The sequence below is a fragment of the Engystomops pustulosus genome, chromosome 9, assembly GCF_040894005.1.
Source record: "Engystomops pustulosus chromosome 9, aEngPut4.maternal, whole genome shotgun sequence".
NCBI lineage: Eukaryota > Metazoa > Chordata > Amphibia > Anura > Leptodactylidae > Engystomops > Engystomops pustulosus.
The window spans coordinates 76,762,808-76,906,986 of record NC_092419.1 but is presented as its reverse complement, the minus strand read 5'-3'; the positions used below and the strand labels follow the sequence as shown (position 1 = coordinate 76,906,986).

Sequence of the window (144,179 nt, the reverse complement as noted above, 5' to 3'; positions counted from 1 at the left end):
TTTGCACGCTGCCAGGCTGCGCCGCTACTACTTACAATAGTACTTGCATCATTCAGATGCAAGTACCATTGCTGACAGCACCGCGCAGGACTTCCTGTGCGGTGCTGCTGTGACATAGGAAGCGCTTACTAGCGCTTCCTGTGTCACTAGCACAGAGGCAGCCTGGAGGAGCGAGGGGGAGGAAGAGCGAGGAGGAGGAGGGGGAGTGGGAGCGCCACATTCAAACCTGTGGCTGGTCTCCCTGGAGGTGCAGCCCCGGCAGAGCTGACAGGAGAAGCCCCGCCCACCAGCCCGGGCCTCCTGCACAGAGGAGACTGCTCCATAGGCCTCCCTGATGTATCCACTGCCTGACCTGGACCTGCTGCTGGATACCAGGTAAGTGTCATTTATATGTGTGTGTTCTCTGTTTATATGTGTTTTGTCATGTGTATATGTGTGTAAAACATTTCATGTGTGTGTATATAGAGGTATAACATGTAAACATGTAACAGGTATGACATGTAATAGCTGTATATATAGGTGTAATCCGTATGTATGTAGAGGTATGACATGTAATAGCTGTATATATAGGTGTAATCCGTATGTATGTAGAGGTATGACATGTAATAGCTGTGTGTGTATATATATATATATATATATATATATATATATATATATATATATATATGCAATGCTTGTGTATATAGAGGTTTAACATGTAATAGCTGTATATATAGGTGTAATGTGTATGACATGTAATAGCTGTATATATAGGTGTAATGCGTGTGTATATAGAAGTATGACTTGTAATAGCTGTATATATAGGTGTAATGTATTATATATGTGTGTATATAGGGGTATAACATGTAATAGGTGTGTGTATATAGGTGCCATGTATGTGTATATGCAGGTATACCATGTAAAGGGTGTAGATATAGGTGTAATGCGTGTATACTGTATATACAGGTATAACATGAAATAGGTTTATGTATATGTGTGTGTAATTTGTGATGTGTGTGTGATATATATATGTATACAGTAATTGCTTTCTTTTGGGGGGAGCTGTATACAGTCATTGCTGGCGTGGGGGGTATATTACTCTTCCCTGTCTGGACTACATTCAATGGGGGCGCTGGCTGTATATGTTTTCTACTACATGACGGTACTCTATGAATTTTATACTACATGGCTGTACACTGTATCTATCTTGTACTACATGGCGGTACTCTGTATGTATTTTCACACCAAACCAATATGATGGATCTGGTCCTGACATTCCCTTATAAATGGTGGGGGGGGGGGCGTCTCTCTATGGCTCGCCTCAGGCAGCAGACAGGCTTGGTACACCCCTGCATGCGCATCATGCGCTTCTTGCGCATCTGTTTACATTCCCCTCACCCGCCATATCCCAAACTTATAAGAACGCTACTACACTTAACTTGGTGCAGGCTGGGACCGAGTCTGACCCGGGGGCTAGTCATATACTGCCGACGCAGAGAATTGCGGGGCCTACCTCGGTCCAGGTCTCAAAGGCCTAGTATACCTCCTCCTCCTCCGAATTACCATCCGTGGCCATGGCGCCATCAGTCGGTAGCTCTAGGCACAGCAGCAGTGCCGTCGCTAAGCGACAGCAGGCGGTGCTCAAACTGCTGAGCCTAGGCGATAAAAGGCACACTGCCCAAGAGCTATTACAGGGCATTCCACATCAAACTTGTTAACTTTGTCGCCACCCTGCTGTGTAATCCACAAAATATACTGGCAAACTTTTATCATTTACCAATATTATTTCAGCGCTTCTTGCGCATCTGTTTACATTCCCCTCACCCGCCATATCCCAAACTTATAAGAACGCTACTACACTTGATCTTATACAAAAGGTTCTTAGAAGTGCTGTTTGGGGAGTAGCCTAGAGACAGGGGCTTGGATTGACGAAAGCTCACCTGGCAGCGGAGCGCCAGCTCCATGCGCATCATGCGCTTCTTGCGCATCTGTTTACATTCCGCTCACCCGCCATATCCCAAACTTATAAGAACGCTACTACACTTGATCTTATACAAAAGGTTCTTAGAAGTGCTGTTTGGGGAGTAGCCTAGAGACAGGGGCTTGGATTGGCGAAAGCTCACCTGGCAGCGGAGCGCCAGCTCCATGCGCATCATGCGCTTCTTGCGCATCTGTTTACATTCCCCTCACCCGCCATATCCCAAACTTATAAGAACGCTACTACACTTGATCTTATACAAAAGGTTCTTAGAAGTGCTGTTTGGGGAGTAGCCTAGAGACAGGGGCTTGGAATGGCGAAAGCTCGCCTGGCAGCGGAGCGCCAGCTCCATGCCAAGATCCAACTAACATAGTTTTAACTGCAGCACCTTTAATCTACTACTAGTTCACTGCCTCCATACATGGTCCCCTTATCAAACGAGCTGTGTCAGGCAGAATTTTGGGTTGTTTTCATGGCTTCCATGTTAACTTTGTCGCCACCCTGCTGTGTAATCCACAAAATATACTGGCAAACTTTTATCATGTACCGATATTATTTGAGCGCTTCTTGCTCACCTCCTGTGGTTCCTCTCTGCCACCCATTGGTTTGAAGCCTGAGTCCATTTATGGTATGTCGCTGCCTCTACATGCCGTCCCCTATAGTGTCAGGGTCAATTATTGGATGTTTTAGATGCTATCTAGCTTCATTCTGTCACTCTGTCATGGCCATGCTGTTGCCCATAATTTTGGCATAATGGTGCGATTAAGCAGCCTCAGAGGCATCCATGCATGCTGCCCCTGCTGTTTCCTGTCCATTTCCGTGGTGTTTCCATCCTTTTCTGAGGTTGCCAGGTGTTTGGCCAAGCTTCCCTGTGCAGAGCCTTGGTCCCCTTGAAAAATGCTCGAGTCTCCCATTGACTTCAATGGGGCTCGTTATTCGAGACGAGCACTCGAGCATCGGGAAAAGTTCGTCTCGAATAACGAGTACCCGAGCATTTTAGTGCTCGCTCATCTCTAATATACAAGCCTTTACACATATACAGATAGGGTTTTTAAGGTATTTTCTTAAGTTCAATTTCTATGCAAGTCAGATTTTATAATATATTTTTATTTGGCTCTGTTACAATTTGATTCTCAACATTTTGTGCTGTTTTGGGAACTAGGTGTTAAGAAATATAGGAATATAAATAGGGGTCACATGCTAGATTGTGTTTTGTTCATCAGTGCATCAATATCCATTACTCCCACCTAGCCTTATATTGAATAACTAATGAACTCTATTAAAGGCCCCACTTCAAAGACTAAATAGGATCTCTGGCTCTGTAGAGGGTAGCTATCAACTAAAACCTTCATAGCCTCAGTGTCTCTAAGGATCTTCCTTTTACACAGGGACAAAGGAAATCTTAATATACCATTTCTGGAGCCCAAGGCTTAATACATTTTTGGAATGGGGTTAGCCAGGGTATTGTATACCTTTGCGTCAATTTGGTCTAGCAACCTCGGACATAGAGATCTAGATCTAGATAACTCTCAATGGGGGCATAGTTTTCCAGCCTCTCAGGGTTGTGGGCAAGCGTTGTGCCATTCCAACGTGTGGACAACTCAAACTTACTTACTTCACCTCCCAGAATTTGTGCGATCAGGGACTGTCTATAAAAACAATAATTAATTGACCTTGCGTACCTTTCTGGGGTCCGGAAACGTCACACAGTTATTAATAAAGGTTCATTACAGACACCTTACAGCTGATCATTGCAGCCTAGGAATAATGCAGAGCATCCAGAGAGCTTCACCACAGGTCATAGTGGCAGAGAGGTCTGTCTGTAATTAGGGTCGTTTTTAAGTTGGATGTCCTTAAGTCATAGACAGCCTATTATACACATGACAAGATCAAACAGGGCTGAGCAAGAGGGTAGTATAATAATATACGTATACAGACCAAAGAAGCCGATCCACGAGATGTTTTGCGTGAGATGCTTTGTCAATGGGTCGTGTTTAAGTTGGGTGCCCTTAAGTCTAGGCTACCTGTATAGACATGGAAATACATGTAGACTTTGAGGCTCGACTGGGTCTGCAAGTAGACAATAACCGGTTCGCGACCGCCGTGTATTCACGGCGGTGGTCGGGTCGCGCTGCATGGAGAGGGCTCACGGGCCTATTGCAGCAAAAGCTCACGGGCATATTGCAGCAAAGGCTTACCGGTAACACCCGCGATCGGTGCTAGCACCGATTGCGGGTGTTTTCCCAGCGATGGCTGCCGGCAAAGCTGCCGCGCGATCCGTCTCCATGGTAGCCTCGGGTATTCCGAAGACCCGAGGCTATTTCGTTTTAACCCCTTCATTACAATGTGCTGATAGCACATAGTAATGAATGAGGAGGAAAATCCCCATATACTGCCATACTGTAGTATGGCAGTATATGATAGGATCGATCAGACAACCTAGGGTTAAAGTACCCTAGGGAGTCTGAAAAATAGTATAAATAAAAATTAAAAAAAGTTTAAAAAAAAAATTATAATAAAAAAGCCTAAAATTTCAAATCACTCTCCTTTCCCTAGAACTGACATAAATATAAATAAACAGTAAAAATCATAAACACATCAGGTATCGACGCGTCTGAAAATGCCCGATCTATCAAAATATGATAACGGTTTTTCAATGCATTTAACCCCGTAACGGAAAATAGCACCCAAAGTCGAAAATGGCACTTTTTTGCCATTTTGAAAAATATAAAAAAAATCTATAAAAAGTGATCAAAAGGTCGTACAGTCCTAAAAATTATATCAACTTTATTAAAATTATATCAAAATTATTAAACTTGAGGTTTTAATTTTTGTAAATGTATGAAAACATTATAAAACCTATACAAATTTGGTATCCCCTTAATCGTACCGACCCAAAGAATAAAGTAGACATGTCATTTGGGGCGCTCAGTGAAAGACGTAATATCCAAGCCCATAAGAAAATGGCGCAAATGCATTTTTTCACCATCTTCATTGCATTTGGAATTTTTTTCCCGCTTCCAAGTACATGGAATGGAATATTTAATACCATCACTGTGAAGTGTAATTTGTTACGCAGAAAACAAGCCATCACACAGCTCTTTACGTGTAAAAATAAAAAAGTTATAGATTTTTGAAGGTGGGGAGTGAAAAATGGACATGAAAAAACAGGAAAGGGCCTGGTCCTTAACTGGTTAATATAGAAAGAAAGATGGCATTGAAGTACTTTTATTGGCTGCCTGTGGCATACAAAGAACGGATCTGAGATGCAAGCACAGGGTCTAAGTCCATCAGGTGAGTATCGATGGTACCACAGCCTGGGGCCCATACACATGAGCCCAAGAAAAACCACACTCACCTGTCAACGCTAGCCTACTCAACTTTATATCAACTGTTCAGATATCTGGGAGAGTGTTGGACCTCTGCCACAGGTGTCTGATTCTTGTCAGATACTTTCACCACAGAAGTCAACCGAAAGATTGCCACTGAAGTCTGTGGGCGTTACAGAGACAGCTAGGTGCTGAGACCACTGCTAAGTTATAAATGCCATGGCTTATAAGTGATATCCTTATAAACCATAACCTAGTATTTTATTACACACTCTTTATCATTGATAACACTGTACATTTGTATTCACGAAGGCCCATGCACCTCTATGTGTTTGCTATAATAGTTTCCACAAGCCTAATAATATCCTTTTGGGAGCATCAATGTATTGGATCCATAATATTGTTCATTTTATTAAACAATGACTGCTTTCTCCTACAGAACAAACGCTGGCAGACAGAAAATGAGCGCCTTTATCCTACCCAGAGAATTACTATCATTACCACTTACAGAACATCCTGCCCTGTGCACACATTCATTACAGGATGGAATAAGTTTTATAGGATTTACCTTTTAAATAAATGACCTGCATACAGTATATATGTAAATTCCTAGAAAATAACTGGCTTTGCAGGAAAAAAACATCTAGCTTCTAATATTGCAGAGATACCTCCTTATATATGAGTTACATAGGACTGGGAAGTTGGTAAGCCCAACTTCCGACTCCAATCCCTACTGTGACTCCATCTCTACCACAATGACCCAGGAGGAGCCGATTTCCAGGAGAAAAATCCTGTCAGAAACTGTGTGTGTTACTGCATTTGGTGATCAATACTCGGTGAGACTGTTAGGGGAGGATTTAATATATCCTCTTTCTAGTGTGTCAATTGTTGTTTTTTAAATCAGTTTTAAATGCATTTGTGCACGGTCGCAAGAAAATGAATCAGCACTGTGCAAGCTTTATTTGGTTTCACAAGTCTGTATAGAAAAATAGGAATAAAGTAGCAAAAGGAGGAGCAAATAAATCATAACAAATCAGTTTTCCCAGGTCATAAAGTCTCTTGATTGGAGAACTTCCCTGCTGTTGCACGTTGACGGCATCATAGTAAATTTCTGAAATTCTTCAGCATTGATGTTGTGGGTGCATTTTAAGATCTCGGCGCCATCTTGAGTTCATTGTTTCTATTACAGTACTTTTCAGGAAAATAAGACAAGTAGAAATGCCAGGATTTGATCTATCAGCTGGGTTTTCCTTAACAAGACCAAGGTGGGGTGACCGGAACTGCAATAGCTGGATAAATATTAGTTTAAATGGCACTTTATTGATGACACATTTAAGATATGAACCATCTCCTTCTTCATGTAGTTGGAGAGATTTGATGTTAAGAAGTTAATTCCTGCAATCATGGGTCTTCCTGGAGGATCTGTCAGGTTCTTATGAATTTTGGGTAGGTGGTAAAAAAAAGGCTGTCTGCGGGTTCTCAGCAATGATGAAATCTTTCTCTCCCTTGTAAGGGCTTTTTGTTTAACCCCTTAACGCCCTGTGTCACTGTAAGTGATTATAACTTTGGAACGGTTTAACATATCCAAGTGATTTTGAAATTGTTTTCTCGTGCTTCATGTTAGTTGAAAAATTTTGTTGGTATGTGTTACGTTTATTTATGAAAAAACAGATATTTTGTGAAAATTTGGAAAATTTCAATTTTTGAAATTGAAAATGTTCCACTTTTTCCATACGTAGTCATAACAGCAAAAAAACTTGATAACTAACATTAACCTAACATCTGCTTTATGTCTCCATGGTTTTTTATGCATTCTCTCGTTTTTGTAAGAAGTTATGGGGCTTTGTACTTTAGGTGCGATTTCACAAATTTTCATAAAAAACACAAAGGGGCTCATGTACTAAGGGTCCGAGGAGCGCATTTTCATGCGATTTCCGTTTTTTGCGCCGCATTTAACAGGGGATTTTGGTGCACACGATCGGATTTTGGTGCATCGTCGTCGGCTTGCCCACGACACAAATCGGGGGGCAGGCCGCCGAACAACCCGACGGAATCGGACTTTGCGCGGGATTTAACATTTCGAATTGTGTCGCAAGACATGCACTCAAATACACCAGGAAGAAGAAGGTGAACTCCGGCGGACCTCGGCGGGGAAGTGACCGATGCAGGAACTCGGGCACACAAGCTCCATAAATCGCACAGGACTTCATCTTTGTCGGACTGTCCTAATCTGACCCAGGTAAGTAAATTTGCCCCAAAATCACGCTTTTGCAGGACCTGCTCAGATTTCAAGTCACTTTAAGAGACCTAAAACCCCATAACATATACGTAGGAAAAAAATCATAAATTTTGGTTTCCTTTCTCTTTTTTTGGGGGGGGAGCGTACCGTACCATAAAAATAACATGTTAACTTTGTTCTATAGATCATTTTGATTATGGTGCTACCTCATTTATATAGTTTTTTATATATATTTTTACAATTTTACTGAAGAAAAGCTAATACAGAGAAAATCTCATTTATTTTCGTATCGCCATCTTTTCGGAGACATAACATTAATGTTTTTTGGTTGACAGAGCTGGTTTAGGGCTTATTTTTTGCGTGTTGAGTTGTCCTTTTTTGTGTGTGTCCTTTTCATGCTCAGTTTGTTACAGTCCCGGGACACTGGCAGACCATGGGGCTGCAAGCACAGGATCGGACCCCCTGGTAAACGCCGAGGGTTGGCTCACGGGACCCTTGCACCTCCGATCGCGGGTGTTAAGGACGGGTACCAGCTGTAACATACAGCTGGCACCCGATGCTTCTGGTACCGGCTCCGTTCAGCAACGGAAGGGGTCAAAGCTTCACAATCTTATTTTTTAGAATGTGTTTTTAAAATTTGATAGTATTTTTATATGTTTCTTTCAGATAGTATTTCTTATCCTGTAAAATGATTCCCCAACCTTTATCAGCTCCATGAATTACATGATCCAGATTCTTCTTAGTATTTTCAAAGCCTCTTTTTCTTTTCTTGTCAGGTTATTTTAAATTTTTATGTTTTGGCACAGTTTGTTTAAATTTGTGGTGACTACTTCCAGAAAGGTTTCCAGAAAGTTCCCACTACTCTGGGTATTGTAAAAATATATTTTTTCAATCCTGTAGTTTTGATATCTACTTCTGTTGGATCCTTATTTGGATTTTCTTTAGGTTCTCAAGAGTCTCATTTTTCTTGAAATGACATTATAGTGTCAATTTCCTTACAAAGGATTCCAAATCTAGAAATGACATAAAGTCATCAGGTTTTCTGGTAGGGCAGTAGGAAAGACCTTTGCCAAGTAGTGTTTTTTCTTCTTTTTCTTAGGGAGTGAGTTGATAAGTTAAGAAATTCTGTTATTGCATTTTGTTCTTTTTGTTGCTCCCTACAGTATTTCGGCTGGAAGATGTTTTACCCCGGGTTTTTTTTCTTTGTTTTCTCTTTTGGGAGACTGTACAGGCGGTCCTTGACTTAAGGAAACCCGGCTTATAGATAACCTTTCTTTGTCCTTTTACATAGGTGTGTACTCTTTACACCTTTTCAAGTGCATTTGTCAAATGTGTGTGCCTCATGACATTTTAATTAAATAATAAAGTTTTGTATTTTTGGAAGCTATATTGTGGACAATTTACTTACCCGTACTTGCCGCAATTCACTAACATCGTGCTCCAATTTCCTGCATGTGCCGCTTCCCCGCTAAGGTCCACCAGAGTTCACCATCTTCTTCCCGGTGCATTTGAGTGCTGATCTTGCCACACAATTTGATTTTTAAATTCCGCAGTTTGTCCGAATTAGTCGGGTTGTCCGACACCCCCCAATTTGTGTCGCAATTCAGCGGAAAAAAAAGAAAAAATTTGGAAAATGCGTTCAACGGACCCTTAGTAAATGTGCCCCAATGTTTCCCATTCGTGGTATAAACCATTTCCAGTCTTTATTACCTGCCTGTGCCACCACTTTTTTTTCTTGTGTAATCCAACTGGGATTAACATCTTTGGACTTCTTAAATAGCATCTTCTCCACCTGAGTTTTTTCTCTTGTGGTTTTGCATCACAAAATCTTTTAGATATATTCATAGTATCTGCATGGTACATGATCATTTGGCTTTATCAGGTAAATAGGGCCCCAAAGATTTTCTTATACATATAGATAACATAAATGTTAGGTTCTGTTCACATTTCCTGATGTACACCTCTAGTGTATCCCATTGTATACAGTATTCATACTATGCCATACTTTACCTCATTGAGGGTCCAATATTTTCCGAAACTTCTTTTTTTACTGCATGCCTTTGTATATGGAAGCACACAAGACTTACATCGTGAAGAGTGAAGACTAGAGATGAGCGAGCACTAAAATGCTCGGGTACTCGTTATTCGAGACAAACTTTTCCCGATGCTCGAGTGCTCGTCTCGAATAACGAGCCCCATTGAAGTCAATGGGAGACTCGAGCATTTTTCAAGGGGACCAAGGCTCTGCACAGGGAAGCTTGGCCAAACACCTGGGAACCTCAGAAAAGGATGGAAACACCACGGAAATGGACAGGAAACAGCAGGGGCAGCATGCATGGCTGCCTCTGAGGCTGCTTAATCGCACCATTATGCCAAAATTATGGTCAACAGCATGGCCATGACAGAGTGACCGAATGAAGCTAGATAGCATCTAAAACATGCAATAATTGACCCTGACACTATAGGGGACGGCATGCAGAGGCAGCGGCAGCAGGGGCAGGCTAGAGAGTGTCATGGCGACATACCCTAAATGGACTCAGGCTTCACCAAAGGAGGTGAGCAAGAAGCGCTGAAATGATTTCTTATGTGAACAAAAGGTTGACGGTATATTTAGTCGATAACACAGCATGGTGGCGACATAGTGACCAAGTTCCATAACGTATCTGGTGAAACACCCGAAAAATGAGCCTGACACAGCTCTTTTAATAAGGGGACGACATGTGGAGGCAGCCATGGAGACGACTTTCATGATTAAGAGCGACAGTATGGGGCATTCATATTGCGCTGCTATGATTGCAACTTCAGGTCTCCAGCATGGCGGCGACAGATGGGCCGAGTTCCACTATGTATCTGGTGAAACACCTGAAAATTCTGCCTGACACAGCTCGTTTGATAAGGGGATGATGTGCTGCATATCCTCTCGTGCTCCAGCATCTGGGGTATAGAGAGTTGAAATGAGACATTGGTGGACGCTGTGGAGGATCGTGGAGGCAAAATGGACAGGAAACAGCAGGGGCAGTATGCATGGATGCCTCTGAGGCTGCCTAATCTTGGGATGGAGCTGGCGGTCCACTGCCAGGCGAGATTTCGCCTGTCCAAGCCCCTGTCTCTCGGCTCCTCCCCACCCAAAATGGGCCTGGGGGCCAGAAGCGTTTACTTTGAAAAAATTATAATTTTCAAAGCAGGCCGGGTCGTTTGAATATTTCACCTAGGAATAATGGAATAGCATAGTGGTTCTATTTTTAATAGTTTTTTCGGAAATGGTTCCATGATTAAGAGTGACAGTATGGGACATCCATATTGCGCTGCTATGATTGCAACTTCAGGTCTCCAGCATGACGGCGACAGATGGGCCGAGTTCCACCATGTATCTGGTGAAACACCTGAAAATTCTGCCTGACACAGCTCGTTTGATAAGGGGACGATGTATAGAGGCAGTGAACTAGTAGTAGATTAAAGGTGCTGCAGCTAAAACTATGTTAGTTGGATCTTGGGATGGAGCTGGCGCTCCGCTGCCAGGCTTGCTTTCGCCTATCCAAGCCCCTGTCTCTCGGCTACTCCCCAAACAGCACTTCTAAGAATAATAATAATAAATAATAATTCTTTATTTATATAGCGCACACAGATTACGCAGCGCTGCACAAGCATATCAAATTGGTCCCTGTCCCCATGGGGCTCACAATCTAAACAACCTAACAGTATGTTTTGAAGTGTGGGAGGAAACCGGAGTACCCGGAGGAAACCCACGCAAACACGGAGAGAACATACAATGAACCTTTTGTATAAGATCAAGTGTAGTAGCGTTCTTATAAGTTTGGGTTATGGCGGGTGAGGGGAATGTAAACAGATGCGCAAGAAGCGCTGAAATAATATCGGTAAATGATAAAAGTTTGCCAGTATATTTTGTGGATTACACAGCAGGGTGGCGACAAAGTTAACCAGTTTGATGTGGAATCCATGAAAACAACCCAAATTTCTGCCTGACACAGCTTGTTTGATAAGGGGACCATGTATGGAGGCAGTGAACTAGTAGTAGATTAAAGGTACTGCAGTTAAAACTATGTTAGTTGGATCTTGAGATGGAGCTGGCGCTCCGCTGCCAGGCGAGCTTTCGCCTATCCAAGCCCCTGTCTCTAGGCTACTCCCCAAACAGCACTTCTAAGAACCTTTTGTATAAGATCAAGTGTAGTAGCGTTCTTATAAGTTTGGGTTATGGCGGGTAAGGGGAATGTAAACAGATGCGCAAGAAGCGCTGAAATAATATCGGTAAATAATAAAAGTTTGCCAGTATATTTTGTGGATTTCACAGCAGGGTGGCGACAAAGTTAACAAGTTTGATGTGGAATCCATGAAAACAACCCAAAATTCTGCCTGACACAGTTCGTTTGATAAGGAGACCATGTATGGAGGCAGCTATATGGACGACTTTTGGAGGCAGTTATGGCGATGACGTGTGGAGGTAGCAATAGAGACAACGTGTGGAGCCAGCTAAAAAGACGACATGTGGAGGCTGCTATGGAGACAATTTAATTTGGATAGTGCCTGTATGTGGCAGTCCAAAAAAGTTTTCAAACCAGAAGAGCAGGTAGGTGGTCCTCCAGAAAAATTAAATAAATTGAGTGCCTGTATGTGGCACTCCCAAAAATTGCTTAAAACAGAGGGCCAGGTAGGTGGCCCTCCAGAAAAATTAAATACATAGAGTACTATAGCTAGAGCCAGTTGGCCCTGGCAAAAAATAACCAGTTTCCTCTGCTTTAGTGTACAAAGAGGAGGAGAAGGAGGACAATGAGGAGGAGGAGTGCATACATTATTCAGGTTGAGCTTCTTTCACCTGGTGGAGAATGAAAATCCGGAGAAATCCAGGCTTTATTCATCTTGATAAGTGTCAGCCTGTCAGCGCTGTCAGTCGACAGGCGTGTACGCTTATCGGTGATGATGCCACCAGCTGCACTGAAAACCCGCTTGGACAACACGCTAGCGGCAGGGCAGGCAAGAACCTCCAGGGCGTACCACATGTCCAGCTTTGAAACCCAGTAGTTGTAGGGAGCTGTGTGAACATTTAGGACGATGGTATGGTCAGCTACGTACTCCCTCACCATCTTTCTGTAAAGATCAGCCCTACTCTGCCGAGACTGGGGACAGGTGACAGTGTCTTGCTGGGGTGACATAAAACTGGCAAAGGCCTTGTAAAGCGTACCCCTGCCAGTGCTGGAAAAGCTGCCTGCTCGCCTACTCTCCCTCGCTACTTGTCCCGCAGAAGTACGCCATCTGCCGCTATCGCTGTCAGAAGGGAAATACTGTTTCAGCTTGTGCACCAGGGCCTGCTGGTATTCATGCATTCTCACATTCCTTTCCTCTCCAGGGATGAGAGTGGAAAGATTTTGCTTGTACCGTGGGTCCAGGAGAGTGAATACCCAGTAATCGGTGCTGGAATAAATTCTTTGAACGCAAGTGTCACGGGATATGCAGCCTAGCATGAAATCTGCCATATGCGCCAGAGTCCCAACGCGCAAGAATTCACTCTCACTGGCCTGACTGCCCATTTCCAACTCCTCCAACTCCTCTTCTTCTGCCCATACACGCTGAACAGTGAAGGACTGAACAATGGTCCCCTCTTCTGTCTCGCCAACATTCTCTTCCTCTTCCTCCTCATCCTCCTCCACCTCCTCCGATATGCGCTGAGAAACAGACCTAAGGGTGCTTTGGCTATCAACAAGGGAATCTTCTTCCCCCGTCTCTTGTGACAAGCGCAAAGCTTCCGACTTCATGCTGACCAGAGAGTTTTTCAACAGGCCAAGCAGCGGGATGGTGAGGCTGATGATGGCGGCATCGCCACTGACCATCTGTGTTGACTCCTCAAAGTTACTCAGCACCTGACAGATATCAGACATCCATGTCCACTCCTCATTGTAGACTTGAGGAAGCTGACTGACCTGACTACCAGTTCTGGTGGAAGTTGACATCTGGCAGTCTACAATTGCTCTGCGCTGCTGGTAAACTCTGGATAACATGGTTAATGTTGAATTCCACCTCGTGGGCACGTCGCACAACAGTCGGTGAGCGGGCAGTTGGAGGCGGCGCTGCGCTGCCCTGAGAGTGGCAGCATCTGTGCTGGACTTCCTGAAATGCGCACAGATGCGGCGCACCTTCGTGAGCAAATCAGACAGATTGGGGTATGTCTTGAGGAAACGCTGAACTATGAGATTTAACACATGGGCCAAGCATGGCACATGTGTCAGTCTGCCGAGTTGCAGAGCCGCCACCAGGTTACGGCCGTTGTCACACACAACCATGCCTGGCTTCAGGTTCAGCGGTGCCAGCCACAGATCAGTCTGCGCCGTGATGCCCTGTAATAGCTCTTGGGCGGTGTGCCTTTTATCGCCTATGCTCAGCAGCTTGAGCACCGCCTGCTGTCGCTTAGCGACGGCACTGCTGCTGTGCCTAGAGCTACCGACTGATGGCGCCATGCCCACGGATGGTACTTCGGAGGAGGAGGTATAGTAGGCCTTTGAGACCTGGACCGAGGTAGGCCCCGCAATCCTCGGCTTCGGCAGTATATGACCAGCCGCAGGGTCACACTCGGTCCCAGCCTCCACCAAGTTAACCCAATGTGCCGTCAGCGATATATAGTGGCCCTGCCCGACAGCACTCGTCCACGTGTCCGTGGTCAGGTGGACCTTGTCAGAAACGGCGTTGGTCAGGGCACGGATGATGTTCTCTGACACGTGCTTGTGCCGGGCTGGGACAGCACATCGGGAAAAGTGGTGGCGGCTGGGGACCGAATACCGAGGGGCGGCCGCCGCCATGAGATTTCGAAAGGCCTCGGTCTCTACCAGCCTATAGGGCAGCATCTCCAGGCTAAGCAACTTGGAGATGTGGACGTTGAGGGCTTGGGCGTGTGGGTGGGTATACTTCCTTTTGCACTCTAGCGTCTGGGGTATGGAGAGCTGAACGCTGGTGGATGATGTGGAGGATCGTGGAGGCAAAGATGGGGTTTTCGCACGGGAGGTGTTTGGGCCGGGGTCCTGGGCAGGGGGCTGACTAGCAGATGACACAGGGGAAGGAGCAGTGGTGTGCCCGGCCGGAGGTGAACGGGCTTGGTGCCATTGAGTGGGGTGTTTAGCATTCATATGCCTGCGCATACTGGTGGTAGTTAAGCTAGTAGTGGTGGAACCCCTGCTGATCCTGGTTTGGCAAAGGTTGCACACCACAGCTATAGGACTCGCCTCCGTCTCAGAAGCACTGTGTTCACTCGGCCTATCAACCCAGCTTGGGTCTGTCACCTCATCATCCTCCGATCCCTCAGTCTGCTCCCCCCTCGGACTTCCTGCCCTGACAACAACTTCACCACTGTCTGACAACCGTGTCTCCTCATCGTCCGACACCTCTTTACACACTTCTTCCACTACGTCAATAATGTCATCATCACCCACAGACTGCGACCGGTGGAAAACCTGAGCATCGGAAAATAGCTCAGCAGCAACCGGACAAGTGGTTTGTGACTGTGGGAATGGTCCAGAAAACAGTTCCTCAGAGTATGCTGGTTCAAATGCCAAATTTTGCTGGGAGGGGGCAGACTGGGGGGAAGGAAGCTGAGGTGGAGGAGCTGGAGGAGTGCTGATTTCGGTGACATGGGTGGACTGCGTGGAAGACTGACTGGTGGACAAATGGCTAGAAGCATTGTCCGCAATCCATTACATCACCTGTTCGCACTGTTCTGGCCTCAACAGTGCTCTACCATGAGTCCCAGTAACTTGAGACATGATAAACCTAGGGAGTGTAGCTCTGCGGCGTTCCCCTGCTCCCTCATCAGCAGGTGGTGTCTCACCCCGCCCAGGACCACGGCCTCTGACCCCTGCAGTAGTTGGACGCCCACATCCACGCCCTCGTCCTCTACCCCTAGCCCTCGGGTTAAACATTTTCCAAATTAAAGTGTAAACTTTACATTTTTTTTTGGTGTTTATTTTTTTTTATTTATTTATTTTTTTAAACAAAACGATGCTATCCTATTGCTATGGCTAGTTTCTAACCTACACTGACAGCACACAACTGGATTTTGTGCTGTGCCTGATGACTTTGAGTTATAAAAAGAAATAAAGGTAAAAAAAAATAAATCAGCAGACTCTGCCTAATTCAAATCAAACCCCTAATAAATTGTCCCACTTCGGTGTTTGAGGTGGATATGCGTGTCACTAAGAGCTAAACACAACGGTTGCAAGTCTCCCAGCAAATTCCTCACAATATGGTACTAGCTGCACTACTAATGCCAGCAAGCCCAGCCACAAGCAAACAAAAAAAAGGAAAATATAACGCTATTGTAGGCCTAAGTAAGCCGTTGGGGTTCTCCTATGGCTATTTTCTAGCCTACACTGAAAGCACACTGCTTTGCAAGATTACTTTGAGCTATAAAAAGAAATAAAGGTAAAAAAAAAAAAAAATCAGCAGATTCTGCCTAATTCAAATCAAACCCCTAATAAATTGTCCCACTTCGGTGTTTGAGGTGGATATGCGTGTCACTAAGAGCTAAACACAACGGTCGCAGGTCTCCCTGCAAATAACTCACAATATGGTACTAGCTGCACTACTAATGCCAGCAAGCCCAGCCACAGGCAAACCAAAAAAAAGTAAAATAAAACGTTATTGTAGCCCTAAGAAGGGCTGTTGGGTTCTTGTAGAATCACTCCTGCCTAACACTATTCTAATAGAACACCCTAACGCTTTCCCTGACCAGCAGCAGCTCTCTCCCTAGCGGCATCCAGACACAGAATGATCCGAGCAGCGCGGGCAGGGGCTAGTCTATTCCAGGGTCACCTGATCAGGCCAGCCAACCACTGCTATCGACGTGTAAGGGTACCACGTCATGCTGGGTGGAGTGCAGAGTCTCCTGGCTTGTGATTGGCTCTGTTTCTGGCCGCCAAAAAGCAAAATGGCGGGAGATGCCATTTTCTCGAGCGGGCAAAGTATTCGTCCGAGCAACGAGCAGTTTCGAGTACGCTAATGCTCGAACGAGCATCAAGCTCGGACGAGTATGTTCGCTCATCTCTAGTGAAGACACTTTTTATCAGCTTTATCCTGTAATAATAATAACAATCTGTCCTTATACAGCACCATCATATTTTGTAGCACCTTACGGATTATGGGGGACATATACAAATGAAATAAGACATCACTGAGTAAAAGCATAGTCATATTAAACAGTAGGACTGAAAACCCTGGTTAGAAGAGCTTATATAATTTCCACAAAATTTGGATAGACATTTGCATGACAGGAAAAAATTTAATTACATCTTCTCCTGCCATTGTGGCATTATATTCCCATGAAAATTGGCGCTCCCACCTATGGCTATTATGGGGATTTCTTCTAAGATGCATCTAATTTAAAGTGTCTTATACATTTACAAATGCGGAATCTATTTTTAAGACGTTAAGCTTTCAAAATAACAAAGCCTATTCTGGCAACACTCCACAGCAGCTGTTAAGTCCGTGGCCCCATGACAGTGAAAGCATTACCTACAACAGAAAGGATGCGTCTGCTCATCACTGGTTTATATATCTTTAAAGGGAATGTCCACTTAAAAACATCATATCTGGTTTCCAGTTCCGATCATCTGTTATGTCCCTGTGTGACACAGGACATTCTGATACACTGTATCGAGTTGCTGTACAGTATCCAGTATACAGTGGCCATGCTCTATGGCTACATGAATCATGATTAACAAAAGTGAAAGCTTTATACATCACAAATCCATTTGATTGTGACTCAAAGAAAGTTACTAGAGCATTATGTATTATTGTTTCCATGTAGCATATGAAAATATGGAATTATTTTCTATCTAGTATAGTAAAACTTAACACCTAAAGGACATGAGCGGTTGACCTTCAGGGCACATTGCTTTCTCTTTTTCCCTTTATCCCCAATATAGATATAGTTATATGAAAGCTTTTTGTGCACATAAATTACACAAATGTTTGGGTTTTGTTTATTCAGAATTTGCCATAGTGAATTAATTTTTCTTTTGACAACTAAAACCTATTTTTTTCAATTATTTATTCTTTTGTATTCAAATTATGTCACTTAAATTATGTGAAGTCTTGATGATTTTCTATGATAGAACTATGTGACATAAATGTACTTAAAAAACAAGTACATTTTTATTTTAAGCTTTGTATGTTTACAAAGAACATATAAACATTACTTCCCTTACCTTATCCACCCACCGTTACCTTACCCATAGAGTCTCCTCCCACATGTCTGCAAAGATGTATATGTAGATGTATACTGATGTCAATCATACACTTCAAGTCACACTACTTCCCTAGCCAACCCCCTTCTGCCCCCCCCCCCTTCCCCCCATATTTTCTCAAATTTACCCATCGCTTTCCTCTTAAGGAAGACCCACTTCTCAAATTTAATTAGCCCAGACATCTTTCATTTATATTCCTTAAGAATACATCCATCTCCTTGTTCCGACTGCTGAGCAAGCCTCCATTATTAGGGTGGGTTAACATGTGGTAGTAACGCCTGCATTTTCATAAGCATCAGAACAGCTGAGAAGAGGAGATTTTCCTGATTACAGTCATTGGGAATTATATAAATGTTAAATTTTACAAAGTCTACTGCATCAGGTTTTATAATGGCAATTTGCATATACTCCAGAATGTTATAAAGAGTGATCAGCTAAACAGCAATTAATTGCAAAGTCAATATTTGCCTAGAAAATGAACTTTTTCCCCCCAAAACACACTTCAACTTCATTGCAGGCCTGCCTTAAAAGGAGCAGCTAACATCGTTTCAGTGATTGCTCCATTAGCACAGGTGTGGGTGTGAGTCTGAGGACATGGCTGGAGATCAATCTGTCATGATTAAGTAAGAATCACACCACTGGGCACTTTAACTCCTTAAGGACGCAGCCATTTTGTAGCTTAAGGCTAAGCCCGATTTTTTGGATTCTGACTTGCTTTGCTTTATATGGTTATAACTTTTGAACACTGTTACTTATCAAAACGATTCTGAGATTGTTTTTTCCCCACATGTTGTACTTCATTTTAGTGGTAAATTTTGGCAGATAAGTTTTGCGTTTATTTACAAAAAAACAGAAAATATGATAATTTTTTTGAAAAATTTGCCATTTTCGAAATTCAAAATCATTGCGTTTTCAGGCAGATAGATTTACCACCTAAATAAGTTGCTGAATAACATTTCCCATTTGTCTACTTTACATTTTCATAATTTCTGAAATTTTTGGATAATTTATTTTGACGTCACGCGGCTTACAAAGAGAATATCGCTTTTCCGGATTTTCAGAATTGACTATTTTGGGGATAAATACAGTTTTGAATGAAATTTTACATATTTAGCATCAAAAACCCCTATATAACCAACCCATTTTCAAATCTGCACCCCTCAAGCTATCAGAAATTGCTTTTACGAAGATTGTTAACCCCTTGAGATCTTCATAGTAATTGAATCAAAATGGAGGTGAAATTTAGAATGGTCAAATTGTTCCCTTATACGTTCATTTAGCACTAAAATTTACACATTTCCAAAATATAAAAAGAGAAAACCCACCATACAATTTGTTCTGCAATTTCTCCTGAGTACAAAGACCCCCCACATGTGGCTGTGACTTGTTTTATGGGCGCACAGCGAGGTGCAGAAGGGCCCTGCAGCTGCCAGGATTTTAGTTTCATCATTGGCCCCTTTTGAAGGCTATAAAATTTTCGCTTTTTCGTTATTGGGGCCATGTGATGCCATTTTTTTTGCGGGATGAGATGCTTTTTCCATTGTTACCATTTTGGGGTTGGTATCACCTATTGTTGAAAATTTAGGAACTTTTTTTGAGGGCAGGAGTAGAAAAGCATCAATTCTGTACTGGATTTTTTACTTTTTTTTTTTTTGGTGTTCACCGTATAGACTAACAATCATGTTATCTTTATTCTATGGGTTGATACGATTACGGGGATACCAGACATAAATATATATTTTCTTACGTTTTACTAAATTTGTCAAACAAAACCCTAATGTGGGGAAAAATCTATCATTTATGTATTGCCGTCTTCCAAGTGGCATAACATTGTTAATTTTTTGGCTACGGAGCTGGTTGATGGCTTGTTTTTTGCGGGACATGTTGTTCTTTGCACCAGTATCATGTCTGAGTACATATGGTTTTTTGATCACATTTTATAGCATTTTTTGTGGGATTGAAAAGGTAAAAATCATAATTTTTGGAGGGTTTATAACAGTTTTTTTTTACGGCGTTTATCGTGGGGGTTCAATAATGATTTACTTTTATTCTACGGGTTGTTACGGACGCGGTGATACTATATATGTGGGGTTTGTGTTATGATTTAGACTTTTTTTTGAGTTATATGTCTCTTTATATGTTTTGGGGGTTTGGGGCATTTTTAGTGATTTATGACTTTATTTTTTTATTGAATAACTTTTTTTTTTTACTTTTTCACTTTTATACCATGGGATATGAACAAGCAATCTTCTGATTGCTTCTTCATGATAATATTCTGCAATACTGATGTATTGCAGAGTATTATCAGTGTCAGCCTATACACTTGCATAGGCTGGCACTGTGCCAGTAAGATGACGTCACAGACGCCATCTTACCGGCAATTCTTGCAAGTAACTCTGGGGTCCAGATCGGACCCCAGAGTTGCTATAGCAATGATCGGCGCCCCCCGAAAACGGTTCGGGGGGGCCGATCGTGGGGGAAAGACCCCCCAGATGCATGTTAGATGCCGCGGTCGCGCTGACCGCGGCATTTAACGGGTTAAGCACCCGCTATCGGAGACAACTCCGATCGCGGGTGTTACACTGGGGTGCCGGCTATCAGTCACAGCCGGCACCCCGTCTTTCCTGATGCTGGTTCGGCTCAGATCTTGAGCCTAACCGGCATCAGCTCAGCGTCCGATATATCGGACGCTGAGCGCTAAGTCACTGAGCTCAGCGTCCGATATATCGGACGCTGAGCGTTAAGAGGTTAAAAGGAGGCTGGTGCTTGGCATCATTGTTTCTCTGCACAAAACTGGCCTAAGGCCCCTTTCACACTTGCGTTTTTCACGTGCGTTTTCTGCGCGTGCTTTTGACGCGCAGAACTTGCATTGCACTCTGACCCATTGTAACCAATGGGTCTTTTCAGACTTGCATTGTTTTTCACGCACACACGCGCGTTTTTTTTAATGCGCGTTTAAATCTCGACATGCTGTACTTTTGCAAGTCACGCGTGTGAAAAACGCACCATACAAGTCTATAGATACGCATCAAAAACGCATCGCACTTTGAGACACTTGCAAGTGCAATGCTTTTTCTCACGCATGAATTGCCATAGAAAAGATAGAGCTCAGCCCTAAGTCCATTTCACGCGCATTTTCTTCGCGTGAAAAACGCATTGAAATTGCATTGAAAATGCATTGAAAACGCGCGTGAAAAACTGAGACACTGAACAAACTCTGACTGAAAACTGATTGCATTCTGATGCAAAATGCGCGTTTTTCACTGACCAAACCCTGATCGCACCCTGATCAAACTCTGACGTGATCTGCAACGCAAGTGTGGAAGGGGCCTAACAGGGAAGAGTATCACAGCTAGAAAGATTGCACCTCAGGCAACAATCTATCGCATCATCAAGGAATTCTAGGAAGGAGGTTCCATTGTTGCCAAAAAGGCTCCAGGGCGCCCAAGAAGGATCAGCAGTGCCAGGACCGTCTCTTAAAAGAGTTTCAGCTTCGGTCTCGGGCTACCAGCAGTGCAGAGCTTGCTCAGGAATGGCAGCAGGCAGGAGTGAGTACATCTGCACGCACTGTGAGACTGCGGAGACTCTTGGAGCAAGGCCTGGTGTCAAGGAGGGCAACAAAGAAGCCACTTCTCTCCAGAAAAAACATCACAGACTGATATTCTGCAAAAGGTACAGGGAGTGGACTGCTGAGGACTGGGGTAAAGTCATTTTCTCTGATGAATCCCCTTTTTCATTGTTAGGAACATCTGGAAAACAGCTTGTTCGGAGAAGACAAGGTGAGCGATACCACCAGTCTTGTCTCATGCCACCTGTAAAGCATCCTGCAACCATTCATGTGTGGGGCGGCTTCTCAGCCAAAGGAATCGGCTCTCTCACAGTCTTGCCTAAAAACACATCCATGAATAAAGAATGGTGTCAGAATGTCCTCCAAGAGCAACTTCTCCCAACCGTCCAAGAGCAGTTTGGTGATCAACAATGCCTTTTCCAGCATGATGGAGCACCTTGCCATAAAGCAAAGGAGATAACTAAATGGCTCAGGGAACAAAACATAGAGATTTTGAGTCCATGGCCTGGAAACTCCCCAGATCTTAATCCCATTGAGAACTTGTGGTCAATCATCAAGAGACGGGTGGACAAACAAAAATCACCAAATTGTGATAAAATGCAAGGATTGATTGTGCAAGAATGAACTGCTATCAGTCAGGATTTGGTCCAGAAGTTGATCGAGAGCTGCCAGGGAGAATTGCAGAGGTCCTGAAGAAGGGTCAACACTGCAAATATTGACTTGCTGCATTAACTCATTCTAACTGTCAATAAAAGCTTTTGTTATTCATATTGGGGCAGATTTACTTACCTGGTCCATTCGCGATCCAGCGGCGCGTTCTCTGCGCTGGATTCCGGTCCGGCCGGGATTTATTAAGGCAGTTCCTCCGCTGTCCACCAGATGTCGCTGCTGCGCTGAAGAGCATCGGAACGCACTGGAATACACTGAGCCGCGCTGAGTGAAGGTAAGTGCAATTTTCGCGTCACTGTTTTTTTTTTCAAATGCGGCGGTTTTTCCGAATCCGTTGGGTTTTCGTTCGGCCACGCCCCCCCATTTCCATCGCGTGCATGCCAGCGCCGATGCGCCACAATCCGATCGCGTGCGCCAAAATCCCGGGGCAATTTAGGGAAAATCGGCGCAAATCGGAAATATTCGGGTAACACGTCGGGAAAACGCGAATCGGGCCCTTAGTAAATGACCCCCAATATGATTGCACTTGTATTTATTTATGTGATAAAAACATCTGACAAACACACATAAAAACCAGAGGGCAACAGATCATGTGAAAATATAATATTTGTGTCTGTCAACTTAGTGTTAACAAACACAATATTAACAGCTATGTAATCGGGCAAATCGCCTCTTCTCTGCTGTTCTGATTAATTTGAAAATGCATGAATTACTTCCCTGTGTGAACGCACCCTGAGGTTACTGTGTTCTGGCAGCCCCAGGAATTGTGGGTGTTAACCCATAATGGACTGCAGCACTGCTAGATTTAAATAACACAAGAACAGAGGGACAACTCTAAAAGCATTATATAAACATCCTGTAAACCTTGTAGTATATATTTCTTTATATATTTTTGTGCTCTGTCATCTCTTAGCAGAGTCCTTGGACTCTGCCCCAGCCCAGGCACAGCAGGGGCCATATACACTGACAGCACGAAACATGGCTTCCCTCACTGCTCACCTTGTAAAGAACCCCTATGATTTCTTCTGACCCAGCTTTAGCTGCTCCTGCTGGGCTTGGCTTATGTAGCTGCTTATGTGGCTGCTCCGCTCCATGTCAGACCTGTGAGGGGAGGGAGGAGCAGTGCAGGAGGCAGATCAGTGTGTGCTAGCGATGGGTCATTCGCGAACGAGCCGGCACAAAGAGTCGGCTCCCCTTAGTGAGCTGATGGCCCCCTTTAACCCGATATTGGTGTGGGGTGACTGACTATATCGAATAGTGAGCCATTCAGGAGCCAGAAGAGCTACTTGTTAATGTGCGGAGCCTAATGATCCAGCTCTTTAAGAAGAGCCGGACTTCCCATCAATAGTGTCTGCAGGGTCCCGACGTCTGCTGCTCCCAGGGACACAGGCACCATGAACCAGCAGCTTCCTACAACATGAAAGACCCTGTTGGGGCTGGAGCCTCTCATAGAGCGCAAAAAGAAGGAAGCAGCCTGGGAGCATGTGACAGAATGTGACCCGAAGTGTCACACTTCACTGCAGGAGAGTGACCAGGTATCCAGGTCTTCTCAGAGTTGGGTCTCCTGCCATTCTGTAGACCTGGTTCGGAAGCTGCAATGTGAAGGGTTAGGCGAAGAGTGTGCCATGCTCCTAAGGCTTTGAGTGTGAGTTCAGTCCATTCTTCTGATATGTCAGATATATATATATATATATATATATATATATATATATATATATATATATATACATACATATATGTTTTATGCCCATTATACCTGTACTTTCACTTCAATTTTAGTATCTTTATACTGAACTTGCTGCTGAAGGTGGTCATGGTGAAATGGAAAACCAAATCCAAGTTCTGCTGTGAGGACCATTGGATAGATTGCTACACCCATAATAGTATTTGTATCCCTACTAAAAAGTCTGCACCACTTCTATTGCATTGCTACCACAGGAGGGTGTGAGGGTACTACTTCCAGCTGAGCACTTGGTATCTGTCTTTCTGCAAAGAGATTAAAGATAACTCACAGCTAGAGATGAGCGAACACACTCGTCCGAGCTGGAATAGACTAGCCCCTGCCCGCGCTGCTCGGATCATTCTCGGATCAATTGATTGAATTAGGCACAGTCTGACGATTTTTTTTTTTTCAAAACTTAAAGTGACTTAAAATCCAGTTGTGTGCTGTCAGTGTAGGTTAGAAACTAGCCATACGAGAACCCAACCAGCTTTCTTAGGGCTACAATAGCGTTATATATATATTTTTTTTTTATTTGCTTGTGGCTGGGCTTACTAGTAGTGCAGCTAGTACCATATTGTGAGGAATTTGCAGGGGGACTTGCGAACGTTATATTTAGCTCTTAGTGACACACATATCTATCTCAAACACCTAAGTGGGACAATTTATTAGGGGTTTGATTGAATAAGGCACAGTCTGACAATTTTTTTTTTTTCAAAACTTAAAGTGACTTAAAATCCAGTTGTGTGCTGTCAGTGTAGGTTAGAAACTAGGCATACAAGAACCCAACCGGCTTTCTTAGGGCTAGAATAGGGTTATATATATATTTTGTTGATTTGCTTGTGGCTGGCCTTGCTGGCACTAGTAGTGCAGCTAGTACCATATTGTGACGAATTTGCAGGGAGACTTGCGAACGTTATATTTAGCTCTTAGTGACACACATATCCATCTCAAACACCTAAGTGGGACAATTTATTAGGGGTTTAATTGAATTAGGCACAGTCTGCTTTTTCTTTTTTTTTTACTTTAATTTTTTTTTAGAACTCAAAGTCATCAGGCACAGCACAAAATCCAGTTGTGTGCTGTCAGTGTAGGCTAGAAACTAGGCATACAAGAACCCAACCGGCTTTCTTAGGGCTAGAATAGGGTTATATATATATTTTGTTGATTTGCTTGTGGCTGGCCTTGCTGGCACTAGTAGTGCAGCTAGTACCATATTGTGACGAATTTGCAGGGAGACTTGCGAACGTTATATTTAGCTCTTAGTGACACACATATCCATCTCAAACACCTAAGTGGGACAATTTATTAGGGGTTTAATTGAATTAGGCACAGTCTGCTTTTTCTTTTTTTTTTACTTTAATTTTTTTTTAGAACTCAAAGTCATCAGGCACAGCACAAAATCCAGTTGTGTGCTGTCAGTGTAGGCTAGAAACTAGCTATACGAGAACCCAACAGGCCTTCTTAGGGCTACAATAGCGTTATATATTTTATTTTTGGTTGATTTGCTTGTGGCTGGCCTTGCTGACACTAGTAGTGCAGCTAGTACCATATTGTGTCGAATTTGCAGGGAAACTTGCGAACGTTCTGTTTAGCTCTTAGTGACACACATATCCATCTCAAACACCTAAGTGGGACAATTTATTAGGGGTTTGATTGAATTAGGCACAGTCTGCTTTTTCTTTTCTTTTTTTTTTTCAAAACTAAAAGTCATCAGGCACAGCACAAAATCCTGTTGTGTGCTGTCAGTGTAGGTTAGAAACTAGCCATAGCAATAGGATAGCATCATTTTGTTAAAAAAACAAAAACACAAAAAACACAAAAAAACCACAAAAACCACAAAAAACATTTACAGTTTACACTTTAATTTTGAAAATGTTGAACCCGAGGGCTAGGGGTAGAGGATGAGGGCGTGGGCGTCCAACTACTGTAGGGGTCAGAGGCCGTGGTCCTGGGCGGGGTGAGACACCACCTGCTGATGAGGGAGCAGGGGAACGCCGCAGAGCTACACTCCCTAGGTTCATGTCTCAAGTTACTGGGACTCGTGGTAGAGCACTGTTGAGGCCAGAACAGTGCGAACAGGTGATGTAATGGATTGCGGACAATGCTTCTAGCCATTTGTCCACCAGTCAGTCTTCCATGCAGTCCACCCATGTCACCGAAATCAGCACTCCTCCAGCTCCTCCACCTCAGCCTCCTTCCCCCCAGTCTGCCCCCTCCCAGGAAAATTTGGGAAAATTGAGGAACTGTTTTCTAGACCCTTCCCAGAGTCACAAACCACTTGTCCGGTTGCTGCTGAGGACTTTTCCGATGCCCAGGTTTTCCACCGGTTGCAGTCTGTGGGTGATGATGACATTGTTGATGTAGTGGAAGAAGTGTGTAAAGAGGTGTCGGACGATGAGGAGACACGGTTGTTAGACAGTGGTGAAGTTGTTCTGTGGCTGATCTGTGGCTGGCACCGCTGAACCTGAAGCCAGGCATGGTTGTGTGTGACAACGGCCGTAACCTGGTGGTGGCTCTGCAACTCGGCAGACTGACACATGTGCCATGCCTGGCCCATGTGTTAAATCTCATAGTTCAGCGGTTCCTCAAGACATACCCCAATCTGTCTGATTTGCTCACGAAGGTGCGCCGCATCTGTGCGCATTTCAGGAAGTCCAGCACAGATGCTGCCACTCTCAGGGCAGCGCAGCACCTCCTCCAACTGCCCGCTCACCGACTGTTGTGCGACGTGCCCACGAGGTGGAATTCAACATTAACCATGTTATCCAGAGTTTACCAGCAGCGCAGAGCAATTGTAGACTGCCAGAACTGGTAGTTAGGTCAGTCAGCTTCCTCAAGTCTACAATGAGGAGTGGACGTGGATGTCTGATATCTGTCAGGTGCTGAGTAACTTTGAGGAGTCAACACAGATGGTCAGTGGCGAAGCCGCCATCATCAGCCTCACCATCCCGCTGCTTGGCCTGTTGAAAAACTCTCTGGTCAGCATGAAGTCAGAAGCTTTGTGCTCGTCATGAGAGACGGGGGAAGAAGATTCCCTTGTTGATAGCCAAAGCACCCAAGGATGAGGAGGAGAATGTTGGCGAGACAGAAGACGGGAGCATTTCTCAGTCCTTCACTGTTCAGCGTGTATGGGAGGAGGAGGAGTTGGAGGAGGAGGAAATGGGCAGTCAGGCCAGTGAGGGGAGTGAATTCTTGCGCGTTGGGACTCTGGCGCATATGGCAGATTTCATGCTAGGCTGCCTTTTCCATGACCCTCGCATTCAAAGAATTTATTCCAGCACCGATTACTGGGTATTCACTCTCCTGGACCCACGGTACAAGCAAAATCTTTCCACTCTCATCCTTGGAGAGGAAAGGAGTGTGAGAATGCATGAATACCAGCAGGCCCTGGTGCACAAGCTGAAACAGTATTTCCCTTCTGACAGCACTAGCGGCAGAGGGCGTACTTCTGCGGGACAAGTAGCGAGGGAGAGTAGACGAGCAAGCAGCTTGTCCAGCACTGGCAGGGGTACGCTTTACAAGGCCTTTGCCAGTTTTATGTCACCCCAGCAAGACACTGTCACCTGTCCCCAGTCTCGGCAGAGTAGGGCTGATCTTTACAGAAAGATGGTGAGGGAGTACGTAGCTGACCATACCATCGTCCTAAATGATCACACAGCTCCCTACAACTACTGGGTTTCAAAGCTGGACATGTGGCACGAACTGGCGCTGTACGCCTTGGAGGTTCTTGCCTGCCCTGCCGCTAGCGTGTTGTCTGAGCGGGTTTTCAGTGCAGCTGGTGGCATCATCACCGATAAGCGTACACGCCTGTCGACTGGCAGCGCTGACAGGCTGACGCTTATCAAGATGAATAAAGCCTGGATTTCTCAGGTGCCTCCCAAAGTCGTCCATATAGCTGCCTCCATACATCGTCCCCTTAGCAAACAAGCTGTGTCAGAATTTTGGGTTGTTTTCATGGCTTCCACATCAAACTTGTTAACTTTGTCGCCACCCTGCTGTGTTATCCACAAAATATACTGGCAAACTTTTATCATTTACTGATATTATTTCAGCGCTTCTTGCGCATCTGTTTACATTCCCCTCACCCACCATAACCAAGCCAATTACTTATAAGAACAGTACTACACTTGATCTTATACAAAAGGTTCTTAGAAGTGCTGTTTGTAGCCCCCGCCTGCTTTGAAAATTATAATTTTTTCAAAGTAAATGCTTCTGGCCCCCAGGCCCATTTTGGGTGGGGAGGAGCCGAGAGACAGGGGCTTGGACAGGCGAAAGCTCGCCTGGCAGCGGACCGCCAGCTCCATCCCAAGATTAGGCAGCCTCAGAGGCATCCATGCATACTGCCCCTGCTGTTTCCTGTCCATTCCGCCTCCACGATCCTCCACAGCGTCCACCAATGTCTCCATGCGCAACTTTCAACTCTCTATACCCCAGCTGTCAGGCAGAATTTTCAGGTATTTCACCAGATACATAATGGAACTCGGCCCATCTGTCGCCGCCATACTGGAGATCTGAAGTTTCAATCATAGCAGGGCAATATGGATGCCCCATACTGTCACTCTTAATCATGGAAGTCGTCTCCATGGCTGCCTCCACATGTTGTCCCCTTATCAAACAAGCTGTGTCAGGCTCATTTTTCGGGTGTTTCACCAGATACGTTATGGAACTTGGTCACTATGTTGCCACCATGCTGTGTTATCAACTAAATATACCGTCAACCTTTTGTTCACATAGGAAATCATTTCAGCGCTTCTTGCTCACCTCCTATGGTGAAGCCTGAGTCCATTTAGGGTATGTCGCCATGACACTCTCTAGCCTGCCGCTGCTGCCGCTGCCTCTGCATGCCGTCCCCTATAGTGTCAGGGTCAATTATTGCATGTTTTAGATGCTCTCTAGCCTCATTCGGTCACTCTGTCATGGCCATGCTGTTGCCCATAATTTTGGCATAATGGTGCGATTAAGCAGCCTCAGAGGCATCCATGCGAGCTGCCCCTGCTGTTTTTAGACCTGACAAAGGGAGAGGCCTGCACCCGAAACACATAGGGGGTCATTTACTAAGGGCCCGATTCGCGTTTTCCCGACGTGTTACCCGAATATTTCCGATTTGCGCCGCTTGTACATGAATTGCCCCGGGTTTTTGGCGCACGCGATCGGATTGTGGCGCATCGGGGCCGGCGTGCGTGCGACAGAAATCGGGGGGGCGTGGCCGAACGAAAACCCGACGTATTTGGAAAAACCGCCGCATTTAAAAACCCGAAATGTGTCGCTTGGGGAGCGCTCACCTTCACCTTCTATGGGATGGTGCATTCCGGGGCGTTAAGATTATTTTCGGCGCTGCAGCGCCACCTGGTGGACGGCGGAGGAACTACCATCTTAAATCCCAGCCGGACCCGAATCCTGTGCAGAGAACGCGCCGCTGGATCGCGAATGGGCCGGGTAAGTAAATGTGCCCCATAGTCCACAACCCACCAAAATAAAGAATCTGACAGCCACTTGTGACTGTGTTTATAAGAGGCAGTGTGTCAACAAACCTGTTTTTTATCCTCCATTTCTGCATTTACAAAGAACATGGAATATAAATTTTGTATAACATTGAAATAGAAAAAGATGAGATAGGTAAATACATATTAAAATAAGTGCTGCTATAGCATTTTCAATATTTATTTTTAAGTATACTTACCAATTTAGGATACATTTTTTTTTTATAAAGTTGTCAGGGCTTGACATGATGGGTCCAGGGCCTGACAGATTTTCTGGGGGGAAATTATGAAGCCACTTTAGCATGACTTCAGGCATAATGTGCACCACAAAAACACCTTGCAGCACATTTATCAGACCAATTTTTTTTCACTTTTAAGACTTGTCTTGGCAAAGGGCCTCCGGTAAAAGGCATATGGTCAGGGAGTCTGTGCACCAAAGAAACAAGATGGTGCGCCACATTGTGGCACACAGTTTAGACCAGCTAAAAGCAGGTCTAAAATATAACCCAACAGTCTTAAACTGTGCAAGAATTCGTCATTACAGTACAGTTGAAACTGGCGCAACACCAGACTAGTGTTGTTGAGCTCTGTACTGTCAGAGCCTGCTGCACATTGTTAAAGCCCCTCCACTATGTTTGTGACAGAGGCTGTACACTGGGAGGGTTGTGAACCCATGTAAGAGTCTAGTGAGAAGTTTGGCACATTTTCATACAACTACTTAAGTGTATGAAACTCCCATCTCAATAATGGGGTCAGGGAGCTAGATAATGTTTGTTAACTGGTAAATCTCAGATGTAGTTGCACGTCTTGCTGCTGTTTAGTGCCATATGCTACTGTTGTTTTTTTGTTGGGATGACATCCTGGTGTTGATTACAATGTTGCACCGTTGACAGGCTGTGTGTGGTCTGCTTCTCCTTGCTTTAAGTTTCTCCGGCAGACAGCTGAAGATTCCCTTTGTGCGCTCATTGCTTCCTGCATTGCTCTTACAAAGTATAGCTTCCACAGAGATATTATTTGGTGTAAGATCCTTTTATAATCACTGTCCTGTGTATAAAATACTGTGAATTTTCAGTTTCATGCATAACATCACATCTGACAAAGAGAACTACTAGTATTTTTGAAAGCTCACTGTCAAAAAAATTAATTTAATTCACTGTGAAAATGGTGTCAGGAAAATATTCAATCAAGAAAAATAGAAAATGACTGTTTTCTTATGTGGATCTTGTCACATAATCTCTACACAGCCGCCTCTATAGATATATAATGTAGTCTACAGGCAAATAATTATTCTGTTGTTAAAGGGGTTTGCCCATGAAAGAAAATTCTCAAATTTAGATCCCCTAGTGATGTTGAACCCCCTTACTTTACAATTTTACTCAGTTTTATTGTTGTGTTAGCTTCTATCACTCTCTAAGCAGACACATTATGGTCCATCTAGTTCTGTGAGGTTAGATTATCAGGGTCCAGGCTTATATACACTTTCATTTAGCTTCTGAACATTCACTAGTATCTGATACATAGAAAGAAAGATGAGACAGAGCAGAGATGAGAGATGATGAGATCCATGAGATCAGGGCCGATTCTAGCATATTTGCTGCCTGAGGTGAATATTAAAATGCTGCCCCCCCCCCCCGCTCCCTGTTCAGTAAATGCTGAAAACTTTACTAACAATTAACATCCCCACAGGCAACTCCCTGACACTGTGTGACTGACTACAGGATCTGAGAGGCATTAGTGACATCTAGTACCTTATAGATGACAATCTCTTCCATCAGGAGGACTTTATTCCGGGTTCTCCAATCCATGAAGTATCACTGCTGAGCTCATGGACAGATATCTTCAGCTCCGTGCAGCATCTCCACCCGGCGTCCCTAAAAATACCACAGTATCCGGCCCCATATAAATATTTACAGCCCCCCCCCCCCAGAATAAACAGAATCTGATCCCATATAAATATTTACATCCCCCCCAGAATAAACAGAATCTGATCCCATATAAATATTTACAGCCCCCCCAGAATAAACAGAATCTGGCCCCCATATAAATATATACAGCCCCCCCAGAATAAACAGAGTATGGTCCCCCATATAAATATATACAGCCCCCCAGAATAAACAGAATACGCCCCCCCATATAAATATATACAGCCCCCCCCAGAATAAACAGAATACGGCCCCCCATATAAATATATACAGCCCCCCAGAATAAAGAGTATGGTCCCCCGTATAAATATATACAGCCCCCCAGAATAAACAGAATACGGCCCCCCATATAAATATATACAGCCCCCCCCCAGAATAAACAGAATCTGGTCCCCCTTATAAATATATACAGCCCCCCCCCCAGAATAAACAGAGTATGGTCCCCCATATAAATATATACAGCCCCCCAGAATAAACAGAGTATGGTCCCCCATATAAATATATACAGCCCCCCCTGGAATAAACAGAATCTGGCCCCCCATATAAATATATACAGCCCCCCCAGTGTAAAAAGAATTTGGCCCCTCATATAAATATATACAGCCCCCCAGGAAAAATGGTATCTGGCTTCATATAAGTATATATAGAAGTCCCCCCCCCCCCCATTACAGCAGTTATGGCCTATATATGGCCACATTTAATTAATAATTGGACAATAAAAATAATAAAACATATACTTACCTCGTGGCAGGGTGCTCCCACGGCGCGCAGCTCCCATATTCACGCAGCTCTTCTGGCAGCCGCGGCTCCGCTGAGTGACACAGGCGGCGTGACGTCATCATCCGCCGCCTGTGTCACTGCACTCTACGGAGCGACGCAAGCAGCCGGAAAGGCGTTGTGTCGCTCCGCATGTAAATCGCACCTGTTTCTTAAAGAGACAGGTGCGATTTATCTGGAGGGCGATTCGGGCGCCGACGGGCGCCCGAATCGCCCACATTGGAGCGGCAAAATGCTGCTTTTAAAGAGGTCCGCATTCTGCCGCCCGAGGCGAGATTTTCATCTCGCCTCATGGCAGATGCGGCCCTGCATGAGATGCATATTAGGCATGACATTCTCAGCTTTGCTATGTGTGTGTAGGAGGGTTAAAGGGGTATTCTCGCCTGGGTATTCACATTCAGTTTGATAAATCTGCCATATATAAACATTTCTTCAATTAGATGTTATTAAAAAAAATATTCCTGTGTGAAGATAATTTCTCATAAATGTAGTCATTTTGTCCCTTAGAAACGAGATGGCTTCCCCGGATACGGCCACGTCTGCTGGAGGGATTGCACAAAGAAACAAATTGTTTTTGTATATGAAATATCCGGGATTTACTATATGTCCCGCAGCCGTCCTGTGGTAATGATTTCTGAATCCAGGAGGTCAGACAAGACTCAATAGCTCATGTCTGGCCACCGCTGCCAGAGTGTGACGTGGTCGTAACTGAGGAAGCTATCTCTTTTCTAAGGGACAGAATGACTACATTTATGAGAAATTATCTTCACACAGGAACATTTTTTTTAATAACATCCAATTGAAGAAATGTTTATAAATGGAAGATTAGTGAAACTGAATGTGAATGCCCAGGCGAGAATACCCCTTTAAGGCCTCATACACATGCATATGCATGAAGGCTGTGACCTGGCCAGATCACGGTCACCATTGAGGTCTATTACATCCGGTTGCGGTGCAGTAAGCACACCATGTCTCACCGCAAGCTAAGTGGGTGGCTGCACCACATAGGATAGAGCAGGTCCTATATCTCTGAACATATTGGGGCATGGTCTCATGGCTAACTATGGAAATGGGAGGACTGAGGAGCGTTGATCCCTTACATCTCCAACAGGTTGCCAACTTACCTCATTTTGCGTCTTGTTATATGAACGCATTCGCGTGCACATAGCCTAAGACACATATGCCTTATAAATTCATTTTAGAGCCATGTCTCAATATGATATAAATATGATATATTTGGAGTTTCATAGAGGGATGATCTTTGGAATTTGGAGCTATAACAGAAATCTTAGGAGAGGGAGGATTTGTGCAAGAATGTGGTTGATTTTATAAGTTATTTGGTCAAAACACTGCAATCTATACACCCAATAGAGCAGAATAAGCAAAGATTTAGCTCTTTTGAGGGAACACCAGAAGTTGATTTATCAGAAGCAGAAAGTATTGCAGAGTATTGATCAGGATAGTTATTTCCAAATTTGACTATATTTATGTCTTGCAGCGCAATTCAAGTGACCAAATCTTAGTGACAAACAATGACAACTGGCTTTCCTACCCACACAAGACTTGCTGGAGGAGAGTGAAGTGAATTCCTTACAGGATTATGTTTCCTCTATGAGTAATATTACCCGCATTACTGTCAGTAAGTACTCAGCCGACTGGGATTCAGACTATGTTCAGATTATACTGGTCACTCCAACCTTTGTGTGGTTTCCCATGAGTTGTAATATAGGTGATTACTTTTTTGTATAATGAAGCCACTTTTTTTGTTTATGACAGCTCAAATTAAACAAACTAAGGCTGCATTCACACACGTGTGCTCGCCGTACCATAGCACCGTGGGCACACGTCGACACCCGGGTGAGGAGGACCCCTCTCCATAGAGATACACAGCTCACGGCACCGTATTACGGGGAAAGATAGGACATGTCCTATCTTTTCTCCGGATATGGAATGGTATTGGGCGTCACGTGCTGTGTGGCACTGTACCACTCCATACGGCTCCGTGCGCCCATTGCCGGCCACTGGGGGTGCGTATATGATGTATATATGGCGGCCATATATACATCCCCCAGCGGCCGTGTGAATGTAGCCTAACAGTGTTTCTTTTCGATTGTGTCATCACATCATTGGTCAAGCACATTAATGAGTCCAGTACTGTTCTCTGTTCTCATGTCCAGCAGCTGGCAGAATCCTCATTGGAGACAAGAGGAGCTGAGCACAGGGATCCTCTTTATGTCCACACATTTGACACTCCAAATCCAAGATAAGTCTATACCACCAAAAGTTTTACAGTGCAATGTTTCACCCTCTCAATGAAGGCATTTTCAAGCTATTCTCACAGCATGCACCCTTGTTACCCTCTCCTTTATTCTCCTTACCCACGAACATATGCTATGCCTTGACTGGGACCCAGGTGTAGCAAACGGCCAGCTCATCACTCCTCCCCTCTCCATAAGGAGCCATGCAGTTGTGCCGTACATTCTGCAAAAGATACAGCAGACTCTTTTTTTTTCCACCAACGGTAACGGCCAGCCGTTTCACTAAAGTGAATGTATGGTACATTCATGTAGCACATGGTCGTATTAAAACGTTTGTGTGCATGCAGGCCAGTTCTTTCTTCTTCTCATAGCCTGCTCTTCTTACTCTCTCTGTTTCTTTCTACATGAAGATCTGATTTACTGGTGCACCTACAGTACCCTTGATGATATTGATGTTCACATGCTCCTGACATTATTGCAGGTCCTGTTTATACACTCATATACTGCATCTACATGTAGATGCTATTTTTACCCCAAGCTGAAGGGCTCCAAAAAGAGACTGATATGTGCTTGAAGGGAACCTGTCAGCAGAGGCCCTCTTTTAGATTCCCCCCTGTCCTTACAGACACTAAAGAGCATATCCCCAAACAAGTTTTATAAAAGTTCTACAATTTTTAGTTAAGATGATAAATTAAAGTTTATCTGCCATCTTGTTTCCTGTGTCCCCAGGGTGTGTTCAGCAAGGAGCAGAGTTCCCTTCCCCCTCCACCCACTCCACAAAACACTCGTCATCCTGCCCTTGGCACCCTATCCACACACCTGCCTTTACCTGTCCATGATCCTTGACAACAATCTAGATAACATTATAAAGACAACCCTGTTTCAGTACCTTAATATGGCATGTGGAAGTCATGGGGGATGTTACCTCCTCTCACTATATGACTTGTCCAACCCCTGTATAACATGGGTACCATCTGTATCAGTACCAGATTGAACTATTTCTTCATATAAATTGCCATATGAATGACTCCCCATGGGACCACTCTTAAAGGTGTTTAAAAGGATAATAAATACTTGAAGGAGTTCATTACACAGAATGATTCATCAATCTTCCACAAGATGTAATGACGTTTTATGTACCTTTGGTGTTACCGAATCAAGTCCTTTCTTGCCAAGTTTCACAAAACAGTCAAATAGGGGTGTGTAATATTGGACATTTATGGTGTACACTGATAATGGTAAACTTTATAAATTCTGAGATTTAGGGTTTGGAAAAAGGCTGCCATATGGTTCTTTATTTCTAGTAATACACTTCATATGAAAATGAGCAGATAATGTGGTTGGTATTATCCCCTTGCTTAACACAGCAGGTGAAAAAACTACAGCACTGTAGCAGGATTGTTACAATTACAGTGATACAAAAGACTGTGGTTTGTTAGGCTTCACAAAAGTAAACAATCAGTATAAAATGAAATTTTTAGTAGTGCAGCATAGATTATTATTAACCCCTTCCCGCGCCCTGACGTAACTCTACGTCATAGGATGCGGGTAGTGCCTTCACCTTGACATAGAGTTACGTCATGGTGATCATCGGGGCTGAGAAATATGCAATAGCCGGGTTCCTGCTGTAACAGCGGGATCACAACTATCACAAACCTGGCTGTTAAACCCTAAATACGCTGTGGTCATGGTTACTGCGCCATCTATAGGGCATAACCCTCCATGCAGGGCACAGAGGTGCTGATCGGACCTCAGGGCTGCCGGCAGTAAATGCCTGTTAGATTGTGCTTAATGCACAATCTAACAGTGCAGCTGTCAGCCTATGCAGAATGCATAGGCTCATTATGTACAGTCATGGCCAAAAGTTTTGAGAATGATACAAATGTTAATTTTTACAAAAAGTCTACTGCATCAGGTTTTATAAAGGCAATTTGCATATACTCCAGAATGTTATAAAGAGTGATCAGCTTAACAGCAGTTAATTGCAAAGTCAATATTTGCCTAGAAAATTTACTTTTTCTCCCAAAACACATTTCAACTTCATTGCAGGCCTGCCTTAAAAGGAGGATGAATCCCCTTTCCGATTGTTTGGTACATCTGGAACACAGATTGTTCGGAGAAGACAAGGTGAGCGATACCACCAGTCTTGTCTCATGCCAACTGTAAAGCATCCTGCAACCATTCATGTGTGGGGTTGCTTCTCAGCCAAGGGAATCGGCTCTCTCACAGTCTTGCCTAAAAACACATCCATGAATAAAGAATGGTACCAGAATGTCCTCCAAGAGCAACTTCTCCCAACCGTCCAAGAGCAGTTTGGTGATAAACAATACCTTTTCCAGGATGATGGAGCACCTTGCCATAAAGCAAAGGTGATACCTAAATGGCTCAGGGAACAAAACTTAGAGATTTTGGGTCCATGGCCTGGAAACTCACCAGATCTTAATCCCATTGAGAACTTGTGGTCAATCATCAAGAGACGGGTGGACAAACAAAAACCAACAAATTGTGACAAAATGCAAGCATTGATTGTGCAAGAATGGACGGCTATCAGTCAGGATTTGGTCCAGAAGTTGATTGAGAGTTGCCAGGGAGAATTGCAGAGGTCCTGAAGAAGAAGGGTCAACACTGCAAATATTGACTTGCTGCATTAACTCATTCTAACTGTCAATAAAAGCTTTTGTTACTCATAATATGATTGCACTTGTATTTCTGTATGTGATAAAAACATCTGACAAACACACATAAAAACCAGAGGGCAACAGATCATGTGAAAATATAATATTTGTGTCATTCTCAAAACTTTTGGCAATGACTGTACAACATAAAAAGTGAGAATCACCAAATAAAACAACATATTGGGTATCATCATGTCTGTAACAACCCGCACAATAAAATAAAATTGTCACTAAAGCCATACGGTGAACAACTTAAAAAAAATTCACAAAACTTACAACCTACATAAATGGGTATCGCTGTAGTAGTGGTGACTTGTAGAATAAAAATAACACGTTATTTTTATGGTACAGTAAACGGCCATAAAAAAAGAAGCTAAAACCCATAAATAAGAATGAATGAATTTTAACCACCACCAAGAGAGAGTTAAGAAAACCTCATTATTAACTATTGACCCCCTAAATGATGTACCTGAAAAGTGGATCTCATTTGCAAAAGAATAATCCCCCATATGTCCAAATTTTAAAAAAATAAACATTTTATAGCCTGTAAAATGTGACATTGCAGATCTGCTGTGAATGGCGCCTCCTTCCCTTCTATGCCCTGCTGTGTGCCCATACAGCAGTTTACCAGCACATATGGGGCATCCTCATACTCGGGAAAAATTGGGTATCAAACTTTGTGTAGTTTTTTATCATTTAATACATGTTGACAGTTTAATTTTTGGCCAAAATTAATGAATTGTCTAAAAAAAATTACAATTTGTAAATTACACCTCCATTTTGTTTTAACTCATGTGAAACATCTAAAGGATTTTCCAAGTCACTTAAAGCTGAGCACCCAAAATTCCGAACCTAGAATAATAATAATCTAGAAATACCTTCTAATTACCCAGAAAAAAGGGAGGAGGCATAAAAGCCATGCCAATATAAAGCAGACATTTGGGATGTGTCTGTTATAAAGTTATGTGGGTTCTCTGACTATCTGCCTGAAATGCAAAAAAATGTAGAACTTTGAAAATAAATAATTATTTGAAATTTGTGCCAATTTTTTATGTTTCAATAACTAAACACAAAAGATATCATCAAAATTTTTCTAATAATTTGAAGTACAATGTATGATGAGCAATCTCAAAATACCCTGGATATGTTAAATTGTTAGAAAGGTATGATTATGATTATAATGAGACAGGGCAGATTTAAAAAATCATGCTTGGTCCTGAAGCCCTAAAATGGCTTAGTCACGAAGGGGTTAAAGAAAATCTATCCAACAAAATCCATCCGGACAAACAAGGCACACTTACTTGTAGATCCAGGCAGTGTGACTGTGGTAATCTTCTTATATTTGTTATCCATGGCCTCCTTCTTTCATAAATGAACTATTAAAATTACGCTAATGCGCCTGAAGGCCACTGGGGGGCATTGTCCAAGCGTCTCTGTACTGTATCTTCATAGGCTGTTACAATGAGCAGAACATGCTCTGTATTGAGCAGTGTATCCAAAGTATAAGACACAGCAAGGAAAGGAGGCTAGGGATTAACTCTTTCCATACCTAGAGCATGTTTCTCTTCATAATTCACCTTTGTAATGAAATTAGACTATCCAGGGACTGTCTGTAAGGAGCCAAATCATTAGACCATTTATCAGATTCCTTTATCTCTCAGCTCTCAGGGGAGAATAGTACAGAAATCTGATTTACACAAACTGCTCAAGTATGGAAGGAAGGAAAAAAACACGTCTACAATAAAGTATGTTACAAAGTTTACTCTTATCATCTGCACTACTCACTTGTGCAACTTTCTTAAAAATGTAGAGGCTCTTGTGTATGCCCCATTTAATGGATGTGTTATTTAGGAGTGGTCTTCCTCTCTGACATGGTCTCCCTTGTGCAGCCTACATTTACCATGCAGCCTCTGACTAGATAGAAGGGTCAGGGTCCCATTACATTGCACTTGCTCAGAGTCAAATCTAAGGGCAGTCTTTGATAGATCAGTGACATAGAACTTCTCCACCCCGTCTCATTTTACCCTATGTGTTCCCTGCCTCCCGCTTGTGATAGGGATTTAACTCTCACTTGCAGCAGAAAGCATTGTATAGTTACACCACACTGAAGAGTCTGCACACAGTACACAGAGATAGGATTGATAAGCAATCAGTTTAGTTTCCTAACAATATAGGGATTCAATTACTGTGTTATCTAATAATAATAAAAATATCATATTCTATAGCTCCTTAGAGATCTATTTCTTAGTCTCTTAAATATGGCAGAATTCATACCAACATTTCAAAAGACAAAAGAATATAGGGGCATTTATCAAACTTTTTTTCTTTCTTTTTTGTGACTTTATTGTTGCCGTTTAACAAAGTTCGTCACATTGGGGGTTTTTTTCAGTGGAGCACCTGATTTATTTTGTGGAAGGGGTTGCTTTAACATTTCAGACTTTTGTGCGACTTTTCAGACTCACATGCTTCATTTATCAATCACTAAGATAAATCATGAAAGTCCAAAATGTTGCAAAAATTCCCCAAAACTAGATACACATTTCCAGACTTTAGATAAATGTCCCCCGTGGACTGCGTCCACACATTCAAGTTTTGGACAATGATCTAGGATTTTCATCAAAGTCTACAATCAAGTATACATTTGCTCAAACTCTTACTAGCCACTTCACAGGCCCTTCTGTAGAGTGGGCCCCTAGTCAATAAGGTGCAATAAGGCAAAAAAACACCACCACACCCACAGAAGGAGCGACCTACCAGCCCAACAGCACCATGCTGCCAGGCAAGGAACAAGACCATAACCTGTATTTCTAAAATGTTTGCATAATTTTATCCCCATCTTTTATTGTTCTGCCCTGGTACCAGCACCAGGAGACTGCATAAGGAATATATCCCATAGTGATCAGTTTTCAGCTTGAGACCACTTGTTAAGATGAACTTTTTATATTTTGTTCACATGGTGTGATGTGATGTGGGGTGCTGTTTGACTACTAGGTCACATGGGACAGTTGAAAGTGTCTTCTTCCCAGCGTTCCATCCCTAGGTATCAAACAATCACCCCCTATCCTGTTGTAGGAAGTTAGTGTTCACAATGGGGAACCCATTTATGAGAGCTGTTTCTGCAAGAAACTACAGTATACTGAAATTGCATTGATGCTAAAGAAGGGTCAAATGGAAAAGGATGTATCATGTGGATAGCCGAAAGCATGGTTGCTTCCTTCCATAAACAGTTACATATCTGGCCATGGTATATGCCAGTATTACAGCTCATATGTACAATGAACTACCCAAGTTCAGGGGTGGTGCTGTTTTTGGAAGATATTAAGCCATGTTTTTCAAATACAGTTTTTTTTCTTCAAAATCATTGTTTCGAAAAACAGAAGTGGATAGAATACTTACACATCAGACTTAAATATAATAACAAAAACTGTGTTTCCCCAGCACAGTGTTCAGTCCGTGAAATCTAGTCATCACATGGATTCTCTGTTGTGTGTTTAATCCCTTAGGGAATAGGAAATCTCATAGACTGTAAGCTCTTGTGAGCAGGGTCCTTACTCCTATTGTTCCTTATGACTGTGTTTGTATTTGTGTGTGTATATATATATATATTAGGAAATGGCAAGGTAAGATCAGGTAAATTCAGGTGATGTTAATAGATCACATATGGATTTGTGTAAATATGGATTTCACAAATAAATTCACATTTTACAGCATAATGAGAGTGAATAGTATATGCACTGGTGTATGCCTGCAGCAAAAAACAAACAAACTGGGATTTGTCCCATAATTGACAATGGGCTAATCCACAAACAGACACAGATTTATGCTGCAACACATGTGGAGTCAATTTTATTTCACCCAAAAAACTTTTTTCAGGAGTAAATCCAAAAATGGTGAATTTCAGTTTATGTATTCATGCAATTTTCTAACAATATTTTTCCCAAGATCTGTACATTTAGAGTGCAAGAAGCATTTGCTGCCCTTGATAAAACAAATAGACAAATTATATGGAAATCCAGCTGGTAAAGCTAATGATTGACGGACCACCAACACATGCATGTCCAGCTTCCTCACTTGACAGACAGTGTAAGCAAAATAAAGCCTCCGACACTTGTGACGTGCTCTAGAAGGAGAGGCTTAGAAATTCCACAGCCCAGTGCATGTATATTTAGAAAAAAAAACTACTCTAAAAATAACAAGTAATACACGAGGGGTGGGGGTTGTTCAGGGTAGCTATGAGACCTGAGGCCTCTACTCAGAAGGTGGACAGAAAGGAAGACCCCTAAGACACAGAACAGCATAAGGCACAGAAGAGACTAGCTTCTGCTCTAGGTAAGTAACACTCAGAAATAGAATAGAATGAACATAAAATTGACAACTAATGAAATTATTATTTCTACTAGGGTGAAATGTGACCAATGCTCAAATGGGAGACTGGAACTTGCTAGGGAAACTTCTTGAAAAAGCGCAAGAACATTCCACCGTCGTGGGCAAAGTCTGGTTGACAGTCCTGTTTATTTTTCGAATTCTCGTCTTAGGATCTGCAGCAGAAAAAGTTTGGGGAGATGAGCAGTCTGGGTTTACCTGTGACACCAAGCAACCGGGTTGTCAGAACGTGTGCTATGACAAAACATTCCCAATTTCACACATTCGCTTTTGGGTGCTTCAGATTATTTTTGTATCAACTCCGACTCTCATTTACCTAGGACATATTCTTCACCTTGTACGTTTAGAAGAAAAGCAGAAGAAGCAACGTCAAAGCAAGGCAAACTCTCAGAGTGACAAACAGCTGCTCCTTGAACCTGCAAAACCTTTACCACCACCCCTCAAAGATGAACTGGGAAAAGTGCGGTTGCGAGGAGCACTTCTGCGTACGTACGTTTTTAACGTGCTCTTCAAAACTTTATTTGAGGTGGGATTCATTGTGGCCCAGTATTTTCTATATGGATTTCAGCTGCAGCCACTCTACACGTGTAACCGCTGGCCTTGTCCCAACACTGTGAACTGCTACATATCACGTCCTACAGAAAAGACAATATTCATCCTCTTCATGTTGGCCGTGGCGTGCTTGTCTCTACTACTCAACCTTATTGAGATTTACTACCTCGGATTCACCAAGTGCAGACAAGGCCTATCGGGCTCCAGTTATGAGTCAGTGCCCAAACTCCCAAAGAGCGGAAGCATCACTCATACCCACATAATTCCACATTATCCCCACTACTCTCCTTCAGAGAAGGGATCCACTTTTAGTCCATCTCTGCCGTTTCCTCTTTCGTCCAGTAAGAACACACCATCTGCCATAGACAGCAGCCAGGCAGCAAGGAAGCAAAACCGAGAAAACCAAGCTGTTGAGCGGAATGGTATTCCGGAGATGAACACAGCGTTAGAGAGTGGAAGTGAACTGGATCATAATGAACAGCAGAGGCTACAGAGCCTTCAGAGCCGACAGAATAGCAGACAGAGTAGCACCAGGTCAAGGCCTGGGACGCTTCAAGTGTGAAGGAAACATAAAAGAACTGGAGAAAATGAAAGAACGCTGTTCACGGTTTTTGTGACTTTACTAATGATATAGAACAGTGAGTAAGCATGTCTGTGTACAGATTTCCTGATATTTAAATATTTATAGCATTAAATAAATATTTCAGTTTAAGTGACTTTCACTCTGAGGTATCAATCTGCTGTAAAACCTAACAGGCTGTCATTTCATGTACACAGAAGGAACTGCCAAATGTATGCAAAAGGGAGGGAATAAGAATACTAGCACACAGCATAGAAAGGGTTAATATATTCCTTCCATGCACAGATTTGTTGCAATCATCTGTATATGAAAGCTACATGGGCCCATGTGTACAGAGAAGAAGGAAGAAAGTAATAAACTATGCAAAAAAAATGCAGAGAAAAATGATATTTGTTGTAATGAAATTCAAGGCAAAATGTCACCTAATGTAAGTGACTGCAGGCAAGTTCCAGCCATTTCTATTATGCAGAGTTAACATTTCCACTAGTGTTGGCGACCGTCCCGCAGCCCTGGGGTATATTACATTAGAGTAACCAAACCTTCAGATACAATGATGTTGTATATGGGAACAGCCCGGGTGTGGATGGGAGAGGCTGTGTGTATAAAAGGCAGTACCAAATGGTCAGAATACAGGAGAAAGAAGAGGTGACAGGAGATAACCTCAAATTCTATTCGGAGAAAGTCAAATTTACAATTTGTATCAAACCTTCCTGCTGCTAAGCAAAGCAGCTTCCGATCCCTGTGTTTTCTCCTAGGTCCAAGTGATATTACATAGATATCAAATCTTTTTTGCATTTTATAATTAGTTAAAAGGTATTGTGAACACTTTTGGTGAGTTTTGTACCTTTCAGGTAGCTTTGTCATGTATGTGCCTAATTTAGGATGGTATTTTATTAACGGTTTTGGCTGAATTTGTACATTTTTGTACTATTGGCCCCCGGGAGTCTAAAAATAAAGTAGTAACTCGGTCTATGTCTCCGGTCCAGCATTCACCTCCCATCATATCTGGTCTTTGTTGCTATATAGAGGCTGAGCCGTGATGTGACACTACAGTGCGCTCCTGCTGCCGTCTGTATTAAGCTATGGTGGGTGGGTGCAATCGCTGAGCAACAGTGATGGAAGGTGCTGCCTGGACTGGAGACGGGGACAGAGGGTACTTTATTTTTAAGCCACCTGAGGACAATAAGATAAAAATATAACACGTAGGACAACCTTTTTACATTTTTAAATTACTTTAAAGTTTGAAGGGGTTATTCGAGTTTACTAATAATTTAGGTCAGGGCTGGGGCCAGCTAATTAAAAATAATAAACGCATATTTACCATGCCGCGGTCCATCCGATCTGTGCGGAGGTTTGATTACGAGGGCGCACAGGGAGCTGCCTCCGTCTGGAAGCTTGCATCTGACACCATCTCCCAGTGCTTAGAATGCGGAGAGATAGAGACGGATGGGAGGACCTGGCCGGAAGCTCCCTGTGCGCGGCTTCTGTGTCCCTGTCGTCCATGGATCAGACAGACCCTGGCGTGGGACATTTGCAACGCCGGCGGAGTTAAGTACCTGATTATTATTTTTAAATAGCCCGGTCCTAAATTATTAGTTGACTCGGATAATCCCTTTAAGAAATGTATAAGCGTATATACTCACGTGTAAGCCGAGGCACATTGCTTTACCACAAAATACTGGGAAAACTTATTGGGGCTCATTTACTAAGGGTTGCGCTGCTCACTTTTGTCGGACTGTGTGCCTTTTTTGGGGAATACACGGCTTGCACAGGTGTCTGTCTGTGCTAGGATTTTGGTGTGTGCAATCCTTTTTTGGCACAGTTGCGCTGGCTTGCATGTGAAACAATTTCGGGTGCATGCCGACAGACGATCTGACTGATTTGGACTGAGCTCGGGATTTAACTTTCAAATTGTGTTGCTAGCCCTACCGCTTACATGTACCACTAAAAAGATGGTGTACTCAGTCGGAACTGAGCGGGGAAGCCACATGCATGATATTGGCATACCTCCCAACCGTCCCGTTTTGGGCGGAACAGTCCCGTTTTTTAACCCTTGTCCCGCCTGCACGGACCGTTAAGTGAAAGTCCCGGTTTTTTTGCGGTTTCACGGATTTTTCCGTTTTGTCCCGCCCCCGAGTCCCGCCCCCCCGAGTCCCGCCCCCGAGTCCCGCCCCCGTCCTGCTCAGGATACAGAGAAGCCAGGGGGCGGGGTACAGCGTCCTCCTCCTCTCCAGCTCCCGGGCTGTCTGCTGCAGAGCCGGCACCTCCCCCATCCCCTCCCCTGGGAGGCAGAGCCCTCCCTGTCCTCAGGCTGCCACTTGCAGGCACATGGATGGATGGATGGATGGAGCAGTGCAGAGTGTCATGTTCTCTGCACTGCCCCTGCACAGCAGCCCCAGGGGATCATCCTCCGTGCAGGCAGGAACTCTCCAGCACTGCTACATCAATGGCTCCCTGCCCCCACCTCCTCCTGCTCCTCACTGAAGTTCGTCTGATGAAGCAGAGCCGAGTGTGTGCAGCTGCTGCAGTGTGATAACAGGTACTCTACAGTGACTGCAGGCAGCAGCTAAAGGGTTAAACACTTTCCTCCATAGACCCCCTGCCCCCATCCCTAATCCCCCCAGTGCCCTTCTATTCTGCTTTTATTGTACCATATACTTAATCCCTTAACCCCTTAAGGACGCAGGGTTTTTCTCTCATTTCTCGCTCTCCAACTTCAAAAATCCATAACTTTTTCATGTTTCCGTGTACAGAGCTGTGTGAGGGCTTATTTTGTGCGTAACAAATTTTACTTTCCCGTAATGTTATTTATTTTAACATGCCGTGTACTGCGAAGCTGCAAAAAATTCCAAATGTGGAAAAATTTTTTTAAAAAACCGCACATGTCACGTTCTTGTGGGCTCAGTTTTTTCGACTTTGACTGTGCACTCAAAATAACACCTCAGCTTTATTCTTTGGTTTGGTGCGATCGCGGTGATACCGGATTTATAGGTTTTATTGTGTTTTAATACATTTTCAAAAATTAAACGCATGTGTGCAAAAAAAAAAAAAAAAAATTTTTGCCATCTTCTGACGCTAATAACTTTTTCATATTTCAGTGCACGGAGCTGGGGGTGGGGTCATTTTTGGCGAAATGAGCCGACGTTTTCATTGCTACCATTTTGAGGTCTGTGCGACATTTTGATCATTTTTAATTTCATTTTTTATGTGATGTAAAAAGGTGTAAAAGTCGCATTTCGGACATTTGGGCGCCATTTCCCGCCTCGGAGGTCACCGCCGCCCGTAACCGTTTTTATATTTTGATAGATCGGGCATTTTGGGACGCGGCGATACCTAATATGTCTGTGATCTTTACTGTTTATTATGTTTTATATCCGTTCTAGGGAAAGGGAGGTGATTAGAATTTTTAATATTTTATAATTTTTTTTTATTTTTAAAACCTGTTTTTTCTTTTTTTTCCACTATTTCTTAGACCATCTACGGTACATTAACCCTAGATGGTCAGATCGCTCCTACCATATACTGCAATACTTCTGGCTCATTGTAACGAACCTGCAGAAGCCATGTAGCCTCGTGTCAAAAGAAGACCCGAGGCTACCACGGCAAACGATCGCCGCCCCCGATGACGTTCGGGGGCACAGCGATCGTAAAAAAGACTTTGCCGGCGACAATGACCGACTGCGGTTATTAGCGGTGGGGGTTTTCTGCAACATGCAAAACCCCCCACCTTGTATGAAGAAGACTCAGCCCGTGAGCCCTCTTCATACACTCCTTATACTCTCTGCGTCGTAGAGCTACGGCGCAGAGCGTTAAGGGGTTAAAGGGGTTTTCCCACAAATACAAGTTAGGCTCTATCCATAGGACAGGGCTTAACCTGCTGATGTGTGGGGGTTTCAGTGATGTGACCCCCATAGATCATGAAAACAAGGGGTCTGTTGGGGTCCACATAAGGTCCATGTCATCGCTCTATGACGGTAATGGAGCAGAATGGTCATACACAGCCGCCTGCTCCATTACTCTGACGGAACAATTTTTGCGTTTCCATATTTCACTCCCCACTTTCAAAAATCAATAACTTTTTTATTTCTCCACGTACAGAGCTGTGTGCGGCCTGTTTCTGCGTAACAAATTATACTTCCTAGTGACAGTATTAAATATTCCAGGCCCTGTACTGGGAAGCGGGAAGGAAAATATCAAATGTGGTTTTTATGGCTTTCACTGCGCGCTCAATAGGACTCCTCCCCTTTACTGCGCTCCATAGGACCCCTCCCCTTTACTGCGCTCCATAGGACCCCTCCCCTTTACTGCGCTCCATAGGACCCCTCCCCTTTACTGCGCTCCATAGGACCCCTCCCCTTTACTGCGCTCCATAGGACCCCTCCCCTTTACTGCGACAACGAGCATGTCCCCCCCCTAGACAACGAGGATTTCCCCCCCTAGACAACGAGCATTTCCCCCTGCTAGACAACGAGCATGTCTCCCCCTGACCCCTAGACAACGAGCATGTCCCCCCCCAAGACAACGAGCATGCCCCCCCCCCTAGACAACGAGCATGTCCCCCCCCCCCAGACAACGAGCATTCCCCCCCCTAGACAACGAGCATGTCTCCCCCCGACTCCTAGACAACGAGCATGTCCCCCCCTAGACAACTAGCATTTCCCCCCCCCTAGACAACGAGCATGTCTACCCCTGACCCCTAGACAACGAGCATGTCCTGCCCTGTGGCTGCGTGCCCTTTTTTGTGTGTTTGTGTTATTTTTGTCTTCCAGGACCGTGCCTGCTGTGGACTGCTTCGGATTCGAAGGATTACGTCTATGACCGACATTTCTAACAAATAAAATGGTCAACGAGGGTGTGTCTGCGTCTTTTGTTCAATAAAATTTTCTGAAAACGGTGTGATTATTTATTTTTTTGCGACACTCTTCATAGTTTGCCGTAGTAGTGGTGCCGGCTAGGTGACGGTGCTCATTACTAAGGGCTGGCCTTAGTGTTTGCCTTAATTTTTTTGGCAAATTTACACTAACGCCCATACCATTACCCCGGTACCCACCGCCACCAGGGGTGCCGGGAAGAGCCGGGTACAAACCAGTACCTGACCGTCTATAGATGGTCAGGTGTTGGGGCGGCTGCAGGCTGTTATTGTTGCGCTGGAATAGCCCCCTAACAGTGGCCTATCCCAGCTCAGTAATGGCGGCTGCTGCTGCTTTTTTGTATCTGGCTGATTTGAACAATAGGGGGCACCCCATGCCGTTTTTCCCCCCCATTTTTTTGTAAAAATGGGGGAAACAGCCTGGGAGCCCCCTTTAAAGGGGGGACCCCACGCATATTTTTGTCAAAAATTTGAAGAAAAAACGGCATGGGGTGCCCCTATTTTTCAAATCAGCCTGATACAAAAAAGCAGCAGCAGCCGCCATTACTGAGCTGGGATAGGCCACTGTTAGGGGGCTATCCCAGCGCAACAATAACAGCCTGCAGCCGCCCCAGCACCTGACCATCTATAGACGGTCAGGTACTGGTTTGTACCCGGCTCTTCCCGGCACCCCTGGTGGCGCTGGGTACCAGGGTAATGGTATGGGCGTTAGTGTGAATTTGCCAAAAAAATTAAGGCAAACACTAAGGCCAGCCCTTAGTAATGAGCACCGTCACCTAGCCGGCACCACTACTACGGCAAACTATGAAGAGTGTCGCAAAAAAATAAATAATCACACCGTTTTCAGAAAATTTTATTGAACAAAAGACGCAGACACACCCTCGTTGACCATTTTATTTGTTAGAACTGTCGGTCATCGATGTAATCCTTCGAATCCGAAGCAGTCCACAGCATGCACGGTCCTGGAAGACAAAAATAACACAAACACACAAAAAAGGGCACGCAGCCACAGGGGGGGACATGCTCGTTGTCTAGGTGGGGGACATGCTCGTTGTCTAGGGGGGGACATGGTCGTTGTCTAGGGGGGGACATGGTCGTTGTCTAGGTGGGGGTACATTCTCGTTGTCTAGGTGGGGGTACATGCTCGTTGTCTAGGGGGGGTACATGCTCGTTGTCTAGGGGGGGGCATGCTCGTTGTCTAGGGGACATGCTCGTTGTCTAGGGGGGGCATGCTTGTTGTCTAGGGGGGGCATGCTCGTTGTCTGGGGGGGACATGCTCGTTGTCTAGGGGGGGGCATGCTCGTTGTCTGGGGGCGGACATGCCCGTTGTCTGGGGGGGACATGCTCGTTGTCTGGGGGGGACATGCTCGTTGTCTAGGGGGGGGCATGCTCGTTGTCTGGGGGCGGACATGCCCGTTGTCTGGGGGGGACATGCTCGTTGTCTAGGGGGGGACATGCTCGTTGTCTGGGGGGGGCATGCTCGTTGTCTAGGGGAGGACATGCTCGTTGTCTAGGGGGAGTGGAATATGCCCCCCAATTATATACATAAATATACATTGGTGCCAGTGGATGCGTTGAAGGTATGAGCAGTGGCGTGGCCAGGGGGTGTGGTTAGGGGGCGTGGCTAGGGTGTGGCTTCTGTGGGTAAAAAAATCGCCGCGATTTTGTCCCTCTTTCTCCTCCACAAAAGTTGGGAGGTATGGATATTGGGCGTACAATTTTAGTGAATCGCGGCATAGTGCATTACCGTCGGACAATGCACTTTCAGTGAACTACAGCGGGAATGTAAGTAAATGTGCCCCATTGACTCAAGGATAAGACTAGGGTTGCAAATACATTGGTCAGTGATGTGACAGCTGCAGCTACTCTGTGTAGAAGCGTGTATAGAGATGTGTCAATGCGCTCTGCCTGCAGCCCCACTATGATGTCAACAGGCTGCAACAACACAGCCTCATAATGTACGTGCAGAGCACATGGACCCATCTCTACCTGCGCTGCGAGACAGGAAGCGGAGAGGGAAGAAGAGTTGCAGGGAGAGCCGGAGGCAACTACTGAGTTTATTATTATTTTTTTTATACTCAAGTATAAGCTGAGTGTAGTTTTTTAAGCATACAAATTGTAATACAAAACTTAGCTTTCTTATAGATTACCTGCAGTTTTAAATTTAATTTTGCACAAATCTTTGCAATTTTGTACAAATCATGTATAATTTTTTTTTTTTTTTTTTAAAGCAGACGAGACAAAACGCAGGAATACAAAAGCTGCAAATGACAAATGTCCCCAAGTAGGTGTCTTTCTCCTGCTCCTGAAGTTTATTCTGGGAGATGCATGTGTGATGGACAGCAGCTGTGTGCACAAGGTCTGCAGACACTGGGAGATGGCCAAAAGCAGGCAAATGTAAAGCAACAGTTGCAGCAACTTAATTAGTTGCTTGAAATCACCACATTTTTAGGGCAGTCAGTATAGCCGTATTCACATGTTGTGCTTGAATTGAATTATTAAAGCAAAGAAAAGACAAATCTCATTGGTGACTGTAGGCTTCCACAAAACACCTCTAAGGGCCTAGTACCAAACCAGCAAAAGAAACAAATACCAGCAATGGTCAAAAATAGCTCAAACATAACTTTTAATATATAGAAAATTATAAAATTCATTCCCATAAGAACACACGCTACCCATTTTGGCTTATGGACACACATACTGGTTTTCTCTATTCCTGGCTTTAGTGATTTCTCACTGATGCTTTTCTGATCCATTGTTTTTAATTGGCTTTTTCTCACCTTTTTTTTTTTGTCAGAGAACACAAAAAGAACAGGTTCTAAATTGACCACTGATCAGCAAAAAAAAAAAAAACGAGCCCACCCTTATTCTTCCCTGATGCACTTGGATTTTGTTTCAGGCTGTATTCACATGTGTTTTCAAACATATCAGAACAGCCATGAAGAGGAGATTTGCCTGATTATTTAGACGTTTACGCGTTTGTTAGCGCTATGTTAATTCCAATGTTTACAGCTGTGTAATCAGGCAAATCTTCTCTTCTCAGTTCTAGTGATGCATTTGAAAACGCATGCGTTACTGTCAAGTGCGAACGCACCCTCAAAATGCAATTCAGGTGCAGACTCAGCTCTACCTGCTCGAGTGCTGAGGGAGGAGGGGGATTGGGTGAAACTGTGTAACAGTCTAAAGCCACATCAGAGGGGCTAGGGTAGGGGCACATTAACATAATTTTAAAAGTTGATTTTAGAAGAAAGGTGGTCATAAATACAAAACAAATAAGAGTATTACTACAGTGACAGTGCCTTCATCTATGTACCTGGCTTATCCTTGATTTTGGTGGCAGATTTCCTTGTCACATGTCCTGCATCACTTTGGCTGTAGTCGGTTGCTTAGATGTCACAAGGGGGCAGGGCCTATCACAATTACAGGACAGAGCTATCATTAAGGCAACAGAGAAGCCTGTCGAGGGGTCAGTTAAAGGGAATCTACCACCACAAATCTACCTATAAAGGTAGATCGGGTGGTAGGTGGATCAATGGGACGTGAGGATAGCCCTTTTAACGGCTAATCCTCACATCCCCACACTTTTTTGTTAACTTTTATGCAAATTTACTTATGCGGCTACTGGGGCGTGGAGTAGCCGCATCTGAGGTTACACGAGACGGCTACTCTACACCCCGGTAGCCTCTTTTCCCCTCCTACTCACCATCTTCGGTGAGCAGCTGCTCGTAGCTGCGCACCCTCGTCCGGCGATCCTGCCGTCTGCGCATGCGCAGAAGAGCAGGCCCGCGCCTGTTTCGGAGCAGTGACCGCGCAGGCCTGCTCTTCTGCGCAGACGGCAGGATCGCTGGACGAGGGCGCGCAGCTACGCGCCGAAGATGGTGAGTAGGAGGGGAAAAGAGGCTACCGGGCGTGGAGTAGCCGCCTCGTGTAACCTCAGATGCGGCTACTCCACGCCCCAGTAGCCGCATAAGTAAATTTGCATACAAGTTTAATAAAAGTTAACAAAAACCTAAAAAAGGGCTATCCTCACGTCCCATTGATCCACCTACCACCCGATCTACCTTTATAGGTAGATTTGTGGTGGTAGGTACTCTTTAATGGAGGAGAAAAGTGAAGATGTGTGAGGCAGGACATGCAGGGGAAAATAAAATCCTACTTAAGGACACCCGACTTAGAGACGACCCCTAGTTAACCCCTTAACGACTTGGCCTTTTTTTTGTTTTTTCACTCACCACCTTTAAAAATCTGTAACTTTTTTATTTTTCCACCTAAAGAGCTGTGTGATGGCTTATTTTCTGCGTAACAAATTGCACTTCATAGTGACGGTATTTAATATTCCATGCCGTGTACTGGGAAGTGGGAAAAAAAAATCCAAATGCAGTGAAAATGGTGAAAAAACACATTGGCGACGTTTTCTTGCGACCTTGGATTTTACGGCTTTCATTGTGCGCCGCATATGACATGTCTACTTTATTCTTTGGGTCGGTACGATTACGGGAATACCAAATTTGTATAGGTTTTATACTGTTTTCATACATTTACAAAATTTAAAACCTCCTTTACAAAATTTTCTGGCGCCAATAACTTTTTCATAATTTGGTGTACGGAGCTGTGGGTGGTACCATTTTTTGCGAATTTAGATGGCGTTATCATTGCTATACTTTTTATGACTGTTTGGCCTTTTGATCACTTTTTATACATTTTTTGATATTTTTCAAAATGGCAAAAAAGTGCCATTTTTACTTTGGGCGCTATTTTCCATTACAGGGTTAAACGCAGTGAAAAACAGTTATATTTTGATAGATCTGGCATTTTCGGACACGGCAATACCTAATGTGTTTATGATTTTTACTGTTTATTAATATTTATATCAGTACTAGGGAAAGGGGGTGATTTGAATTTTTAGGTTTATTTTATTACACACACATACATACATACACACATACATACATACATACATACATACACACATTTTTTTTTTTTTAAATTATTTTTACTTTTACTATTTTTCAGACTCCCTAGGGTACTTTAACCCTAGGTTGTCTGATCGATCCTATCATATACTGCCATACTGCAGTATATGGGGATTTTCCTCCCCATTGATTACAATGTGCAATTAGCACATTGTAATGAATGGGTTAAAACGAGACAGCTTCAGGCCTTCGTGAGACCCGAAGTTGTCATGGCAATGGATCGCCCCTTCCCGTGACGTCATCGGGGAGCGACGATCTGCGTCCATATGCCACCATCTTTTTGAAGCCGCTGATCGCGGGTGTTACCGGTAAGCCTTTGTTGCAATATGCAGCAAAGACTTACCGGCTATAAAGAGGCTCGTTCCGCAAGCCCTCTCCATGCACCGAGACCCATGCACTAGTACGGCGCGTGTCGGAAGGGGTTAAAGACAGACCCCTCTGTCCACTGTGACCTCTGGATGTTGCTATAGTCCCAGACTGCAATGATGAGCTGTAAGGTGTCTGTAATGAAGTTTTATTGATGATCCTTGGTCCCATTACAGCAAAAATTTGAAACTCCGTCACAGGGGCAAAACATTTTTTGTCTGGATCTACAAATTTTAAAATATACAGATTTGACATGCACACAAATTCAACTTAAGAAAAGACCTATGGAACCTATCTTGTACGCTACTCGGGGACTGCATGTAATGTAATTTATTGTTGCTAAAGGGACAAGAGGTGTGTATGCACATGACACTGCAGTTAGAAGTGATGCACTTACATTACACTGCGGGTTTTGAGGCTGGAGGAACAGTAGGGATGTATTTACATGGGACTATTCAGGGACTGCCTTATATGTAGCACTGGTACATGGTATTGCAGCTCTGCTAAAGCTTTTGTAGAGCACAAACTGTACCCAGGTGCGAAATGCCAAAGAGGACCTTTAAACAAGTGTGTTTTACATGGGACTGTTTGCTGGAGGGGAGAGGCAGTTTCATACTGAAATAAGTGTGGATGCATCATGCGCTGGTGCATGGTACGCCACTATGGCCAGTGTTGTGGTGAAACCCCATCTTGGTTACACACATATCATTACTAGGGTAACACAGGAAGACAGGTCTGTGAGATCATCACTAGGAGCAGAGCATGAGAGGGAATAACCGTTATTGAGAGCTGAGCACTCATGGGAGATGTAGTATCCTGCGATGGCCATCTTGGAGATAACTGTCTACTTTAGATATCCCATATAATTCATAAAAGCAAACTAAGACCCATTTTGTGATTAAAGACATTGAGTTTTTATGTGTTATTTATAGCATTATGCGTTTTTGTATCAGACGTGCATATTCCCAGAATACCTGTATACAGGGAGAACATATCCACTCACAGAGGAAATTAAAATCTTTATTTGCAATGAAACTTTCCCACAAACAGGGCTGTCCAGGACCTAGCACATGACAACTGAGAATAAGGGCGAGTGCGACAGGCACGCAATAAAAACATTATGTACAGATATGAAAAGCAGCCAAACTGTTGAACAGATTAAAAAAAAAAAATCAGAAGAGAAAATTAATGGGGGGGGGGGGGTCCAAATCATCATTTTGAACAAAAACAGTCTCCTTTTAATATAAAGGGCCTTGAAGGGATTGGTCTCCTAGAACGACACAAAAAGCATGAACAATGGCATTCCAGGCTATCCTGTTATAAGACTGGAGAAGGTGGAAACCCTGTCTGTTCTGAGGCTATGGAGCTACAAGGACACTTGCTGGCCAATGGGAGAATTACAACAGAAGTGAGTACTATCATTGAGAGGATGCAATGTTATCTTCTGGAAGCTAGCTCCTTGCAAGGTCCTTCAGTGAGGGTGTATGGAGGGACACCAACTAAAAAGAGATTATTTATCAATGGTGTCAGTAAGTGCATTTAGGGTGGAATAATGTGTATTAGAAGCAGGAAAGCCTACCATGAAACTAAGCTCCTCATGACGCTGGTCCTACTGGCCCTAACCCAACTGCATCTAACAAAAAAAAAAAAAAAAATCCACAAAAGTCAGCAGCCCACTCCCTCTCTCACGTGCCCTCCTATCATGTAGAGGATGTGAGGACAGAAAATTCATAGATTATTCTGCAACATAAAGCTTTCAGGAAGGTGTGATGGCGAAGAGTGTCCAGCACTAATTTTGTGCTTGAGTCTGTGGTTTATGAATTTCCAAACTGAAGTCCATTTCATTTTCTCCATTGGTCTTGAAGTTCATCATTTACTCCACCATCATGTCCATTTAATCTGCGTCCTCGTCTATACTGCCCCCTCGTAACGGTTCTTCATACACCTCTCTCACAGCTAGGATACGGCTCAGCATACTCTGCAGCATTGTTTTGTCCATTGGAATTACAGAGTACCAGAGAGGGGATTCTGCCACACACGACCGCTCAGGCTGCAGGTAGAATACATCCGAGCGGTTTCGAAGATTTTCAGGGCTGTTCAAATGGGATTAAAAAATAAAAATCAGAAGGAAAAATATGGCAAACTGCATTGCAAAAAGATAACATGTACACATAAGCATAGTAAGGCCGGCGGCACACGTGGTGTTTTGAACCCGGTTTTAGGCCGTTTTTAAGCAGTCCGTAAAAAAACCGAATGTGTGCCGCCAGCCTAAGAGAATATAAGAACACCTCGAACAGGAGATGGAGCTCTGTGGTGGATCGACTGGTAATAAGTAACCCTCATCTGGGTTTTTTTGGCAAGTTTTGTGCAGAGCAGTGCTCCCCTTACTGGTTAACAGTTATGCCGGAGCTGCATTTCAGTTTCCTGCACAAACTATATCCCATTCACAAGATGCCTCTTAAAAAGAAGAACTGTTACCTCTTCAGACTTGTCAGTTTTAATATGTGATTTTAATATGTGTGTTTTAGGGTTCATTCACACGCGATATGCCCGCCGTGCAGGCATACCGCCGTGTGCTGGAGAGGAGGAGGAGGTGACCCCTCTCCCTCCTTAGAAAACAGCGGCACACTCGCCGAAAGATAGAGCAAGCTGTATCTTTTTGCGGTGTGCGGCCGGGATTGGTGCCACACATGTGTGGCACCGTACCCCCGCTGTGCCCCTATTGCAGCTGCATATACGTTCCCACAGAAGGCCATGTGAATTTACCATTAATATGTGAATTTGTCATGAAATCCCTTTTGTTCCTCCTTGAAATTTAGGAGTTTGGCAACAGGGTGTTGCTAATCCCCTTGTTAAAAGGTTGTCTACACAGTTTGTACACATTGGGAACATGGACTGATTCGATAAGCTCAGCGCTGCGTAATCTGTGTGCGCAATATAAATAAAGGAATTAATATATTAGTGAGAACAGATTGTATAGTATTTGTATCGTAATAACCAGCAGGTGACACTCATTCCTCTCTTAGGAACAACAGTCCTAAGAGAAGTGGCTCCTGAATAACTAATGCACAGACATGACTTGCATTTACTTGGAAGGCCGACAGATCCTCCAACTACAGGTGTTGCTTCAGAGTTTTAGGGATATGGTGCAGATTTAAATTCACCAAAATATATGTACAGTATTTTGTTGGCGGTGAAAACAAACTGTAGGTCAGACACAACTCCTTACCATTTAGAAAGGTAAAACTCATAAAACTTGACAGGGCACCGAAGAGGGTTCATCTTATTCTCATGCTGCTCCAGTAATGGCTGCTGATCATCTTCACGCTTCCGCTTGGCTAAACTTTCTTGGGAGACAGAAGCAAAAAGGGAATTCAATCAAATAGTAACACAGGGATGCAAGAACAAGCATAACCAACATCTAAGCACAAAAACTGGACCCTCTCATGCAGGAGCTCTGCACAAGGTGACGTACCTCTGCCTTTCTTCTGCCGCACAGGAGGATAATATCGGATGCTCACTACCTTTGAGGTTCCTCTGCTGGTCGTACATTTTCGGGAATGTCTTACAACATGGTTAAAGGACAACTGCATATGCTCCTCAGCAGTCCGAAGGCCAAAGAATTTGGTATTAAAGAACATGAGTGTGTTCAGGAGCACATAAGGCGAGTATACACCCAGCTGTTTACAGTCCCACAGATGCTCTTCTTCCACTCGTGAGAATATCAACCCTGAAATTGGCCACATGTCAGATAGGAACCTCATCTGTACAACTCCACCAGCACATGCACTATTCCCCCCTCCCCCACACTGTATATATGAACACTACACATATTAAAGCTGTGTGCCAGGTACTGTCATTATGGCTGACAGCATTATATCCTCTTACTACTTGGTGCCAGGCTGCCGTGCCATGCGGTCAGGATCTTATTCAGTTCTTGAACGAAGGTCAGGTAGTAGAGGTCAGTGAAAATGTTCACCATCCGGTTATTTTCAAGAAGGTACTGAGGAAAAAACAATAAAAAAAAGCATATAAAATGAACCCCTAAGTAGAAAAAGCAGTAATTGTGAATCATACAGCCATCATAGCCTGATATGGAAGAAATTAATTCGGCCCTCAGGTTCAATGTTAAGTGTTTATTTTATTCCAAAATTGCACAATCCAAAGTTATGTGAAGTTTCGGTCAACCAAGTGACCTTCAGACACGGATTGCAGAGCCACGAAGTTGAATGGGAACAGAATATTGCAAAATTAGCTGATTCTCTCCTGTAGTCTCCATACTGCAATACTCTGCTCTCATTCAACTTCGGGGCTCTGCAAGAAAGTCATTGGGTTGACCGTAAAATCATAGAATTTATGGTGGAATGCACAATTTTTGAATTAAATCATCATCACATTGCATTGACCCCGAGTGCAAAGTTGCTCATTTAGGTCCCTGTCACACGAAAGTTTGAAATCAGCTGTATGTTACCCGTACTGTACAGTTTTCAAAAAGGTAGCATATGGCCACGTTAATTTCAATGGGCAATACGGCCATCCATATACGTATTGTCAACCATACTGCACAAAAGAATACAGAGCTTGACCTATTCTCGCCAGTATTTCTGTTCTCCCCATAGAAGTCTATAGGAATGTTTAAAAATGTGTTGCATACATTCTGCATACGGTTGTACACCATATGCCTTCATATATATGTGCGTGTGTATTTAGGGAGACCAGAAGTGGAAGGTGCTTTCTGTTAGACAGCCAATAGTAAGCCATCCATCAGCCAGCCCACCGGTATTTTATAAGCATATGATACACATATGCAGAGCTGAAGATATTAGGGATGGATGGCACTCGCCAATCTTCTGTTAACATTCTTTTATTCTTTATTTTGGAATCAACAACAAATACTAACATGGGAAAAGGAAGGGAGTGGGATGCCCACAAGCAGGCAACGGCCGCTTCACGCTACGCAGCGCTTCTTCTGTTTGTGTTGCGCAAAACGGCTGTTGCCTGCTTGTGGGCATCCAACTCACTCCCTTGTTTGTCCCATGTGAGTATTTGTTGTTGATTTTGTGATTCAAAAAAAAAAAAAAAAAAGAAAAGAAGAAAAGAATGTTAACAGGAGATTGGCGAGTGCCGTCCATCCCTAATATCTTCAGCTCTGCAGTTTTGGACAGTGTCACTTTAGGATTTGAGCACCACCAAACAGTTTTTTGCCACTTCAAGAATGTTTTGGGATGTTATATATTTTGATGCCAATGTTCCGACGGGTTGAGGCATAGTGATGATAGGTGGTGCAGTTTTCATCCACGTATGTGCTGTATAATACAGATAGTTACATAGGTGCCCATATAGAGAAAAAGTCACATATATACGGACACATACAACACAGAACTGGATAAATCATACATTCATGTGAAAGGGACCTACATTGTATATCTGGAGTGGCATCCAACTTGGGCACCACCATCAGAAGTGACATGTATACTTATGTAGAAAACATGGGACAACACATTAATATACATTTAAGATTTGAGTATAGGGAAATGGGTTAAGATAACACATGGGGTCCTCATTCTGGTCAGTCAATGGTGTGAATGGGCTCTGTGTCAGGCTTCACTGCCCCTGGTTCCTCAAAGATTAGAAGGTGAACCCTAAAGAAGACAATGTCTTGGGGTTGTGCTGGACTCGGACCTCTCCTTTTCACCATATATTCAATCTCATCTCCAGAATCCGATCATTTCTGACAATTGAAACTTCTAAAATAATAATTGTTGCACTTATTCATGCTCGACTAGACTACTGTAACTCCCTACTAAATCGGCCTTCCACTCACTAAACTCTCTCCCTTATAATCTATTCTTAATGCAAGCCAGGATCGTCTTTCAGACCAAATGCTACACGGATGCCTCTAGTCTGTGCCAATCACTGCACTGGCTGCCAGTCTCCTGCACTGGACTATTATACAAGCTCTTTTACCTCATGTCACCCCCATCACCCTCCTAGACTGTAAGCTCTTGTTAGCAGGATCCTCACTCCTACTGTTTCATATGACCGTTTGTACTCTGTAGTGTAATATTATATTTGTATACGTCCCCTATGATTTTTAATGCGCTACGGAATTTGATGGGGCTATATAAATAAAGATTATTATTATTATTATTATAATTAAGGATGATAAACTAGGGACACTTACCCATAGATCCAGGCACTGTGATTGTGGTAAGCTTCAATTTGTTATTAATGGTCTACCTCCTTCTAAAATCAACTTAAAATTATGCTAATGAGCCTAGAGGGCTCTTGGGGGGGTGTTACCAGAACCCTACATTGCTGCACCTTCACTGGCTGTTACACATTAATTGAATTTTAAAAAAGTAGCCCATGGATAACAAATATAAGACCACCAAAGTCACAGTGCCTGGATTTATGAGTAAGTGTACCTGGTTTATCATGCTTCATTGTGATTGTAGATACGGTTCCTAGCTTTTAGACACACTGCTTTTGATCTGCTTAAATGGGAAGAGCTTACAATAGAAAGTAAACACTAGTTCACAAACATGTTTTTAAATATTTAACATACAATATCTCTATAACTAAGTAATGTATGAAATATTTAAAAACATGTCTGCCAAGTACTGTTGACTATTGTAAGCTGTCCCCATTGTAAAAGAGCCCTGTGATTACAGGTTTCCTTTAATGTTAAGGGACCCTCCTATATGGAACGGATTGTGCAAAGTAGAGAACCTGTGACATGTTCATGCATTTTACTCATGACAGCACAAAAGAATAGAAAGGAGTTTGCTGACAAGTGGGTGCATTTCATTTTAAACAGAGGCATTGACAGAATAGCTGCCAGCAATGCGGTCCATATGTAAGGTGGAGGAAAAGCAAAGACTTGTATATAACATAAACCATCATGTACAAAACTAATAATCAATACCTCACCTGTTGGATACCCAGGCACAGGTAGTAAATGCTGTCCGGCTCATACCGTTCACCATTTGGTCGTGTTATCTCTTTCACAAATTGTGCTAATCCATAGTTCAGTTCTGCTGCTGTACAAGCTAAAATGTCTTCTTTTATTCGCATGGGTTTAGCTACGTAAAAAAAAAAACCAAATGTGCATTTATTACTCTCAAAAAATACAAACCACAGTGGACAGATACAGCCCCCACACCAATCCAATGTTTATGCTCAGCACACCAGTGCATGGAGCTGAAAGCAATTAACTCTGTGCTCTATGTAGTGGTCATAAGCTGTAACTGCAGCCTGCTAGCTACTATTCACATTAGTGGGAACCTGCAATAACTTACTACAGAGAGCCAATTTATTTCACCTCTATGCTGTGTGTTTTTCCAGGCCTGGCATCCACCCCCACCAACTTAATATAAAATCACATACAACACCTTTTAAGTCAAAGTTATAACTGAGAAATTTACAAAAGGTTTCTTTCTATAGCTGCAAACTAATACTTTTGCACCTAATTACAACCATTTGTTTGCTAAAGCAGATGCAGGCTATGGCCTTCAGGGGGCTATGTAGTGTGCTTCTTCCCAGCTCTGCTTACTGATTAGAAGGCTTTGAGAAGACTACAGTTAGGTCAGTGAGAAGAAGGGAGGGGGATATCACAGCACTATAAGGATAAAGACCATCTTATTCTGCGCGTGCTGTGCTTTTCTCCGCTTTCTCTGTACGCCCCCACTGATCCAGCCCGGCTGCAACATCCATCTTAGCAGGTAGTGTGTATAGTAGTCATAAGGCTGTATTAGATATTGGGTGGGGTCTTTGGCTAGGAAGTAGCCAGCAGCATATCATTGCAATTGTTGTCATAGGCTCCTTCCAGCTGTGCCAAGCCCATATTTGGCCAGGTTACTTTGGGCTAACTTACGGCCAAAGCGCAGTTCCTCTCCTTTTCTGGGCTCTCCCCCTTCATACTTTCGCTGCACCCAGGTTTTCCAAGCGTTCACACCATAGGTATAACTGAGGTTTGTGCTGCTTCGTCGGCTGAGAAGAGAGTCCCGTGAGCTGCTCTCCTTTTCTGATAGTAGCATGCGCTTTGGGCCCTGGCAAAAGTAAATATGTAAAATGACTTATCCATGTAACTCAGCAAATCATTTATGAAACGACAGTGATTTTCACAGACACGACTCCTTTGTAATACATGGCAGACGGGAACATCTTACCTTTCGTAAAACTCTAGAAGCATCTTGCTCTGACGCATCATCAGAGCTCACTAAGCCACAATCCAGCAGGAAATCCACACTCTCATTTATATCTGCAGAATCTACAAAATTAGAAAATTGTGTATTATGAAAAAAAAAATTATACAGAGTAAACCACATGAGTAACATTCATTGCTGATAATACCAGTGGTAAGAAAAAATTACTTTTTGGAAAGTCAGCCTCCAAGTCCTGCCCTGGCTCCTCAAGCACATTCGCCATTTTAACAGCCATGGCCAGTACATCATCTCGTGTGGGCCCAAAGATATCGCAGTCTTCCAATAGTCCCTCTGCGCTCTGGTCACTAGAAAGCTCTAAAAAACCAACAACCAAAAACCACAGTTGTGTTAGTTATGCTTGGAATATGGTGGATGAAAATTTACAGTTGCAGAATACAAGACCTCTTTCACATGAACATATGCTAGTCTGGGCTATGCCGGAGAGCGGATGGGCGAGTGCTTCTCACCTCTCTATAGCGATGTATGGTGCCTGGCCCTAGAAACGGGAAAAGATGGCGCATAACTCGTTAAAGGGGCCATAACTCATTCTGGGGGAATTGACGCCATGCTTTCAGTGCTGCCAGCGACTTTGCCGGCGGCAAAGAAGAGGTTAACACCCGTGATCAGTGCAAGAACTGACCGCGGGTGGAAGAGATGGGTCTTTGCTGCAATATGCGCACATTTCATAGATATAAGTCCAATCTGTCTATCAGTCCTGGTGTATACAATTTCAGCTGCCCCCAAAACACAACCCTGTAACTTCTGATTTGGGGTCGGGAACACCATCTTGGATTTCTGTGTGATAGCTGTGCAACAGAGTTTCTCTCTCGGCTCCCTGCACTCTAGCCCCGCCCTCTGCACTCCAGAACAGAGCTCACAGACTCTCACTCACTTCCTGCCAGAAAACAGCACATTGTGAGGAGAGAGAAGCTGCAAGCTACAGGCAAATACATTATCCAGGGAAAGGGGAGGCAGGCATCTGTGAGAAAAGATTTGTAGCAGAGCTGACAGAGAGATGAGACAGATCAGAGATGAGCTTACACGCCAAGTGTCAGATACTTGTACAATGTTCAGAAGGCAAATGAAAGTGCAAACCTGTACCCTGATAACCTAACCACACTGTCCGCTCACAGAACTAGATGAATCATGAACAGTCTGCTTAGGGAGTCTCCACCCACACCCTGGAATTTTACACTCAGCAGCCTTGGGAGTGATAGGACCTAATACAGCATTAAAACTGGGTAAAATTTTACAATTGTTACTTTATTAGCATAAGTTATGCTAATGAGCCAGGGTGTTATCAAAACCCTACCCTGGTGCAGCTTCACTGTTAGTTACACTTTCACACCTCTGCCACCCATGCACTTCCTTCCTGTAACACAGAGTAGCTATGGCAACCCCCCCCCCCCCCCCCCCAACCCGCTAAGCCCTCCTGGATAACAAATACAAGATTACCACACTCACGGTGCCTGGTTTATCATGCTTGATTTTGATTGTAGATATTCTTTAAGGTTCCTAACTTATAGACGCACTGCTTTTGATCTGCTTAAAGGGAACCCCTCATCACAGTGCGCTTTTTCAATACCTGGCTCCCAACTTGCACGCTAAAGTTCCGTTGGCGGCGCTTTTCAAAAGGCTAGTGTCCTCCTGCTCCTTTCAATCCACCATTGGATCATCATTATTCCCCCCCAAACCCCCTATTACCCCTCCGCTCGTGACATGGGCTCACCACACAAGCTTGCATGGTGAGCCTTGCAATCGTGACATATGCAGTGAACTGCTTGTTCCAGAAAACCCTTTTAGGCACTAACTTTATAAAAATATTTCATATAAATGAGATCCTACCACACAAGTCTGAAGATTTGTCCAGTCCTTCCGCCTCTGCAATCATTTCAGCCATAGCCAGAATATCTGCTTCTAATGGGTTGGAAGGAATTTTTACTTTCAGTTCCTCGATTGTTTCCACAATTTTATCAGTATTTTCTAGAGTGGTAGGTAGCAGCAGGGGTACAGGCACCTAATGCAACAAAAATGCTACAAAGTTAACAACGATATAAAAATTAAAAACACAGCAGGGGGGAAAAAAAAATTATATATAAGGAACAAGGAGAAAGAAAAAAAAATAATACTCACCGGAAGAGGCATTGAGAGTGGAACAGGCACTTTTTGAGAGTATAAATTCATAGGTACTGGCACAAAAATGGGCACAGGAATAGGTAGCACAATGACCTGTGGTTTCCAATCCTCATCTACAGCAGAAAACAGCCAAATACATCATTTTTAAAAATAAGGTGTAGAATTTTATAGTATACAGGTAGAAATCCCCCCCATCAAAAAAAAAAAAAAACCCTGCCTAAATATTTGGCCATTACAGAATAAAGAGAGCTTGGGGGGAGGGATGAAGTTACCAATACTGAGCATCAGAAAACTGGCTTACAAGCCCTTGAATAATTGCAATTCCTGGTGCATGGTAATTGACACTAATGAACTCCTTACGCCAGCTCCCATGCAGTGCGAGTGGAGGAAGCTGTACCTGGCAGCGGAGTGGACCATGCCTGAGTAATACCGATTGCCTACACCAGGAACGTGCAAGTATTGGGCACAGTTCCTAACAATATCAATAGGACCATTGCACATTACACACCTGGCATCTTGCAGTTGCTTTTCTCTGCTCCTTTTGTCAATTTGGGAGTGACAGTAGGTTTGGAGGTAGTGACTGGTGGAAACTCTTCCTCTGAAAGAGAAATTCTACATTACATACAACAGCACAAAAGTTATAGCATATTGCTAATTAATGCCATCATATAATAAATCTGTATGGGATACCAATCAAATTTAATTGAAAATCTCTTAACTTTGCTTAACTAGGCTTTCCCTCCAACCCTGGCCAGTCTTCCCCATCTCAGCTGCCACCAGCCTGTACTATAGGGATGTGTGGGCAGGTGATAAGCGGGGCCGGGTGTAATCCAGACAGGTCTAAAGATTGAGGCAAAAATGCTTATGTTTGTTTCACACAATACGGTTCCTTTAACACCTTAAAGGGGTATTCCCACTAATGCAAATTTCTTAATTACATCCAGAATAGAAAATTAATATGTTTGGTAATTTGAGGTTATTAAAAAAAAAAACTAAATCAAGCGTTCCACAAATACATTGCCCATCAGTTCTTCACATGTGGAATTAGTTTGCCCGGGGATCTGACCGTAAACTCATTCTGACTATGGTTGCGCTGGTCGGCATGTCTAGTCAGATTCCATCACGTGAATTTCCCCTGCAACACTTGAACCATTAGCGGCACAGTGGCAAAATCGAGAGCGACGCAGAGGAGGAGGATGAGAAGGCGGCCATGGTCTCTCCTCTGCCCCACTGCAACACTTTGTATATCGGCAGCATGGAAAAGTAGACAGGGAGGAGAAGATGAGGAAATCTCCCTTCCCGACGTTGCCCCGGTGCCCAGACTTTGGGCAGCGGGAAGCGGAGGAGAAAGCAGATTGTGGGAGAGGACGGTTAGGAGCAGATGGGGAAATGTCCCATCACGGTGGTTCCCCTGTGCCCAGACCATCGCGAGACAATGGTTCCCTAACCCCTGGACCATTGCGAGGTAAGGGAGCCCACCACAGCCTGTGTTTGGTCCCTTTGAACTCTCAATTGTGCCCAGTAACACAGAGCTATAACGTTTTTATTCCTCAAATGAAAAGAGAATTATTAGGGCTTGTTTATTGCTGGAAAAGTTAGAGGTTAGATTAGTACATCTGACTTTTTGATCGCTTTCTATTACATAATTTTTTGGGAGGCAGGAAGCAATAATAGTATAGCATCATAGCATAGTTTATACGGTTGAAAAAAAGACACCTGTCCATCAAGTTCAACCAAGGAAGGGAAGGGATTGGATGAGGAAGGGATTTAGGGGAAACAATTCTATAAAACATAACCAATGTTATTTAGGTGTAAAAATAGACCCTTCTTGAAGCTCTCTGCTGTGACCAGCGCCTGAGGCAGGCTATTCCACAGATTGACAGTTCTCATACTAAAAAAAAAAGCCCCGTCTCCTCTGGTGATTAAACCTTGTTTTCTCCAGACGGAGACAGTGCCCTCTCGTCTTTTGATTTAATTTAATCTGAAACCATATTTTTTGTATCGACCATTCATATATTAATATAAATTAATCATGTCCCCTCTTAGTCGGCTCTTTCCAGACTAAATAAATCTTTCCTCATAACCGAGACCCTCCACACCCCTTATCATTTTTGTGGCCCTTCGTTGAACCCTCTCCAGTTCCAGGTGCCCAGAAATGGGCAGCATATTCCAGGTGAGGCCGAACCAAATGCCTTGTACAGTGGTAACATTACATCCGTATCACGAGAGTCCATACCACTTTTGATACATGACAAGATCCTACTGGCTTTAGAGGCAGCTGATTGACATTGCATGCTGTTATTCAATTTATGATCTACTAATATGTCCAAGTCCTTCTCAACAAGGGACTATCCCAGATTTATGCCCCCAAATAGAAATTTTTAATAAGTTTATTTTTATACCCTTCACAATACGGGTACAATAATGTAATATCTGCATGGCCAAGGTCGTTACTGACATGTCAATATCCATTTTGTAGGTGGGGAGTTTTTTGGTACAAAATTATATATATGGAAAAGGGTGATTTTTGTGTGTTTTTTTTAAACTTTACTTAACTTTTTTTTACTCTGCCACTAGGGGACTTCAACTGGGGATACTTTGATCCTTCATACAATACATTGCCGTACTTCTATACTGCAATGTATTGTATCTGTCAGAATTTTTCTGACTGTTCGCCTATGACATGCACATAAGGCTGCTCCGGCTGCTATGACAACCCCAGAGCAGTCCGCAATTGCACTCCAGGGGGCCAGAGGAATGACAGCGGGTACACTGCTCCCTCAATCCATCTCGTTAGCTGCTAAAATCGTGCTTGGTTGTGGCAGTTAAAGGGTTAAACCGCCCCAGCATGGAGAGATCTCCCTGCTGGGCAGATGCAGCAAGGACCAGGCTGTGTGTATCAGCTGGTCTCCTGCTGCGGATAGCTCGGGCACATTGGCAGCGCCAGTGCAATCAGCAGGACAATATAGATTGTCCTATTGCGGCAACAGCCCCCTAATTAGGACAATTTATATGGTCCAAGTCCCCAACCAGTTAATTGCTCCAAGTTTAACCCTTTAACGACCATGCCCCTTTTGTTTTTAAATTTCCATTTTTCACTCCCCATCTCCAAAAATCGAACTTTTTAAAAATTTTCCACATGAAGAGCTGTATGAGGGCTTGTTTTCTGTGTAACTAATTGCACTTCATAGTGACAGTATTTAGTATACAACTATAACTCCAAATGCAGTGAAGTTTGAGGAAAAACACATAATTTTCTTGTGGGCTTCATTTTACGGCTTTCACTGTGCACCCCAAATGACATATCTTATATTCTTTGGGTCGATATGAACAAGGGGATGAAATTTATATTTAAAATTTATAAAGGTACATTAATAAATACATTTACAAAAATTAAAACCTGTACAAAAAATTTTTCACCTTTGCCATCTTCTGCGCTAATAACTCTTTCATAGTTTAGTGTATGGAGCTTTGTGTGGAGTCATTTTTTTGCAAGATGAGATGACTGTATGGCCTTTTGAACACTATCTTGCAAAATGGGGGAAAAGTGGCATTTTTCACTATGGGCACCGTTTTCTATTAGGTGGTCATATTATTTTGATAGATTGTACATTTTAGGATGCGGCGATACTTAACAGGTTAATGCCAAGCACCCGCAGGCACGGTGTGGGGTACCAAAAGTGTGGCGTATCGTCAACAAATTTTCAGATATACAGGTTCCAATAGAGCCCTTATAACTAACAGACCCTCTTCTTTTAGCTTAAAAAAAATTGTTTCCCTGCATTTATCTGATCACGTGGCAGTATCATGGCAAGATTACAGCATGCCACTGTGGACTTCTACTCCTCCCCATCCTCCATGGAGGCTGTCATGTATTTACATTTACAATTTCCTAATGTGGAAGGATGGGGTGCTCAAAAGGAATGGTCCAGGTTATTCCATTATGAGACCTTGGGCCAGCGGCACACAACCATGCTTGGTCAGTGATTCAGGGGCTGTGCACTGGCTATATTTCACAGACTGAGCGCAGTGCAGATCTATGATTGCAATATATGATGCAAGCAATACCTTCTTTCCTCTGGGAGATGTACAAAGCCCTGTCCTCTAAGGACTGACTACTTTCCAAAAGCACTACATATGCTATGAATGGATGCTCATAGAGCTATAAGTCTACCTTTCATCTTCTGCACTTACCAGTCTGACAGTCTTTGCTTTTGGTTTCTACTCGACACGAGACCCCACGATTCTGCATTAATGGTTTACACATAGCAGCCTTATTTTTACGTGGAACACTGGGACTAGGAGGAGGTGGTGGCGCAGGGGAAGCCTGTGGCGAGCTTGGTTTTGGCGATGCCTAAAAAGATCAGATGGTTACATTCATTATTTAGCATTACATTCAAACAATAAAAAGGGGGTTTCTAGGAATTTAACGCTGACTTATCCTTAGTATAGGGTCAACAATATATCAGAGCAAGTTGACATGGGGGATAGGAGGAGGAGAGTAGTATTCTTCCTTCTCAGTCAAATACCAGGGATGGTACCGATTGGTGAAGGCAGCAGTCACATCAGACCTGTTTTATTTAACTCCGTACTGGCATTTTGTGAGATTAGGTCCCCTGGCACCCCCATAGAGATAAGCAGGTTGAAGTACTAGTTCTTATGAAGTACCAGTTCTGATGCGGTTGTGACTGATCGGTGGGGGAAATGGCATCTGAAGCATCATCAGTATAAAATTAATCAAAATATCCTTTAACAGGAAGAATATTCCTTAAATTAGACACTAGTTTTATTTTGAAATCTATCATATGAAAACCTTTAGATCAAACCCATTACATAGACATAACAATTGCAGAATAGTGCAGGAACAGATGCACACAACTTCCTTAAAGAGGTTTTCCCAAGAAGTAAAGTGAGGCCCTATCCCTACTTGCTGATCAATGGGGGTCAGTCCTGAGACCCCTACAGATCACGACAACAAGGGGGCCATCAGACCCCTTGTTGCTCCGTCCGACTAATGGAACAGACTTCCACGCATGAACATTATGCTCCATTAATCTCTATGGAGCTGACGGAGATCGGTGACCATGACGCTTGGCAAACTCCGTCAGCTATATAGAGATTAATGGAGCTGAATGGTTTTTGTGATCTGTGGGGGTTTCAGCACTGAGACCACCACTGATCAGCAATTTAGGAGATAGGGCCCAACTTTCCTTCGTGGGAAAACCCCTTTAAGTATAATAAATCATTAACAGATTTCATAAAATTACCTGCCCAACATGTTTAAGGGGTAAAAAATTAAAAAACACTAGGAAAAAAAATCATATTCTAGACTCGTGTATATATTAGAGTATTACGGGGGAGTTTTCTGATACTTATGGTGGTGGGAGATCTAATGAGAGACTAAGCATTTCCTGAGTCTAGATAATGTGTGATAAGCCTGTGGCCAAAATAGATTAGTCCTGAGACCAATCTGTTGAGTCAATTACAAAACAAAGTTTAATGAATATAAAAATAATCCAAACTTGACCAAAGCATCCAATTTTGTTGATAGTCTATATAAATTCATAAAGTGCTGGATATGAGGATTTTGACCACATTGTGTACTTATTACCTGTTGAAGTCAATCCAATAGTTCAGCATTTAAAATAAAAATTTAAAATTGTCTAGGAGCTTAACGTCAGTGTTTTATCAGCTGCACTCATTAAAATGATCTCTTGCCTTCAAAGTAGTCCTTGACAATTAGACCTCCATCTAAAACAATATGATATTTGGGTAATACTACTCACTGCATTTGTCTCTGTTTTTTGGGGTGTACTTGCTTGAGTTTTGGATCCTGCGTTCTGACCTGGAAAGATTCACAAAATGATGCAGTTTAAGCAAAACAAATTCGATTTCCTGCCAGATATTGCACAGAACTGAATGGAAGTGGTCACAGTTCTCAAAGTCAGAAAAAGGAGAAAAATATGATGCCATGTGGGGACCATGTACTAGCCTTGAATTGATACGGTCCCCTTTCCCGAAATGTCTGTTTAGTAAACCATTTCCCATGTGAGGTCCAGTTCACACCTGTGTTCTGACCATTAGATGTCATCTTCTGTCACTAAAGCAATAACTAAGAAATATGTTAACGCCTCCATTGCTTTCAATGGGCATTTAATGGCTTTTGTTAGTGTCTGTTTGCACCATTAGAGTTTGAACAGAAAATTGGATGGAAGCTGCAACACAATTTTCTCTCAAATAAGAAGTCTGAAGGAGGTGGTCCAAATGGACACTAACAGAAACAATTAAAATCAAAGGATTTATTAACAGATCCATTAGACTTCCATTATTATTGTTTTAGTAACAAAAACTAATCAGAGAACCAAATGCAGGTGTGATCTGGGCCTATCAATAATGTTGAATAAAGTTTCTGCTTAAAGTTACTTCATATTGTTTCTGTGTGGGTTTGGGTCACCCAGGGGTATACACACTTCTAGCTAACCCGCTTTGTAAAGTAGCAGCTCATAACATGTTACACAATATCCAACTGGAAATTTGTCGGACTGCAATTCCCAAGTCCAAAGACTTGCAATTTTTCTGGTTCGCAAAAAAGGTGCAATTCCTATAATACTTTTGTGATACAAAATTATTTAATAGCAAATAAAACAAAAAAGGTAGAAAATAGTGGGACACCTGCCCAAATCCTGCAGGTAAGTCGCTACAAAGTTCATAAAACGGAAGTCTTTAGCAGCACCTTTTAGAAAATCAGTCTGATTTGACAAAGTTTTTGGGGTCTTTCAAATAGGTTTGGTCAGGTTTTACATCCAGTTCAGTGACAAATCAGGTGCGGCCATAATAATTTTTTCAGACCATTTTAACCTTCAGCAGTGTACAGGGCGAACATAGACAAAGGTAGGAATCGTTGAAAAAAAGTGCATCACTGACAGCCAACAAGGCACAGTTGGAAGGGGGGGGGGGGGATGTGAGGTTTATTTTACATATTCTTGTTGAGAGGTTTCCTTTAAAGGGAATTTCTTGTACATTTAATTTAGAATCATTAAAACATCAGGAATTAGACTATAAATAATGAAGGGGGGGAGGGACAGGACAGCTAAAGAACACTACTAAAAGACACCTATCACCAGGATTTAAATGAGTGAGGGGCCTCAGGCTCCATTAACACCTATGGACCCTCTAACCACTCAGGCTAATTTGAATGCAATCCTTCATCCTGGTAGTAGATGCCCTTTAAAAAAAAAGTCAAATGCATTTTTAAAAGTTACACAACAGTGGCATATGAATGCAACTGATAATATTCCTGTAATTTTCCTTTTACCTTTCTTACTGTGGAGTAGGCTTTCAGGCCCCTTCTGTGTGTCTAGATTGGGCTGGTTTTGTTGGTTATAGAAACGTAACAGACATTGCTGATTGCAGAAATGTTTTATTTCCCCGCGCCAGTGAATAGTTTCTACCAATTTCCCCTGGCGCTTGCAGGCATGACAGCGTGCGGCCTACAGAGAAACAAGAAAGCAACACATCAGTTTTGTCATCTATTTAGGGAGTGACTATGTAAATGTATATTCAAAAACCCTCATCCATACATATACTACTCACAAAAAGTTTGTGGGTCAAATCATATGATGAGAAAACAAGGTGTGCAAAAATTAATCTAAGGAGGAACATAACAGTAAAATTCACAAATTTTACCTTGAAGTACCAGAGTAGATACTTGCTCTTGCATTCTTCGCTGCAAAAATCCCAAGTGCTACCATCCAGCTCTTCAGTGACTGCTCGCTGACAGGTTTGAGAACAGTAAGTACATGTTATACAACACAGGCCGAGGTTCTTGGTGAAGTCCTGTTTGTAGAGCAGCACACAACCTGTATAAAAACACAGCAGATAAATAAAACTGGCAGCCATGTGCACAGTGATCTGCAGAATTGTGACAATACTACAGCGTAACATATCAATTATGCCAAGTACAGGAAGAGATGTCATGTATCGATATTGAACAGGGGTCAGGAACCTTTTTGGCTGAGAGAGCCATAAGCGCCACATATTTTAAAATATAATTCTGTGAGAGCCGTACAATGGGGCTTATTTACTGAGGGTCCAGAGGCCACATTTTTGTCGGGGATCACGCCACCCGCCGCAGAACATTATTATACACACGCCACCCGCCGCAGAACATTATTATACACACGCCACCCGCCGCAGAACATTATTATACACACGCCACCCGCCGCAGAACATTATTATACACACGCCACCCGCCGCAGAACATTATTATACACACGCCACCCGCCGCAGAACATTATTATACACACGCCACCCGCCGCAGAACATTATTATACACACGCCAGCCGCCGCAGAACATTATTATACACACGCCAGCCGCCGCAGAACATTATTATACACACGCCAGCCGCCGCAGAACATTATTATACACACGCCAGCCGCCGCAGAACATTATTATACACACGCCAGCCGCCGCAGAACATTATTATACACACGCCAGCCCCCGCAGAACATTATTATACACACGCCAGCCCCCGCAGAACATTATTATACACACGCCAGCCCCCGCAGAACATTATTATACACACGCCAGCCCCCGCAGAACATTATACACACGCCAGCCCCCGCAGAACATTATTATACACACGCCACCCCCCGCAGAACATTATTATACACACGCCACCCGCCGCAGAACATTATTATACACACGCCACCCCCCGCAGTACATTATTATACACACGCCACCCCCCGCAGAACATTATTATACACACGCCACCCCCCGCAGAACATTATTATACACACGCCACCCCCCGCAGAACATTATTATACACACGCCACCCCCCGCAGAACATCCCAATACACATTTGTTAAAGTGTCTGCGTGTCTGTTTTATGTGGCGGCTGCTCTGTGTCCCACAAGACTGCTAGACTGTTGTTACTGCTAAGCCGGACCATGTGCCACATTTATTACTGACATGCACCACAATTTTGTCTTAGGTCCTAGCTATTTTGTATCTCAACTGCTGCAGAACCTCACATTAATGTAGAAATGCAGTGGTGGGGGAAGATATGAGGGGATGATGCAGAGGGGTCTGTAAGGGACACTTAGGAGCTTCATAGCTGCTCCTGCACACAGGACACTAAGGGGTTAAGGCAGAGTGTGAGGAGACACTGGGGGGAGGGAGCACTTATCTCTGGCTGATTCCCAGCTGCTGACTCCTTCTCCTCAGGTGCTGCATGTCTCCCGAGTATATGCAGCTCTGGTCTCCTCTGTCTGAATCTCCCGCGCTGCTACATCCAGCGCTGGGATTGGCTGCAGGCACACAGTCTCCTCCCCTCCCTCTCTCACACAAGGAGGAGACTGCTGCAGGGAGGGAGAGAGAGGCGCCGCCCCAGAATTAACCCCGCGGACCCTGCGCTGCTCTGCCCATTACATCCAGGGGCATTACTACAGCCGGGGGCACAACAGGAGCCAGGTAAGGGCCCCTGGTCTTGACAGGCAGCGCAGCAGATGCCACGGCTGTAGTAATGCCCCTGGATAGGAGCCCTGGCTGCGAGCCAGATGCGGCCATCAAAAGAGCCATATCTGGCTCGCGAGCCATAGGTTCCCGACCCCTGATATTGAACAAAGAGGTCTACACCGATAGTATAATAGCCTGCACTACATAAGCAGACAATGGCAAAAACACTTCTCTCTGCTGAACCCTGACGCCAGAAGCAGGAGTATGCCGGCCTATATAACTGGCATCAGGACCCATCAGGCATCACAGTGGAACAGGGAGCTGGTGAAGACCTGGTAACAGTGAGTACTTGTCAAAGCCATATACATTAGCCAACACTGCACCACTATGTTATTAACTGATCAAGCAGTACAACAGCAATACAATTGTACATAACAGACTTCATATGGATCCTTCGATGTGTCTCTAATGAGGGGTTCCTCCTCTCCCCCTCCCCCCCACACCCGCAATGGTATATAGCCCGCCAACCCCACCCACAATAGTATACAGCGGATCAGCCCAGCACATTGAAAAAACTTACCTCCTCGTTGCCGCTCCTCTTCGGTCTTCTCTCTGCTCCATTAGCCGGCAGAGAGGTTTCCTTGTGTTCTGCCAGCACAACACTATGAGGCGGCGGTGTAGCCTTTGATTACGCTATAGGGATGTGCCAGCCGGCAGATCGCAAGACAGTGTCTCTGCCGGCTAATGGAGCAGAGAGAAGACCAAAGAGGAGCCGCCAGGAGCGGCGACGAGCATTGGGGCGCCAGAGGGTGAGCAAGTTTATTTTTTTACATCGACTCGCGTATAAGCCGAGGTGAGGTTTTTCAGCAGATTTTTTGTGCTGAAAAACTCGGCTTATACACGAGTATATAAGGTATATTTCTATTCACTTTCAGTAAAACATATTGCTTTTGCATTACTTCGATCCTTCTTGAATAAGACGACAGAGTCCACATAAAATGACGATAGGGAGTTCCACAATGGTACACAAAGCAATTTTACAGAGAACAATTTATTGTACCAAATGCTTGTGGCTAGGTTTCAGGGGTCCGCTGCCTTCTCAAGCATGTGTACTCTACTATTCATTAGCCTTAAATACTTATTGTACATGGCTAACTGATTAGAACATATATTCATCTAAAATTACTTTTGCACTTGTCAGGATTACAAATACTTAAAATACAGAAAACTTGCAACATTTGTTCAGTCCCTTCGAGTTTGCTGTATCCAATTTATGTTTAACAATTTTATCTTAATTTGTTCACCATCACTGCCTTCAGTTTCCTCCAATATGAACCATTTTGAATTTAACACTTTTTATTCTCTAAAAATGTCTTGCAATAGTATTTGCTCCAAACTTTGCCTCATCTTCCTTCGTTTCCATTATCTTGTGTTTTCTGAAACGTTTCCTCTTTCTTTATACAATTTTTCTTTAGTTTCTGATGGCTAAACTCTGCTAATTTGTATTTTCACCTGTCTCAATGTTTTTTCTGTGTATACTCTGCCAGACAATTAAGCATGTATATTACGTTAATGTTTATTAAACGTAAAAATGTTCCCTTGTTTAGGATGCCAAAATTGTACATCCATTATTGGGGGGTGACAATACACTGCATCCGTCACAGGGGTATGGAATTTGCATATATATATATATTTTTTTTTTTTACATGCAGGACAAAAACACAATACATGAGACAGATGAAAATACATTAATAAGCAGAGATCAGCATTTAGAACCTATAAAGAAAAATTTTGTAAAGAAAGAAAAAAAAAAGTACGCAACAAAACCCTTGCGCAAAAAACGCAAGCTACACCCAAAAGAAAGTTTGGAACAACCACTATAATGCAAGACATTTACAGAATGAAATGCTGCGTATTGGGAGGAAATTGAAGGCAGTGATAGTGAACAGATTAAGGTAAAATTGTGACAAAAAGAAACATATTAGATATATACATTGGATGTGTATCATGATGTCATTGTGCAATACACTCCTCAACATTTCTATAGCAGAAACAAGATATTGGGCATTCACAGTCACCAAGTTCATGGGTTACTTACCCTCGCTACAAAAATTCTTTTCCACCCCTGAAAACCGTATCTTTTCATGAAGAATTTTCTCTTGCTTACAATATTCGCACTGTGACACAACGCCATGAAGCCGCTTGTAGTCCTCACAACAATCTTTACAACAGAACTGATACACATGGTCCTGTAAAAAGATGGAAAGAGATGGATCAGGAAATATTCTGACAGGTCTCATACTTCCACAACCATGTGAAAAGCCCTTACCTGCCAATCCAAGATCTCTGGTTTGCCAGTAAACATGTTGTGACAATAATGACAATTGAGATGGATTCCACCTTCAGGACTGGTACGCTGAAAAACAGGGGAGCCTTGTTACCAACACATCGACAAACTTTAAACGGATTAAGGAAAGAACACTACCAACAGGATTTAAATCGATGTCAATTTATCTCTTCACTCAATCACATTTCTAGCATATCCAATACAGGATTTTTTTTCGCCATTATTATAGAGGACCTGTCACCCTCAAAAACAGCACTAGGAGCTGCTTACTAAAGTAAACTCTTAGTGCCAAAACAGACATAGCAGTGTTACACTGCCAGCGTTATTGGGAACTACTGATAACGCTAACAAACACTGTCGTGCTGTACACTAGAAACTAGTAGTCCAGCGTATTCATGAGGAGGGTGGTCTGAGGCGCTGACTCCAAGAAAAGTTTCAAATCAAAATAAATTTCCTCTAAAATGGTATTACTGCCATCTTGTGGTGAACAATTAAAGTTACTCATTATATTTTTCCCCTAGTAGGTTTTTTATATTCTGGTAGTGAAACAGACTTTCCATGGCTATTCTGCACTCATTTTACAGCACTATGGATCTCTATGGAACAGCAAAGAGCGGAACGGATGACACAGGGACACAACATGTTCCACAGAGAAGGCTAAAGGAAAATTAGCCAAATGTAGCCAAAATAAAAGTGACACGGAACTCACCATTGTTACCGCTTAATGATGTTCATTGACCACATGCAGAAGGTCAACTTAGGGCACTTAGTCTTTGTTGATCATTTAAAGTTAATATGCAAATATGTTTTACAGAATGCGATAAAGATAACATCTCTTAAGCTTCCTTGTATGGTTACTATTAAGGGGGCAGCATTACAAGGTAGCTAAAAATGGCATTGCTTTCCTTATCCCATGCAGGAAAATATATTTGCATATTTCCCAGAGTCAAGCATTAGTGTCTGCAAGTCTCGGCAAGTAGAGCTCTTACGAGTTGATCATTATTACAATGAAACAAAGTTATAATATATTGGTTAGTGTTGTTGTACTGCACCAATTTCCTTGTTACATGGACAGATAATAGCACAGAGCACCCTTATTATACATACTATTCATCATTTTCCTTACGCTTCCAAAGAATGACTTTATTTAGCTACCTGGAAGGTGGTCCAGCAGCTTGGACTGCAGAACTGGTAGAGAACACGTTCTGTTTTGTTGTAATACGCTGGTTCTGATAGACTGCGCCTACATAGGCTGCAAGGTCGGGTAGGGCCTGCGGAAACAAGGAATTAGGGTTAATAATAATAATAATTAAAAAAAATAAATAAATAGTAAATGATATGTATTTGCTGCAGCCTTTTTGTCCACTCCAGAGCGACATCCTGCTATTGTTCAGCATTTTCGCAAAAATATCAAGCCTGCTGCGTCTCGTTTTCCTTAACCTTAAACTTCTGCTTCTATGTAAAAATCTGTGCCATACCTGCTTTGCACAAGGACTCGTCCTTTTAAGGTTATCTTGGTAATGCAACTATGGCAACTTCAGACAAAGCAGCAACAATACGTAAATAAAGAAAATATGGAGAGTATAAGAATTATTATTATTATTTTTTTTTTTTTAAATCAGCTTAATTTTTGATTTTCCTCTCCACTGGGTATAGTGAATTTGGTATGAGGCCCAAAGTTAACTATAAATGTCACTATGTGTTACAACACATGATCAGGACAACAGCACAATCTTTCAATGCTAACCCACAAGACAATGATCAACACTGAGTTGATGTCAAATATTTGGTCTATGTAAACTTTTAATACCTAATGGCTTTCAAGATCTCTGCTTGCAGTCAAAAAACGTTAGTCATGTTAACCAAGATTGGATGCATCCATCACATGATCAGGACACATGGATACTCTGAATAAATCCTGTACCTGGAACTCCAGCCTGTTTGACTTTATGAGAGGTAATGCAGCAAATAGAGCAAAAGAGTCCCACACGGCCAGTCTTGTCCACATTGGAGAGCATCTCAAAGTTCTTACAAAGCGTTTTGCAATACATACAAGGGTAAACTTTTGTGTTTTTCTGTAGAAAGAAAGAATTGTGAATGTATTAAGCTAATCATAACACAGTGATACACAATTCAACATTACAGACAAATTAGAGCCATCTTTTATCTGCAGGTTTCAGAGTGTTTGCACTTTACACCAGCCAATGAGCTGCTCTCTACTAGTGTCCTGTCCCAGGGCTGTGAAGACTTGCACTGGAAAAGTACCAAATAAAAAACATCAATTTACTGTACACACCCATACATACCTTTTTGAAGTTGTTTAAACAAGCTGCATTACAGAACCTCTTCTGCTGACCTTCGTGGAACAGATACTCAAGTGGTAAACCTTTGTTGTAAATGTAGATGCCACAGTTGTCACAGCAATTTGTCTTCAGACCTTTGGTGGCTCGAAATTTGGTAAAACAGGTATCGCTGCACAATCTGTGAACTACACTTCCATTACTGACTTCATGTTGAATCTGTAATAAGCAAAAGTAAAGGTGAGCCATCGCCTTCATGGGCTGTACAATACTTTTACAGATCCTCTCCCTTGGTGCATACATAAAACCTTTGAAGCATTTTTTTTTTTCAAAGAAATTAATAGAGCAGGTTATCACAGTAAACTATAATATACTTCTACATTAAGTACACGTTAAGAAGCTACTCTGCCTTTTTCTGCTCCTTTCTCCAGTAGTGAGCAATATAGCCCCTACACAGCATAGAGATAAAAAAGGAGGCTAAAGACTAACTATTTCCATACCTTGAGAAAATGTGCCTCTATCCAGCTGTGTGAGGAGTATTAGCCTATCCAATGACTAAAGACTCAAATTTGATTGTAATCCTGTGGGTAATAGTAACAATCTAAGTGGTGGGAGTGCTACTGCTGGGACCCACTAATCAAAAGAACAGACCACTGGTGAACAGGAGAAGGTGGTCAGTCTCAATTGAAAAGAAGCATCAGGATCAGCAGGTGCCCTTTCGTTCCATTTAATAGTGCATCTAATGGGTGAGGACAGCTGTTGGAAATTTCCAATGCTTTAATAGTATTGAACGGAGCGGAAGAATGAATGTTCAACAGGCCCACTGTTCTTGCGATCTGTGTAGGTGATAGAAGTTAGACAACAGGAATAGGATATTACAATCAAACTTGGGTCAAGGGAAGCTGTCGAGTTGGCACACTACACCAGCCGTAGGTACTTCTGGTTTTGTGCCTTAAACGTTAAATTTCTTTTTATTGCATCCATGGATAGAGCTCATTTAGGGTGGTTTGGTACACTAAACCACAGGTCCATAAGGACCTATAGTTGGTTCAGTGTCACAAATCGACTTGAGAGATAAGTCATTAAAAACATTTTCAGGTTCCTTATCTCTAAGCTGTCAGTCGACTACAAGACAAAGGTCATTTACACAAACTGCTTAAATAAGGAAGAAAACAGGCAAAGGAACAGATTTCCACAGGTAGAATTCTGACATATAATAATTGTCTGATCCTCACCTCACCACTCTTGTGACAGATGCTGCACTTAATGATATCTGGAACATCCGATGAGCTCTGGGAACTAGATCTTGGCTGTGCTTCATATAGGGAAAGGCAGGCGTTTGAACAAAATTCTTGGAATCCAGAACCAGTCTGAGCAACCACAGACTCTTTGGAGTTCCGAATATCCCTAAAACGTACATCAAACATGAACAAGCTTACATCTACTACAGTTATAGAAACCAAAGAAAGAAACATGAACCACTACAAACGTATCTGCCTAGCCCAAATGTCAGTACATAACTTACTTCTTGCAGAAAGTGCATATCTTCTTGCACAGTGGTTTCTTAGAGAAGGTGGTAAGACATGTTGAAGAACAGAAGAGTTGGGGCATTCCTTTGCGTTGATAAGCGGTCTGTCCCTTCTGTAAAGGGGTTCGGCAGTGAGCACAAGACATTTTTGTCAGCGCTGGTTTGGGAGGACGTGGCGGGACTTGATTACGAAGAGACAGCCGGGTTGGCCGCCTAGTTCTAAAGGGTACAAAGTCCTCATCATTTGGGTCATCCACCATTGCATCGGAATCTTCATCAGATATCTGCACTGAATAATACACAAATGTCAATAGCCTAAACAAAGTAAACCACAGCTGTCTTTTAAAATCAGCCTTTTCAAGTATTTAGAATAAGTTAAAGTAGATGTTTAGAAAAGATAAAAAGAAGAACCAGGCTAGACAAATTTCAACACTAGGGCCATATTCAGGCAACAGACAATTCTTCGCAGTGAGAATTTTACATTTTCAGAAGTTTTTAATGCCTGGGTAGGTTCTTTATTTTACCAATCCGCATAAACTATAGTTTTGGAACAATCATACTAGGACATACTTTACTGACACACAAAACTCTAAAACAAACCGCTGTGAATTGATACAATAACACTTATCACATGCAGTTTAGCAGCGTCCTGTCAAACAAAAATGCATTATCTGAATGTTTAGGGTGCGGTCACATGGGACGCTTACATTGGCGCTTAAAAATGCAATGCAAATGTCTGTGGACGGGGCTCAGTCTAGAACATACATATTTTCTTTTAAATACATTCGATCAGTGATGGTCACCAGTGATTTGCCAGTAGAATAGTATATGTATTGCAAAGGTTATCCTGGTAATGGTAATATAAAATAGTATACTAAAAGAGTATAATTTAGGGCTCATGTAGACAGGCATTTTTGATGTCTGTGTGCTATCCTTTTTTTTGCGGATGGCAAACGGACCCAATGTTTCCTATGGGTCTGTTCACATGTCAATTTTTCTCAGATGAGCAGACAGTGAGAAAAAACTTTCAGCATGCGTTATTTTCTATCGCATGTGAACCACGGACATCTGTAGAATGACGTGCATGACGTATGCAGACTGTTTCTTTTCTCAAATGTTGCTAGGCAAGAAGTAGATTAGAAACCCACCAGCTATTTTTGCATGTGTGAAAATAATGGATGGCGTATGGACGTGATAAAAACGGATACAATATGGTCTGAACACTGCCATGTCCGCATTTTTATCAGTTGTGGAGCAGACACGCCTGTCTGAATGACCCCTTATTTTTTTTTTTGTCCTTTTTATTAATTTAACTGAACTAATTTAAGTATTATATGCATAATAATAAATAAGATGTTCTAAAGAGATCTCTGACAAGACGTAACTCTATATACCAGTGCATTAAGCCTGTGGCAAAGTGAGGATTTTGGTGACATAAAATCCGCCCAGAGGTAACCACTTAGTCCATAGCTTAGTGGATAGAGGCTCTGTCTCTCTATAGCAGGTGGAGTGTGGTGGTTTTGGGTTCAAATCCCAGGCTGGGCAAAAAATTATTTAAAGAGAACCAGTCATGCAAAATAACCCCCTAAACTAAATCTATTTTCACAAACTGCCATTAGAGAGCATTGTCTCTCTACATGTCTAAATTAAGCAATGAGGTCGTAAAGCTGTATGCAAATGACCTGCGAGATGTCCAATGAGTGATTAGCATGACCGGCTTATTCATGAGTGGGAGGCACAGCCACACCCCCAGTGCTTGACTGACAGCCTGTATAATGATGTATGGTGTAATGGCTCCTCTGTGTGCTTCCTGGTGCTCCCGGCCATGCCCCCTGCAGTCTGTGTGTATAGGAGAGATACAACAGCTCCAGGCAGCCATGTTATAGCAGAACATGTCAGGTACTTGTGTAGCTGATGTCTGTGTCTCACACATGTGTATTAGGAGGATGCAGCATGTCAGCAGATAAAGCACAGACACCAGCAATGCTTTACTATACATTACACACAGACATGAGCATGGGGAGGGGTAACAGGAGTGACATCACTGCCTCTGACCATGTGATCAGCCTCATTTACATAATAAAGAATAGATGATTTTACAATGATTAACCCCTTAGGGACGTGGCCCTTTTTCGTTTTTGCATTTTCATTTTTCACTCCCCACCTTCAAAAATCTGTAACTTTTTTATTTTTCCATGTTAAGAGCTCTGTTTGGGCTTGTTTTCTGCGTAACAAATTGAACTTCATAGTGATGGTATTTATTATTCCATGCCGTATACTGGGAAGTGGGAAAAAAAATTCAGAATGCAGTGAAAATGATGAAAAAACACATTTGCGCCGTTTTCTTGTGGGCTTGGATTTTACAGCTTTCACTGAGCAACCCAAATCACATGTCTATTTTATTCTTAGGTTCGGTACGATCACAAGGATACCAAATTTGTCCAGGTTTTATAATGTTTTCATACATTTAAAAAAATTAAAACCTTCTGTACAAAAAAAAATTCTTCATTTTTTCATGTTCTGGCACTAATAACTTTTTCAAACTTCAGTGCACGGAGCTGTGAGTGGTGTCATTTTTTGCGCCTTTTGATGACATTTTTAATGCTTTCATTTTTAGGACTGTATGGGCTTTTGATCACTTTTTATAGATTTTTTTTTATATTTTTCAAAATGGCAAAAAAGTGGCATTTACGACTTTGGGCGCCAATTTCCGTTACAGGGTTAAACGCTGGGAAAAATCGCTAATATATTTTGATAGATCGGACATTTTGGGACACGATGATAATACCTAATGTGTTTATGATTTTTAACAGGTTAACTGACAGGCGGGTGTTGGCTGTTTTATACAGCCATTACCCGCTGTGTATGGAGAGAGCTCAGCTCGTGAGCCCTCTCCATACACCCCTTGCCGCGGTCGGCAAGGTGTTAATGTATGAAGTGACTAGATAAAGGCTGGGATGGGATCCTTGTGAGCTGCTCCAACAGGTAGAGGTGACAGGAATAGTGACACAGACCTGATGACAGGTGTCCTTTAATTGCATAATTTAGAGTTGTGTGTCTAGGGAAGCCCTGGAGATTTAGAGACACTATACATGGACAGTGATGAGACTCCACAGATCACAAAACCTTCAGACCCCTCATCGCTCCGGCAGCGCATGACCGTTCTGCTCCATTAATCTCTATAGCGAGGCACTCTGCTCTATTAGTCTGACTGAGCAACGAGGGGGTCCGACGGAGGTACGTGGGACCCCTTTGAACCCCTCATTTTCGTGATCTGTGGGGGTATCAGCACTGTTAAACCGGAAACCTCCAGTCACCACCCCTAACCACGCCCCGCCCCCTCACTTTGCGAGCGGTCCGATGATTACGTTGTACCCCGCCGCAGTTTTAGATAGCGTTTCTGGAGGTTTCCGGTAACGCCATCCTTCTAACACTGCGGCGTTTGTTCAAGCACTAGGAGCGGCTTACCGCCTCTCTTTTGTTTGTGGGATAAACCCTTTAATGAGAAGAGAGACAAGACCTGGTGGGGGCAGTATTATAGTAGTTATAATCTTGTTCATAGGCGGCAGTATTATAGTATTTTTCTCAGATTATGGTGTCGTTTTACTCCCCATCACATACTTTACACTATTTTTGATATGTTCGTGACAGGATACAGCAAAAATTATTTTTCAGAGTATTGGAGGACTCAGACAGACTGGTTCAAGGTTCTCTGGTCTGATGAGACCAAGATCGAGATCTTTGGTGCCAACCACACACGTGACGTTTGGAGACTGGATGGCACTGCATACGACCCCAAGAATACCATCCCTACAGTCAAGCATGGTGGTGGCAGCATCATGCTGTGGGGCTGCTTCTCAGCCAAGGGGCCTGGCCATCTGGTCCGCATCCATGGGAAGATGGATAGCACGGCCTACTTGGAGATTTTGGCAAAGAACCTCCGCTCCTCCATCAAGGATCTTAAGATGCGTTGTCATTTCATCTTCCAACAAGACAACGACCTAAAGCATACAGCCAAGAAAATCAAGACCTGGTTCAAGAGGGAAAAAGTCAAGGTGTTGCAGTGACCTAGTCAGTCTCCTGACCTTAACCCAATTGAAAACTTGTGGAAGGAGCTCCAGATTAAAGCCCACATGAGACACCCAAAGAACCTAGATAACTTGGAGAAGATCTGCATGGAGGAGTGGGCCAAGATAACTCCAGAGACCTGTGCCTGATCTTATAAAAGACGATTATTAGCTGTAATTGCAAACAAGGGTTATTCCACAAAATATTAAACCTAGGGATTGAATAATAATTGACCCACACCTTTATGTTTAAAATTTATTAGCATTAACTAAGCAACATAACTTTTTGGTTTGTAAGATTTATGCATCTGTTAATAAATCCTGCTCTTGTTTGAAGGCTCTAACTTATTTGCTTCTTATCAAACCTGCTAAGTCTGCAGGGTGTTGAATACTACTTGTAGGCACTGTACCTATACCACTGTGGCAATCCTTTTGCATATCTATTCACACGGTATGGGAGGTATAAAGACGACTCACTGGAGTGCTTAAAGTCCTGCTACAATTCAGGATTGTACATAGCATGAATAGGCCTTTATTTTAAAGCAACCGTAAGGCTGTGTTCCCATCTCGCTTTAGGGGTACTAATAGGGGCACTCTGTCAGAAAATATTAAACTTATGAGGTTATAATACAAAGAAACTTATTTTTTATTAGCATTCTAGATGTATGGAATAAAAGGAGTTTAATGAAGGGCATAACTCCAAGTGGTTTTGCATATCCTCAAGACACTTACTGTTTTTCTCTGGACACTTACTGCTATCAGACGGGGGAATGGTATCACTGCGGCGAGCACGGTCACTGCGTTTTTGTTCCTTTAGAGATGAGGAAAAAAAAAAAAAAAAATATTAAAAAATTTCCACTGAACAAGGCAAATTTTACAGCTTAAAAAAAAAAAAAAAAAAAAAAAAAAAAAAAAAAAACACATTCAAATAGTAATATATATATATTATATATACATATATACACACACACACTTAAAACTTTCTGTCATCTTTTAACTTCTTGAACAAAAAAAGGCCTTAGCTTTATCAATGTTTTCTCAATAGAAAAATACAATAAACATGTAACTACAAATCAATACAATCGTATACATAGGAGATAACTATCATGTGTATAAAAACCCTCCCTCCCCAATCCCACTCCTAGACATTCGAACAGTGGCATCAATGTAGCCAGTGATCAAATTTTACTAAGCTTTTTACATTTCCTAACACTTCTTCTCGTGCACAATTTCAAATAAGCCATTCACTATAGCTGTATAAGATGTTACGATTAGGGACCTTTGTCCAAAATGCATCAACATGTCAACTACTTATTGGATGTTAGAAGATCTCTGCCGCTACTGGACTGCATTTTCCCTTTCTGACTGCTGTACATGTTCATCCAGAGTTTGTCATTTGCATGTGGAGATCATTTGGCATGGGAAAATACTCTGTTGAGGTGGGAAAGCTGAAAGTTCGTTTTCCTTTTGATTTCAGTAGTTTATACCAATTTATTTTACATTACCTGGCTCCATGCCAGCAAAATGTGTTGAGTCTCGGGAGCTGCTGTCTGAGCGTCATGCATACTTCTATTCTTTAGCATCACCCTTCTTCCCCTGCCTGCACAATGCAGATGATAAGGGTGGGGTAGGGGAGCTGTATAAGAGGAGACTGACACAGGAACATGAGGTGCTGCCTCCCCCAGGACTTGCCACACGCTGCTCGCAGGGGAGCCAGGTAATGTAGATTAAACTATTATAAAGTACTGAAATGATTTAGAATGCTGACAAAGGCATTGGAACCGGTCACCTGCTAAAATTGGCATTTCTGGTGACAGGTGCACTTTAATAGCAACTCTCTTCTGTCCCCACATACAATACAAACCAAAAGTTTGGACACACCTTATACAAAGAGTTTTCTGTATTTTCAAATTGTAGATTCACACTAAAGGCATCAAAACTATGGAATTATATACTTGTGTGAAACAACTGAAAATTCATCTAATATTCTAGGTTCTTCAAAGTAGCCACCTTTTGCTTTTTATTACTGCTTCGCACACTTTTGGCATTCTCTTGATGAAGAGGTAGTCACCAGAAAAGGTTTTCACATCACAGTGTGCTCGGTCAGGTTTAATAAGTGGGATTTCTTGTCTTATGAATGGGGTTGGGGCCATCAGTTGTGTTGTGCAGAAGTCAGATGGATACACAGCTGATAATCCTACTGAATAGTCTGTCAGAATTTGTTTTATGGCAAGAAAAGAAACAGCTAAGAGAAACAATTGTCCGTCATTACTTTAAGAAATGAAGGTCAGTCAGTCGAAAAATTGTGTTGCGAAAAAAGTGATGTTGCAAAAACCAACAAGTGCCACAGAAAAACCTGGCTCACATGAGGATTGCCCCAGGAAAGGAAGACCAAGAGTCACCTCTGCTGCGGAGGATACGTTCATCTAAGTTACCAGCCTCAGAAATCGCAGGTCAGATTAGATACCAGGTCAATGACACACAGAGTTCTAGCAGCAGACACATCTCTACAACAACTGGTAAGAGGAGACTGTGTGCTGCAGTCTTAATGGTAAAATAGCTGATAGGAAACCACTGCTAAGGACAGGCAACAAGCAAAAGAGACTTGTTTGGGCTAAAGAATACATGGACTGAACATCAGACCAGATTTCCCCTGGTCTAGAGTCCAAATTTGAAATGAATGGACTCTACATACCTGGTTCCCACCATGGAGGAGGTGTGTGGTGAGATGGTGCTTTGGGGATTTATTCAAGATTAAAGGTATACTGAACCAGCATGGTTACCACGGCATCTTGCAGTGGCTATTCCATCCAGTTTGCGTTTAGTTGCACACCTCCAGGCTGCGTAAGGACTATTTGACCAATGAGTGATGGGGTGCTACGCCAGATAACTTTGCCTCCACAGTCACCAGACCTGAACCCAATCGAGATGGTTTGGGGTGAGCTGGACCGCAGAGTGAAGACTTAAAAGCCAACAAGTGCGAAGCATCTCTGGAAACTCCTTCAAGACTGTTGGAAGACCACTTCAAGAGCACGCCAAGAGTATCAAAGCAAAAGGTGGCTACTTTGAAGAACGTAGAATAGAAGACATTTTCAGTTGTTCCACACTTTCTTGTATTATATAATTCCACTGGTGTTAATTCATAGTTTGATGCCTTCAGTGTGAATCTACAATGTTTATAGTCATGAAAATACAGAAAACCTTGAATAAGAAGGAGTGTCCAAACTTTTGGTCTGTACTGTATATCCAATGGTATCTCAACTTTACAATACTGTAATTAGAGACTGTTAATTCCTACAGAAATGGTGCAACCTTTAAGACTATGAAAATAACTTTCCAACTTTTACTGTACATCACACCACTATACAGGCGGTCCCCTACTTAAGAACACCCGACTTACATACGACCCATAGTTACAAACGGTCCTCTGGATGTTGGTAATTTACTGTACTTTTGCTTTAGACTATAATAAACAGCTATAACAGTTATCACAGGTGTCTGTAATGAAGCTTTATTGTTAATCCTGGTTCTGATGACAATCCAACATTTTTAAAATCCAATTGTCACAAAGACCCAAAAAAATTTGGCTTGGGCTACAATTGTAAAATATACAGATCCGACTTACATACAAATTCAACTTAAGAACAAACCTACAGACCCTATCTTGTACGTAACCCGGGGACTGCCTGTATTGGCTTTGCGAATGTTGTATTTTGCCATTATTGGTTCAAACTCATATTTTCTCATTATTTTTGTTTAAATACAGAAAGATGAAAACTGGCACAGACCTGTAACCAATGGCATTACACAAAAATAAAACGTTACAAATTACTGCATTGCACACTGCCAATTACGCACTTTTCTCATAAAATTCAATTTAAAAATGTTCAAATCTTATGTTTCCTTTCCGCTGACAATGTTATTGCTCTGTAATGCCTTAATGTTGTTTATATGTATACGATCTGTAAAGATCAGCAGAATATGGCACCATAGAAATAAATATGTATTTTAAAATTATTTCCCCTGTGTATAAAATTCAACGCAGTCTTTCCTCTCCCAAGGCTAGAAAAGTTAGTAGATAGAAGGATCTTGTGATGCAACTCCCTGTATATCAGTATAACACAGGAGAGAGGGCACAAACTCCTGACATTATGTATCTACACAGCAGCTATGCAGATTGCATGGAGAAGACTGGTGCACTTGATAGACAAACAGAAGAACTTGTGACTAGCTCTAAGGAACGCCCCAAGCCAAAACTGAGAAGTGGCTGTAAATTTTTTTTAATTAATTATAAATGCACACCAAGAAAACCTATTTTATTTATTTTTTTTTAAATAGAAACAATTTATTGATTTTTCTTAAAAAGGTGATCATATCCTTTAAAGAGGACCCGTCACCTATAAAAACAGCTTGGAGGTAATCAATTGGGAAACCCATGGATCACAAAATTGGTAGGCGTCATAATTTGTGCGCTGGGGCCGGGAAGAAGAAGAAGCCACAGGGAAAAGAAGCTGAAGGTGTGCACAGCTTTTTTTTTTTTAAAAAGAATATGTGAATTCACTGGCCAACCCCGGGATGGTGGGTGGGTTTTGGGGGGACATGGGCGGGGTCAAACAGTAGTGCTATTTCATCAATGCATTCATATGCACACGTGACTGAAGGGGGAGGCTTCTGCTGCAGACAGGCATAGGAAAGGGAGTAGGGGTGAAATAGAGGATCCGTGGACGCACAAAGAAGAGCTAGAGTTTTCTTGTTTTAGTAAAGTTTTTGTGAACTTCAAGTCATTAGTGTTATATTATCCATGCACCCATGTCATTAAAGGAGTTGTCCACTTTCAGCAAATAATTGATATTTACTGTGTAATAGAAAATGAGACGACTTCCCAATATACTTTTGGTATCAATTCATCATTGTTTACGTCCTGAGGATTAATACCAGTCCCTGATCATGTGATGTCACACAGGTGCACTGTTCATTATCACAGACTTTAATCAGAGCTGGACGATATAACGCACTGTGCACCTGTGTGACATCACATGACCAGGTTCAGATTTCTATCCACTGGAAGTAAACAAAGCTGCTTGTTGAATGACCGCAGGCAGAGATCTAGAAAACTATGAGGAATGGTTAACGAGCGTACATTGGAAAATAGTATAATTTTTCATTACACAAACAACCCCTTTACTGCTGTATGGCAAGGGCTGACAAGTGGACAATCGTCCACTTTTAAGTAAATATTTAATATGGTTTATGCAAGGAAAAGTTGTACAATTTTCCTGCTGTCCTGCTATAAAAGCTTCTATTTTTACTTCCAATATATAGAAATCTGTCCTTGTGATGTGATGGACATGCACGAGCCGTTAGCATCACACAGCTCCTATTATTCTCTGTGATGATAACAGCTTGTGCACCTGCATGTCCATCACATCGCATGGACAGATTTCTGTCCACTGGAAGTAAGCACAGAAGCTTTAAATGGCAGGACAGCAAGCAGATCTAGAAAACAGTGAGGAATTGATACTGAAAGTATATTGGAAAATTGGATAACTTTTCCTAAAAAAAAAAAAAAAAAATCAAATATTTGCTGAAACTGGACAACCCCTTTAACACCCATGAATGGTTCTAGCATCTAACAACAATCACCATCATGGCGTTGTGATTGGCTGCCATGGCGAGTGATCCAATCCACCAAAATGCAATCACCTTTTGAAGACTACAAATTATGGCCAAACAAAAATAACCCCACTGAACGTGGTAGTCTGGGTGTGATGTGAAGGTATTGTGTAATGGGAATGCTATATTTACTTAACCCCTTAAGGACGCAGCCATTTTGTAGCTTAAGGCTCAGCCCGATTTTTTGGATTCGGACTTGATTTGCTTTATATGGTTATAACTTTTGAACACTGTTACTTATCAAAGCGATTCTGAGATTGTTTTTTCCCCACATGTTGTACTTCATTTTAGTGGCAAATTTTGGCTGACAAGTTTTGCGTTTATTTACAAAAAAAAAAGAAAATATGATACATTTTTTGAAATATTTGCCATTTTCGAAATTCTAAATCATTGCGTTTTCAGGCCGATAGATTTACCACCTAAATAAGTTGCCGAATAACATTTCCCATTTGTCTACTTTACATTTTCATAATTTCTGAAATGTCTGGATAATTTATTTTGGTGTCACACGGCTTACAAATCGAATATCGCTATTCCGGATTTTCAGAATTGACTATTTTGGGGATAAATACAGTTTTGAATGAAATTTTACATATTTACCATCAAAACCCCCTATATAACCAACCCATTTTCAAATCTGCACCCCTCAAGCTATCAGAAACAGCTTTTACGAAGATTGTTAACCCCTTGAGATCTTCATAGTAATTGAATCAAAATGGAGGTGAAATTTAGAATGGCCATATTGTTCCCTTATACGTTCATTTAGCACTAAAATTTACACATTTCCAAAATATAAAAAGAGAAAACCCACCATACAATTTGTTCTGCAATTTCTCCCGAGTGCAGAGACCCCCCACATGTGGCTGTGACTTGTTTTATGGGGGCACAGCGAGGTGCAGAAGGGAAGGAGCGCCCTGCAGCTGCCAGGATTTTAGTTTCCTCATTGGCCCCTTTTGAAGGCTATAAAATTTTCGCTTTTTCGTTATTGGGGCCATGTGACGGCATTTTTTTTGCGCGATGAGATGCTTTTTCCATTGTTACCATTTTGGGGTTGGTATCACCTATTGTTGAAAATTTAGGAACTTTTTTTGAGGGCAGGAGTAGAAAAGCATCAATTCTGTACTGGATTTTTTACTTTTTTTTTTTTTGGTGTTCACCGTATAGACTAATAATCATGCTATCTTTATTCTATGGGTTGATATGATTACGGGGATACCAGACTTGAATATATTTTCTTACGTTTTACTAAATTTGTCAAACAAAACCCTAATGTGGGGAAAAATCTATCATTTATGTATTGCCGTCTTCCAAGTGGCATAACATTGTTACTTTTTTGGCTACGGAGCTGGTTGATGGCTTGTTTTTTGCGGGACATGTTGTACTTTGCACCAGTATCATGTCTGAGTACATATGGTTTTTTGATCACATTTTATAGCATTTTTTGTGGGATTGAAAAGGTAAAAATCATCATTTTTGGAGGGTTTATAACAGTTTTTTTTACGGCGTTTATCGTGGGGGTTCAATAATGATTTACTTTTATTCTACGGGTTGTTACGGACGCGGTGATACTATATATGTGGGGTTTGTGTTATGATTTAGACTTTTTTTGAGTTATATGTCTCTTTATATGTTTTGGGAGTTTGGGGCATTTTTAGTGATTTATGACTTTATTTTTTTATTGAATAACTTTTTTTTTTTTACTTTTTCACTTTTATACCATGGGACATAAACAAGCAATCTTCTGATTGCTTCTTCATGATAATATTCTGCAATACTGATGTATTGCAGAGTATTATCAGTATCAGCCTATACACTTGCATAGGCTGGCACTGTGCCAGTAAGATGACGTCACAGACGCCATCTTACCGGCAATTCTTGCAAGTAACTCTGGGGTCCAGATCGAACCCCAGAGTTGCTATAGCAACGATCGGCGCCCCCCCAAAAACTGTTCGGGGGGCGATCGTGGGGAAAAGACCCCCCAGATGCATGTTAGATGCCGCGGTCGCGCTGACCACGGCATTTAACGGGTTAAGCACCCGCGATCGGAGACAACTCCGATCGCGGGTGTTACACTGGGGTGCCGGCTATTAGTTACAGCCGGCACCCCGTGTTTCCCGATGCCAGAGCCGAGCCGGCATAAGCGCCGTGGCGGATATATCCGCCACTGAGCGCTAAGTCACTGCGCTCCGTGGCGGATATATCCGCCACGGAGCGTGAAGGGGTTAATTGATATTAATAAATTTTATCTTTGTTTGCTATTTAAAGAGAACCTACCACCACGAATCTACCTATAAAGGTAGATCGGGTGGTAGGTGGATGTAAAGGACGTGAGGAGAGCTCTTTTTAGCGCTAATCCTCACGTCCCCGCTAAGTTTTGGGAAACTTTATTAACCTAATATGTAAATTTAGTTATGCGGCTACTGGGGCGTGGAGTAGCCGGCACGAGGCTACACAGCGCGGCTACTCCACGCCCCAGTAGCCACATTACTCCTCCTACCCTGTTGTGTCCGGCGCGCAGCTCCTCGTAGCTGCGCGCCCTCGTCCGATATGATGGCGTTCTGCGCATGCGCAGTAGCTGGCTTGTCAGACGAGGGCGCGCAGCTACGAGGAGCTGCGTGCCGGACACAACAGGGTAGGAGGAGTAATGTGGCTACTGGGGCGTGGAGTAGCCGGACATGAGGCTACCGTCGCAGTAGCTGCTTATGTCCGGCTACTCCACGCCCCAGTAGCTGCTTTAAAAATTTGCATATACCAGCATTAAAGTTTACTATAGGATAGCCGGGACGTGAGGATTAGCCCAAAAAAAGGGCTATCCTCATGTCCCATACATCCACCTACCACCCGTTCTACCTTTATAGGTAGAATTGTGGTGGTAGGTGCCCTTTAATTTTTTGCTATTTTTTCAGACCACTAGGATACTTTAACCGTAGGTTGTCGGATTGATCCTACATACACTTCCATGCTACATCTGGGGATCCAATCCAACACAGCACTTACTGATGACATCAGCCAGAGTATGACCCGAGTTTGTCATAGCAACAGTAAAGTCATCAGGGGCGGCGATCAAATCCAATATGGCAGCGGACACACACCTCTGGCAGCTTTGCCAGAGGCATTTACAGTGTTAACACCCGCGATTGGTGCCAGCACTGCCCACGGGTGTTACCAGTGGGTGTTCGCTGTAATATGAAGCAAACGCCCACCAAGTATAGAGAGGGCTCAGCCTGTGACACAGATACATCACAGGTCGGTAGGGGGTTAAAGCCCCCATACAGTTCCTGTAGAGGTTGGCCTGAAGAGGTTTTACTTTTATTCATAACAGCAAAGTTCTGAAATATATGTTGGACAATCATGAAGGTGAGACGCAAAGGGCTGTCAGCTGTAGTTCCTACTGGTAACTGCCATGGTTGGTGTTGGCACCGATCACAGCAGTTAGTAATTTTTACCAATTTGTCATATGTGATTCCCCCTTTAAAAAATAAACAGAACAATGCCAACATTGTGTTGATCGTCCTCTTCTTTCAAAAAATTATGCCATTTTTTGTGCTAAAAGTGTTTGACAAAAATCTCTCAGCAGAGGTGAAGTGGGCGGAAACCTCTTCCTGCATCTGCCCTGAAGCGGAGTCCAAATCACTCTGTCCACAGATCCCATTATGCCTCATCTTCTCTCATTCAGTAATTAAGCAGCAAATCCTGTGAGATACCTACAAGTAAATCCACTGAACACTGCGTATTGTATATACAGGATGTATATAGTGACTAGCCTGGCAGCTTCCATCACATGTAGAAGCATGGAACATGAAATAAGTGGAAGAAATCATAAGCAAACCTAATAGGTCTACATCTAATATATGTAAATTGTTCACCGCTATGCAGGTCTCCTATGGGGATACCAAAACAAAGGCAGTCCTCTCACTCTCAATGGACGCTGCCAAAGCTTTTGACATTGACAAGCAGGAATTCTTATGGGCAGTGGTGTGCAGAAAGGGCTTTGGGCCCAAGTTCATTGCACTGGTTCAACTTTTATATGCAGAGCCTACCGCGCCTATCAGTTTTGAATTGGAGTGGGGGACAAGGCAAGGCTGTCTCTTTGCGCTGGCCATATGGCCTCTAGCCTACCAGATTAGAGGGGCACCAATACAGTGAGATTCAAATGAAGTGCCATAGAGAAAAGGTCGCTCTCTAAGCGGATGACCTCCTGTTCTTAGAAAACGCATAAATCTCCTTGTTGCTTGACTCCTTTCCCCTTAGAGTAGTGAGCGAATTCAAATATCTGGGTTGGTGGTATCTAGCAGGCCAACATGTACAGAATAAGTTGCTTCCATTGGTGGATCGCTTCCAGGTTAAAGTGAATACCTGGTGCAAGCTGCCATTGTCTGAGGTCTGCAGGTGTAATCTGATTACAATGCTACTGATGCCACAGCTCCTTTATAGCATTCACAATTTGTCGGTGTGGATCCCTTGGAAGTATTTCTACTGGATGGATTCCATATTTAGGGTATTAATTTGGAAAAAAAAAGCCACCCCAGAATTAAACTAGAGACCCTGCTGAGAGGCAAGGAGGCTGGGGGATTTGCAGTGGCAAACCCCTGGGTTTATTACATTGTATCGCAGCCACAACATTTTCGGGGATGCTAATAGCAGCCAAGTGAATTCAGTGACCTCCCCACCTGTGAGACTGTACATTTTGTGGATTTGTTTACAGGACGGAGTCAAAGGGCTTTTCAGCACAGGCAGGTGATGGAGCTATTTCAGGGCTGGGCTAAACTGTGCTGATGGCAAAGAAACTGCTGGATTTAAGTAAGAGAATAGGCAAAGTTGTTCTACAAGTTTTTTTCCTTTCCCTAGAACACCGATAAATAGTAAATTTATAAACATATTAGGCATCTCCCCTTCACAAAATTTCAGATAAAAATGGAACAATTATTCCCGAGGATGCACCATGTAAAATCACACCTAAATGCCAGTTTATCCCCATTTTCTTCAAGTAGAAATTAAAAAAAAGTGAATATTAAATGTAGCCACTAGAAATGAAAACAACTTGGAGTGAAAGGGGTTTTCCCACAAATTCAAGTTAGGCCCTATCGCTTGGCGATCTCCGCCAGCACCACAGAGATGAATGGAGCAGAACGGTCATGCACGCCACCTGCTCCATTATTCTCATGGAGCAACGAGGGGTCTGACGGAGGCACCTAGGACCCAAGTAGACCGCTCGTTTTGTGATTTGTGGGGGTCTCATCACCAAGAACCCCACCGATCAGCAAGTGAGTAACTTAAATTTGTGGGAAAACCCCTTTAATGGGAGTATACCTTCACCATTTAACCACATAAGTAAAACCACCATTGTATAGGACACTTAAGAAGCTTTATGGAAATGATATTCTCAGGGCTCCAGGGTTGTGGCCTTTCTATGCTTGTATAAGTTGTATAAGGCAGTACTACATAACAGTATGGATTTATCTTCTAGTACTTACATGGACTAAAAATGGCACATGTCACATGCAACATATTAATCTAATGGTAGAAGGTGACAATAGATACACAAATTATTGGCACACATTCTCCAGAAACCATCTGCAATCTACACCTTTTCAGACGATTTTCTACAAACTGGTTGAGGATCTTTCCTCCAGTGGCCCAGTAAGTCCATTCCAGTTGCCAATTTATTAAAAAAAAACAAAACAAACAAAAAAAAAAAAAAAACGTGGCACCCATATGTGGCACTAATCTTGAATCTGAGCAATGAGTTTATACTAATGCTAAGAAATACAAAGTATTTGGGATTCTTACCCCGGATGCTCTGTCTGTCTCACTCCCCTTCTCTTCTTGACCATCGCCTGAAAAAAAAAGTACACAAACATGGCATTTAAAATAGAATTTCTGATTTTCCCATAATATTGTATGTATGAAAATCATACATACTAATTACAGACAAATGGACTTTCCGGTATAATTTATTTACCACTGCACAATGTCCGATGGCAGAACACAAAATGCAGGAAGGTAAGTGTGACTGTATTTATATGCGTGTATATTAAACGTGTCTGATAACTGTGACCCTAAAAACAGATCCCCTGCTAACATTTGTGGAAGGGGGGGGGGGGGGAGCTGATGGTATCTGCTTACCACAGGTGGGAAGTGTATTTTTGACAAAACCCCTGTTACGGCTCGGTCAACAAAAGCAGTTTTTGTATTAAGATTTACTTCTCTACAGTAACCACTCAGGTATTACATATAGAACAGTAATTCCAGCCTTCTCAACCCATAGTCAGACACGTCGTGGTGCTGCTGTATTACATTCACTGTTGTGAGGAGACATTTCAAGTGCAAGCTGTGTATTACAGCACAAGAGACAGGGGCTCCAGAAAGAAGTGCTCCCTCATACATCATTTCTTACCTTCTACAGGCCTTCAGAAAACATTCTATACATCAGTAACCACATGGTAGTTATTCTTTATAGTAAATTAATATTACTATATGAATGAAATATATATAAAAAACATTTCTTTGAAGGAAATTACCATCAAAATCAAGCATGAGAAACCTGGGACACTTACTAAAAAGGCAGGCTGAAGGAGGGAAGACAGTGAAGCCAGTGAGGCTGCAGCATGGAGGGGCCCTAGTAACAACACCCGCCCCGCACTGTACTAATGTCTCATTAGCAAGCAAGAAGATTACCACAGTCCCTGGATCTATGAGTAAGGGTCCCTGGTTAATCATGATGGATTTCCTTTAACTCCAGAAAGGGAACCTGTCATCAGAAATTGACCTAATAAACAACAACCAGATGTATTTTGATGGTGGATTTCCTTTAACCCACTACCACTGGAACCGGTTACAAGCCTGATTATTAGAAGACTTAGAATAGTTATTTTACTTTCACAGAAACAACTGCCAGATTATCAAACGACCAGAAGATCAATATGAAACCTGTACATCAAAGAGAGAGGTTTCCTACTTTAGATTCCCATTCTACAGGCCAGAATAGAAGGCCGTTTTGGCCTGATCGACTACACAGGAAACTTATAGCTACGGTAGATGCGGTTTACAATAAGTGGCCATCGCTAGAGATAATCAACTGCCAGGTGACTAAAGTGGTTAATCCAGGGAACAATCCATAGGATAGATCATCAATACTAGAGATAGTCCAACAAACAACAAAAGGCGAGCACTATAGTCACAAAAATGAGTGAAGTGGTCATGCATCAATGCAATAGTGACCCAAATAAACAAATCTTTATTGAATATACACAACATACAAAGGATAAAATCATCTAAAAAAATGTAACCCACGTGTTACATGTTACACTGCGTTCCTGAGCGTACTAAGCAGGGCTACAGTGATACTCCCCTCCAAACTGCCTGTATATACTCAAATACAATGGCTCAGATAAAGACAAGAGAAAAAGCTAACTCAAAGAATAAACAAAGGTGATTGTTACACGGGTCCCTAAACAATTGCTATAACAATGACTAGAGATGGGTATCATCCTAAACTATCCGCAGTGTTTATAAGCAGCAGCACTCCGGACCCTCATTCAGCAGCGGTTATTTTTCAGGCTGGCCACTGCACTAGTCACAAATGGAAAATAAAATTTCGGGATTAAAAAAGAAAAGGTTTCTACAATCTTTTGATGCAAGCTATAAGCGCCTTCAGAGGGAGTATTTGAAGACATAATAAGACAGTCACCAAGTACACCAAACCTTCAAGAGCCCAGTCATATGCACAGTGCAGTTCTCACAATGTACTAGTAAAGACAAATGCAGCAACCCCATGCCAGGTACAAATAGTAAGGAACTTTATCTACGCACCAGAAGAGGACCTGGAGTTGGCCTCCATATCAGGCTTCTCAGATGAAAAGTTGGGTTGAGGTGTCTCCTTTTCCTTTGGACTAGTTTCTTTATCAGTGCTTACATCATGGTCTGCATTAGGTGGCAAAGAGGAGCGGGGTTTTAATGTAGGCCGAAGCCTCATCCTTCTCGGCAGTGTTTGACTGGGCTGTGGTGGGTCTGCCTGTGTTTCAGGAGCTTCTCCCGCTGCTTTTTCGTCTGGTGGACAGTTTTTGTTACCCCCAGTTGCAGAGACTTTCCGGCCCGGATCACCGTTTGCTTCTATTCGTTTTATCTTGATGATTCTTGTACGTTCCATTTCAGGTTTTTTGGTCATGCTGGCTGCGACAAAGACTATATCATCATTGCCATCATTATCTGCTGGATCCAGGGGAGGTATTTTACTTTGAGGCTCCACATTAGAGTTTTCTTCTTTTATAATCCCTTTTGTGTCAACCTTAACTTTTTTGTTTGTCTTACTCCCATGCTCTTCAGTTGTTGTTTCCGCAGCATCTTCCTCTTTTTGGCCGTCAGGCTCTTTATTGTCATCACTCTCCATCTCGGAGGACTAAGGATTCCAGGCAGTCCAAGACTTAAGGCCACCACTCACAGGGGTGCTGGTGTTAGAGAGGCCCCAATCTGGAGAGAGAGAAGACATGAATATAATACAAATTCATTGTTTAGTAGTAGATGGACAAACAAGGTCCTCTGTCCCGTTCCAATACTTAAAGATTTTATCAAGTTTGGCAATATTTATAATTGGTATATTCAAATTATCAGCAGAGGCTACTGAGGCATTTAGGCTAGTAGGCTAGGTTCACACCTCCTTATTTGCCAAACGTTTGGGGGGGCGGGGGGGGGGGGGGGTGAATTAACTGTCCTTATATGGACTGTGACATCACCAGATCCTACCTCTTGATGGGCGACATGTAATAGTCTGCATCCACTCCCCATAGCTGCCCATTGCCTGTGCTTGCTACGGCTTTCCATCCTGCATTTTTTGACGTGCAGAATGAATAGTGGCCAGACTGATTCAATAACTACGCTTCTGTCTGCCAATGTATATGCTAAGTGTATACGTTGGGTGCTTTCCCGATGTATACTTAGCATGTAAATAAAAGGTGGTGTTAGGAGCAAAGGTTTCTCCATCCCCCAGTAGCCTCTGATGTCCCGCCTCCTTGCAAATACTGGTCGTGGTCCTGAGGGTGATGCCACATACCACGTTTTTGGACCGTTTTAAAGCATGCGTTTTCAGTTAGTTTTTTTAAACGCATCCGTTTTATACTGTTTACCATGCATTTAGCAGCTTTGAACCTGTTTATTAAGATAAACAGGTTCAAAGAAACGAAACACAAAATAAAACAGTAAAAAATGCATGCACTTTTAAATGGACCAAAAACTGGACTTGTGGCATCACCCTTATCTTGCCTGTTCTTTAGCACAAAATGTAGTCGCGCTGCCAGCTTCTTCGGAGCTCTGCACATGCGCAGTAGCTCCTGCACCGGTGTCAGCGGTAGCAAAGACTCTGCATGACTGATACTATATCTTGTGGTCAGACATAAGCAAGATTAAGAGCGTGACTAGGATGCGCAATGAGGCAGGAAATCAAAGGATACTGGGGCGCGAGTAACCTTTACTCCCACAGGCTAGTAAATGCCCCAGCAAGATAAAGATTTTGTCTAGTTTGGCTACATTAAATGATTCGACAAGTACAGTTCAGGGATGAAGAAAGAAGGAGGAACCTACAATCGTGTCTTTGGTTCTGTAGTTGAGACCTGAAAGATGAAATGCTCTTTAACATGCCACAAAATGTTACTAGGCACTAAAGAACCAAAGACAGTGGATTCTGAAGTGACAATCCCCCTACAGCCTCCAAGGCGATGGTCACACATTTGGTTGCGTCCATAGCGTGATGCTAGCGTGCAGGGGGTGGCGTGTGGGACGTGTGACCGTGGCCTCATCTCATAAAAATAACACTCTTCCCTGCTCATTTTCACATGACTTTGAAGGAGTTTTTTTTTCACAGGCAAGATTTCACATAAAAAAGGGAATTCTAGAAAGCATTCCCTACCTTGGGCAGTTTAATGAGGTAAATTCTGGTGACAGGTTCCCTTTAATATCAATAAAGAATTTCAATATCAGAATTCACACCTGCTTACACTTTCAGAAATGAGGAAAAACTGAGTCAAACCAGCCAAATGCATGAAAATCATGCAAATACACACGCGTTTTCAATGGCTGTGTCACACATGAGTTTTCAAACGCATCACAACAGCTGAGAGGAGATTTGCAATAACATTGCTGTTAACATTGTATTTACAAAACACACGTTAACCACAGGTTTTGTTAACACAATATTGACAGCGATGAAATTGGGCAAATCTCTTTTCAGCGTTTTGAAAATGCATTTGTTACTGCCACATGTAAACACATCCTCAGTTTTGAGGTGGTTTAGGTGCAGTTTTGTTAATTTAACGAATGGAAGACATGAACTGAAAAGGCAAATTTGATTTTGAAGGGGAAACCTGTTCAACACATGGGATTCACCTGTTCAGTTCATGTCAAAATAATAAACTGCACCTAAAATCACCTCAAAATGGATTGTGATGGAGTTTTAGGGTGCGCCACGCGTTAAGTTTTTCAGATGCAGATCTTTTTGGAGCCAAAAGCAGGTGTAGATGAAAATACATTGAGACAAATAATTAAAAGAAGTTTCTCCTCCTACTACTTACCTGGTTTTGGCATTAAAAACTGCATCTGAAAAACTGAACATGCGGACACAACCCCAAAGAGGCTACAAATTTAATTTTTATACTTTCTTCTGTCATCTTGCCAAGAAACAGATTCAAACCCCATGAAAAATGAAGACAATAACCATGAATTATCTTATATGAGATCAGGATCAAGGGTTGTAAGCCAAGCATACATACGTGCTAGTGTGTGTCCCCTCTTTTAGCTTATGTTCTTTTTTTTGCCAAAAATAAAGGCTTTAATAATTATGCAAATTAGCCCAAGTTTCCATCATCTATGGATCCTGATGCTACTCAAGCTCATTTGCATATTTTTAAAGCATTTTTTGTAAAAAACAAAGGCATAAGATACTAAAAAAATCCTTGATCCTGATGGTAGATGTCCTTTAAAGAACATCTATCACCAGATCAAGGATTGTAAACCAAACAAACAAACAGACATGCTGGTAAGTGCCCTCTCTGGCAGGACCTGCTTCTTATACCCTGGTTTTTATTTTTTTAAAAATGGCTTATAAAATTATGCAAATGAACCTGAGGAGCTCCAGGCTTCATATGAGTTAATGGAGCATGGAGCCCCTCAGGCTCATTTGCATAATTTTAAAGCCCCTTTTTTCTTAAAAACAAGGGCACAAGCAGCTAAAAGAACATCAGATCCAGCCAGAGGGGCACTTATCAGTATGTCTGTATGCAATTCTTGATCTGGTGATAGATGTCCTTTAAAAATCTTCTGAACCCAATAGACTAATAAAAGAAACAAAAAATTATTTTTTTTTTCCACCAAACCTAGTGCAGTTAGAAAAGGGTAGCTACAACCTATAATTATTTCTGTCAAAGCTGCAACCACTCAAGCGACAAATCAATGAATTGGGTCTCCTCAATCTTTAAAGAGGACCTGTCATCCAAAATTTTGGCACTAGGACAAACGCCGCAGTGTTAGAAGGATAGAGTGTTAGAGGTTTCCTGTAACGCTATCCAACACTGCGACAGAGTACAATGTAATCGCTCACATAGCGGTCCGATGTATTCATGAGGGGGTTGGTGACTGCACCTCGAACTACCCCCTCATGAATACAGCGGACTGCTTCATGAGGGGGCGGGGTTGGGGGTGGTTAGGGGCGGTGACTGCAGCATGAATACATCGGACCGCTTTGCAAGCGGTCCGATGATTACATTGTACTTCCCTGCAGTGTTAGATAGCGTTACCAGAGGTTTCCGGTAACGCTATCCTTCTAACACTGCGGCGTTTGTTTAAAGAGAACCCGTCATGCAAAATAACCCCCCTAAACTAAATATATTTTCATAAACTGCCATTAGAGAGCATTGCCTCTATCCCTTCATTGTCCCTCTACATGCCTGTAAACCTAAGCAATGAGGTCCTAAAGCTGTATGCAAATGACCTGTGAAATGTCCAATGAAGCATTAGCATATTCAAGCTGTCCACTCTATTCATGAGTGGGAGGCACAGCCACACCCCCAGTGCATGACTGACAGCCTGTGTAATGGAGTGAGGCTGTATAATGATGTGCTTCCTGGTGCTGGTGGCCACGCCCCCTGCAGCCTGTGTGTGCATGTGTGTGTGTGTGTTTAGGAGAGATACAGCAGCTCCAGGCAGCCATGTTACAGCAGAACATGTCAGATTCATGTGTAGCTGATGTCTGTGTCTCTCACCTGTATATTAGGAGGATGCAGCATGTCAGCAGATGCACTAACTATGCTTTACTATACATTACACACAGACATGAGCAGGGGGAGGAGAGGGGAGGGGGAACAGGGGTGACATCACTGCCTCTGACCATGTGACCAGCCTCATTTACATAATAAAGAATAGATGATTTTACAATGAATAATGTATGAAATAACTAGATAAAGGCTGTGATGGGATCCTTGTGAGCTGCTCCAACAGGTAGAGGTGACAGGACTAGTGGCAGAGACCTGATGACAGGTGTCCTTTAAGCACTAGTGCCAAAATTATGGGTGACAGGTCCTATTTAAGACAGATTTAAAGGGAAACTACTGAAAAATAATTTTAGCCAAGAAGTTAAAGCACCTTTAAAGGGGCACTAGAGGCGAGACAAAAGAAAAGAAGGTACTTTTCAATTAGAAGTCCTAACATTTACAGATCATGATAATGGGGGTCTACAAATTACAAATGTTTTTCTGCATTATTCCTCAGACTGCTTTTGGACTCAAAGAAAGCCAGCAGTACAGGAGATCCAAGTAGGACTAGCGGCCCACTGTTCTATAGATCAGGGACAACCCAGCAATCTGGACTGCCCATGATCAGAGAAGACCATTAAGGGAGCATTCATACCAAGTCTACTGTGCGTCTCTATTCTAGTTATGGGTCATTCATGAATGAACCAGCTCTTTATGTTGAATACCATGAGCCGATGGCTCTTAACCATATCCCTTTATTGTAAACTCTGTCCCTTAAATGTCCCAATTTTATTAGGTTAGAATGTTTCTTGGGGAGGTTTTACTGACTGCATTGCTGCTCCCTATAATACGCTCCATAGAGAACCATTCAGAAGCCAGAGGAGCCAGCTGATCCAGTTCACCAAAAAGAGACAGATTTTCCACCACCACTTCAGACAGACAGTGAGGGGACCCTGTCATTATCAATAGGGTGCAATTGTGACCATTTGATATCCTGTGGGTCCTATGAAAATACCCCTAAAAAGAATCGGTAAATAACATAAATAAGGCTGAAAAAAAGTTACAAAAGCAGCAAACCAGACCCTTCATACACACAGTCTTGGAAATGCAGAGTTTATGGAAGGAGATTCAGAAAACTGAAGCAAATTAGAATACAGCCAGTGCCTATAATCTAGGTGGTACAGTGATCAGGGTCCATACTAGGTTCCCTAAAACTAGAAAGGACTTTGAATAGATGTCACAATCAATGTTTTCTCTCCATTCATTATTTTCTAAAGAAAAATAGAACATAGAAGTCATCTAGATATAACATATAGCTAATATGTAATAACAATAGAAAGAGACCCCCTTGTGGAGATTATTGCTGCTTATTATAACTGGGTCTCCTACTATACACATTGTCAACTGCATTTGCATGAAGTGCCTGAACACTGGGGGTCACACTGATGGGAACACTCGGTTTTCTGAAAAATGTGGTCCCCTTATCTTCCCTATTGAAGTATGGCCTTGTCCCCACCATTGCTGTGGGGTTAATTTAATGGGATAACCCTATATCGGCATATCAATGGGAGTTGGGTAGTCAGCACGGCAAACACGGTGAAGCCTACCCAGCCTCCAGACCCTGCACACAACCAGGAGGACTACTACTGCCAGCATAATAATGGCAGCCATATTGGTTGTCATCCAACTTTCCTAAGTAAGAGAAGCACATTTTTACTTTTCTGGGGTTATATTGACACTTATCTATATATCGGGATTACTAGCACACTGTATGTATAGGAGGTATATGACACCACATTATGCAGGTCCAGAGACCTTCCAGCAATCCCAGATCATCTGTTCACACCAATAATTCTGCCATCTTCTAGCTGATACAATGGTGATCCTACTATCACCCAGCAGCATGCCCTAAGGGTCTCCCCTGCCAGTGCCCCCGGGCCTCACCCCTCCCCCAATTCACAGGATTGAGGAGCCCCCGAATATGCTGCATGCTCCCAGCACCCCAATACATGCACCCTGCACCCCACCCAGCTCCTGCCTCCCCCCAGCCCCTCTCCCGCCTTACACTCTGGCCGGGAGCGACCTCACATGTTCAGAGCACACATCCCCAGCCCGAGTAGCGCCGGATCATCGCCCCACCCACCAACGGGTGTTGTGCACGTTGTCGGGCTCCCGGAGCAGGCCAGCTGCCTGCAGCCCTCCTTACCTCCACTGTTCTATTTGCCGCCGTGTCTCCCACAAACCATACCTTCACGGGATTCGCTCCCCACCCCTTGGCGGGTGTTTTCCCAACCCCCCTCCTCGGACCACGTCCAGTGACTATGAGCAAGCGGCAGCCGCTCTCTCTTTACCACATACAGTCTCTGGCGCAGCCGCACTCTCGAGAGGTCTCTATCTCAACGTCTCTGGCTGTCTCACGCACTCTGTCGCTCTCTCTCAGGCGCGCCCCCGCTGCGGTCCCTTTAAGCGCGATCTCAAACCTGTAGCAGGACAGGCGCGCTTCCGCGGACGAGGGCGGGGTTAAGCGCCAGGGGCGGAGTTTAGACCTCCAGTAATTAGCTGAGAACTCAGCAGTGGTTGTGGAGGGTGGGACTACACGGGAGATCTGCGCAGGCGCAATGAGGTGCGGACTGCTGGGGCCTTCTCTGGCGGCACTGCTAACCAGAGAGCGGGCGGCATGTCACCCCGGGGTTTTAAGTGGCCAAAGGTGAAGGGTAACCCGTCACTTTATAACATACAAGACAATCCCTCAATAATGTGTATAAACATATATGTGTGAATCTGACTATACATTTACTCTGCTCCAGGAACAAGCGGGAGATTTATTAAGAGTAGTGTAAGATGAAAGTGCACATCTGGACCAATCACATCCCGGCTCTTATCACAGCCTATAGAAGGATTGGCTGCTGTGCGCAACTGTTTCTCCTTCCCCCTGCAACAGCAGAGAGCAATGTACATCCCCACATGTACATGTTATACAGAGAGCAATGTACATCCCCACATGTACATGTTATACAGAGAGCAATGTACATCCCCACATGTACATGTTATACAGAGAGCAATGTACATCCCCACATGTACATGTTATACAGAGAGCAATGTACATCCCCACATGTACATGTTATACAGAGAGCAATGTATATCCCCACATGTACATGTTATACAGAGAGCAATGTACATCCCCACATAGTAATGGAGGCATGCTCTGAGGACCCCACATATACATGTTATACAGATAGCAATGTATGCCCCCACATAGTAATGGAGGCCTGCTCTGAGAACCCCACATATACATGTTATACAGAGAGCAATGTATATTCCCACATAGTAATGGAGGCATGCTCTGAGGACCCCACATATACATGTTATACAGATAGCAATGTATGCCCCCACATAGTAATGGAGGCCTGCTCTGAGAACCCCACATATACATGTTATACAGAGAGCAATGTATATTCCCACATAGTAATGGAGACATGCACTGAGGACCCCAAATATACATGTTATACAGATAGCAATGTATGCCCCCACATAGTAATGGAGGCCTTCTCTGAGAACCCCACATATACATGTTATACAGAGAGCAATGTATATCCCCACATGTACATGTTATACAGAGAGCAATGTATATCCCCACATAGTAATGGAGACATGCACTGAGGACCCCACATATACATGTTATACAGAGAGCAATGTATATCCCCATATAGTAATGGAGGCCTGCACTGAGGACCCCACATGTATGTGTTATACAGAGAGCAATTTATATCCCCATATAGTAATGGAGGCCTGCACTGAGGACCCCACATATACATGTTATACAGATAGCAATGTATATCCCCACATAGTAATGGAGGCCTGCTCTGAGGACCCCAAATATACATGTTATACAGAGAGCAATGTATATCCCCACATAGTAATGGAGACATGCACTGAGGACCACACATATACATGTTATACAGAGAGCAATGTACATCCCCACATGTACATGTTATACAGAGAGCAATGTATATCCCCATATAGTAATGGAGGCCTGCACTGAGGACCCCACATGTATGTGTTATACAGAGAGCAATTTATATCCCCATATAGTAATGGAGGCCTGCACTGAGGACCCCACATATGCACGTTATACAGAGAGCAATGTATATCTCCACATAGTAATGGAGGCCTGCACTGAGGACCCCACATATGCATGTTATACAGAGAGCAATGTATATCTCCACATAGTAATGGAGGCCTGCTCTGAGGACCCCACATATACATGTTATACAGAGAGCAATGTAGCCCCTCTCTATCCCTGGCACACAGCATGTCATGTGCACAATCAGGGGTACCTGGGGCCCACCTACTACTACATAGAAATATTCTGGCATAAAGCATGGTGAAGTACTTATCATGGGAGACTTCAATTACCCAGATATTGACTGGGGGGCAGAAACCTGCAGGTCCTTCAAAGGCAGCAGGTTCTTGTCAACAACAAAAGACAATTACCTGTCGCAAATAGTCCTGGAGCCAACAAGAGGGGGGGCACTGCTGGACCTTATCCTAACCAACAGACCTGATAGGGTATCAAAACTACAGGTTGGGGGGAACCTGGGGAATAGTGATCATAATATCATTGATTTTGTATTACGCTTTACTAAGAGCGTTAGTGAAGGGGCAACCAACACTCTAAACTTCAGGAGGGCAAATTTTCATCAACTAAGGGATGACCTTAAAGGCATAGACTGGGATAATGTTCTAAAAGACAAAAGCCCCCCCCCAAAATGGGACTTTTTCCTGTGAGAAACATATACCTTATGGGAAAAAGCATAAAAGGAACAAGAAAAACCCTATGTGGCTAACTAGTCTTGTAAGGAAAGCAATAAGCGAGAAAGATAAAGCGTTTAAGGTGCTAAAACGTGAAGGTAGTGATGAGGCATTACAGGATTATAGAGAGAAAAATAAATCCTGTAAAAAGCAGATAAAGGCCGCAAAAATAGAGACTGAAAGAAATATTGCCAGGGAGAGCAAAAATAATCCCAAATTATTTTTCAAGTATATAAATGATAAGAAACTAAAAACAGAGAGTGTGGGTCCCCTTAGAAATAACATGAGGGTCATGGTGGAAGGAGATGAGGAAAGGGCCAATCTACTGAATGTCGCCTTCTCAACTGTCTTTACCCAGGAAAATCCCCTGGTGGAAAACACAATGAGGAATAATGTTAATTCTTTTTATAATGTCAACAGTTTAACCCAGGAAGAGGTACGGCGCCGCCTCGCAACCACTAAGATAGATAAATCACCTGGGCCAGATGGCATACACCCCCGGGTTCTGCATGAATTATGTATGGTGATAGACAGACCGTTATTTTTAATATTTGAAGATTCACTTAGGACTGGTTATGTTCCACAGGAATTGCGCATAGCAAATGTGGTACCAATATACAAAAAAGGATCAAATAGTGATCCTGGAAACTACAGACCCGTGAGTCTAACTGCTGTGGTGGGGAAAATATTTGAGGGGTTTATCAGAGATGCTATCCTGGAGTATCTCACTGTGCACAACCTTATAACCCAGCGTCAGCATGGATTTATGAGAGAACGGTCCTGTCAGACTAATCTGATTGGTTTCTACGAGGAGGTAAGTTCAAGACTGGATCTGGGGGACGCTGTGGATGTTGTATATCTGGACTTCTCAAAGGCATTTGACACCGTGCCACATAAAAGGTTGGTATATAAAATGAGACTGCTGGGAATAGGAGAAAATCTGTGTATTTGGGTAAGTAATTGGCTTAGTGATAGAAAACAGAGGGTCGTCATTAATGACACATTCTCAGATTGGGTTGATGTTACCAGTGGAGTGCCACAGGGGTCAGTATTGGGGCCACTTCTTTTTAATATTTTTATTAATGACCTTGTAGTGGGTTTACACAGTCAAGTTTCAATATTTGCAGATGATACTAAGCTGTGTAAAGTAATAAATACTGAGGTCGATAGTCTAGCATTACAGAGGGATTTGTGGAAGCTTGAGGAGTGGGCAGAGAAATGGTTGATGAGGTTTAATGTAGATAAATGTAAAGTTATGCACTTGGGCCATGGAAACAAAAAGTATAATTATGTTCTAAACGGTCAATTACTTAGTAAAACTGAAGCTGAAAAGGACTTGGGGGTATTGGTGGATGGTAAACTTAATTTTAGTTTTGCCCTTATACAAATCCCTGGTCAGACCACACATGGAATATTGTGTACAGTTTTGGGCACCAGTGTATAAAAAGGATATAGTTGAACTGGAACGGGTGCAGAGGAGAGCAACCAGGATTATTAGGGGAATGGGGGAACTAGAATACACTGACAGATTACAAAATTTGGCATTATTCAGTTTAGAAAAAAGACGACTGAGGGGAGACCTCATTACAATGTACAAATACCTGAACGGACAGTACAAGGATCTCTCCAAAGATCTTTTTATACCTAGGCCTGTGACCAGGACAAGGGGGCATCCTCTACGCCTAGAGGAGAGGCGATTCTACCATCAACATAGACAAAGGTTCTTTACTGTAAGAGCAGTGAGACTGTGGAACTCTCTGCCGCAGGAGGTTGTTATGGCGGACTCTATGTACATGTTCAAGAGAGGCCTGGATGCCTTTCTGGAGAGAAAAAATATCACCGGTTATGGGGATAAAACATTTATTTAATTCTTAAAGGTTGGACTTGATGGACTTGCGTCTCCTTCCAGCCTTATATACTATGATACTATGATACTATGAATCACTAGGGCAGTGGATGTGGGGGTCAGCGAATCCCTTTCTCCCTCCCTCTCTGCTATTGCTGGGCTCTTGGTTTGAGTACAGGGGCTGCAGCGGTGACGTTATCTCAGGGCATTAATGATAGGAATAGTATAAGAGATACCCCTAGTTTCCCAGGCTTCTCCTGGTGGCTGGGCTGTGGTTAGGGATGTAAGTGTTCGCACTGTCACCAACCTTCCAATAAGTTAATGCTGAAAACCTTTATAAGAACTGATGACCCTACTCTGGCGTCCCCACACCAAATTGACAAGTTACACCTGGCTCTCTCACCCTATATATGTAACAGTACATAAGCTGAGACCTTTCTCACACTAGGTTAGTCAGTGACTACAATACTGATCTGACACAGGAAGAAGTAGGATCTAGTACCTCACAGGTGTATGGTCTTCTCCTTCACGCCAGAATCGTTGTAAAATCTGGTTGCAGAATTTTCTGGCATATGTGTTCAGCTCTGGGAAGCAGAGTCCCCTCACTGCGCCCCTAAAAATACCACAGTTACAGTATAATGTCACCTGGATAAAACAATGTCATACACACTGCCCCCCCCCATGCACACTATCATTCCCTCCTCCATATTTTATTAAGGCCACCCATGCACACTGCCGCCCCCCCTCCATATTTTATTAAGGCCCCCCCATGCACATTGCCATCCCCCCCTCCATATTATTTTTAGGGCCCCATGCACACTGCCATCCCCCGCCATATAATATTAAGGCCCCCCCCATGCACACTGCCACCCCCCCCCATCTCCATATTTTATTAAGGGCCCCCATGCAAACTGCCATCCCTCTCCATATTTTATTAAGCCCCCCCCCCCCCTCTATATTTTTTTAAGGTCACCCCCTCTTCCATATTTTATTAAGGCCCCCTCCTTAAAAATCGTTTACTCACCTGCAGTGTCCAACTTCTGCCGCTGCTGCCGCTAGTAGAGATCTGCGCACCTGGAGTCTGCCTGGTAAGGCAGGAGTTAGGTGTAGAATGTGATCACATCAGTTCATGTATTGTATCTGTAAGCTGGGATGCAATTGGAGGAGTAACCACCACCTGACCAGTGGGAGTAATAAAACCCCTGGTCAGGAAAGTTCAAGGGCTCTCTCAGATCAGAGTAGAGAGGATTCAGTGCAGCCAGCACACCAGACCAGAGCAGGAGAGCTCAGCTCCCTGCCTGAGTGGAGTGAGTTAGTTAGTGAGAGGAAAGGGGTATCATCCTACCTTCAAGGGTGATATCTGAAGCAACCCAGGACAAGCTGAAGCATCCTTCTAGGACACAGCTATCTCCCAGTCTGCCCTTTGCATCCAGGCTGGTGATCTACTCCTGTGGCTCCCTCCAACTGCATCTCCAGCATTCCACCATTTGTCAAGGCACTGTCATAGAATGGTCCTCCCAAGCCTTGTGTAACCAGAGGATTTAGAGCTAGTGATGTTCCGCAGCAGGAGTTGGGTTTCTGCTACAATTTTGCAGATTCATTTCATACCCTCCATGTGTGGTTGCCTTCTGTAGTTTCAACTGGAACATTTTGGTACTAAACCCAAAGTAAGGCCTCATGCAAACGGTTGTGGATACTGCACGTATAGACGGCAGCATACGGTACACAGCCGTATGCAGCACGTATTTAGCCCGTATTTCATACATTCCCATGAATGGGAACGAAAATACGGTGGAAAATAGGACATGCTCTATATTTTTATATGGCTCGCGTAAGGTACATGGATGGCCCTATTGCTCACTGGAATACATGGGGCCGTATTGCAGGCGTATATACAGCCATGTGCATGGGGCCTAAGGCTAAATTCACACTGCCGTGAGCCCGCCGCACCGTAGTACGGCGGGCTCACGGCAGCGCGGGGAGAGGAGGAGGAGGTGAGCGCAGCTCACCCCCGCCCCTCTCCATAGAAACTAATGGCGCACGGCGCCGTAATACGGGGAAAGATAGGACAGGTCCTATCTTTCCCCGGGCTACGGAGCGGTACGGTGCCGCACGTGTGCCGTATATACGTCCCCCATACTGTAGTGTGAATGTAGCCTAAGAAAGGACAGGACTACGTGACAAGCTGCAAAAATTAAGTGTTTGTCTCTCTCATCCAATCATTAAGTAGATAAAAGAAAAAAATATATAACACAGCGCATCAAAGGTCCAGTCAAAACATATTAGAAAGCACTATAAGTCCAGTGTTCCAGATGGTGGTGGTAAGGCACGATGTTGCTTGTTCATGTGTCCCGAAAGCACATATGCCTGGATAGAAGATCAATCGATGCGTTTCGGGGGCGTACGGCTCCCTCAAGTCCATATAATTACACAATGTTCTAATCAGAATGAGAAATAAAAGTACAAAGAATTGGTCCCAGAGTGCAAAATAGACCAATTGCTACTGTAGCAATATATATAAATAAATGTGCATGTAAAAAATAACACTTTCATATAAAAACATAATATTAAAAATGTAAATATCAATGAATAATAGGCAGTAAAAAGTACTAATGAGGTAGTTTATAAATGGTAAACAGTATAAATGGTAAACAATGGTAACAGTACGGACAATCCGATGGATTCGGACAACGCACGGGATTTAACATTCAAAATTGTGTCGCAAGCCATGCACCGGGAAGAAAATGGTGAACTACAGCGTGCCTGAGTGAGGAAGCGACACATGCAGGAAATTGGACGCATGATCTTAGTGAATTGTGGCAGTTCCGAATCCTCGTCAGACAACGCACCTCGGGGATCGCGACGGGTAAGTAGATGTGCCCCATTGTGTTCATCTTAAGGATCCAGTAATTTTCTCTTTTAATCAATTGCCTGTGTCTATCTGGATGGTCCATAGGAATCTGTTCTGTTTAAATACATCTGCAATGTGTTCTTCACACATATATATTGTTCTTCACATGCTATTTTGGGCGCACCGTTCCGCGTGTATCTCCCGACAAGTAAGCAGATGTGCCGAACATCTGTAATCTATTCTGCACTGTGTTCTGCACTGTGTTTTTCTCTTAAATGATCCTGTGTTCACTGTGTTCACTGTTTTTATTTTATTCTTCACTGTTCTTCATTGTGTTTTTTTAATTAAATGATCGTTCTCGAGCAGGGGAAATACTGTTATTCTGGTCACCTAGCAACCCTTACGTTTAAAACGCATTGCACTCGCATTGCACTTGCAATGATTGCGAGTGCAATGCGTTCTTGATGCATCTCCATAGACTTGAATGGGGCGGGAAAAACTAACGCAAGCACGCGCGTGAAAACCAACGCTAATGAAGAAAGACCCATTGAATACAATGGGACAGAGTGCAATGCAAGTTCTGCGCGTCAAATGCACGCGCAGAACTCGCGCGAGAAAAACGCCAGTGTGGAAGGGGCCTAAGTGGTTATAACTTTGGAACGCTTTAACGTATCCAAGGTATTTTGATATTGTTTTCTTGTGACACTTTGTACTTCATGTTAGTTGAAAAATTTTGGTGGCATGTTTTGCGTTTATTTATGAAAAAAAAAAATCGATATTTGGTAAAAATTTGGAAAAATTTTCGAAATTCTAAATGTTCTACTTTTTCCATACATAGTCATAACAGCAAAAAAACTTAATAACTAACATTCACCAAACATCTATCTATCTATATGGTTTTTTATGCATACTCTCATTTTTGTAAGATGTTATGGGGCTTTGAACGTTAAGTGTGATTTTTAAAATTCATATAAAAATTCATAAAATTCATAAAAAATGCAAAAACCTTCTATTGAGAGTCCTGCTCAGGTTTCAAGTCACTTTAAGAGGTCCAAATAAAAGTAAAACCCCATAAATTACCCCATTATAGAAACTACACCCCTCAATGTACGTAAAACAACTTTAATAAAGTTTGTTAATCCTTTAATTGTTTTACAGGGGTTAGAACAAAATCGGATGCAATTTTGAAATTGAAATTTTTTTGGCTAAATGAATGTGTTTTTCATAAAATGTACAAATTCCATTGGATAAAATACCAAAACGCTCCACAAAGTTTGATACCCAATCCCTCCCGAGTATAACAATACCCCATATGTGGTGGTCACCTGCTGTATGGGCACACACAGGGCATCAAAGGGAAGCTGCGCCATTCAGAGCAGATTATGCATTGTCACTTTATAATGGCTATACAATCTTTATTTTTTTTGCAATTTGGACATATAAGGGCTTATATTTTGCGACATGAGATGCACTTTACAAATACTTCATTTTAGTGGGTCTGTAGGTTATTGATGAGATTTTATTAACTCTTGAATGTATAGAGGAAAAGAAAATTGTCAATTTTGGTTTCCTTTCTTTTTGCTCTTTTTGGGGGTCATACACTAAAAATACTATATTATCTTTATTCAATATATCACTCCGATTACGGTGATACCTCATTGATATAGTTTTTTTAATATATTTTTACAATTTTACTTGAAAAATTAAAATTTTTGGCGAGTTTTTCGGGTTTTGTTTTCATGGCATTCACCGAGCGGGTCAAATAATGTTTCTGAGTTATTGGTGTTTATTGGGTTTTTTGGTGATTAAGTGTTTTTTTTTACTTTATTAGACGTGTTATTAGATGTGTACAGGCAATGTTTGTGTTCAGGGGACTTTAACTTTATTTAAATAATTTTTTTTATTAAAAAGTGTTTTTATTTTGTGTTGTTAACTTTAATTCTTTACTTCTACAGGTTGGCTCGAACAAGCAGTCCTCTTATCGCTTGTTCAAGCTGTTCTTCACCTAACACAGTGTAATACAGATATATTACACTGTTTTGTAACACACTGAGCATGCTGCGCAGGACCCGGCTCCGGAAGAGGATCGCGCAGCATGCTCTGGCAGACCCTGGCAGACCCCGGGGCTGCGATCGGAGCAGCGGACCCCCCTGGTAAGTGCCGCGGGGGGTCTGAATCACCAGAAATACCCTGTACACGTAAGGCGCTTCTGGCGCTTGCTCCGTTCAAGAGTCACTGATCCGTAAATTTTCTCAGACGAATCATTCCCCAAACGACAACACAACCATAGCAGCCACCTTTAGTGACTCACAAACAAAGAACATGACGAGCTTATTCCTGAAACTGGAAAACATATTAAGAGTTGAAATACAACATACGTTAGATATTTCCTTCCAATCCTCTTTTCCTAATGACTCTGAGGAGTGCTCTAGGGGCATGATCATGAGATTTATTCAAAAGAGATCATTTTTAGTCGAGGAAGTAACTAATAAAATTGATGCAATTAGGGAAATCCTCGAAACCTTCTCTTGCCATCCTGACGATCACACACTTAATCTATCCACATCACATTGCCTCAAATCTATGGAACATGAGATCATTTTTAGAAATTCCAAAAAGCTATCCAGAGACAGATTAGACTATGAGGACGATTTACATAGAATCTGGAAACCAGACCCAGACACACAGACAGATGGAAACACAACCACTAATAAACCACAGAAATTAAAGACCACCATCATCCAACCCCCTCCATTGACCAAAATCCCTCATACCCTACTCTGCCATTATGAAAATAGAAATAGGGTGTATACCAATCAAAACCATAAAAGCAAACCCCAAAAGAACACACCTCCAGTAGGGACTGTAAGAAATACCACCACAACTAACAATACTATTGAAATTCTACTAATAAAAAACCCACCCCAACAAACAATCTTTGTTGTGAATCAGACCTTACATCACCGATTTTCCTAGCTTCTACCCAAATAACACTGTCAGGCACCATAGAAATCACCCTACCAGCAGAATTAATATCACTGATGGTTCATGATCAGAATTCCCCTGAGACTATTTCAGGAACACTGCCTACCATGCAAGGAGATCAAAACAAGATATGTCCAATCAAATTCACCAAACCTCAGATCTATCACTCTCTAGCAGTCTCATGCCATCTTTTTTAGAGTTTCCCCACAACTCGAAAGCTCCACCTTTAAGAGACGAGATTATACCAATTATCAGGAGCCTGAAAGCGGTGTTTGCCAACTTCTCAAAGACCAACATGGGACAAAAAAGAAAAAAAAACCATAAGAGGAAAAAGCGAATGAGCCAAACAAAAACAACAAAAAAAACTAATAGCTTGGGAATAACTCAACAACAAGTGCAATCTCTCCTCTCACTCTTCAGTAAAGGCCTCTCTTTTTGCCCTACCAACAAGACAAAAGAATTTAATTTTGTCAGGCTTGCGGGATGTGGATCCGCTGGACCACTGCAGACGATGGCACAAGCCACTACCTGGGACCGGAGTCTAAGTGGTACCCGGTTTTCACCAGAGCCCGCCGCAAAGCGGGTTAGACAAGCTGCGGCGTGGTACCACCAGGTCGTTCCTCAGGCGTGACTTGTCTGCAGTGGCGGCCAAGGTTGAGGTACAGAAACAGCAGTCAAGCTCAAGGTCACAGTCCAGGCACAGGGTCAGGGCAGGCGGCAGAGATGCAACGTCAGGGTCCAAACCGGGGTCAGCAACAGGAGGTCCAAGCAGAAGGGTACGGGAACACAGAATTCACGACAGCAATACGGAGGGACACTGGTACACGGGAACACGAAGGTAGTCAGGTAACACAGGAACACGGAAGGAGTCAGGCACGCAGAAAACACAGGAACGCAGAAGACACTGGAACGCAGGCAAATCGCAACAGAGCTTTCTCTAAGGCTGTGAGGCACAAAGATCCGGCAAGGTAATAAGGGAGGTACTTGCCTTTTAAAGGTGAAGTGTTCAGCCAGCGCTCCAATCAGCGGTGCGCTGGCCCTTTAAATCTTCTGAAGGTGCCGTGCGCGCGCCCTAGGAGACGGGGACGCGCACGCACGGAGCCAGACGGAGACACAGGAACGGGGAGAGGTGAGCTGCGCCAGCGAGCCCCGGGGAGCACGGGTGAGCCCGCGACCCGTGATATGAGTCGCGGGACCACCCGTGACAGTACCCCCCCCCCTTCGGCCTCCCCCTCCTCTTGGGCTGTAGAAACTTCTGTAGGAGGTCATGGTCCAGGATGTTGTCTTCAGGCTCCCAGGATCTCTCTTCTGGCCCGAACCCCTTCCAGTCAACCAAGAAGAACCGCTTCCCTCTCACCATCTTCATGTCGACGATCTCCTTCACCTCATAAACGTCCGAGGAGTCAGCCACTGGAGCAGGCGGAGGTACCTGCCGGGAGAAGCGGTTCAGGATGACAGGCTTAAGTAGGGAGACATGGAAGGAGTTTGGGATGCGCATGGTGGAGGGAAGACGCAGTTTGTAGGAGACTGGATTTATGCGGGAAAGAACCACAAAAGGACCCAAGAATCGAGGACCAAGCTTGTACCCAGGAATCTTCAACCGGATGTATCTAGCGGATAACCAGACCTTGTCACCAGGAGAAAAGACTGGAGAAGGCCTGCGTTTTTTGTCGGCCTGGAGTTTAGTGCGAGTAGAGGCCCGCAGCAAAGAAAGGCGAGTCTGCTCCCAGATGGTCTTCAGATCTCGTATCAGCACATCAGCAGCAGGAACATCAGTGGGCACAGGTAGAGGAAGAGGAGGACGTGGATGCTGTCCATACACCATGAAGAAGGGAGAAGAACCAGAAGTCTCAGAGTTCAAGGAATTGTATGAGAACTCCGCCCATGGCAATAAAGCGGACCAGTCGTCCTGGCGGGCCGAAACAAAATGGCGAAGATAGCAGCCTAGAGTTTGGTTGACTCTCTCTACTTGTCCATTAGACTGTGGATGGTATGCAGAGGAAAAGTCCAGTTTCACCTGTAATTGGCTACACAGAGATCGCCAGAAGCGGGAGACAAACTGAACCCCTCGATCCGAAACAATGTGTAATGGCAATCCATGCAGTCGAAAGATGTGACTGAAGAATAAACTGGCTAGGCGTGGTGCAGATGGCAGTCCAGGCAATGGGATAAAATGGGACATTTTAGAGAACCGGTCAGTTACCACCCAAATGACAGTATTTCCAGAGGACAATGGAAGGTCTGTGATGAAGTCCATGGCTATGTGTGTCCACGGGTGGCTGGGTATCGGCAACGGCAGCAGGTTTAAGGCGAGATGGCTTATTACGAGCACAGGAAATGCAGGAACCCACAAAATCCCGCACATCCTTGGCCAGGTCTGGCCACCAATAGTAACGGGAAATGAAGGCTATAGAACGCTGCACTCCAGGGTGCCCAGCCACACAAGAGCAATGTCCCCAAGTTTAAATTCTCTTCCGAAGAGCAGGTCGGACATACGTCTTGCCTGGTGGAAGCTGCCGGAGATCCACTGGAGCAGCCTGAACCAGTCGTTCCGGAGGACTAGGAACGGGATCTTCTTCAACCACATCTGAAGCACGAGAGAGGGCATCGGCTTTAACGTTCTTCTCTGCAGGACGGAAATGTATTAAATAATCAAATCGGGAGAAGAAGAGAGACCAACGAGCCTGTCGAGGATTAAGACGCTGAGCGGTCTGGAGATACAGGAGGTTCTTGTGGTCGGTATAAATATGAACCGGATGACGAGCTCCCTCCAGTAGATAGCGCCATTCCTCCAAAGCTAACTTTATGGCCAAGAGTTCCCGATCACCAATGGAATAATTTCTTTCGGCAGGTGTGAAAGTCTTTGAGAAAAAAACGCAGGTGAGGGTACGACCCTTGGGCCCCTTCTGAGTGAGGCGTCACCCACGGATGAGGCGTCAACCTCTAATTGGAAAGACCTCTCCGTGTCAGGCCTTGTGAGTACTGGCGCAGAAGCAAAGGCAGACTTCAACCTAGTGAAGGCCTCTTCAGCAGCCAGAGGCCATAGTCTCGGGTTGGCATCCTTCTTAGTCAATGCCACGATGGGAGCCACCAGGGAGGAGAAGTGAGGAATGAATTGTCGATAATAATTGGCGAAGCCCAGAAATCTTTGTATGGCACGTAACCCGACTGGGCGAGGCCACTGAAGTACAGCTGCCAACTTGGAAGGGTCCATCTGAAGTCCTTTATCCGAAATGATGTATCCCAGAAACGGAAGCCTACTCTGGTGAAATAGGCATTTCTCGAGTTTGGCATATAAACGGTTGGTCCTTAAGCGTCGGAGAACCTGTCGGACGTGGGTCTGATGAGACTGTAGATCTGGGGAAAACACCAAAATATCGTCTAAGTAGACTATGACACAAAAGTAGAGCAAGTCTCTGAAAATGTCGTTAACAAATTCTTGAAAAACCGCTGGAGCATTGCAGACTCCAAAGGGCATCACCAAATACTCAAAATGGCCATCACGGGTATTGAAAGCTGTCTTCCACTCGTCGCCTTCCCGAATACGAATGAGGTTGTATGCCCCTCGCAGATCCAGCTTGGTGAAAACCTTGGCACCCCGTAGGCGGTCAAAGAGTTCGGTGATGAGAGGCAAGGGATAGCGGTTTTTTATCATGACTTTATTGAGGCCGCGGTAATCAATGCACGGACGGAGGGACCCATCCTTCTTGGATACAAAGAAGAAACCAGCTCCAGCGGGGGAAGAAGACTTCCGGATGAATCCTTTCTCCAAATTTTCCTTTATGTAGGCAGACATGGCTTCGGTCTCAGGCACTGATAACGGGTACACTCGTCCTCGAGGAGGAGACGTACCCGGTAGCAAGTCGATGGGGCAGTCATAGGCACGGTGTGGAGGCAGAACCTCCGCTTGCTTCTCAGAAAAAACGTCGGCATAGTCTCGGTAGCACGCAGGAAGGTTCTTCAGAGACTTGTCGCCCAAGGTAGTTGGCAAGTCAGGTACAGGGTGAGGAACTTCTAAGCAACGAGACCGACAATCCGGATCCCAACGAAGAACTTCTCCCGTCCTCCAATCAAGAACTGGTGCGTGGCTCTGCAACCATGGAAGACCTAGCAGAAGAGACGAAGTAGAGCGAGGTAGCACCAGGAAGGACAACTTCTCCTTGTGTAGAGCACCGACTTGCATAGTTAAAGGCTTAGTGCGATATCGCACCGGATCAGAGAGGACTTGTCCGCTAACTGAGGAAATAACCAGTGGCTTATCAAGTAGGACCACTGGAAAGTGATACCGGGAAACCAGTGCGGCATCCATGAAGTTCCCCGCGGAGCCGGAGTCCAGCAAGGCAGAAACTTGGGTCTGGTTGCCGGTACCAACACTGAGAAGCACCGGAATCAACAAGCGTGGAGAAGCACTGCTCACACCTAGGGACGCTTCTCCCAAGAACCCTAGGTGCTGGCATTTCCCGGACGTTGGGGTCGAATGGGACAAGACCCAAGAAAATGCTCAGGACTAGCGCAGTAGAGGCAGAGGTTTCCTTGGCGTCTTCTGGTACGCTCCTGCGGTGACAATTAGGCTCTGTCCACTTCCATAGACTCCTCTGCAGGTAGTGTGACCGGAGGCTGGAATGGTCTTTGGAAGGTAGGAGCTAGGCGAGGGGGGCATCGTGGACGGAGTGGAAGTTGTTCAAAACGTGACTCTTCAGCACGCTCTCTGAACCGCACATCAATTCGGGTGGCCAGAGAGATGAGGTCACTCAGAGAGGATGGCAGATCACGAGCGGCCAGTGCGTCCTTAACCTGAGAAGATAGACCCTTCTTAAAAGCTGCCGACAAAGCCGCGTCGTTCCAGGAGAGTTTTGACGCCAAGGTGCGGAACTGGACGGCGTACTCTCCGACGGAAGAAGTCCCCTGACGTAAATTCAGCAAGGCAGACTCAGCGGAGGAGGCCCGAGCCGGTTCCTCGAATACAGACCGGAATTCAAACAGAAAGGCCGCAAGGGAAGCCGTGACTGGGTCGTTCCGGTCCAAAAGGGGAGTAGCCCAGGCCAGGGCTTTCCCAGAGAGAAGGCTGATTATAAACGCCACCTTGGCACGCTCCGTGATAAATTGGCTTGGCATAAGTTCTATGTGCAGAGAGCACTGAGTTATAAAGCTCCTGCACATCTTGGAATCGCCATCATACTTGGTGGGCATGGACAGCCGCATTCTGGGTTCAACAGCAGGTAGAGCAGTCGGTGCAGAAGGAGTCGCAATAGCAGCCTCAGGAACCTGTTGCTGGTTAGCTAGTAGTTGTTGCAGCATGGCGGTGACTTGCTCCAATTGATCACGCTGTGCAGCAATCTGCCGGGATTGGTGGATTACAATAGTGGCAAGGTCTGGCTTGCTGGGAGGCGAAACCTCGGCGGGATCCATGGCCGGATCTTACTGTCAGGCTTGCGGGATGTGGATCCGCTGGACCACTGCAGACGATGGCACAAGCCACTACCTGGGACCGGAGTCTAAGTGGTACCCGGTTTTCACTAGAGCCCGCCGCAAAGCTGCAGCGTGGTACCACCAGGTCGTTCCTCAGGCGTGACTTGTCTGCAGTGGCGGCCAAGGTTGAGGTACAGAAACAGCAGTCAAGCTCGAGGTCACAGTCCAGGCACAGGGTCAGGGCAGGCGGCAGAGATGCAACGTCAGGGTCCAAACCGGGGTCAGCAACAGGAGGTCCAAGCAGAAGGGTACGGGAACACAGAATTCACGACAGCAATACGGAGGGACACTGGTACACGGGAACACGAAGGTAGTCAGGTAACACAGGAACACGGAAGGAGTCAGGCACGCAGAAAACACAGGAACGCAGAAGACACTGTCACGCAGGCAAATCGCAACAGAGCTTTCTCTAAGGCTGTGAGGCACAAAGATCCGGCAAGGTAATAAGGGAGGTACTTGCCTTTTAAAGGTGAAGTGTTCAGCCAGCGCACCAATCAGCGGTGCGCTGGCCCTTTAAATCCTCTGAAGGTGCCCCGCGCGCGCGCCCTAGGAGACGGGGACGCGCGCGCACGGAGCCAGACGGAGACACAGGAACGGGGAGAGGTGAGCTGCGCCGGCGCTGCCCCAGCGAGCCCCGGGGAGCACGGGTGAGCCCGCGACCCGCGATATGAGTCGCGGGACCACCCGTGACAAATTTATTTCTAGATCTGAACAGTTTCATCTGTAAATTAAGCCTGAAAAGTCATTTTTCCATTACGTAGGCTAAAAGCAAGGACACACTGGAAGACCAGGATGATGCCTATATTCATTCTAATTTCAAACCCACCTTGACTTTCAACCCCATTCAGAGTAGAGGACCATATATCGAAACCTTTTTTTTCGATGGTCTCCTCTGAATTCAGATCCCTAAAGAGACCTTATCTAAGGAAACTGAAAGACAATGGGGCTCATTTACTAAGGGCTCCGCAACTGCACTTTCGTCAGGTTTCCCGACTTTTTCCGTTTTGCGCCGAATTCCACCGGCTTTCACGTGAGAAATCGGGGGCGTGGAAAACCCGACGGCTTCACAAAAAACAGCGGAATTTTTTTTAAAAATTGTGTCGCAAGAATAGCACTCACACCAGGACGGAGAAGGTGAACTCCGGCGGACTTCAGCGCAGCAGCGACACCTAGTGGATATCGGGTGCACGACCTTAGTGAATCCCGGCAGAACCTGAATCAGCGCCGGAGAACGCGCTGCTGGATCACGACTGGACCAGGTAAGTAAATCTGCCCCAATCTCTCAAGACCAGAGAGGAAAGCTCTCAACTATTTAAAAAGCAACTCCGTTCTGACCGTAAAACCTACATCCAAGGAAGGGGGAACAGTTATCCTGAACACTGAAAACTACAGAAGAGGAAGCCTTAGGATACTTTCGGATGAGGATTACTACCAAAAACTGGACCTTAACCCTAGCCACGAACTCTACCATCTTACCAAACATCCCCTCCCATCCACGAATGGCCCTGTTTTATTACCTGACAAAGGTCCATAAAGACCCCATCAACCCACCAGGCCGGCCCATCATATCGGGCATTAACTCTATCACATGTAATCGGCATACGTGGATTCAAACTTATGTCAAAGCCCTTCCCACATATCTCTGGGACTCCTCCCAATTAATTCTAGAACTGGAGGATTTCCAATGGGACACCTCATTGAACTTACTGACAATGGATGTTACAGCTTTGTACACGAACATCTCCCACTATTTAGGTATCAAAGCAATCCAGAAAAAATTCCTAAGAGACCCTCTTCTACCTCTAGCCCAAGCAGACTTCCTAATTCAGAGTATAAAATTTATACTGGAACATTATGTTTTCAGCTTCCAAACTCAAATATTCCAACAAAAGAGCGGTACGGCGATGGGTACTCGCTTCACACATAGCTACGCCAACATTTTCATGGGTGAAAATGAGTCCACCTACATTGACAACAACCCCAAGTTTGCCTCTAAAATTAAGTTCTTTAACCCCTTAGCGCTCCGCGCCGTAGCTGTACTGCGCCGCTTCCGACGATTAGCGCTCAGCGCAGTACAGCTACGGCGCAGAGACGATGCCGGTTCAGCGCTGCACAGCAGCCGAACCGGCATCGTTAGCCGCGGGATTTCAGCGGTAATCTACCGCTGACATCCCCGGCTAACACCCGCGGTCGGAGTGGGCTCCGATCGCGGGTGTTTAACCTGTTAAATGCCGCAGTCAACGCGACCGCGGCATTTAACATGCCTTCTGGAGGTCTTTACCCCACGATCGCCCCCCCCCGCACCGTTTTCGGGGGGGGGGGCGATCGCTGTTTTGGCACCTCTGGGGTCCGATCGGGACCCCAGAGAAGTCTGGAGGGATTGCCTTTAAGATAGCGTCTGTGACGTCATCTTAAAGGCAAAGTGTCAGCCTATGCATCTGCATAGGCTGGCACTGCTAATACCCTGTAATACATTAGTATTGCAGAGTATTATCAAGAACAAGCAATCAGATGATTGCTTGTTCATATCCCATGGTGGATCATGTAAAAAAATGTAAAAAAAAATGTTTTTCAATAAAAAATTACTTTATAAATCACTAAAAATGCCCATAAGCCCCAAAACATATATAGTATCATTGTGTCCGTAACAATCCATAGAATAAAACTAAATAACTATTGAACCCATATGATGAACGCCGTAAAAAAAAACGTTAAAAACCCGCCAAAAAAAGTGAATTAGTCTCACCGGTAATTCTGTTTCCATAAGTCCACCATGACGGCACCTGGAGGTTGCACCTTGACCTTTGGTAGGGACAGGATGTTGCGAAGTTTATAAGGCCCCTCCTCTGCCGCTGTTCCCCAGTGTCTTCCAAATAACCACCGGAGGTTCCAGTAGAGAGCTAGAAGATATTAGCCAGACATCATTAATAACACAGGGCAGGGTATATATAGCCGTCATGGTGGACTTATGGAAACAGAATTACCGGTGAGACTAATTCACTTTTTCCATGGCGTCCCCCATGACGGCACCTGGAGACTTACCAGATAAATAGACTAGGGAGGGACCACGGCCTGGAGAACTTTCCGTCCAAAGCTCAAGTCATGGCTAGAAGGTAGATCCAGGCGGTAGTGTTTTGGGAATGTCGATGTACTTGACCACGTAGCTGCCTTGCAGATCTGGGAGATGGATGCTCCCCGTTTCTCTGCCCAGGAAGTAGCCATAGCTCTGGTAGAGTGGGCTGTTATGTTTTTTGAGAGACTCACATCTTGCAGCTGGTAGGATTTAGAGATGGTCTGTTTTATCCACCTAGCAATGGTGGAACTTGATGATTTCTCTCCTTTATTTTTTCCTCCAAACTGAATAAAAAGGTTTCTGCACTTTCTGAAAGATTTGGTTCTATCTAGATAAATTATGACAGCTCTTCTGACATCAAGAGTATGCCAGAGTGCTTCCTTCTCATTCCTTGGGTTGTTACAGAAGGATGGTAAAACGATTTCCTGACTTCTATGGAAGTCTGAGACTACCTTTGGAAGGAAAGACGTATCTAATTTCAGAACTATTTTGTCTTCCGAGATGATCAGGAAGGGTTCTTTGGAGGATAGGGCCTGAAGTTCTCCAATTCTCCTGGCGGATGTTATGGCCACAAGGAAGGAAGTTTTGAGAGATAGGTCTTTCAGGCTGCATTCCGAGAGTGGTTCGAACGGAGGCTTCATAAGGGAGTCTAGGACTAGTGATAAGTTCCACTTAGGTATATCGGATCTGATTGTAGGTCGTAGTCTTAAGACTGCTTTCATGAACATCTTCACCCACTTGTGCTCTGCTAAGGGGAAGTCAAAACAGGCGCTTAGGGCCGATATTTGGACCTTAAGGGTGTTAGGTCTTAACCCTTTAGAGAAACCATCCTGTAAAAAAATCAAGAATTCTAACGATATTTGGTTTGCCTGGAATCGGGGAACGGTCCTCGCACCAAGATATATACTTTTTCCAGATTTTGTAGTATATTTTGTTGGTGATTGGTTTTCTGCTTGCTATTAGGGTCTGTATGACCTGGTGAGAGATTCCCTTAGCTAGGAGCAATTCCCTTTCAGGAGCCAGGCCGCTAGGTTCAGAAACTTCGGGTCTGGGTAAAGAAGAGGGCCCTGGTGTAGCAGATCCCTTCTGCAGGGAAGGAAGATGGGTCCTGAGATTGCTAATTTTAAGAGAAGTGGAAACCATGGTTTTTTCGGCCAGAATGGTGCTACTAGGATCACTGTCGTCTGACTCGATTGAATTTTTTGTAAGATTCTGGAGATTAGGGGAAATGGCGGGAAGGCATATACTAGATTTGTCCCCCATGATTGGCTTAAGGCATCTAGTGCTAGAGGGTTGTCTTTGGGTGAGATGGAAAAAAATACCTCTATTTGAGTATTCTTTTTTGAAGCGAACAGATCTATTGACGGAGAGCCCCATTTCTGGGTTAGAGAAAGGAAGACATCCCTGTTCAGGGACCACTCGTGTGGGTCCATCTTTTCTCTGCTCAGGAAGTCCGCCGACTGATTCTCTGACCCTTTTAGGAATACCGCTGTTAAGGAATTTAGGTGATTCTCTGCCCAGGAAAAAATCTTCTTGGTGACCTCCATCAGGTCCGAGGATCTTGTGCCCCCTTGACGACGTAGATAGGCCACTGTAGTCACATTGTCTGACAGGATCCTGATATTTTTTACCTGGGTTCTGGGTAGCCTTTTTAGTGTTTCCCACACTGCCGATAATTCCCTTAGATTTGAAGATTGTCTTCTCATCCAAGGGGACCATGACCCCTGAAGATAACGGTCTGGTAGAACGGCTCCCCATCCTGAGGAACTGGCGTCTGTTTGGATGACTAGGACTGGAGTCGGGTTCCAAGGTATTCCCTTTTCTAGATGTTGCTGGCGTTTCCACCAGTTTAGAGAATTTTTGACTTCCAGGGGAATGACCTTCTTGAAGTCCAAATGTTCCAAGTTCTTGTCCCAGATCTTTAATGTCCATGCCTGTAGTGTTCTTACATGGAACTGGCTCCATGATACACAGTTTAGGCAAGCTGTTAAGTGACCTAGCAGTCTCATGGCTGAGCGGACACTGCATGATTTTTTCCTTTGGAATTTGTCTATACAAGAGGTAAGGGATTCTCTCTTGTCCTGTGGGAGAAAAGAAGCTTGGCGTCTGGAATCTAACATCACCCCTAAGAATCTTGTCTCTCTCTGGGGGTCTAGATGAGATTTTTGGAGATTTATAATCCAGCCCAGATTTTCCAAGGTTCGGATTGTCCGATCTCTGTGGTTGAGAAGAGTCGGGGTCGAGTCTGCCACTATGAGGAGGTCGTCCAGATATGGAATAATGGAGATACCTTCTTTTCTCAAGAATGCCGTCACTTCTGCCATGACCTTTGTGAAGATTCTTGGGGCTGATGAAATTCCGAAAGGCAAGGCTCTGAATTGAAAGTGGCAGACCTTCCCTTGTGGCGATTCTACCGCGAATCTTAGGAATTTCTGATGATTTTTGTGTATGGGGACATGATAGTAGGCGTCCTTTAGGTCGATGGTGCACATTTGTGCGCCTGGAGGAATTAGTGGGGTGGCTGTCTTCACCGATTCCATCTTGAAATATTTGTATTTTATGTTCTTGTTTAGCCGCCTGAGGTTTATAATAAGTCGAAGGGTCCCATTTGGCTTTTTCACAAGAAATAAGGGGGAGTAGAAACCCTTCTTTTCTTCTTCTTTGGGAACTGTAACAATTACCTTCATTGATAACAGTTCTTGCAGATTTTTCCATAACTGTGTTGTCATTCTCCGAGATGTTAGGTTGGAGACAAGAAATTTTTGTTGTGGAGGGGAGCTGAATTCTATCTGATAACCTGATTTGATGATACTCAGGATCCACTTGTTTGATGTAATCGTCTTCCATCTGTGGAGGAAGAAAAGAAGACGCCCCCCTACCTGGTAGTCACAGTTTTTTTGATTGATGTGGAAGGTTGGAGAATAGATATCCTCGACCTCTTCCACCTTTGTTGAAGGGCCAGCGGCCCTGTTTTCCTCTGCCTCTGGAGTCTTTAGGATCCTTGGAGTTCCGAAAGGAAAAGTTTTTCTGAGGTTTTTTAATTTCCGGGAACCCTTTCTTTTTATCAGAGGCCTTTTCCAGAAGAGTATCTAGTTCAGCGCCGAACATGAAGTCTCCTGAGAATGGGATGTTGCAGAGCTTCGTCTTGGACTTTACATCCCCTCCCCACTGTCTAAGCCAAATAGCTCTGCGGACTGAATTAGACAGCGCCCCTTCTTTTGCTGACAGTCTGATGTTTTCTGCTGAAGCATCAGCAAGAAATCCTGTCGCTGAACGCAGCAGCGGTATCGTCTGTAGAAGGAGATTCCTGTCCGCATCTGTTTTAAGGTGGTCTTCCAATTCTCCAAACCAAAAAAACAGAGTTCTCGCTACCGAAGTAGCGGCTATGTTAGACTTGAGGCTAAGCATGGAAGATTCCCAGACTCTACGGAGTAAGCCATCAGCCTTCCTGTCCATGGGGTCTCTTAATTGGGAAGAGTCCTCAAAAGGCAGGTCCGTTTTTTTCACCACTTTAGACACTTGGATGTCTACCTTAGGGGGGCTGTCCCAGGTTTCTGTCTCTTTGGGGTCAAAGAGTAACCTGTTTCTGAACTCTTTAGTGATGTATGCCCGCCCCTCAGGATTCTTCCATTCTTCTTGGATGATATCCTTTAGGGTTTGATTTATGGGAAAAACCCTTTTCCTTTTGGATTTTAACCCTCCAAAAAGTTCATCTTGAATGGATTTAGGCTCTACCACCTCTTCCACATTAAGCGTATTGCGTACGGCTTTAAGGAGGTTATCCAGTTCATCATTAGAAAAGAGGTATTTTGAGGTTCCTTTGTCCTCAGATACCAAAGAGACGTCTTCAAGCGAGTCCTTCCAAGAATAGGTAGGAGCCGCAGAGTGTTTATCATAGTCAGAATCAGTATCTAGAGATCTAAGTCTTTTAGGAGCTGGCTCTGGATATAAATCCGGATCCTGGTCTAGTTCAGGTTCAGGATTTGGCTCAGGACCTAGACCCGGGACCGGTCGGTTTAAATTAGTAAACATCATAAGGGAGGATTGGAATTCCTCCCGCATGGCCACTTTAAGCTCATTTAACATTGACTCCTTTTCTTGTAAGGCCCTGGCTAGGCATTCAGAACATAGCGATTTAGGATATAGATCTGATAATCTTATGTTACAAGAAAGGCATCTTTTTGATTTAGTAACACATTTTCCTTTTTTGGGGTCCTTGTCTTTCCTCTCCTTGTCCTTAGGTCTTGAAGGGTCGTCCTAGGACAAGGAGACAGACTATATTAAAATCCACAAAATAGTGCACAACAAGATTTTACCCCTTTAAGAAAAGTTTTTTTGGTTGTACTCACGGTACCCGGGACAATGGGGGAAGAACCAAGGTCGTCCGCCATAGTAAAGGATTATTTCCACAGCTTCAGTAGTGAACTCGTTGGTGGTATAGAGGCTGACACTAGGCAGGAAGCACTTTTAAGCTTCCCGCCGCCCCCTAAGCCAATCAGATGGCTTCTAGCGATCACGTGGCCCGAACCCGGAATTCGAGTGTACTGCGCATGCGCGAACCGGCCGGCGATACACGGCCGTCGCGCAGTACACGCCGGCGTTCAGCTAGGCAAAAGCTGTGGGAGGTAGCTCCCGGAGGCCGGGAGGCACCTTATCCAGGGTCCGGAGACCCGTGCCCCCCTCGGCTTTAGCTCTAGGCTGCAGGAGGAGGGGGGCCAGGACCGCGTCCTGCAGGACACCAGGCCAGGAAGGGAGGTTCATCCCCCCCCCCCCCCCCAAGGGGAGAGACGAGGTCTCGCAACCCTGACCCTTGGTAGGGACAGGAATACACTGGGGAACAGCGGCAGAGGAGGGGCCTTATAAACTTCGCAACATCCTGTCCCTACCAAAGGTCAAGGTGCAACCTCCAGGTGCCGTCATGGGGGACGCCATGGAAATTATGATTTTTACCTATTATATCCCACTAAAAATGCAATAAAAAGTGATCAACAAAACATATGTACTCCAGAATGATACGGTTGCAAAGAACAACATGTCCCGCAAAAAACAAGCCATCAACCAGCTCTGTAGCCAAAAACTTAACAATGTTATGCCACTTGGAAGACGGCGATGCAAAAATTATAGATTTTTCCCCACATTAGGGTTTTATTTGGCAAATTTAGTAAAACATAAGAAAAAATATTCATGTCTGGTATCCCCGTAATCGTATCGACCCATAGAATAAAGATAACAGGATTATTAGGATATACGGTGAACACGGAAAAAAAAAAAAGTAAAAAATCCAGTACAGAATTGATGCTTTTCTACTCATGACCTCAAAAAAAGTTCCTAAATTTTCAACAATAGGTGATACCAACCCCAAAATGGTAACACTGGAAAAAGCATCTCGTCCCGCAAAAAAAATGCCGTCACATGGCCCAAATAACGGAAAAGCGAAAATTTTATAGCCTTTAAAAGGGGGCAACGAGAAAACTAAAATCCTGGCAGCTGCAGGGTGCTCCTTCCCTTCTGCGCCTCGCTGTGCCCCCATAACACAAGTAACGGCCACGTGTGGGGGGTTGCTGCACTCAGGAGAAATTGTAGAACAAATTTTATGGTGAGTTTTCTCTTTTTATCTTTTGGAAATGTGTAAATTTTAGGGCTAAATGAACGTATAACCGACAAAATTTGACCATTGTAAATTTGACCTCCATTTTGATTCAATTACTATGAAGATCTCAAGGGGTTAACAATCTTTGTAAATGCTGTTTCTGATAGTTTGAGGGGTGCAGATTTGAAAATGGGTTGGTTATATAGGGTTTTTTTGTTGCTAAATATGTAAAATTTGATTTCAAACAGTATTTATCCCCAAAATAGTCAATTCTGAAAATACGGAAAATCGCTATTCGATTTGTAGGCCGCGTGACGTCAAAATAAATTATCCAAACATTTCAAAAATTATGAAAATGTAAAGTAGACAAATGGGAAATGTTATTTGGCAAGTTATTTAGGTGGTAAATCAATCTGCCTGAAAACGCGGTGATTTTGAATTTCGAAAATGGCAAATTTTTCTAAAAATTCATCATTTTTTTCTTTTTTTTTGTAACTAAACGCAAAACTTATCAGCCAAAATTTACCACTAAAATGAAGTACAACATGTGGGGAAAAAACAATCTCAGAATCGCTTTGATAAGTAACAGTGTTCAAAAGTTATAACCATATAAAGAGACGCAAGTCAGAATCCAAAAAATGGGACTGAGCCTTAAGCTGTAAAATGGCTGCGTCCTTAAGGGGTTAAGAGATACATTGACAACCTCCTTATTGTATGGCAGGGAAGTAAACAGGAAGCACTCGAAGCAGGTGCACTTAACCAGAATAACTGGGGCATTTCGCTAACACTAAATTTTTCAACAACTCATATCAAATTTCTCGACCTAATGATATCAGTAAACACCAACAGAGATGGCCTCTCAACAAGCACGTACTTCAAATTGGTTGATGTGAACAGTTTTCTGGACTACACGAGTCCGCATTAGAAAAGCTGGCTAAATAATGTCGCCTACAGCCAGCATAAGCATATCAGAAAAAACTGTTCAGAAAAAAACACATTCAACGAACAATCAAAACTCTTAGGCTATATTCACACTGCCGTTGCCCGCCCGTACCGTACCGTAGCGGGCAACGACAGTGCACGGGGAGAGGAGGAGGAGGTGAGCGCAGCTCACCCCCGCCCCTCTCCATAGCAACCTATGGCGCACGGCGCCATATTACGGGAAAAAATAGGACAGGTCCTATCTTTTTCCCGGGTACGGTGCCGCACGTGTGCGGCACCGTACCGCTCCCGTAGGGTGCCGTGCGCCCATTGCTGCCTATGGGGGACGTATATCGGCCGTATATACGTCGGCCGTATATACGTCCCCCATACGTTAGTGTGAATGTAGCCTTACAGAGTCGGTTCAGGGAGAAAGGACGCTCCACTAAAATTATTAGTTATTTATTTACTCTCCCTATCAATATTACCCAAACAATTACTTACATTGTCCTTTCTAGACCCCAGATCACCTGTAATTATATATCCGTTCATATACTACCATTTCCTGACTAGATCCTAGGTACCACTGTAGCGTATTCACTCTTTCCCATACATTGCGATCCAGCGCTTCCTCTGCCACCATCCACTATCACCTTCTGCACACCGCGCAGGTCAGAGACCTTCCTGCGCACAAGCCGGCATCTACTTAATAGAGCTGACAGCGGGGGATGCAAGCACACATCGCTCCCGACTGTCCAGGCTATACTAAGTAAGTAACTTTATTTCACCTCCCCGAGTCTATCGGAATGAAAGCCCTGATGATTGTACCACCTCTGCACAAAGGCTGTGATAATTTTGACCCTTTCATCTCCAGGGTAGGTTGTTTCTTCTTTTACACTAACTACTCTGCCTTTGTACTTAACTACCACACAGATATGACCGATCCTATAGACAAAAAATAAATGCCTAAGTATTACCCCTTTGAAGGAATTCAACCACTTTGGAATCTGCCTTTTTAACCAAGCATGCCTTTAGTGCACTGTAGGTATGTTAATGCTTGAAAGTCATGGGAAGTGTCACATTTTTGTAATCTATAGCAGAGGAGCTTCACTCCTGAGCATGTACATAAAAGTGCAGCACATTCATCTCAACTAAAAGTGGGATCAGGGGTGCACAACTTCCACCAACAGGCCACATGCAGTCTGTCAAGCCACAATTTTAGGTCTGCTATCATGCAAAGTCCAGTGAGCACTTCCCGAACTCATGTAACAACCGATGAAAGCGTTCATTGGTGCAGGGGGCCGGGTAGCGGTTAATGCAGCTGAGAAGATCGTGGGTCCTTTCCTGCTGCTCTGCTTTGTGTCCTGACATTGGCTGTATATGTCAAGGTCAGGACCCAGACAAAGGTGCCTGCAGGAGAGGACCCAGGAGTTGTGGTCCTCTCCTCCTCCTGGAGCAGTTATGCTTCGGGTCCTATGACACAGAGCAGACTGACACATGGAGGAAAGAAGAAGCAGCAGTGTGGTGTAGGGAAGATAAGAAAAACGGGAATGGGGGAGGGGTGGGCTTCAGTGTGCTGGATACCTATATACTGGGGGGGGGACTTCAGTGTGTACTGATTACTTATATACAGGAAGGGTTCAGTGTGCTGGCTACCTTTATACCGAGGGGGTCTTCAGTATGCTACCTACCTATATAGTGGCAGGGCTTTAATGTCCTGGCTACCTGGGGGGATGGGGCTTCCGTGTGCTTGCTACCTATATACTGGTGGGGCTTCAGTTTTGTGGCTACCTTCAAACTGGGGGTAGGGGAGGCTGCAGTGTGCTGGCTACCTATATATTGGGGGTGAGGGGGGATTCAGTGTGCTGGCTACTTATTTACTGGGCTGGTGAGGAGGGCTTCATTGTGCTGGCTACTCATATACTGGAGGGGGTATCAGTGTGCTGGCTACCTATATACTGAGGGGAGACTTCAGTGTGATGGCTACCTGTATACTGTGAGGTTGAAGGGGGCTTCAGTGTGCTGGCTACCTATATACTGGGGGAGGGGGTCTTCAGTGTGATGGCTACCTATGCAATAGGGGGAGGGGGCTTTAGTGTGCTGGCTACCTATATACTGGGTGGGGAGGGGGCTTCACTGTCCTGGCTACCTATATACGGGGGGGGGGGGTGCAGTGTGAGAGCTTCATTGTGCCGGCTACCTAAATGCTGGGGGGGGGGGGGTGACAGGGGCTTAATGTGCTGGCTACTTATATACTGGGAGAGGGCTTCGTGTGCTGGGTACCTATATAGGGGGTGGGGACTGCAGTGTGCTAGCTACCTATATATTGACAAAGGGGGCTGAAGTTTGCTGGCTAACCATATACTGTTTGGGAAGGGGGCTTTAGTTTGCTGTCTACGTATATACTGGATATACTGGGGTGAGGGGTCTTCAGTGTGCTGCCTACCTAAACACTAGGGGGAAGGGGCTGCTTCAGTGTGCTGGCTACCTATATACTGGGTGGGGAGGGGTGCTTCAGTGTGCTGGCTAGCTATATACTAAGGGGGAATGCAGTGTGCTGGCTACTTATATACTGGGGTGAGGGGGGCTTCAGTGTGCTGGCTACCTATATATTGGGGGGGTGAGAGGGGCTTCAGTATGCTGGCTACCTATATACTGGGGGAAGAGGGGGGGTTCAGTGTGCTGGATACCTATATATTGGGGGAAGGCTTATGTGTACTGGCTACCTATATACTGGGGCTTTTCTTGTGCTGGATACCTATTTACTGGGGAAGAGGACTTCAGTGTACTGTTTACCTATATACTTAGAGGGGCTGCAGTGTGCTGGATAGCTGTATAATAGGAGGAGAGGGGGCTGCAGTGTGCTGGGTGCCTATATTCCGGGGGGCAGTGTGTTAGATACCTGTGGTGCAGTGCTTTGGATACCTGTATATCGGGGGCAGGGGGTATTACCAGCGCAGAGCTCCCATCCTGCAGAGGTAATGCCTTAAATTGAAAGGAAATTTAGAAATTAAAATTTGGAGTCTGAGTCAGTCTATTTTATCACAACTCAACCAAAATTGTTGCCAACTTAATGCTCCTATAACTCGGTAGGAGCGAGTTGAGGTAGTTACGGCCCTCCCCTCTGGAAAATCCCCTGGGACCAAAGGGTTTACCTATTTCTACTAAATGGTCTTTTTAGAAGACCTGGCCCCTTATATGCCTTTCCTATTTAACTTTTTTTCTGGATGGCACTTAGCCACATAGGGATAGCTATCTTCTTATATTTCATTGATACCCAAACTTGGTAAAGACCTAAATGATTGTGGTAACATCCTTGCTAATAGGCATAGTGCTTGGCTCCTGCTACTGATTAATATAAACCAGGTTGACTTTGTTTAGTGGCGAAAGGGGTCTGATAATATGAGGTGGGCCATTGACCTTATTGAAGTAGTCAATGTGGAATCCCTCTCAGTACTGCTTCTTAGCCTGGATGTGAAAATTCCTATTGACAGACTGGTCATTTATGCTTTGGAAGGTGGGGCATTTTTGACTGCCATATGCTCCATCTGAATATATGAAATGGGGAGTTGTCTCTGTTGCAGAATTTTAAATTCCAGTGGAAAACGGCAGCCCTCAAATATCTTGGGGTGCAGTTGACACCTTTTTACTCCTCACTCTATGGAGCCAACTCTCCCCCTCTATGTAAGGAATGTTGGTTAAATGGCAGTTGCACCATATATCCCTGCTTGGTCGAGTGGCAGCGGTCAAGATGACCTGGCTCCCTAAGCTATTGTACTATTTTCACACTTTTTGAGGGAAGCTGCCTGAAAGCTTTGCAAGAAGCTATTTTTAATTTTATTTGGCATAACAGGAGACATAGGATACCAAAATAGGTGCAAGACCGCCTTCAACACTCGTGATGGGCACCTCGAGTACCTGGTCAAGCCGTTTGGACTCTGTAACGCTCCAGCTGTTTGTCAACGACATCTTCAGAGACTTGCTTTATACCTGTGTCATGGTCATCTCGATGATATCCTGGTGTTCTCTGTGGACCTTGAGTACAACCAGTCTCATGTTATGCAAGTTCTCAGAGGTCTAAGGGCCAATCACCTTTATGCCAAACTCGATAAGTAACAGTTTCACCAAGAGAGTCTTCCTTTTCTAGGGTACATCATCTCTGACAAGGGACTTCAGATGGACCCTGCCAAGTTATCTGCAGTACTTAAGTGACTTTGCTCAGTAGGACTACATGCTATCCAGAGGTTCCTGGCCTTCGCTAACTACTACCGGCAGTTTATATCGCATTTCTCCTTTCTCGTGTCTCCCATTGTGGCGCTGACAAAGAAAACCACTAATCCAAAACTCTGGCCTCTGGCGGCTGAAGAAGCTTTCTCCAAGCTGAAGTCTGCCTTTGCCTCTGCTTCCATTCTCACATGGCCTGGCCTGATACTGAGAGACTGTTCCTGCTTGAGGTTGACGCCACATCGATTGGTGCTGGAGCCGTTCTCACCCAAAAAGCGCACAAAGGTCTAACACTCACTTGCAGCTTCATTTCTAAGACCTTCTCTACTGCAGAGAGGAATTATTCCAGCTCGTTCTTCACTCATATCTTCCTGCTTCATGTTCTCCCCCCTGCATATGGTATTTGACCTAGGGGTCCAGTTTGTTTCCCAGTTCTGGCATTCTCTGTGCAGCCAACTTCAAGTGAAATTGGACTTTTCTTCCACACATCATCCTCAGTCTAATGGACAAGTTGAGAGGGTTAATCAGACCTTGGGCTGCTATCTCCGCCATTTTGTCTCCGCCCGACAGGACGACTGGTCCCATCTTCTCTTCAGGGGACAAAGTGTGGCTGTCCTCCAGGTATGTCCGCCTGAATATCCCCATTTTCAAACTGGGTCCATTCGAAGTGTTACGGTGCATTAATCCTGTGGCGTATAAGTTCTGCTTTCTTCCCACTATGCGCATCCTGAACTCCTTCCATGTATCTATACTAAAGCCAGTCATCTTGAACCGCTTCTCCCGGCAAGTTCCTGCGCCTGAGGCTGACTCCACCGTGTCTTCGAGGTGGAGGAGGTTCTGAACATACAGATGGTAAGAGGTAAGCGGTTCTTCCTTGTTGATTGGAATGGGTTAGGGCCTGAGGATAGGTCTTGGGAACCCGAGGACAATATCTTGGACCGTGGCCTTCTGCAAAGGTTTCTTCTGCAAAGGCCGGAGGTCGCAGGCGCACCAGTGCCTCCCTCTGCTCCCCAGACCCCCGCTGTCTCACCTCGCCCCGATCCAGCGCTTGCTCCGGCAGTTCAGCGCGCGCATCCCCGCCTCCTAGGGCACACACACGCCGGCTTTCAGAGATTTAAAATGCCAGCGCGTTGATAATTGCCGTTGGACAGCCGCCCGTTCTGTTAAATTTCCAACCCCTTCCTGCGTCCCCTGCCGGATCTTTGTGCTCTGTGCCTGAGAGAAAGCGGTATTCCTTGCCATGTGCGTTTGTACTGTTTTCTCATTGTGACCTCGATTCCGTTCCTGACTTTGCGCCTGTGTTGCCTTTCCTGCCCTACTGCTACGTCCCTGACTCTGATCCTGATCCAGGACCTTCTGCCTGTCCCTGACCACGCTCCTGCCTCACGATCTTGTACTATGCTTTGGCCGCCACCGTCTGTGGAGCGACCTGGTGGTTCCATGCTGCAGCAAGTCCAACCCGCTTTGTGGCAGGCTCTGGTGAAAACTGGGTGCGATTTCTGTCGCATGAAGGCCGGCGCGATTGTGCCAAAATCCGATCGGATTGCGGAATTTGGGGCAAAACGTAAAAAGTCGGGAAACCCGACGAAAGTGCGGCCGCGGAGCCCTTAGTAAATGAGCCCTATTGTTCCTCATAAACAGCTTGTTGTGGCTGGTCCTGTAGACCTATGGCAGCTTCCTCTTTGAAGGAGGATACTGACTTGGGGACATTGCTCTCGTGCGGCCGGACACCCTGGGGTGCAGAGATCTGGCGCTCTCAGATCTTGTTTTTACTGGTCGCCAGACCTGGTCAAGGATGTACAAGATTTTGTGAGCTCCTGCACTTCCTGTGCCCGTAACAAGACATCATGTCTCAAGCCAGCATGTCTGCTCCTGCCTTTGCCGATACCAGTTGCCCGTGGACTCACATAGCCATGGACTTTGTAACGGATCTTCCACCATCTTCCGGAAATACCATCATCTGAGCTATCACAGTCCCGTTTTCTAAGATGTCCCATTTTGTTCCTCTGCCTGGTCTACTGTCATCTCCTCGTCTTGTCGGCCTGTTTTTCCTCCACATCTTCCAGTCTCTTGGTCACTCTCTACATATTGTATCAGACCAAAGGGTCCAGTTTGTTTCCCGGTTTTGGCGTTCTCTATGCAGCCAACTGCAAGTGAAACTGGACTTCTCTTCATAACATCTGCAATCGAATGGACAAGTTGAGACGGTTAATCAGAACCTGGGCTGCTATCTCCGCCATTTTGTCTCTGCCCGGCAGAACGACTGGTCCATCCTGTTGCCATGGGCAGAGTTTTCTTATAATTCTTTGGATTCTGAACCTGTCTCCGCCCTCTTCTTCTTTGTCTATGGACAGCATCCACGTCCACCTCTTCCTCTGTCGGTACCTTCCGATGTTCCTGCCGTAGAGGAATTGGTTAGATCTTAAGTCCATCTGGAACAACAAAAAGCGCAGGCTGCCTCCAATCTTCTCTCCAGGGATAAAATGTCATCCAGGTATGTTCGGCTGAAGATTCCCAGCTACAAGCTGCATCCTCGCTTCCTGGGTCCATTGAGGTACTGAAACGCATTAATCCTGTGGCTTACAAGCTTCGTCTTCCACCCACCATGTGCATCCCAAATTCCTTCTACATCTCCCTGCTGAAACATGTCATCCTGAATTGCTTCTGCCGGCAAGTACCTCATCCTGCTCCTGAAGCTGATGCTACTGATGTCTTCAAGGTAAAAGAGGTCCTTGATATGAAAACAGTCAGACGGAAGCAATTCTATCTTGTGGACTGGAAAGGGTTTGGGCCAGAGGAGAGGTCTTGGGAGTCCAAGGACAACATCCTGGATCATGCTATTCTGCACAGGTACCTCCAGTCCAAGAAGAGGAGGAGGCCGAAGGGTGGGGATATTTTTACACGTGCTCCTGCGACCCATATGTATCGAGTTGCAAGTGCACCCATGTGCCTCCCCGTGCCCCTGGAGCCAGCCTGCAGTCCTACTCACCTACCCTGGCTCCAGCGACGGTCTCCACAGTCCCCGCGCTCTGGTCCCCCCTTCCTGTGTCCCCTGCTGGATCTTTGTGCCTAGTTGCCATTGAGAAATCTTTGTTCCTATGCCTTGCGACTGCTGAATTCCCGTTGTGACCCCGGTTCCGTTCCGGACTTCACGCCTGCACTGCCTGCCTTGACCTTTTGCTTTGCTCCTGACTCCGGTAATGTGCTGCCTGTCCCCGACCATGATTCTGTCTCATAATTCTGTACTTTGCTCTGGCTGCCACCGTGGACAAAGTTAGGCCTGTGGAGCGACCTGGTGGTATCACACCGTAGCAAACCCAACCCGCTTTGGTGGGTGAAAATCAGGTGCCTCTTAGACTCCGCTCCCAGGTGTTGGCTTACATCCGCGGTGGTACAGAGGCTTCACTACCACTGCTCCTGGCAATGTGCACGGTATAGTGACTGTAGATATACATGTTTACAGTTATGTTTACAGTTAAGTGACTGCAGGTATTTATTTATTTGTGCCGTATAGTGACTACATGGATATATATAGATATATATATATGCATAAATAATTGTTACTGCAGGGAGATACTTATTTTTGTGGTATTGGGGCAGAGGATGGCTCAATTTTTTTTGCTGTATTGGACACCAAAATGCCCTGTCTTTGGGGCATTGCTTCCCAACAGATTTATTAAAATGATTTTGGCCCTTGCCAATGTATAAATGAGACATGGGTGTAGGGATCCGTGGATCAAGCTAAAAGATCAGAAGACGTTAAAATGCAATCTCTAAGCCATACATAAATTCATAATCAATCTTTTTCTTTTTACCAACATTTTTAACAATATGGTTAAGTGTTTGGTGCTGGATAGTTTTCATGTTACTTGTGTCATAATACTATTTGGCAAATTTTGGGCATATTGGGACAAACACCCAACCGCACGAGACGGTGGGACAGATGTGAAAAAAACGGGACTGTCCTGCCAAATATAGGATGGTTAGGAGCTATTGTCATGTTGACAACTTCTCTAACATCCTCATAAGATTCCTAACTCTGAATTTCATCGTAAATTTCTTGTGACTCCATTTGTATTAGAATCATTGGCCCCAAACTCATGTTTAGCAAAAGTACTATGCTTCAATGAGCACTTCTTGTTTGGGTAGCTGCTTGTAGGGCATTTGCAACGCAACAGTGATGTTATCCCATGAATTCTTCACCCATTTCATTACCTCTTTCACTATGTAAATGATTGATTAATTCTAATTTATGGCGTGGGGTCAGCTATAGCAATGACTGCTGCTAGGTCTAATTTACAAGATGTCTTATTTCAGGGAACATGAATAACATCTATATGCATTTTTTTTCTTCAAATACGACGGCGGTTCAATAAGTACCCATGTTATCTCTGAGAAGGTCCCTCTCTGTATATCAGTGCGAGTGTATAAATGTGTGAGTAAACAGTACCTATTTGTCAGTCTACTCATCTTTGCCATTGATTGGAGAGAGGCCTCAGGCTGCCTTCACACATGGCACGTTGGATGCGTCAAAACGCATGCATTGAAAAGCATTTTGGCTGCTGTTTCCACTTAGGGTGATGGCACGTGGCGTTTTGAACCCGTTTTTGGATCGTTTTAAGCAGTCTATCAAAAAACACATGCGTTTTTGACCAGTTTTAATTAAGATAATTTGTCAAACCTGCCAAAACGATGCGTTTTTCAAAAAAGCATGCATTTTTTAAATGGACTGCTTAAAAATGGCCCAAAAACGGGTTCAAAACGCCACGTGTGCCATCACCCTTCCAGCAATGAAGAAAAATGCTTCCAGAGTAGCGAAACACATTGTAACATTTAAAAACACGTGTCCTGATGCATGTGTTTCGATGCATCCGAAACACCAAGTGTGAATGCAACCTGCCTCTACTTCAATTAGAAGGATGGGAAACCTGTATTCATGATTGGTGAGACGATGGTCAGACCCCCGCCAGACAGCAATCAGATTGTTACCCTTTTTCCTTTAGAGGAGAATAACAGTAAAATCTAGGACAATCCCTTTACTAACAGATTGAAACCTGCTAATTGTTTTGGGGTTTTCTATACTGTCACCTCTTCTGTAGACATTACATCTGTAGGATTACAATAGAAAATAAAACCTCTATAGAAGCGGAGTCATAGCTTTTCTTCTTTCCCTTTCTGCGCAATGACCTCTACACAGATAACATCACTGACTCATCATTACATCACTACTGACAAGAGAAGATGTCACAGCTTATCTCCTCCCCATCCCTGTACAATGACCTCTATATAGATAACACTGACCCATCATTACATCACTACTGACAACAGATGATGTCACAGCTTATCTCCTCCCCATCCCTGTACAATGACCTCTATATAGATAACACTGACCCATCATTACATCACTACTGACAATAGATGATGTCACAGCTTATCTCCTCCTCCTCCCTGTACAATGACCTCTATATAGATAACACTGACCCATCATTACATCACTACTGACAATAGATGATGTCACAGCTTATCTCCTCCTCCTCCCTGTACAATGACCTCTATATAGATAACACTGACCCATCATTACATCACTACTGACAATAGATGATGTCACAGCTTATCTCCTCCCCCTCCCTGTACAATGACCTCTATATAGATAACACTGACCCATCATTACATCACTACTGACAAGAGAAGATGTCACAGCTTATCTCCTCCCCATCCCTGTACAATGACCTCTATATAGATAACACTGACCCATCATTACATCACTACTGACAAGAGAAGATGTCACAGCTTATCTGCTCCCCCTGTACAATGACCTCTATATAGATAACACTGACCCATCATTACATCACTACTGACAAGAGAAGATGTCACAGCTTATCTCCTCCTCCTCCCTGTACAATGACCTCTATATAGATAACACTGACCCATCATTACATCACTACTGACAATAGATGATGTCACAGCTTATCTCCTCCCCCTCCCTGTACAATGACCTCTATATAGATAACACTGACCCATCATTACATCACTACTGACAAGAGAAGATGTCACAGCTTATCTCCTCCCCATCCCTGTACAATGACCTCTATATAGATAACACTGACCCATCATTACATCACTACTGACAAGAGAAGATGTCACAGCTTATCTCCTCCCCCTCCCTGTACAATGACCTCTATATAGATAACACTGACCCATCATTACATCACTACTGACAATAGATGATGTCACAGCTTATCTCCTCCCCTCCCTGTACAATGACCTCTATATAGATAACACTGACCCATCATTACATCACTACTGACAAGAGAAGATGTCACAGCTTATCTCCTCCCCATCCCTGTACAATGACCTCTATATAGATAACACTGACCCATCATTACATCACTACTGACAAGAGAAGATGTCACAGCTTATCTCCTCCCCCTCCCTGTACAATGACCTCTATATAGATAACACTGACCCATCATTACATCACTACTGACAATAGATGATGTCACAGCTTATCTCCTCCTCCCTGTACAATGACCTCTATATAGATAACACTGACCCATCATTACATCACTACTGACAATAGATGATGTCACAGCTTATCTCCTCCCCCTCTCTGCACAATGACGTCTACACAGATAACATCACTGAGTCATCATTACATCACTACTAATAATAAATGCATCTGCTTCTTGATTAAGTAGAATATCAGCAAAAAGCTATTTTCAGTAATTCAATTCAAAAAGTGAAACACATATATTGTATGCAAACATTACAAACAGAGAGAACCACCCGCTGTGCGCTAGTGGCGCCTTATAAACAGACGCCTAGTGGAACGTGTGGCTGTGCACCATCAGTGCGGTGTGGCATGGAGGTGATCTGCTGATGGCTGCAGAGGTATTAGGGTGATGGCACACGTGGCGTTTTGAATGCGATTTTGGCCCGTTTTTTAAGCAGTCCGTCAGAAAAAGGTATGCGTTTTTGACCAGTTTCAATCAGTTTCAATCAGGATAGTTGGTCAAACCTGTCAAAAACTGATGCATTTTCAAAAAACGCATGCGTTTTTTGACGGACTGCTTAAAAACGGGCCAAAAACGCCACGTGTGCCATCACCCTTAGGGCGCTTTCAGACTATAGCGTTTTAATTCCGATTTGAAACTGGAGTGGGACACTGCTGATCACATATGCATTTGTATACAAACACATCCGATTGGCAATCTTCACTCAGTGTCTTGGATATAGACAATGGCGGATATTTATCTCATGCGTCAGCATATGATAGCCCTGCCGCTGCTTTTTCCCAGCCACTTGATGTATTCATTCGGGTCCTGCGCTGCTATTAGGCTGGTGCCACACACGCCGCTTTGTCTGCATTTGCAAACGCAAACAAAGCCGCACCCACCGGGGCGGGCCGCGGCCCGATCGCATCGGCGTTTCTATGGAAACGAGCCGCCAGTGTTTTGCTTTAATTTAATGTAAACGCAGACAAAGCCGCGCGTGTGGCACCAGCCTCAGGGAGATGGCACACGTTCAGTTTTTCAGGTGCAGTTTTTGAAGCCAAAAGCAGGTGTGGATCATAATGGGTGAGACATATAATTGAGGACGCGGTCACACGTACCGCTAAGCGTCCGTCATAACGCGACGCTAGCACACAGGGGGAGGTCCTCGGCCCGAACGCACATGCGTTTCCAGGGAAACGCATGCGATTGTTAAGCCTATCGCATGCGTTTCTCTGGAAACGCATGTGCGTTCAGGCCGAGGACCTCCCCCTGTGCGCTAGCGTCGCGTTATGAACGGACGTCTAGCGGTATGTGTGACTGCGGCCTGAAAGTTGCTGCTCCTCCTCCTCTTTCCTGGTTTGGGCATCAAAAACTGCATCTGAAAAACTGAACGTGTGCCACCCTTAGTCCGGTGCCACACGTGGCGCTTTGTGTGCTCTTGCAAACGCAGACAAAGTCACGCCCACCGGGGCGGGCCTCGGGCCGATCGCATCGGCGTTTCTATGGAAACGCCTGCGATCGGGAACGAGCCGCCGGTGTTTCGCGTTACGCCGGTGGGCGCGACTTTGTCTGCATTTGCAAGCGCAGACAAAGCGCTACGTGTGGCGCCGGCCTTATTTCTACGCCAGGCCCTGCCTCATGTGAAAATTTGTTGGCTGCAGCAAGTGCGCAGGCATGGGGACAGTAACGCCGGCTGACTGTGCCCACCTTCACGCCCCGCTGGCACAAGTACTAGCAATAAGCTAAGCATTTGCAATTATTTCAGGGCTTCAAGCCCTGATAAATATCTCTCAATGTCTGCGGGTGCATGTCTCAGTGTTGAACACATGCGTTTCAAAACGCAACGAATTAGCTGAAGAGAGATCTGCCTAATTAAATGGCTTTTAACAGTTGTGTTTACAAAAAACAACTGTTTACACGTGTGTTAAGACATGCATTAACGCTTGCATTTTGTAAATTTGATGCAATAGATGCTGTGTGACAGATCATTCACGCATCAGTATTTGTTCAGTGTTTTGTATCCTAATCTGCAGGGAAATCTGAGGTTATGTGACTAGTAATGGTGATGTAACACATGCCGTTTTTAGTTAGTGCGTTTTCAGATTGTAAAAACGTATGCATAGAAAACGCTTCAGTTTTTAATTGCGCAAATTCAGAAAACCGGACAAAAACGCATACGTTTTTTATGAACTAAAAACGCCATATGTGACATCACCCTAAGGTGGCATTATGACCCCCAGTACAAGGCACAGCTGGTAATGGAGCTGGCTTTGGCTCATAACCTCCCTCAGAATCACAAGCTGCATGTGTGCCTCCAGCCCAGGTGAGACTCCGTCCCCGCGGCGGCCAATGAATGATGACGAGAAGGGAAATTGCCGCCCTGCCCCCCACAACCACCAGCACACGCCGGCCAATCTTTTGTTGTCTTTCCTTTCACTCCTTCCATCTGCCGGCGGCGCCTGCGCAGAAGCCGCTCTATTCTTCTTTTCCTTCCGCTCTCACACAAACTTGTCGAACAATACAGTGGTTCTGCTGATCACACCCACTTGTCGTCACGGGGTAAAAGTGGCTAAATTGGCCAATTGCAATGTATCTTCGGCTTGTATTTTTGAGTGGCGGTGACTAGGACCAATCAGAAAACAGGAAGGAAGAAATCCGCGTAAACGCGTAGGCCAATAGTTAGAAGGCGGAGGCTTTGAGCGTGTGGGGGTTTGGTTGTGGCCTGTTTCCGTCTGGTAGGCAGGAGGTTCCCTTCGTGCGCGGGAGGTCGAGGGCTCAATCTGAACATCGGGCGCTGCGTAGAAAAGCTCAGGCTGATAAGGTAACGCTCCCCTCCGCCCTCCTCCTGCTCGCAGCGGACATGGCGGCCACACACCCAGCTGCTGTTCTGTTCTGTGTGTTGTAGGCCCGGGCACGGAATGTAGTGATGGCAGGGAGGCCTCTGCCGCAGTCCCTATCATTAGTATATAGAGTGTGAGGAAGGCGCAGTAAACCCCACAGCTCACACACTATTGGGGAGGCCCATATAGACTGCCTGTACAATGTGTATATGTGGGAGCAGTGTCAGCCTGCAATATCTTGCACTTGTGACGTCCACCAGGGAACCCCCCTATTAGATGGAGCTGTAAGTGCAATCTCATAGAGTGTAAGCTCTTTGGGCCTCCCTTATATTTTCATCTGTTCATGTTACTGCTCTGCAATGTCTAATTTTGTTGGTAGATGTACCCTACGATGTGTACAATGTTATGGAATATGATGGTGCTATATAATCACAGTTCTATTCATTTTTATCAAGTGATATGCTTTCCATCCCATAGAAATGAAAGCCAAACATAGAGAGACATAAATTCTCTGCGCACAGGTGACCAGGGGACCCCCAATTCCATGATTATTCTGGTGCCTCATGATTTGTTTTTTATCTTCTAGAGGATTGGTTCTGATCTGCTGTTTCTTTGTAGACCGGATCATTATGTAACACACTTAAATGGGTTATAACATAAGACCTGTTTTGTGTAGGATGCAGGGGTCTATTCCTGCACTGTCCTTCTGTGAGTCAGTAAGATGAGATGCTACTATCATGTGGGCTTGTCCCATGTGTTACATGACGGCCTGTTTGACTACTATGTTGTATTATGCTGTATGAACAAACATTATCTTCATAAGAGGTGCTGGTGATCCATGAGCCAGAATCATCAGTGTATTTGCATTATGTATATATCAAAGGGCGACAGAGCCATTTAATTGTGCTAGAACTGCAGCTCTACAGATTTGTATATGTTTTTGATCTTTCAGGCTTCTTTTACACTTACAAATTTTTATTTAACAGTTAAAATGCAGGGAAATAGAGGCTATAAAATGGAGCAGCAGAACCATGCTCATAAGAAACCCCAACATCAACAGTACCATCAGCATCAGGAATCGGAAACTTCACCTACCAACGGACAAAAATCTAGCGGGCCCAGTAAGTGTTGGTCATGACCTGTATGTTTCCAGTAGAGGCCCCCAGTGTCTTAAGGTTCTCATCCCTCACCTTTATCTTATTTCATTTGTTTAGATGATGGAGTCACCATAGATTTGAAGAATTTCCGTAAACCTACAGAGAAGACTTATACGCAGCGTAGTCGCCTCTTTGTCGGTAATTTGCCCAACGATGTTACTGAGGAAGAGCTGAGAAAATTGTTTGAGAAATATGGAAAGGCGGGCGAGATCTTCATACACAAAGACAAAGGATTTGGTTTTATCAGACTGGTAAGTTTTGTTCTCAGCAGAGATGTCACATTTCCTGTGTACTATAAGCTTTGTTGTGTGTGTGCAGTTTGCATGACCTCTACTGGACTGGAGATGGGGTAGATATCTGTAAAGAAAGAATTACTGAAACAAATTACAGTTTTTCTTGATGAGATGTATCTCCTTGTTCTGCACTAATATTATTATTATTATTTTTTTTTTTTTTAAGGAAACCCGTACTCTGGCAGAGATAGCTAAGGCAGAGCTTGATAATCTTCCTATTCGTGGAAAACAATTGCGTGTTCGCTTTGCCTGCCACAGTGCTGCTTTGTCAGTGAGAAACCTTCCTCAGTTTGTTTCTAATGAGCTTCTTGAAGAAGCCTTCTGTATGTTTGGCCAAGTGGAGAGAGCTATAGTTATTGTGGATGATCGCGGCAGAGCAACAGGCAAAGGGATTGTTGAGTTTGCATCTAAACCAGCAGCCAGAAAGGCTCTTGACCGCTGCGCTGATGGGTCCTATCTTCTTACTGCGTGAGTAGCAATATTGATCTACACACAAAATAAAGGTGGTGATACTCATATAACTACATAGCAAATTAAATTTAAAGGCCATTGCAAAAACAATTGAGGGTTATTTATTAAAAAAAAAAATTTCTATAGAAATTTGATGTATATGAATGACCTGTGAACATTGCTTAAACAAAAATCCATTAGCAGTTCCTGGCCTGCGATTCTGGGCCGAAGTGCTAACTTCACATTCATTGTGCATGACTGTCAAGCCAATCATTGACCTCAGAGAATATGATGCCAGCACTTCTAGTTTATTGTGGGGCGGTTGTGGCCGGACCTCCTGAGAAGGGAAAGTGCGATTTTGCTGACATTAGTGGGACTGGATTGTCTTCCCTGCTGGGTTTGGATTTCATGTACAAATATATATTAGGAATACTAAAGTATTCCAGAAAAAGATTATTTTTATCGCTCTATGACATCGCCCACCTTGGTGTATAAGATATTGGTTGCCTCCACTTTCTAACATATGGGAGGCATTTAGGTTTCTTTTTGGTGGCAGATGGTTGCATACATAGAGATGCAAGTCTCGCCCTTTTTATCTATTCATGATGAATTAAAGCCATTGTTTTGTCATTTTGATGTGCAGCTTCCCCCGTCCTAT

General features: G+C 43.8%; 3 protein-coding genes across 11 annotated transcripts in view; 2 read left to right on the top strand and 1 right to left on the bottom strand.

The window, feature by feature from the left end:
• Positions 1-41,060: 41,060 nt before the first annotated feature.
• LOC140076547 (gap junction alpha-3 protein-like) lies at positions 41,061-42,438 on the top strand. The gene is made up of 2 exons (XM_072123112.1): positions 41,061-41,170; positions 41,242-42,438. The coding sequence occupies exon 2, from the start codon at positions 41,265-41,267 to the stop codon at positions 42,336-42,338; it is 1,074 nt and encodes a 357-aa protein (XP_071979213.1). The 5' UTR covers positions 41,061-41,170; positions 41,242-41,264; the 3' UTR covers positions 42,339-42,438.
• Positions 42,439-53,571: 11,133 nt separating this feature from the next.
• Positions 53,572-103,051, bottom strand: ZMYM3 (zinc finger MYM-type containing 3). Of its 7 annotated transcripts, none has more exons than XM_072124795.1 (26): positions 102,939-103,051; positions 96,093-96,749; positions 94,071-94,117; positions 83,340-83,418; positions 78,538-78,829; positions 78,248-78,419; positions 77,019-77,231; positions 76,637-76,787; positions 75,868-75,983; positions 74,695-74,781; positions 74,464-74,614; positions 70,595-70,767; positions 70,224-70,398; positions 68,695-68,753; positions 67,103-67,262; positions 63,417-63,506; positions 62,906-63,021; positions 62,618-62,789; positions 60,941-61,087; positions 60,737-60,837; positions 60,442-60,616; positions 59,499-59,650; positions 56,454-56,568; positions 56,041-56,295; positions 55,795-55,912; positions 53,572-54,658 (listed from the first exon to the last, which is right to left on the bottom strand). In XM_072124795.1, the coding sequence occupies exons 2-26, from the start codon at positions 96,667-96,669 to the stop codon at positions 54,460-54,462; spliced, it is 4,092 nt and encodes a 1,363-aa protein (XP_071980896.1). In that variant the 5' UTR covers positions 96,670-96,749; positions 102,939-103,051; the 3' UTR covers positions 53,572-54,459. The 7 variants fall into 7 exon arrangements, with proteins under 7 accessions (XP_071980896.1, XP_071980892.1, XP_071980898.1 ...); XM_072124791.1 differs by having other exon boundaries at positions 102,875-102,999; XM_072124797.1 differs by having other exon boundaries at positions 83,361-83,418; positions 102,875-102,999.
• Positions 103,052-141,417: 38,366 nt separating this feature from the next.
• Positions 141,418-144,179, top strand: part of NONO (non-POU domain containing octamer binding) — a 6,458-nt gene continuing 3,696 nt past the window's right edge. Inside the window, exons 1-5 of one of the 3 annotated variants that reach the window (XM_072123038.1) lie at positions 141,418-141,602; positions 142,608-142,742; positions 142,836-143,029; positions 143,238-143,539; positions 144,165-144,179. The exon at positions 144,165-144,179 is cut by the window's right edge and continues 81 nt beyond it. In XM_072123038.1, the coding sequence (XP_071979139.1) occupies positions 142,613-142,742; positions 142,836-143,029; positions 143,238-143,539; positions 144,165-144,179 (641 nt within the window). In that variant the 5' untranslated portion in view covers positions 141,418-141,602; positions 142,608-142,612. Of the gene's footprint in view, positions 141,603-141,763; positions 141,906-142,607; positions 142,743-142,835; positions 143,030-143,237; positions 143,540-144,164 lie in introns of those variants that run through there. The other 2 variants (XM_072123040.1, XM_072123039.1) reach the window with 2 other exon arrangements.

Bases quoted from the DNA above. Each gene is read 5' to 3' on its own strand.
- LOC140076547 (XM_072123112.1), top strand. From the start codon at position 41,265: ATGGGAGACTGGAACTTGCTAGGGAAACTTCTTGAAAAAGCGCAAGAA.
- ZMYM3 (XM_072124795.1), bottom strand. From the start codon at position 96,669: ATGGAGAGTGATGACAATAAAGAGCCTGACGGCCAAAAAGAGGAAGAT. The intron at 75,984-76,636 runs GTACAGGATTTA...TTGTTTCCGCAG, and splicing joins CAAACAGGCTGGAGTTCCAG to GCCCTACCCGACCTTGCAGC. The intron at 67,263-68,694 runs GTGAGTAGTATT...TGATCTTTTTAG, and splicing joins AAAAAACAGAGACAAATGCA to GCATCGCCAAAACCAAGCTC.